This window comes from Miscanthus floridulus, chromosome 8 (genome assembly GCF_019320115.1).
Source record: "Miscanthus floridulus cultivar M001 chromosome 8, ASM1932011v1, whole genome shotgun sequence".
Taxonomy (NCBI): Eukaryota; Viridiplantae; Streptophyta; class Magnoliopsida; order Poales; family Poaceae; genus Miscanthus; species Miscanthus floridulus.
In genome coordinates, this window is record NC_089587.1 from 16388975 (window position 1) to 16533153 (window position 144179).

The 144179-nt window shown below is 47.4% G+C and overlaps 4 protein-coding genes and 2 pseudogenes across 5 annotated transcripts in view; 4 read left to right on the forward strand and 2 right to left on the reverse strand.

Moving 5' to 3' along the window:
* LOC136471216 (RING-H2 finger protein ATL39-like) overlaps positions 1-53 on the reverse strand; it is a 1112-nt gene extending 1059 nt beyond the window's left edge. The window contains exon 1 of the mRNA XM_066468953.1: positions 1-53. This exon is cut by the window's left edge and continues 1059 nt beyond it. The gene's annotated coding sequence lies outside the window, so the exon portion shown is untranslated.
* Positions 54-39025: 38972 nt separating this feature from the next.
* LOC136471218 (transcription factor IBH1-like 1) lies at positions 39026-39627 on the forward strand (annotated as a pseudogene).
* Positions 39628-79434: 39807 nt separating this feature from the next.
* Positions 79435-85383, forward strand: LOC136471219 (very-long-chain aldehyde decarbonylase GL1-2-like). Its single transcript, XM_066468954.1, has 9 exons — positions 79435-79631; positions 79774-80003; positions 80692-80930; positions 81111-81330; positions 82063-82453; positions 82543-82650; positions 84104-84310; positions 84424-84534; positions 84676-85383. Exons 1-9 carry the CDS (start codon positions 79581-79583, stop codon positions 85003-85005), a joined length of 1887 nt encoding a protein of 628 aa, XP_066325051.1. The 5' UTR covers positions 79435-79580; the 3' UTR covers positions 85006-85383.
* A 6205-nt stretch (positions 85384-91588) lies between these two features.
* Positions 91589-96952, reverse strand: LOC136468626 (uncharacterized). The gene is made up of 6 exons (XM_066467126.1): positions 96737-96952; positions 94206-94642; positions 93100-93175; positions 92968-93027; positions 92123-92242; positions 91589-91971 (listed from the first exon to the last, which is right to left on the reverse strand). Exons 1-6 carry the CDS (start codon positions 96950-96952, stop codon positions 91885-91887), a joined length of 996 nt encoding a protein of 331 aa, XP_066323223.1. The 3' UTR covers positions 91589-91884.
* LOC136471220 (serine/threonine-protein kinase BLUS1-like) lies at positions 96695-101958 on the forward strand. 2 transcript variants are annotated; one of them, XM_066468955.1, is made up of 16 exons: positions 96696-97258; positions 97684-97941; positions 98075-98202; positions 98304-98345; positions 98434-98515; positions 98590-98658; positions 98732-98902; positions 98977-99042; positions 99305-99373; positions 99458-99580; positions 99667-99728; positions 100018-100115; positions 100329-100414; positions 101437-101498; positions 101582-101625; positions 101711-101958. In XM_066468955.1, the coding sequence occupies exons 1-16, from the start codon at positions 97052-97054 to the stop codon at positions 101746-101748; spliced, it is 1605 nt and encodes a 534-aa protein (XP_066325052.1). In that variant the 5' UTR covers positions 96696-97051; the 3' UTR covers positions 101749-101958. The 2 variants fall into 2 exon arrangements, 1 of the variants encoding a protein (XP_066325052.1); XR_010761965.1 differs by lacking the exons at positions 100018-100115; positions 101711-101958 and having other exon boundaries at positions 96695-97258.
* A 39833-nt stretch (positions 101959-141791) lies between these two features.
* LOC136471221 (uncharacterized) overlaps positions 141792-144179 on the forward strand; it is a 4356-nt pseudogene continuing 1968 nt past the window's right edge.

Sequence of the window (144179 nt, forward strand, 5' to 3'; positions counted from 1 at the left end):
TGGCGGGTTGCCGTGAGCTCGACGGTTATGTAAAGGAACGAATGGATACTGTTATATTATATATTGATATTATTATATTATATATTAATATTATTATTAGAAGCAGACAAAGTAAAGTCGCATTCGTTTTCCTCCGGATTTGACACCGGATAGAGGCTATCTGTGGTTGATGCTGATGCAAGGACACCTAAAACCGTTGGGACGGGTAGGTTCCACCGGGAATCAATCGAGACGATCAAAACTTAGGGGCCGTTTGGTTTCTTCCACTCCTCCTAAAATTCTTGTCACATCGAATGTTTAGACACATACATAGAGTATTAAATATAGACTAATTACAAAACTAATTACATAACTTGCGACTAATTTACGAGATGAATCTTTTAAGCCTAATTAGTCCATGATTTGACAACATGGTGCTACAGTAACATGTGCTAATGATAGATTAATTAGGCTTAAAAAATTCGTCTCGGAAATTAGCCTCCATCTATATAATTAGTTTTATAATTAATTTATATTTAATACTCCTTATTAGCCTCTAAACATTTAATGTGACATAAATTTTAGGAGCGCCTAAAGAACCAAACACCCCCTTATATAAAATTATGCAAGCTAAACGAGCAGGAATGGTTCGAGGCCACAATACTCCTGGAACAGAACAGGCCCGCGAAACCAACTGAAGGTGTAACAGTAGTTCAAGGATTGATTATACCTATAATAATATTAAAGAGCAAATTGTTTTTTTCAACCCACTTTTAAAATTCTCAAAGCACCTCTAAATTCTCATAAAAATATGTAATTTTGATTTTTTATTCAAGTCGACAAGGAGTCAGTTGCTTGCTGATATGCGAAGTACTCATTTGTTCGTTGATAAATATGATGAAATACCAAAAAAAAAATATGATGAAGTACTCATTTGTTTCATCCTTTTCTGTTTTTCCTTTCTTTTCATTTTGTATGTCCATTTTTTCATGTCCGTGTCATTTCTTCTGTTCCTTTTTTTTGTTTGTCATGTTTTTGGAAGGCGGAGGAGGAGAAGGCCGTCCATCTCATTTCTTCTGTTCTTTCAAATTTTTTTGTTTGTCATGTTTTTGGAAGGCGGAGGAGGAGAAGACCGTGTGTCCTGACGAGTTGTCATGCTCGGAGTCTGCCACTGAACTCTTAAATAATCATGTCTTGTCCTCGCTAAGTCGCTAGCTAGCACATGAACATAAGCTTGGTCGGACGGAAGGCGAGTCTAGTAGCCTACTCCTATCGCTATCCATATCCCTAACCTCTACCTCTACCTCTCTCTGTCTCTCACGTGTGATCAATCTCGACCTCGCTACGATGTACGTGTCTGATACATTGCACACACATTGATCAGAGGAAGAGAGCATGTGTGTTCATGGGCAGACGAGGATGCTCTTGTTTTGTCGTAGTTAGTTTAGTTTCACATCATTCAGGAGCCGAACTCCTGGTTGGGTTGTCGTGTGCGTTTCCTTTTACGAACCTAGCCATATGAACTGGTCGGCGGCGGTGGTTGCTTTGTTCTACTCGGCTTTATCGAGCAGCAGAGCAGCAAGCGATGGCGAGGCATAACCTAAGCGTATGTGGTCGTCCCTCTACATGGGAAGATATGACACGGAGGCTGCCGTCTTTGTGTTCTATACGCAGCCATGGCGACAAAGATCGTGTGGCCACAATAACGTTGCACAGTATTCAAGATTGATCACATAGAAATTGTCGAGTGTATCTTTCCTCTTTCATTTTGCTAATATTGAAATGGAATTTCTTCGTCCAATCTTTTGACTTTTTTTTCATACGAGTCGGAACAACTAGCATCCAACGAAAATCCAATTCCAAGGTGTAATAGCTAGGAGCAGAGCACTCAGTTACATAGACTATCCTCTCTTGATACTTGGGTCAAAGCTCCGGCACTGATAATAACATACATGATCAAATTTATAAACTTGTTGGTCTATGATGATTCGAGTTAAGACAAAATTTAGAATCATTAAATTTAATTTATGGACGAAGAGATTATATGCGATCATGCGATTGTGCCTACATCACTTTAGATACCTCATCCGATCATAAATGTAATTAAGTCCGTAGCTGTTATGGAGGTATATTTAATAATTGGCAATGTGACCCACGTTACTCACTCCGCGATAGAATGTTATATATGTAACTTAGCTCGCACCCTTGTCATCGGTTTGTTTCACTTTGACCCATTAGCAATATGCGTGCTATGTCTTTTTTTTTTTTACCCCATTCGTTTCGCTGAAAAAATAAGTTAAAATACTATTTCGGTTGATTTATTACCAGAAAAAAATACTATAGCCTTTATTCGCTACTCAAACGGCATGGCTATTTTATGAGCTATATATATGGGCAAATCTTGATACAGCGGCTCACATCACATCCCGTTGCACAATTCACTTCTACTGCTGTAGAATGGCTCCGTCGGCGGTCTCCAAGAGAAGACGAAAACTCTCTCTCCTACCTAGTGCTGTATCCAAGCGTGCCCTTTTTTTTTGGCACGCGAACCACGCGGACGGACGACGGGGACAGGTCGGCCCCGCCCCGCTGCGCGCTCGTATAGTGTAGGTCGTTTCCTAGAATGGCTCCGTCGGCGGCCTCCGAGAGAAGACGAAAACTCTCTCCTAAGTCCTACCTAGCGCTGTATCCAAGAGTGCCTTTTTTTTTGTTGAGAAAATTCTTTCGTTGCCGTTGAAAACTATAACAATGCGTTCGTTGCCATTTAAAATTATATGTTTCCTTCGTTGCCATCAGTTTTAGATTTTTCGTTCCGTCGTTGCCACTGCTGTTACAGAGGAGTCACGGCGTGACTTTGCCCCCACGCGCCATGCAGGCCATGGAGCGGAGACCATGCGGGTTCGCTGGCTGCAGGGATTTTCGGCCACGCGAGCGCGAGTCTCCCTTTCTTCTCTCCCCAGCTCACTGTCTCTGTCTGCGGCGGCGCCCAGTGCCTAGTGCCCTGCCGGCCGTCTCGATTGGATGAGCGCCCGCAAATGCCGCGTTCGGCTGCCTGGATCTCGCCGGGGCGCTCCTCCGCTGCACGCCCAACCCGACCATGGCGCTGGCGCTCCTCTCCGTGATGCTGCGGCCTCCTTCGCACCGCACACTCCCTCTCCACCCCACCGCGCTGCTGGACATGTACGCCCGCGTCAGGGACACGACGGCGATGCGCGCGATGTTCAAGAGAATGCAGCCGAACACGCCATGCCTCCCGCGCCCACGCTCGCGAGGCCACAACGGAGACCGCGCGCGCCCGCGAGGCCGCGGTGGAGCCTGTGCCCGCGCTTGCTTGCCTGCGAGGCCACAGCGGAGCCCGCGCCCGCCCTGCGTGGCCGTGGCGGAGCCCACGCGTGCCCATGAGGCCGTAGCAGAGCCTGCGCCCGCCCTGCGTGGCCGCGACGGAGACCACCAGTGCCGGCAAGGCAGCGGCGGAGCTCGCGCACGCCCGCGAGGCTGCGACATAGCCCGCGTCGGCGGAGCGGAGCTCGCGCTCTCCCCTGCTCGCCGTGTCCGCTTTTCGCCGCCCCGGCCTGTGTCCTGCTCGACGCGCCGTCGTCGTTTCGTTAATCACACCGGGTGCCGCGCCGGCCCGCGCCCTGCTCGCAACGTCCGCCAACGGCGTTTCGCGACCCCGGTCCTTCGCTGCTTGCTTACTGTGTCCGCTGTCATTCGCTACTCCCGCTGTCTCTTCCTCCTCTGCTTCCTGGTGGTCGCCTTCGCCTCCAGCTCCTCCGCCGGCGCGTGGTCACCAGCTTGCCTGGCTTCGACGGGGACCTCCCTTTCCACCTCGAAACAGGGTGCGTGCCAGCGACGCCCCTTTCCTCTTCTGGCTCACCGGCGGCGACCGCTGCTCCGTCTTCAGCGGCCTCGCCTACGAGATTGGTAAGATACGAGATTGGCACAGGTGGCGGCACGGCAGCGGCAACAGCAGCAGTGCGGCACCTTGGCCGCGCCCTCGCCGCGCACCGCGCACGTCCTCCCGTACGCCGGCAGCGACGATGTCCCGGGCTCCTCCCTGTGCTCCCCCGCGCCTGCTGCTCCGGCTTCGGCGACGACGTCGTTCTCCCCGCAACAGCACGACTCGTTGTCGTCGGTGCTGCTGGTGCCAGCGCCAGCGGCGCCTGCGAGTTCGCCTGCTGGGCATCGAGCGCCTGCTGCAGCTCGCCGCGGAGCGCGTTGGCCGTGGCCTCGTTGGACTGTGCCAGGTCGCGCCACACCTGCGCCTCGACGTAGAGGCTCTTCACCCGCTCCTCGAGCGCCGAGTTGTTGAGGCGGCCCATCCGCTGGATCTCCTCCTCGGCGCGTAGCCACTTCGCCGCCACGGCCTCCACGGTGGCCACGACCTCCAGGGCTCCTCGCAGCGCTGGGAACGCCATCATCACCATCGCCGCGTGCTGGCAGCCTCGCAGCACACGTGGGAGCAAAGTCACGTCGTGACTCCTCTGTAACAGCAGTGGCAACGATGGAACGAAAAATCTAAAACTGCTGGGAAAAAGTCTACTCCACCCCCCAACTATGGGGGTGGTCTACATAACCCCCTCAACTATGAAACGGTCTGATTTACCCCCTGAACTTTCCAAAACGTCTATTTTACCCCTAGGCGGTTTTCAGCGGCGGTTTTGTCTTTTTTTTCCTTATTTCCGCTGAATCTTTGAAAATCATAGTAAATCACAGAAAAATCATAAAATGGAAAATCTAATTTTGTTGGACTCCACATGAGTAGATCTACACAGTGAACATATAATATGGTACACTTTAGCACAAAACTTTTACTGTAGATTTATATTAATTAGAAAATCTAATTTTGTCTGTAATTAATTGGAATTTATCTATAACTAAGTTATATATGGTCCAATGAGTACGAAATTTTTACTATAGTTTAAGCATATAATAATTAACCTATCATAAAAATTTCACCACAATTGGACCATAGAAGCTGCAGCTATGAATTATTCTAATTAACTACAGACAAAATTGGATTTTCCAATTAATCTAAAGCTACAGCAAAAACTTTGTACTAAAGCGTACTATATTATATGTTCACTGTGTAGATCTACTCATGTGGAGTCCAACAAAATTAGATTTTCTATTTTATGATTTTTTTGTGATTTACTATGATTTTTCAAAGATTCAGCGGAAATAAGAAAAAAGACAAAACCCCTGTTACTGTAGCAAAACCGCCGTTGAAAACAGCCTGGGGGGTAAAATAGACGGGTTTGAAAAATTTAGAGGGTAAATCAGACCGTTTTATAGTTGAGGGGGTTATGTAGACCACCCCATAGCTAGGAGTGGAGTAGATTTTTTTTAAAATTAATAACAATAAAGGAACATATAATTTTGAATGAATTGTTACCGTTTTAGATGGTTTCGAAGGAATTTTCTCTTCTTTTTTTGCACGCGAACCACGCGGACGGTCGACGGGGACAGGTCGGCCCCGCCCCGCTGCGCGCTCGTAGTGTAGGACGTTTCCTGCGTCTGGGACTGGGCGACTGGGCGACTGGGCGTGCGTGCGCCGCGCCGCCGCCGGGACCCAGATGTTGGTGGTGGTGGTCGCTGTGGCCGGCGGCGAGTCGTGTCATGTCTCCGCTCACCTGCAGTGCATTCCCTGTGCGGCGCTGTGTGCCCACAGGTGAGGCCACAGCGGTCCGGCAGGCTTCTGAACGAATGAAGGTCCGGTGCTGAGTGAGGGAATGGCTCTGGCACGCAGCACGCTTGTTCCCCACAGCCACAGGCCACAGAAACCGAACGCGGGGCAGGGAGCACCGGAGCAAGGCCCCGCGGCCGCCGCACACGCCGACGGAGCCGCCGACAGCAAAGACAACACGAGAAAAGCTTGGTTAGTTACTTTGTCAAAACTTTACGCTCTATATATTTAGACACACATATATATATAGTATTAAAAATAGATTAAAAAATAATTAATCACACAGATTACGACTACTTTGCGAGATAAATCTTTTAACGCTAATTAGTCTATGATTTGACAATGACAACTACAGTAACACACGTGCTAATTATGAATTAATTAGGCTTAATACATTCGTTTCGTGGTTTACCGTCGGATTCTATAATTTATTTTTTTATTAGTATTCAAAAACTCTATGCAACACCCTATATAACATCCGATGTGGCACCCCCAAACTTTACATCGTAGATCTAAACACCGCCGAAGTACAGAGTACTGGTACTCTAGTACAGATGAAACGATCAAGTCAAACTTGCCGCTTTCCTTTGTTTTTCTTTTTGTACTGCTCCTCATTTGGATCAAAATTTGAAAGACGCTTCGTAGGATCTTGTAGTTGAAGTGGATCTATAAAATTCTAAGCAATGAATCCCGTCTGGTCTCTGGAGTACGGGGGATTTTGGGGGAACTTCCTGTCAGCTTAAACGATTAGTGGACGCTTTTCAAATGTCTCGATTAGTAATAAGTACTATTGCCTTCTCAATAAGTTCTAGATGTATACAGTGTTAAAAGGAGGGAACATACGTGTCAAAAACGTAAGATTCGGTTGAAATAATCGAAACCGTCCTTAATAATGTACAGATGCAAATCGCTTTCTCCTGTTCTGTCGTTGTACTGCAAGCTTCAAAGGGACTTCGTCTGGAAACGTGTCATCTAACTTGTTGGTGGACTTAATTTAAGATAGGGACGCTTGAAACCAGTGAAGGTAAATGTGCATGTTTTGTTGGTAATTCATGTAAATTGAAGATTTCTATATTCATCAACGTTTTGGTCAATGCCTGAGTACCTTTTGGAACACCATATATATATATTGTAAAGTTTGAGATGTTTTGTCATATTTGGTTGCACTTCAATCCGTCTCAATGATTTCTAGATGTAGTCTTATTAAAACAGGGGACACATGTAATCATCATGAAAACCACCTTATAATGTATAAATGAAAATCAGTTTCTTCATTTTTTTTTGGAAATCGAAACATGAAATGGCCTTCGTCTGGAAGCATGCCATTTAAGTTATTGTTGGTGTTAATTGATGATAAGGACACTTAAAACCAGAGAAACTAAATGTCGGTGTTTTCGGACCACCGACGAGTAAATTTGTATTTGCGCGTCTGGCTCAGATGGTGTGCTCAGAGGACACAAGAGTTTATACTAGTTTGGACGGAACGTCCCTACGTCCAGTTCGTTGCTGCTCGTGTTACCGGTACTTGGTTTGCAGTAATGGTTCCAAACAGGCGAGAGAGAGAGGATCCCAAGTTTCTGGTGAAAGGAGTGAACGGGTGCTGAGAGCTCGCTTACCGCTCGACCGTGTGCTCGTATCGTGCTCTTATGTCAAGATCTCTATGTCTGTATCCCTCTTTCATAGGGCGCCCTGCTTGCCCTTTTATAGGCGAAGGGAAAGCGCGGATTACAGAGGAGGAAAATGAGAAGAACAAGAGAGAGAATAAGGCTTCCAGGGTTGCCGGGTCCATCTTCTCCTTCATGCGGGTCCCGTCGATCTTGTAGATATCAACAGGGATGGCTCCATGTCGTGGCCCTATTCGTCACTGGCGCCATACGCAGGCGTCATCTATCGGTCATGGCGTTCCACTCTGTCCCGGCGGATGTCGTGGTGAATTGACTCGCCTGTCAGCGTCCGTACGAGGATTAGGCAGAACAGCACCGGCACGCCCGACACTGTTATTGATGTGAATCCCCAGGTATGGCTCGTCATGGCCACGGGTTACATCGAGGCATGACAACCTCTTTCCTGGCGTCAGAGTTTTGACCCAGGCCCATATGCTTGGACCTGGAGTGGTTGGCAGCGATATGGGTCCCCGTCGGACGAGATGAAACCTGCGTCCTAGAGGTCGGGCGAGACGGAGCCTGCACCCAAGGAGTTGGACGAGACAGAGCCCGTGGCCTCGAGGTCGGTCAAGACGGAGATCGCGGCCTCGAGGTCGGGCGAGACGGAGCCCACAGCCATGGGCAAGACAGAACCCGTGGCCTTAGGGTCGGGCGAGACGGAGCTTGCGGCCTCGAGGTGGAGCGAGACGGAGCCCACGGCCTTGGGGTCGGGCGAGACCTTTTAATACGTCTCGAGCCATCCGGGGAAGTTAGCGTGGGCGCTAACTTCCTTGCTTTGTGTATTCTTAATATCAATACCCGACAGTAGCCCACAAGCCTACGGAGGAGTAGAATACTCTTTTGGAGGCTTTTTCAGACGGGAGAACTCTAAGAGCCTTGGCCTTCTTTTTTAGCCCGCGGCGTGTCCTGTTAGGACAGCGATTCCCTTTTGTCGAGATCGGTCTTCTTGGGGGCATGTAACCGTAGGATTCAGGAGGTCGGAAAGATTTTTCTTGATTTCGGTCCCCTAGGATCCGATCGGTCCGCTGTCGTACTGCGACCGCGCGTTCGGTCTCCTTGCGAGTCTAACTTCCCTTAAGCCCCCACGCGTAGCAGGGTTTTGATCGAGGGTCGGCTCATCTTTATGATCGTCATCCCTCAAGCATTTTTTCGATAAAACAGAGGGGTGAGCCGTGCCATGTTTTTTCTCGATGGACGAAACATGGTGCTCGGTGAGCTATTAATGGGCTAGTCCGAGTGGAGCCTCGGCTTCTCATTCATGGGGGTCTGACATGGGTTAGTTGGTGACCAACTCCATATCCTTAGTAGCCAATCCATATAGTTCTCGGGTCCATTCGACCGGTCCCAAGGGCTCATTGCCTTTCTTTCAGGAAAAACCATGGATTGGGAACCGACCAAAACTCGAACATGGGCCGGGATGCCTATGTCGCTCATGTGCCCGAGTACTGGCCGCTAGTGGGCCCATCCCTTTCCACCCCTCACTCTAAGGGTGCCCCGAAGCGGCTATGAACCCATCAGAGGGCCAGTCCTTGAACTCCTAGGCCTGAATGGCCCATAGGAGCGTTTTAGCTCCGTATCCCTGCTTAGGATCTGAACCATCATCCTGCGACTGCGCATTTAGTCTCCTTGCGAGTCCAACTTCCCTCGACCCTCCACGCATTGCAGGGGTCCGATCGAGGGGTCAGCTCATCATCCCTCAAGCGTTTTTTTGATAAAATGGAGGGGCTGAGCTGTGCCACGTTTTTCCTCGATGGATGAAACATGATGCTCGGTGAGCTATTAGTAGGCTAGTCTGAGTGGGGCCCTAGCTTCCCGTTCACGGGGGGTCTGGCATGGGTCAGCTGGTGACGGACTCCAGATTCTCAGTGGCCAATCCATATAGTTTTCGGGTCTATTTGATCGGTCCCAAGGGCCTGTTGCCTTTCTTCATGGAAAAACCATGGACTGAGATCCTATAAGGTCGAGATGGTGACTAGAGGGGGGTGAATAGTCATTATTAAAATCGAATCACGTCAGCTAATCGAAACAAATGTGGAATTATAACAATCGGTCTAGCCGAGACTATACCCCTCTATCTATGTTCTCTAGCACCTTGCAAAGATCCTAATTAAGCAACAAAGGTGCCGGGTTAGCTAGAGCTCACCTAACCAATTCTAGAAGCAAGATCACACGAACATATGCCACTAGTACTTTACGCAACGGGGAGCTTCTACACATGCTAGTAAGCAAAAGCATAAAGCCAACTAAGCTCACTAGCAATGCTCAATAACAAGGCAACCAATGCCAAATTAGAGAGCGTAAATACTTAGCTACACAAACTAAGCAATGTGACTAACAAGATTACACAAACCAAAATAGTCACGTAAAGGAGCTACTTCTATGCTACACAAGTAAGAAGGTAACTAGTGAGCTACACAAGTAAACTAATTACAAGAGCAACTACACAAGCACAATGTATATGAAAGTAATTACAAGCTTGTGTAACGAGGATGCAAACCAACGGGAAGAACAAAGTTGACATTGTGATTTTTCTCCTGAGGTTCACGTGCTTGTCAACACGCTAGTTCTTGTTGTGTCGACCGCTCAGTTGGTGGTTCGGCGGCTAATTGGTATCACCCGCCAAGCCCGCACATCGGGCACTGTAAGAACCTACCCCAAAAGTGAGGGTAGCTTAATGACACGTTTTACTAGAGTCGCTCTTCATGGCTCCCGCAGGGTGAGCACAATGCCCCTCAAAAAGCTCTTCTCTAGAGCACCGCATAAGCTTCTTGCAGGCTTTGACAGAGACCACCACCAAGCCATCTAGGAGGTGGCAACCTCTAAGAGTAATAAGCACCACTGGCTTGCAACTCTACACCTAGTGCCACTCGATGCAATCTCACAATGCAACGTACTAGAATCACACTCACTCGCAATTGATTTGCACTCTTGCAAGCACAAGTGAGTTAGAGGGCATCCAAGCACTCCTACACAAGCCACATAGGTGTGAGGGTGCTCAGCAACCAGCCTAAGGCTGGCCACACACTTCTTTTATAGCCCCAAGGGCTAAAATAGTCGTTACCCATTCATTGGGCAAAACGCGCACTGACCAGACGCGTAGGTCGCAGAGTGCGATCGCTAGGATGACGCCACACGTCCCCTCCTTTTGAAGCCAACCATTGGGCTTCAACGGCTAGCTCCCGCATGCGCATACTCTTGACTGGACGTGCCTAGGTCAAAGAACCGGACGCGCCAAGGCCGAGTCCGGTTACCAATACATTTCTACACAACTGATCGGACTCGCCTTTCTCCTATGATCGGACTCGACTCTCTCAGCGTCTGGTCACTTACAGAGAGGTTCTTGAGACATTTTTCAGTGATCGGACGCATCTAGTCATCACTGACCAGACACTATGACCGGACTCGTAGGTGCTGACCGGACGCGCAGGTCGTAGAGTCCGGTCATAGCCCTTTCAGCGCTAAAACAACTATAACTCTTAGCTTCGAACTCTGATTTCGATGATCTTAGACATTTTGGAAAGCTTACTCAGAGGGCTACACATCCCACATGCATACTTGATCCAAATCACAATGGATCAAAATAGTATTCTAATCCAAGGACCATCCTATAGTTCAGAGTACACTGAAAACCCTTTTTCTCTTCTCTAAGTTGATTTACAACAACTCTAACTTCTTCTCCTTTGCAAATGTGCCAACACCACCAAGTATGCACCACTATGTGTATGTGTGTTAGCTTTTCACAAATATTTTCCAAAGGATTAGTCACTCAACTTACCACGCCACTCGATCCTAGCGATGATGCAAAGTTAGATCACTCGAGTGGCACTAGATGACTGATATGCAAACAAGTTTGCCCCCACTTGATAGTACGGACATCTATCCTAAACTCGGTCATCAACTTCTCTACACACCTATGACCGGTGAAATAAAATGCCCTAGGTTATACCTTTGTTTTGTGCATTCCATTTCATCTCCTCCAACATCGATGCAACACATGCACCAACACGATCAACAATGATATGATCCACTTCATATCATCACATGATCATATTGGTTCATCGATCTTGACTTCACTTGCTTTTCACCATTGCCTTCGTCCATCGGCGCCAAGTCTTGCTCAAGATTTACCGCCATGCGATCCATCACTCCAAAGCCTTAGACTTGCCCTTCATGCTTGCAACCAGTCCATCAAGCCAAGTCTTGTCTTGATCTTCTCCACCTTGATCATATGACTCAATGTCATGTCTCATTTGCAATGAGCTCCTTCATCATCACATGTGTGAGCTTTGCAACATCTCTAAGCCATTTTCACCTTCATGGCATATGTTGCTCACACACATGTAGCTATGGACTAATCACCTGTGTATCTCATATAAACACAATTAGTTCACCTAGGTTGTCACTCAGTTACCAAAACCACACAAAGACCTTTCAATCTTCCCCTTTTTGGTAATTGATGACAACTCTATAAAGATATAGAAATTAAGCTTTTTTGCATTCATGTTGCTTGCCCAAGCAATTTTACCATGTAAAAATGATTTTGGACAAGTACCACAAACCCGAGATGGTAATATTAGCTCCCCCTACATATGTGCTAGAGTATTTGGTTTAAAGTTCGCACATATGCATAGATTGAAATTATGTGAGAGTAATTACTACCAAATGATGCTAAGGTGTATAGAGTAAACCTTTGAAATGTGATACCAATCGGAGTTGCACCTTTAAGTTCATCCTTAGCACCATGATTAGCTAGATAACACTTAGAAATAAAAAAGCACTAGATACATCATGAGATCAACATTAAAAGCAAGGTACTAGCATTTACTTGAAAAGCATACCAAGTGTCTAGCTATTATCCTATGCATGCTATTTTTCATTTCATCAATCAAATTCTACAACTAGCGTACATCACACAAGCATGCATATTTAATTTAAGAACTTAAGCAATGCAAGCAAGCACATGAATATGCACAATACAATCAATCAAAGTTCATGAGCTTGCTCCCCCCTACTTGTGTGCTTCTCTTGTCAAAAAAAATTGATCCATCTCTTTTCTTCAATGTTGCCTCCCTCTTTGTCCATGTCTATGTCCAACCTCTGCTTTCTCTACTTCTTTGTCTCTCTTCCTTGTACAATCTCAATCTCAAGGCTTTCATATCTTTGTACAATCTCTTCCCTTTGTTATCAATTTTCATAAAATGTGTGCTTCTCTTTGATGCAATGGTATGCATTTTGGGTAGATGGTTGAGGCTTAAATCTTACATTTTTATGGACATCACTTGATTATTGGAATGACACTACTTGTAGATATCACTTGTAACTTGTACCACTTGTATCTTGTGTAGGGCTTCTTGAGATACCACACATAGGATCTTTAATCTTGATATCAATTTATGTGACACCTTCTCCTATATGATAGCATGGGTCATCCATTTGATACATTTGAGCTCTTGTAGGTGAGGGATGCATTCTTCATTTGATGATCACTTGTGGAACCATCATCTTGCATGATTGATACCATGTATAGATGTGATACCACTTGAAAGAATCTTCTAGTATGGAACCACTTGTTGGATTTTTCAATAAAAACTATTTCTTGAACATTTGCTATCTTCATGAGTGCCACTTATAGGATATCACTTGTGAGTTGATCTAGACATCACTTGTGAATTTGATGAAATACTTGAGTCTAGATACCATTTGAAATAAACAAACTAGATATCCATTTGCATTGTTGTCTTGTGCTTGTATTCTTGTTATTGATCATGAGCATCTAAGTTGACTTGAACTAAATTGATTTGCCTAAGCTTCCCAGTCCGATTTGAACCAATGACAAGCTTCTTCACACCTCTTACAAAGGTTATCTTACCAATGTTGTACTTGTCACTTGTTAGCAATCCAAATTAAATCAAGTACTTGGGTTTACTAGCTCATGAATAAACTCATATATTAACCACTATATCAATTAGTTATTTAAGCAATAGTGGCAGGCTATGAATTTAAAACTTTCATTTGTTATGCATGATCCTATGAAGTATGTACTATATGCACTAATCGCATACTAGTAAGGGATAAAATGATTATGCACATTACAATGATACCTTTGCTATGTTGGAGTAGAGGATAGTCATATAGATTTCATTTCATTACTCCAATAGCAATGCGAAGTCCAATTTTAAGGTTGGTGAAGACCAATAGATACCATTTTGAATTCCATTCTTCACCCATATGAAATGAATACCACTTATGATCAAGTGCACTTTCTTATTATGGTTGGCTTGCTTTATCTTTTGATCAATGCTTACATGAGAGTATCAATGTGAGAGTATCACTTGAAATATCATGATTAGCTTTCTTTTGAGTGTTGCTTGCTTTTCTTGATCAACTATTTTGATTGCTTCAACTAAGTATCTCAAATGTCCCTCGAATCATCACTTCCATGTTAGCCTTCAAAGTACCATACTTGGTTTATCTACACATAGGCGGCAAGCCCCTACAATAGGAAGAAGTGACCTTTCTCCAAGAACCATTCTTGACACTCATTTGAAATAAATTGATTGATTGATCTAAGTGATGGACTCTACTTGATGAGTAACTTTGATTCCTTCTTTAAGTCATTTTCTTCCTACCAAATGATTTCCAATAGTCACTAGAACTTAAACTTCATCTTCATCTTCATCTTGAGTTTGGTCTCAATCTTTAATTTTAGTACCAAATATGTGCAAACTATTCTCCACAATCAAATGCCCTTGTACTTCTTTGCTTGTCATACTTTTAGATCATCTCAAAACCAAACTTAGGTGCCTTAATTACTTGTAAACATATTTTCAACTCGAGGACCTTTCAATCAAAGTAACTCCAAATAAATCCAATAATTGTTGCTTTTCTGGCATATTCTGTACTCTTCAAAGAAAAATCAATATCTTTCAAAGTACATATCCAAATACCATGAAATTTGATGGATATGTGCTTCACTAAGTTATCTAGCAGCTATAAAAATTTAAACTTTATTTGACTTCTAGATTGCTACCAGATTTCAATTATTCCACCACTGCTACATACTAAAAACTACTGCACTATAGCTAACAAGATCCACTCCAAAACCAAAGCATTTCTTATCTAATTCTCATAAAATTTGTATAGAAACTTATATCATAAGTCTAGAGCATGTGTACCAATTTTTATGCCAATGTAATAAGTTTTGATCACTCAAACATGGCTAAGATCATAGCTAGCTAAAATTTTGTAATATAGGACAGATTTCAACAATTGAGCTATACTTTATCAAATATGAATTAAACTTGAAACTAGCTTATTTGAATACTTTCACAAGACATGTATCAATTCAATCACTCACTAAAACTCAACTCATGAATTTATCCAACAATTCAATCCAAACTTGACTACTAATCAATTTATCCATTCAAACATCTTATAGCAAGCAACATTGCATATTTATCCAATTCAATCAACTCATATCCATCCAAATAGAATGATTAATAAGAGATATACCTTGGCAAGCTCATGATCATCCAACTAGCAAGCTTTAGCTTAATTATTTGTAAGTCATCAAATATATCCAATGAATCACCAACAACTTGAATATGACACTTGTATGTTAATAGCACTTGGACTTCACTCAATTTTCACTTGGCATTAGGTTTGAATGTGCACTAGGCTTCATATCTTGACTCAACATATGATGATCAATATAAAATTAATTGAATCAAGTCTCCAATACCGATGGTACCTACAATCAATCATTCACTTTTTGATGGTACCCAAATAAGGGTTCTCTCAAGTTAGGAGCAACATACTTAGGCATAGCCTTAGTATGAGTAGCGGGATGTTTTGCAATGGCAACCATAGAGGTACCATTATCATTCTTCCTAAGCATAGAATCATCATCAATTGAAATAGGCTTAGGAGTGTTATATAGAGGACATGAATGTGCCATGTGTCCCCTTTTCCGACATGAGTAGCACTTTCTCTTTGATTGAGCCTTCTCTTCCTTGCTCATGTGGTGCTTCTCATTGCCTTGCCTCTTATGGATTGCTTGAGCCTTCTTATTAAGCTTAGTAGGACACTTAGAGGAAGTGTCCCATACCTCCACACTTGAAGCACTTGATGTGAGCATAATCTTTCTTCTCATCTTTATTTTTTCTCATCATCTTGGTATCTTGAGTTTGCATTGTATGCCTTGCCTTTCCACCCCTTCTTGTTTTCTTCTTCTTTATCATTAAATCACCACTATTTTCATGGTTGATCTTGATTTGCTCTTGGAGTGTCTTCTCTTGTTCAACTTGTGGCTTTGATTGAGGCTATTCTAGTTGCTTCACCAATTGCTTGGTTGGGCACATTGAGATAAGGTGACCCTAAGTGCGGCACTTGAAGCACTTCACATGCTTGAGCCTTTCTTCTTCTTTTATCTTCTTGAGCTTCTCAATGTTAGGGCAACCATTTGCAAGATGTCCCGCTTCATGACACCGGTAGCACATGGTATGAGAAAGCTTTCTTTGTTGTAGCTTCTTCATCTTTCTCTCTCTCTTTATTTCGCCTTTTGTCATCTTCTTCTTGAAGCCAAGACCACACTTGTCACTATAGTTTCTTTGAGTCTTCAACATATGCTCAAAGGTGACTTTTGAGTTGTAGCACCTCTCTAACTTGTTGCTCAATTTCTTTACTTCATTTTTGAGCTTATTGTTCTCCTTCAAAAGGTTAGTCTCACAAGACATAGAAGTAGAACAAGCATCTATTTGTGAAGAACATGGCATTTCTAATAAATCATCATAAGAGGTGGATACATGCTTCTTGCTTACATCACAAGGGTTAGCAATAATATGTGATTGATCAATTGACCCATGTGATGAGCACTCACTAGTTTAATTTTTCCATTAGAAATCTCCTTAGTGAGAAAAATATGGTCTTGTACCAAGTTATTATGAGCAACACTAAGTCCCTCATGAGCCAATTTTAGCTCCTGATGTGAACAAGTAGTAATATAAAATAGATGCTTTTGTTGTTCACATATGTTCTTTAGAAAAAAGTTTTCATTTTTCAATTTCTCGGTTTTAGCCATCTCTTTTTCTAAAGCTTTGATCATGCAACCATATCTATCTTAAAGATCCTCATATGAATCAAGATCAATCACATTTGCATTAGATACCTTAGTGTCTCCTTGTGACATGAATCAATGTGATGTAGTCGGAGAGCTTGAAGAAACATCACTCTCATACCCCGAGCATGATCCATCATTATCACCATCAAGTGTGCATGGAGTAGCATCATCATTGGCATCACTTGTAGCATTATCATCAATCTTGTCAAGTGATCTTATGGTATGATCATCACCATCATCACTTGACCATAAGGTGGAGCAATCTTCCACAATCACCAAGTTGTGGTCATGCTCAATACACTCATTCGCCTCGTTCTTGGGCTCATCATCATCATCATCGGAGACCGTCCCATACTTCTCATTGAGATAACTCCAGATCTCATGGACGGTCTTCATGTCAATGATCTCTCCAAATATGCTATCATCCAAAGATCTATACATAATGTAAATTGCTTGGGTGTCGAGATCTAGGCATTTCTTTTGTGCTTGAGTTAGACTATTTTCATCCAACACATGAGAAAAGCCTATATCTACCATCCACCACATTTGAGGGCAAATAAACTTAAAATTGCATATCATCTAATTTTCCACCGTGCAAAGTGTGTGCCATCAAAAATATGTGGATAATCAACATCTAGCTCATAAGTCGCCATCCTCTCGGGTCGGTGAAGACCATAAATGAGAGACCTAGCTTTGATACCACTTGTAAGGTCGAGATGGCGACTAGAGGGAGGGTGAATAGTCATTATTAAAATCTAAGCGCGCCGACTAACTGAAACAAATGTGGAATTATAACAATATGTCTAGCCATGACTATACCCCTCTATCTTGTTCTGTAGCACCTTGCAAAGATCCTAATTAAGCAACAAAGGTGTCGGGCTAGCTAGAGCTCACCTAACCAATTCTAGAAGTAAGGTCACATGAACCTATGCCACTAGTACTTTACGCAACGGGGAGCTTCTACACATGCTAGTAAGCAAAAGCACAAAGCCAACTAAGCTCACTAGCAATGCTCAATAACAAGGCAACCAATGCCAAATTAGAGAGCATAAATACTTAGCTACACAAACTAAGCAATATGACTAATAAGGTTACATAAACCAAAATAGTCACGTAAGGGAGCTACTTCTATGCTACACAAGCAAGAAGGTAACTAGTGAGCTACACAAGCAAACTAATTATAAGAGCAACTACACAAGCACAATGTATATGAAAGTAATTATAAGCTTGTGTAACGAGGATGCAAACTAATGGGAAGAACAAAGTTGACACCGTGATTTTTCTCCTGAGGTTCACGTGCTTGCCAACACGCTAGTCCCTGTTGTGTCGACCACTCACTTGGTGGTTCAGCGGCTAATTGGCATCATCTGCCAAGCCCGTATGTCGGGCACCACAAGAACCTAACTCAATGATACGCTTTACTAGAGTTGCTCTTCACGGCTTTCGTGGGCGAGCACAACGCCCCTCACAAAGCTCTTCTTCGGAGCACCGCACAAGCTTCTTGTGGGCTTCGACGGAGACCACAACCAAGCCATCTAGGAGGTGGCAACCTCTAAGAGTAACAAGCACCACTGGCTTGTAACTCGATCACCTAGTGCCATGCGATGCAATCTCATAATGCAACGCACTAGAATCACACTCACTCGCAATCGATTCGTACTCTTGCAAGCACAAGTGAGTTAGAGGGCATCCAAGCACTCCTACATAAGCCACATAGGCGTGAGGGTGCTCAACAACCAGCCCAAGGCCGGCCATACACTCCTTTTATAGCCCCAAGGGCAAACATAGCCGTTACCCCTTCACTGGGCAAAACACGCACTGACAGGACACGTAGGTCATAATGACCGGACGCGCATGTCACAGAGTCTAGTTGCTAGGATGATGCCACGTGTCCCCTCCTTTCGAAGCCGACCATTGGGCTTCAATGGCTAGCTCTCGCTTGCGCATACTCTTGACCGGACTCGCCTAGGTCCAATAACTGGATGCGCCAAGGCCGAGTCCGGTTACCAACACATTTCTGCACAACTGATCGGACTCGCCTCTCCTACGATCGGATTGGATTCTCCCAGCGCCCGGTCACTTACAGAGAGGTTCTAGAGATGTTTTTTAGCGATCAGATGCGTCGGTCATCACTGACCGGATGCTATGACCGGACTCGTAGGTGCTGACCGGACATGCAGGTCGCAGAGTCCGGTCATAGACCTTTCAGCGCTAAAACGGCTATAACTTTTACCTCCGAACTCCGATTTTGATGATCTTGGATATTTTGGAAAGCTTACTCAGAGGGATACACATCCCACTTGCATACTTGATCCAAATCATAATGGATCAAAATAATATTCCAATCCAGGGACCATCCTATAGTTCAGAGTACACCAAAAAACCTTTTCTCTTCTCTAAGTTGATTTACAAAAACTCTAACTTCTTCTCCTTTGCAAATGTGGCAACACCACCAAGTGTGCACCACTATGTGTATGTGTGTTAGCTTTTCACAAATATTTTTCCAAAGGATTAGTCACTCAACTTGGCACGCCACTTGATCCTAGCGATGATGCAAAGTTAGATCACTCGAGTGGCACTAGATGACCGATATGCAAACAAGTTTGCCCCTCTTGATAGTATGACCATCTATCCTAAACCAGGTTATCAACTTCTCTACACACCTATGACAGATGAAATGAAATGCCCTAGGTTATACCTTTGCCTTGCGTATTCTATTTCATCTCCTCCAACATCGATGCAACACATGCATCAACACGATCAACAATGGTATGATCCACTTAATATCATCATGTGATCATATTGGTTCATCGATCTTGACTTCACTTTCTTTTCTCCTTTGCCTTCATCCATCGGCGCCAAGTCTTGCTCGGGCTCTGTCGCCACGCGGTCCATTGCTCTAAAGCCTCAGACTTGCCCTTCACGCTTGTAATCGGTCCATCAAGCCAAGTCTTGTCTTGATCTTCTCCACCTTGATCACATGACTCAATGTCATATCTCATTTGTAATGAGCTCCTTCATCATCACATGTGTGAGCTTTGCCATATCTTCAAGCTATTTTCACCTTCATGGCATATGTTGCTCACACACATGTACCTGTGAACTAATCACCTATGTATCTCACATAAACATAATTAGTCCACCTAGGTTGTCTCTCAATTATCAAAACCACACAATGACCTTTCTGAATCGACCAAGATTTGAACATGGGACAGGATGTCCACGACGCTCATGCGCTCGGGTACTAGCCGCTAGTGGGCCCATCCCTTTCCACCCCTCACTCTAAGGGCGCCCTGGTGTGGCTGTGAACCCGTCGAAGGGCCAACCTTTGAACTCCTAGGCCTGAATGGGCCATAGGAGCATTTTTAGCTCCGTATCCCACCTTACCTTTGATGGTTCTCACGCCTATCTACATCGACGCTGAGCTAGACGACATCAAGAAGGATGTGGCCCCTCTAGCACATGACTTAGCTACCGAAGATAGAGAATGAGATCACCCCCAAGAAATTAGTTAGGTAGATAAGCTAGATGATGAACTTGTAATAAGTGGACACGCTCTTAAATTTCATTATGGCCAAACATATTTTTAGCTCTTCTCCTCATTTTGTATAAAAAGGTTAATGCATTCCGACCCTTTCCGTTATTAAGGCTGTAAAGCTCGGGGCGCGGGTGAAAAAACTCTGATCACGCTAGTGAGTAAAAATGTCGTAGCCGCTGGGGCGTAGGTTTCTTACAATCTGACCAGTTTTACTTAGCATTCGTTTCTGCAACCCTTGCTTCTAGATCTTAACATGAGAAAGGGTCGGCCATAGAGAATGTCTACCGGGTAGATATACTCTTTAATGCGTTCCGACTCTTTCCATGGTTAAGGCTAAAAAGCTTGGGGTACGGGTAAAAAACTTTGATCATGCTGGTGAGCAAAAACGTCGTAGCCGTTGAGGCATAGATTTCTTGTGGTCCGACTAGTTTTACTCAGCGTTTGTTTCTGCAACCCTTGCTTCTAGATCTTAACGTGAGAAAGGGTTAGGCATAGAGAATGTCTATCGGATAGATATGCACTTATCAGCCCTCGAGTGAAGCCTGACCCCTTGTCGTTGCTGGGGTTGGGTGTGACTAAAGATCGAGGAGTCAATAGCGAAACTAATAAGAGAAAGCATGTGTAGATTAAGGGTAAAAGCGATGCAGTTGTTTGATGTTCCAAGCGTTGACAAAGACTTCATCATCGATGGTACTGAGCTTAAAGGTGCTTGGTCGAAGCACCACCATGATGACGTACGGTCCCTCCCACGGTGGAGAGAGAGCATGTAGGGGTTCTTGTTGCTCTAGATGAGGCAGAGCACTAGGTTATTGCGTTCCAACCCTTTTCATCGTTAAGACTGTAAAGCTTGAGCTATGGGTGAAAAACTCTAATCATGCTGGTGAGCAAAAACACCATAGCTACTGGGGCATAGATTTCTTGTAGTCTGACCAGTTTTACTCAGTGTTCATTTCCACAACCCTTACTTCTAGATCTTAACGTGAGAAAGGGTCAGGAATAGAGAATGTCTACCGAATAGATATACTCTTTAATGTGTTCTGACTCTTTCCATAGTTAAGGCTAAAAAGCTCGAGGTGCGGGCAAAAAACTCTGATCACGCTGGTGAGCAAAAATGCCGTAGCCACTGGGGCGTAGGTTTCTTGCGGTCTGACCAGTTTTACTCAGCGTTTGTTTCCACAACCCTTGCTTCTAGATCTTAACGTGAGAAAGGGTCGGGCATAGAGAATGTCTACCAGATAGATATGCTCTTATCAGCCCCTGAGTGAGGCCCGACCCTTTACCATTGATGGGGTCAGGTGTCACTAAAGATCAAGGAGTCGATAGTGAAACCGATAAGAGAAAGCGTGCGTAGATTAAGGGTAAAAGTGACATAGTTATTCGATGTTCCAGGCATTGACGAAGACTTCATCGTTGATGGTCCTAAGCTTATAGGTGCCTGGTCGGAGCACCTCCACAATGACGTATAGTCCCTCCCACGGTGGAGAGAGCTTGTGGTGGTTCTTGTTGCTCTGGACGAGGTCGAGCACCAGGTCCCCGGCATTGAAGGCCTAACCTCACACTCAACGGCTATGGTACCGGCGCAACGCTTGCTAATACTTGGCCGAGCGGAGGAGGGCAACATCATGCACTTTATCTAGTTGGTCCATGGCATCCTCGAGGGACACTTTGGCTCCCTGGCGCTCCATAATCGAGGTCAGTCGGGAGGATAGCCTCAGAACCGTAGACCATGAAGAATGACGTGTAGCTGGTGGCTCGGCTGGTGGTCGTCCTCAGGCTCCAGAGCACCATGGAAACCACTTCATGAGGACATAGTCCTTGTATAGGTGCTCGATGGGGAAAGCATGGTTCGGGCATGGCCCTTTGAGCAGCTTCTCGACCCCCCTTAAGGTTGGTAGTGGCCATGAGTGAGCCCTCACACCACTGTTTGTTTCTCTTCTTGTTGGGCGGTTGGAGGCTCCTTCGCTGGTGTCCTCATCCCGCTTTGCCTTGCCCTTGGGGCGGTTGAAAATTGCCCCGACCGCCTCCTCGCCTAAGGCGTGGCTGATGACGATGTCGAGGAGCTCCTTGGTAGTTCGCGGGCCCTTACATCCTAGCTTATGAACTAGGGACTCATAGGGGGTCCTGGATAGGAAAGCTCCTATGATGTCGGCGTCGACGGGCAGCTCGTTGCACTGTCGGGAGAAGCGCCGGATGTACCCACGAAGAGTTTCCCCAGACTTCTGTCGATAGTTTTTTATATCCCATGGGTTCCCAGGACACACGTATGTGCCCTCGAAGTTTCCCACGAAGATCTTTTTTAGGTCTGCCCAACTTTGGATTTGGTTGGATGGAAGGTGAACCACGTTCACTCTGAATCGGCCAGGAACAATAGAAGGTTGCGGATAATGAAATTATCACTATCCGCTCCACTGGCTTGGCAAGCAAGTTAATAATCTTCAAGCCACAGTCCAGGGTTTGTTTTCTCGAAGTATTTCAGGATATTGGCCGGTGGTCGGTACCGCGGTGGGACGACGACGTTGAGGATGTGTCGGCCAAAGGCCTGAGGTTTTGGCAAGTCAAGGCTCAGGCTTTGGTCCTCGCCGCTATCGTAGCGTCTACCACGACAAGGGTGGTAGCCGCGGCTAGCCTCCTCCCTCTCTCATCACCATGGGCATGCCTACGGGCATCGAGGGTGTTGCATGTGTCATGGTGGAGGCCAAGATGCTCATGCACCAAGGCCACGGCACGTGGCCTACCACCTCGCTGCGCCTGGTGGACTAACACATCTCTATTGGATTGCTCTAAGGGCCCACGTTGGCTAGTGTCGAGCTTGCATTGTTGGGACAGCGAGCTCTTGGTCTGCTACACTACCGCACGCTTGAGTAGCGTGCGAATCTCACGATGGCCCTGATGATCCTCGGGTGTCGCGGGCTCTGGAAGCCCCCAGAGCAAGGTCGCCATGACAGCAATGTTCTCGCTTGCCCAGGTGAAGTGTGGGAGGGCTTTGTCATCCTCGATGATCCTTTGGTTCACGTCATGAGCCACGACGCTTGCACGCCCATCATCTCTGTGGCACTCGATCTCTCGTTCGAGCTCCACACTTTCCTGCTCGAGCTAGAGTCATGCTTCTTCGTGCTCTTGGTGTCGCACCCTTAGCTGCTCTACCCATAGGCAAGGTGGGGCCCCTGCATCCCCCTTGACCTCATCGTTGAGGTCATCTATTGGGGTAGCTCCTCTCTCGTGGATGCTTTTGATGTATCTCTCGGGGGTACCTACCATAAAATATTCTCGCGAGGGGTGATGGCTCCCCTTGCTGGAGTTAGAGTTGGAGAATGACTCCGATTCTCCCATGAGAAGGTCGTGAAAAGATTCCACGACATATTTGGTCATCCCCATGAACTCATCGTACGTAGGGGATGGGGCATGCGCTGCGCCACAAGGTGGCCAACGGTCTTTGCTACATTGCATAGACTGAGCGAGAGCATTGTTGGGGTGCTCCGAATGAGATATTCCGGGGAGAACGGCTCTCCTCCAGCAAGCTGCGCCATAACGTTGGTGAACGTGAAGGTAAGACGACATAGGTCCTCCTAGGATGGTCAAATCCTAGGAAGGCGCCGAGCTAGCGCTTTAGCCTCCCGTAATCGAAGCTAAGGAGCTGGTCGCTCCCAGGGGTGTGGGCCTCTGGTGCGTGCAGTTATAGCTCCTCAAGCGTCTTGGCGATCGCGTCGAGGCCAGTGGAGTGGAGAGGTTGGACGACGGCGGGAACCTGCACCAACTCTCCCTCCATCGTAATGATGAAGTCTGGGTTCCCGAAGCGCACATGCATGCTCGGGACCTAGCTGACGCCGTGACTAGCCATCCGAGGCCTGATGTGGATGTCGAGACGTGCAAAAAGCCCCTACCTGGCGTGCCAACTGTCGGTGTTTTCGAACCACCGATGAGTAAATTTATATTTGCGCGTCTGGCTCGGATGGTGTGCTCTGAGGACATAAGGATTTATACTGGTTTGGGTGGAACGTCCCTACGTCTAGTTCGTTACTACTTGTGTTACCGACACTTGGTTTACAATAAGGGTTACAAACAGGCGAGAGAGGGAGAGGATCCCAAGTCTCTGGTGAAAGGAGTGAACGGGTGCTGAGAGCTCGCTTGCCGCTCAGCCGTGTGCTCGTGTCATGCTCTTGTGTCAAGATCTCTATGCCTGTATCCCTCTTTCATGGGGCACCCTGCTTGCCCTTTTATAGGCGAAGGAAAAGCACGGGTTACAGAGGAGGAAAAGAAGAAGAACGAGAGAGAGAGAGAGAATAAGGCTTCCAGGGTTGTCGGGTCCTTCTTCTCCTTCAGGTGGGTCCTGTTGATCCTGTAGATGTCAACAGGGATGGCTCCATGTCATGGCCGTGTTCATCACTGGCGTCATGCATAGGTGTCATCTATCGATCATGGCGTTCCACTCCGTCTCGGCGGATGTCGTAGTGAACCGATGCACCTGTCAGCGTCCGTACAAGGATTAGGCAGAACAACACCGGCACGCCCGATATTGTTCTTGATGTGAATCCCCAGGTATGTCCTATCATGGCCACGGGTTACATCGAGGTGTGCCAGCCTCTTCCCTGACGTTAGAGTTTTGACCCAGGCCCATATGTTTGGACCTAGAGTGGTTGGCGGCGGTATGGGTCCTCGTTAGACGAGACGGAGCCCGCGTCCTCGAGGTCGGGCGAGACGGAAACCACGACCTTGGGGTCGGGCAAGACGGAGCCCGCACCCAATGGGTCGGGCGAGACGAAGCTCGTGGCCTTGGGGTCGGGCGAGACCTTTTAATACGCCTCGAGCCATCCAAGGAAGTTAGCTTGGACGCTAACTTTCTTGCTTTGGGCATCCCTAATATCGATACCGGACACTAAATATAGAGAGTTGCTATATTTGGCAATGTTTTGGGTCCATGCCGAGTTTCTTTTGTGGACCAAGTTATAAAGGATTCTGGGTGCTGAAAGTCTAACTTGACCCCAACCATCCAACTTGCCAAACTAGAAAGGATAAGATAGAAAATTTTAGCTTTAACCCATCATAATTAATTACCATAGTCCAAAGATCTAAACACTCTCATTATTATCATTCATAATCCTGATTATTACAATCCTATGTATAATCTAGATTATAATGATCTAGCTGTGATCAAACAGACCCTTAGATGACATGCTTACGTGTTTACTTTTCATTTGATCCAATTCCTACGATTTTGTTTCATTCCTGTGTTACAAGCAAGCCCCAAGTCAAAGTCGTTGCTTCCCTTCTCTCTCTCCTTCGGATAAAAACTTAGAAAGATGCTTCATGTGAGCTTGTGGTTGAAGTCCATCTAAAATGTTCAGGACAACGGTAACAATAGTGAAGCTCACGTGGAGTATTCCATTTGTCCTGTAATATAGTGTATTCTATCGACTTTAGAACAAAAGAGATAACACAAAAGACGTATGTAACTCTCATTTTATTTTCTAATCAAATGCTCATTAGCGCGATGAATGGAGATTGGTCAATAATTTCCATATCTAGTGTTATAAGAGAAAACATAGGTGCCAAGACTACAAAAAATTGTCAAATCATGGAAACCAACCTGATGTATAAATGCAAACCGTTTTCGCTCTTTTCTTTGTGATTCAAAACTTGAAAAGGCCTTTGTTTTTCTTTAAAAAATCATCTCAAAAAAAAACTTGAAAGGGCCTTCGTCTGAAAACGTGTCATCTAATTTGTTGTTGGTGTTAATCTATGATAAGGACGCTTGAAACCAGTGAAACCAGACGTGTGGCGTTTGTTGTTTAATCCCATATAAAACGAAAGTTGCGACATTTATCAACGTTTTGGGTCGACGCCAAGCTTCTTTTTTGGAAGCCCATTTTCCAAGTTTGAGATGCTTCGCTAAACATGGAAGTATATCCAAGCGGAAACCAAATGTTTGGTGAATATGAACGCCAGTTTAGTGTGCGAAATTTTTTGTTCTAGGATTATAATAAAAAACCCCAACTCTACGCGTTTATGACGGGTATCCGATACGCAGCCAAATTGTTCTACAGATTGCAAGATTTTTTTTCTGAAATTTGTTTTTTTTTTCATTAAAAAATTGCTTGTTCATATCATGCCTTGTCTTAGACATACGGTGGCGCTTGTCATTAAAAATCTCAACCATTGTAAGGGATTATTTTATTTTAGAGCTATTTTAATTATTTTTAAATCTTATTTCAAATTCTATTTTACATAAAAATGGTTGAGGTTAGTTTTTACAATAGAATTCGAAAAAGGATTAATATAATAATTAATAAAAATTAAAAATTTCCAACGGACTACCACCACATCACGGCTCTGCTCTGCCTCGCGCCTGGGACGGGGTCATTTTACGAAGGCTGCTCGCTCGTGACATAGCGATCGCGACCCAAGCAAGAGTCGCGTCGCGTCGGATTGGTACGTATCGCTTGCTGTTCCTCTGGTACTAGCGCAATCACTCTGAGATATTTAGGCATTTTTATTATTCCAGTGTTCTCTCAACTTGTCATTTCGCTTCAGCGGCAGTACTGTACATTGGCGTCGTTGGTTGTCTCTTGGCTCCCAAGGTCACGTTTTGTTCCACCAAATTCCCAACTTCGATACTATGCAAAAAGAAGATTCCTCGTCATATCAAACTTGCGGTATATGCATGGAGTACTAAATGTTGACGAAATCAAAAACTAATTGCACAGTTTGATTGTACTTTACGAGACGAACGTTTTGAGCCTAATTAGTCAACGATTGGACAATTATTACCAAATACAAACGAAATACTACAGTGTCGCTAGAAATCCGGCGGCGCCAATTCCGGGCGCAACTAAACGCGGCCCAAACTGAAATCAAGTTTGGTCACAGCCTCACAGGCCTACTGGCGGCGTACTGTGGCTAGAAATAAGAGCTGGTAGTTTCTTAATTAATAATGCAATATATATATATATATATATCTTTCGTAATAAAACAATTTGAAAACATAAATGTTTATAGTATTTTATATAAATTCAGTCAAGTTTAAGAAAAAAAATATTGTCCAAAGCTAGAATTGTATTTTTGAGCAAACAGCGATCGTTTGCTGATTTTTTTTTATTTTTTTAGCAAAACGATCGTTTGCTGATTATATGTTTGCTTTAGCGTGTGCAGAAGCTGCTGCATTGGGCCATGTTTGCTTGGAGGACCAGCCCCGGCAGCTCCGTCCAGGGCTCCAGGCATCACGTCCGGATACAGGGAGTCCGAAATCCAACACCTGAGATGTTGAGCCTGATGGTTGGATTAGGCACACGATAAAGCAAACAGGCCCGTAAAGGGCGGCTGATGGATTCCACGAGGCCCATAAGACTCTTCCTGTATGAAAAACACCGGGGCCACAATACTCGGGATGGAAGTTGCTCGCAGGTTCCTGAAAAGCCCATCGTTGTTTCAGTAAAGAACAAATTAGACTGGCTCCATATCTGAATATTTTTTCCTGTAATGCGCCAGCACCACTGCCAGCCTTGAGCATTGAGCCATCATCCGGATTGCCCGGCGCCCAATTCATCGATCTGCTACTTTAGGGTATCCGTATCTCACTGAGCAAGAGCATTTTGACAAAAATAAAAACACCCAGCAATCACAACAATCTCATTGAATTTGCTGCGATATGGATCATGTGATACTCCAGTCCGGAGGCGCATATATCTTTAGCCCTCCTCTCACTCCAAACAAACCAAGCAAAAGCTCACATGGGTGCTCCATAATGTCAGGACCCAATGCAAAAGCACACATGATATGAAAACCAGAAAAAGGAAGTATTCCCAGAGACAATATAGGGGGGAAGACACCTGAAATTGTGGACGTCCATGGAATAGGAGTGTAGGCTGTGTGCAGTGTACTCTCTGCACACATTGCGCTATCAAGCGTGCCGGAAAGCGCCATGTGCATGCTCCGAGTTTGGAGAGAAACCCATGTGGCCGTCATGTGGGGTAACCACGTCCCTCCCTCGCTTTCTCCATCCATTGCCTTGCATTGCATGCACAATCTGGCTTGGCTGGCTGCTCAAAAGAGGTCCTCCATGGCTCCATCTGCTACTCGCGGAGCCACCACAATTTGCCATGCGCATGCCGACGACGGGCCACGGCTACCAAATAAAAGGGAAGCTCTAGGTTCCTTTCATTATTTACGCGTGCGTGTGAGTTACAGATAGAGGTAGGTATCTGAAGCTCTAGGTTTCTTTCAGTTACACGTGACTAATTAAGTGATAATGAGGTATTATATAGATGGATATTTGAAGCATACACTATAGTCGTTTTGTTTGTTTCATCGATCTACATGTGAGTTGCAGATGGATATATATCTGAAGCACTAGCTGCTAGGCTTCTTCCACCTGCATGTCAGTTACAGACTGATCCATCTGACGCTGTAATTAGGTCTCAACTCCCAGAGCAGAATTCAGTGCAAGGTGAATTTGGTGAAGAAGGCTGCACCAATGCACGACAGTTTTGGAATGCAGTCGGCATTAGAACTAACGAAGATTGGCCTATCGCAAGGTTAAAAGAGATCCAATGCCCAGACCACATTTCACAGAAACACTTTGGCTCCTTCGTGCTGCTCTGCTCATGGCATATTATTTGGAAATGGCGCAACACCATTGCTATCAGAAAGGAACAAATTAAATGACTCTCACGGGTGCCCTTTCAGCATGCAAATTGGACGCATATATTTGGGGAGCGAGGCTAAAACCTGAAGATAGACACGTCGCAACAACGTGGTGTGCTCGATCCTTTCAAGGGCAATGTAATAACCTACGCTTCCTATGTTGTTATGCTATGTTTAGTTCCTCAGTTTCGTCAGACAGCGCGATGTGTGCGCCAAGGAATGCCTGAAACCCTGTAATGTTTCAAACTATGGCTTTCAGAGCCGACCAATGCAATGAAACCCAGGTGGGGGACCCTCTCTCTCCCGTCGACTTATAAAAAAAGAGTTAAATGCATCATTGATCCATTAACTTTTGCCCATGTTTCACTTAGGTCAATCAATTATGAAAGTGGTTTTTCGAGTTCATAAACTTTTTAAGTGATGCACCTCTAGTCTATACCCCTTCGCTTCTATTTTTAATCTGATGTGGCTGTCCAAGTGGCGCTAACGGGTCTGACGTGGTTGTCCACCGTGCTCGCCTGCATCCTCAAGGAGCTCGGCCTCCTCGGCATGCCGTTCCGCGAGACGGCCATGGCCGCGTCCGCGGTGAAAGACGTCCTCACATGGGCGCTCCTCGCCCTCGTGCTTTCCTTACGTGGGCGCTCCTCGCCCTCGTGCTTGTTGTCTCTGGCAGCAGTGACGGTGGCGGGCCCAAGGGCACACCGCTCGCACCGGCCGGCCATGACCGTATAGAGCCCGCGCCCATGGTGCCGTCGCACAACCACATGCCTCTCCAGCCCTCGGTTGGGGCCACTGCCGCGCGCAGACCCGGTCAATCGCCCTCCTCAATCCTTGACAGAGGCGGCCATAGATCAGATCGTACTCCTCAGTCCTCGACGCCGTCGGCAAGCGTACGACGAAACCCACCACCACTAGAGAGCTAGCTGGGATGGTGCCACGAGCACTGGTTTCGGCCCAGGCGTGACGTGGGCAAAGGAGAAAGTTTCGACGCCGGACGTCCTCGCCGCTGTTGGTGTAATCCTAGTCACACTGATTGGGAACACCTGGAGCAGCGACGTGGCATGGAGCAGTTGGTCAAGCAATGCGCCAAGACTCAGTTTGAATCAAGGTGCAGCGGGAGGCTAGCGGTGACCGCGCCCACGACACTGCAGTTATCTGCATAGTGTATTTTTAGTCATGTTCAGAGTGTGTTTAAGCAGTTGTTGCTTTTGTAATCGTGTGCATTAGCTACGGTATAAGTAGCTAGGTCATTGAGGTGTCGAGTGATGCATTGTAAAAGCTGGTTAGGCTCAGTGTGTTGAAAACCATCAAAGCGAAAAGGGGCGCTGTCACCCTGTTGCCATCATGGCGGTTGCCCATCTGTTCTTCGTGTTCATCAATTCCTTTCATTCGATCCAGCCACATACAGTGCGTGATTAAGATCCGTGACTATCATTTGGTATCAGAGCCTTGATCACGCGTGGAGACACTCCAGATTAGGTCCATGTCGATCGTTGCCAGCGGCAGTGGTGGCGGGGATGGGGCGCGAGGCGGCGGGGAAGCACGCCAGGTTTACCCAACTCTGACGAGCTCGAATTACACCAGTTGGTGCATTCGAGTTCAGGCGATCATGGAGGATCGGGAGGAGTGGGAGGTGGTTGAGCCAGATCTGGAAGCTGCGGCGCCGACCGCGGCTGAGAAGGTGAAGCTGGACGCGAAGGATTGGAAGGTGAAGGCGCACCTTCTTCAGTGCATTCCCGACGACATCTTGATGCAAGTGGCGAAGAAGAAGTCGGGGAAGGAGGTGTGGGACTCCCTGAAGGCGCGTTTCGTCGGTGCGGATCGAGTCAGAGATGCTCGGCTGCAGACTTTGAAGAGCGAATTCGATGCAGTCGAGATGAAGGATGATGATCCACTGGATCAAGTTGTGGGGAGACTGACGGCACTGTCAGTCAAGAGTAGCAGCTTGGGGGGAACATCACCGACGCAGATCTGGTGAAGAAACTATTTGACATCATGCCCGATCGGTACCTCGCCATTGTGGCAGGAATCAAACAGTTCTTTGATCTGAAGACTCTTGCATTCGATGAAGCGGTAGGGCGCCTGAAGGCCTTCGAAGAGCGGACGCGGCGGGGCAGCAGTGGTGCTCGACCAGTGAAAGGCCAGGTCCTCCTCACTCAGGCTGAGTGGGAGGCAAGGCAGAAGCAATCTAATGGTGATTCCTCAGGGAAGGGGAAGAGAGGAGAAAGCAGTTGGCATGGGCGAGGCCGTGGGCACGGTGGAGGCAGCAGTGGCCGTGGTGGGGGAGCTGATGCCGGGAAGGATGGCAATGGGAAGCGTGACAAGAGTCACATCAAATGCTTCAAATGCCATGCCTATGGGCATTACGCCAATCGATGCCCGGGTGAGAAGAAGAAGGAGGAAGCTCACCTTGTCAAGGTGGAGAGGGAGCCTGCGGTTCTGTTGGCAGAAACTGTATTGTCGAATCGACTACAGTGTTCTTTAGAGGACATGATTCAGAAACTGTTACTGAATGAAGCCAAAGTACAGCCTGAAAGGTCCTTGTTTGGTTTTGGTAATTGAGTGACAACTTAGGTGGACTAATTGTGTTTATGTGAGATACATAGGTGATTAGTCCATAGGTACATGTGTATGAGCAACATATGCCATGGAGGTGAAAATGGCTTGGAGATGTTGCAAAGCTCACACATGTGATGATGAAGGAGCTTAAATGCACATGAGACATGACATTGAGTCATGTGTTCAATGTGGAGAAGATCAAGACAAGACTTGGCTTGATGAACCGGTTGCAAGCGTGAAGGGCAAGTCGAAGGCTTTGGAGTGATGGACCGCGTGGCGGTGAAGCTGAGCAAGACTTGGCGCCGATGGACGATGGCAACGGTGAAGAGCAAGTAAAGTCAAGATCAATGAACCAATATGATCATATGATGATATGAAGTGGATCATATCATTGTTGATCGTGTTGGTGCATGTGTTGCATCAACATTGAAGGAGATGGAATGGAATGCGCAAGGCAAAGGTATAACCTAGGGCATTTCATTTCACCGGTCATATGTGTGTAGAGAAGTTTATGACCGGGTTTAGGATAGATGGTCGTACTATCAAGAGGGGCAAACTTGTTTGCATATCGGTCATCTAGTGCCACTCGAGTGATCTAACTTTGCATTGTCGCTAGGATCGAGTGGCGTGGTAAGTTGAGTGGCTAACATCCTTTGAGAAATGATTGTGAAAATGCTAACACACATACACATGGTGGTGTACACTTGGTGGTGTTGGCACATTTACAAAGGCGGTGGTGTTTGCAGGGTTGAGATGGATTCGGCGTTTTCGGGAAAATGGAATGCCTATTTTCTATTGCGCCGGATGCAAATTCTTGTGGTTAGCACACTTAAGCAAGGGTGAAGAAAATGGAGAAGATGCTGGCGTTAGTCAACTGACTGGACGCTGGATCTGAATGCACCGGACACTGGAAGGCTGCGTCCGGTCAGGCTGACGTACGGTGACGCAGTAGCTGGAGAGTGACCGGACGCTGGCTGCGTCCGATCGCGTTCGACCGGACGCGTCCGGTCATGCTCGGGAGCTTACTGGAAACGACCGGACGCTGGGGGTTCAGCGTTCGGTCAGTTGAGTGCTGCTGCGTCCGGTCAGGTCAAGTGACCGTTGGAACCGAGGCACGTGGTCGTCTGCGAGCGACCGGACGCTGAGGTCCAGCGTCCGGTCAACACAACCGAAGCGTCCGGTCGGCCCGACCGTTGCCCAGTGAAGGGGTAACGGCTAGTTTAGCCCTTGGGGCTATAAATAGAAGTGGCCCTTGGCCATGGCTGGGGTAGAGCACCTCAAGGGACTTAGTGTCCATGCTTGTGAGTGCTTGGGAGCCCTCCATCACACATATACTTGATAGTGATCATTCGATTGTGTGAGTGAGCGATTCTAGTGCGATTGCATCGTGAGGTTGCATCGAGTGGCACTAGGTGATCGAGTTACAAGCCGGTGGTGCTTGTTACTCTTGGAGGTTGCCACCTCCTAGATGGCTTGGTGGTGGTCTCCGTGGAAGCCCGCAAGAAGCTTGTGCGGCGCTCCGGAGAAGTGCTTGTGAGGGGTACTTGTGCTCGCCCCGCGGGAGCCGCGAAGAGCAACTCTAGTAAAGCGTGTCATTGAGCTACCCTCACTCAAGGGGTAGGTTCTTGCGATGCCCGACGTGCGGGCTTAGCGGGTGATGCTAATTAGCCGCCGAACCACCAAGTGAGCGGTCGACACAATGGGGACTAGCGTGTTGGCAAACACGTGAACCTCGGGAGAAAAATCATCGTGTCAACCTTGTTCTTCTCATTGGTTTGCATCCCCATTACACAAGCTTGTAATTACTTTTATACATATTAAGCTTGTGTAGTTGCTCTTGTAATTAGATAGCTTGTGTAGCTTGCTAATTACCTTCTTGCTTGTGTAGCATAGAAGTAGCTCCCTTGCGTGGCTAATTTGGTTTTAGTAACCTTGTTAGTCACATTCCTTAGTTTGTGTAACTAAGTATTTGCGCTCTCTAATTAGGCATTGGTTGCCTTGTTATTGAGCATTGCTAGTGAGCTTAGTTAGCTTTGTGCATTTGCTTACTAGCATGTGTAGGAGCTCCCTTGTCGCTTAAAGTACTAGTGGCCTAGGTTTGTGTAACCTTGCTCCTAGAATTGTTTAGGAGAGCTCTAGCTAGCCCGGCACCTTTGTTGCATAATTGTTATCTTTGCAAGGTGCTAGTGAACATATATAGTGGGGTATAGTCTTGGCTAAACCGATAGTTTTAATTCCGCATTTGTATCGGTTAGCCGACGCAATTAAGTTTTAGAAAAGACTATTCACCCCCCCTCTAGTCGCCATCTCGACCCTTCACAGTCTGAACTTCATCTAACTGGTGGAGGTGATCCATCAAGCAATGTGTGGTACTTGGACAATGGAGCAAGCAACCACATGACTGGTGATCACAAGAAATTTAGAGATCTGAACAGTGCTATTTCTGGCAAGGTAAGATTTGGGGATGGTTCTACAATAGAAATCGTGGGTAAAGGTACTGTAGTGTTCCAAGGGAAGAAGGGTGATCAATGGGTGTTATCTGATGTCTACTACATTCCAAAGTTAAGAAGCAATTTAATCAGTCTAGGTCAGTTAACTGAGCTAGGACACAGAGTTATGCTTGATGAAAATGTGCTAGAAGTTTCAGAGAAACATCCTGATAGATTGATCATGAGTGTACCTAGGACACATAATAGACTTTACAAGATTGAGCTTGAAACTATAAAACCTAAAAGCTTACTAGCATGCATTGATGATTTGGCTTGGCTCTAGCATGGGAGGTTAGGCCATGTGAATTTCAGATATTTGAAACAGCTGGTTAGTAAGAAAATGGTAGTTGGGGTGCCTGAGATCAGTCATCCTGAACAAGTTTGTAGTGATTGCATTTCAGCAAAACAAACTAGGAGTCCATTTCCTAAGGCCTCACAGTGGCAGTCAACTGAGAAGCTTATGCTGGTTCATGTTGACCTGTGTGGGCCTATATCACCAGAGATAGTAGGAGGAAACAAATATTTTATGCTGTTGGTTGATGACCATTCTAGGTGGATGCAAGCTTACATGTTGCAGAGCAAGGATCAAACTTGTGATGTATTTGTCAAGTATAAAGCAAAGGTAGAGAATTTCACTGGGTGTAAGGTGAAAGTTCTTAGATCTGACAGGGGTGGGGAATTTCTATCAGGTGTTTTGGCAAAGGTTTGTGAACAAGCTGGGATCAAAAGGCAGCTCACAGCACCTTACACTCCTCAACAAAATAGAGTGGTGGAGAGGAGGAACAGGTCTGTGATGGAGATGGCTAGGGCTCTACTTAAGAGCATGAAAATACCAGGGAGGTATTGGGGAGAAGCTGTCAGGCAAGCAGTTTATCTGCTGAATAGGTTGCCAACCAAGAAGCTAGGTGACATGACTCCATATGAGGCTTTGACAGGGAGAAAGCCTAATTTAGGTCATTTGAGAGTGTTTGGGTGTGTTGGTCACACAAAAATATCAACACCTCATCTGAAGAAACTTGATGATAGAAGTGAGCAGTTGGTTTATTTTGGGGTTGAAGAAGGAAGCAAAGCACATAGAATGTATGACCCTAAAAACAACAAGATTGTTGTCAGTAGGGATGTTGTGTTTGAAGAAAAGAAAGTGTGGAACTAGGAATCAGCTATGGGTCAAAATGTGTCTAGTGAAGTCATAGTTGAAAATGATTTTGAATATGACTATGTTGACTTTGGTGTCAATGATGTAGTAGCACAGGAAGAAGAGGCAGATGAGGCAGGTGTCAGTGTTGATAGTGGAGTTGAATTAGCACAGTCACCTGCACAACAAGGAGAACAGATTGTTTAAGAGCCTATTGATTTTAGTGTTGGCATGGTGACACCACAACATAGTGCTGTTCATGGAGACAATTCCACTCCTACTTCAACTGATGATAGTGGTCCCATTAGATTCAGAAACTTAGGAGAAATATATGATGATACCTCAGAAATAGAGTTGATGGACTCTGATGTGGAAGCATTGTTGGTGGAGACAGGAGAACCAACTGGATATGCAGAAGCTGCTAGTCATCAAGAGTAGATTGAAGCAATGGATAGAGAGATGGAATCCATTGAAAAGAACAGGACATGTGAACTGGTCAAGTTACCTATGGGAAAGAAACCCATTGGTCTCAAGTGGGTTTATAAGTTGAAAAGGAATTCAAATGGTGAGGTGGTGAAGTACAAGGCTAGGCTAGTTGCAAAGGGTTATGTGCAGAAGTATGGCATTGACTTTGAGGAGGTGTTTGCTCCTGTTGCCAGACTAGATACAGTCAGAACTGTGCTTGCATTTGTAGCTAACAATGGCTGGAAGATTCATCATCTTGATGTGAAATCTGCATTCTTACATGGAGATCTAGAGGAAGAAGTTTATGTGTCACAGCCTAAAGGGTATGAAGTGAAAGGTAAAGAGAATGAGGAATTCAGGTTGAGCAAAGCTCTCTATGGTCTCAAGCAAGCTCCTAGGGCTTGGAATATCAAACTTGATAAAAGCCTAAGGAAGCTGAATTTCAGAAGATGTCTAAGTGAACAGGCAGTGTATAACAGGGGTACTGGTGTTGATGCAATCATTTTGGGTGTCTATGTAGATGACCTAATCGTGACTGGAGGAAATCTAGATGAGATCAACCTGTTCAAGAGACAAATGATGAATGAATTTGAAATGACTGATTTGGGGCTGCTAAGCTACTACCTTGGGATTGAGGTGGAGCAGAGGGAAGATTTCATCACTGTGAAACAGAGTGGATATGATAGAAAGGTGTTGGATCAATTTGGTATAAGTGACTGTAACTCAACTAAATTCCCAATGGAACCCGGATGCAAGCTTAATGCTGACAAAGGTGGACAACCAGTGGACTCAACAGAGTATAGAAGCATGATTGGGTGCCTAAGATACTTACTACACAGTAGGCCTGATCTGTCTTACTCTGTGGGAGTTGCTAGCAGGTTCATGGAAAACCCCACAGTGATGCATGCCAAAGCTGTAAAATAGATCTTGAGATACTTGAAAGGCACAGTGGACTTTGGGCTGGTGTATGTCCAAGGTGGGAGTACAGACAAGCTCATTGGCTACTCTGATAGTGATCATGGGGGTGATACAGTGGAGAGAAGAAGCACTGGAGGAATGGCATTCTATTTGAATGAGAACTTGATCACTTGGAGCTCTCAGAAACAAAAAACAGTGTCACTTTCTTCTTGTGAATCAGAGTTTATGGCAGCCACTGCAGCAGCCAAGCAAGCACTATGGCTTAGAAACTTGATCAGTGAGATTACAAAGCAAGATCCTAAGCCTGTTACTTTATTTGTGGACAACAATTCAGCAATAGCCCTCATGAAAAATCCAGTGTTTCATGGGAGGAGTAAGCACATTGATTTGAAGTATCACTTCATTAGAGAATGTGTTGAAAGAGGGCAGATTGTGGTGAAGAGGGTGGGAACTGAGGAGCAGAAAGCAGATATTCTGACCAAGGCCATGCCTGCTGTGAAGCTGTCAGCCATGAGCCATCTGATTGGGATCAGAAACCTCAGTGTGCCTCAGGCTTAGGGGGGAACTTGTCGGTGTAATCCTAGTCACACTGATTGGGAACACCTGGAGCAGCGACGTGGCATGGAGCAGTTGGTCAAGCAACGCGCCAAGACTCAGTTTGAATCAAGGTGCAGTGGGAGGCTAGCGGTGACCGCGCCCACGACACTGCAGTTATCTGCATAGTGTATTTTTAGTCATGTTCAGAGTGTGTTTAAGCAGTTGTTGCTTTTGTAATCGTGTGCATTAGCTACGGTATAAGTAGCTGGGTCATTGAGGTGTCGAGTGATGCATTGTAAAAGTTGGTTAGGCTCAGTGTGTTGAAAACCATCAAAGCGAAAAGGGGCGCTGTCACCCTGTTGCCATCATGGCGGTTGCCCATCTGTTCTTCGTGTTCATCAATTCCTTTCATTCGATCCAGCCACATACAGTGCGTGATTAAGATCCGTGACTATCAGCCGCAGTCACCCATAGGCTCTGCTCCTACGCCGCACGCGCTGACCAGCTCTGTTGCCCGGCCGTGCTCGGGTCCACAAGTACTAGAACGACGGCGGTGGCGATCCCACACGTGATCGCTGTGCTCGCCCATAGGCTCTGCTCATGCTGTGCTCGCTACGCCAGCTCATGGCGCGCTGCTTGGACCCCGAGCGCGCTGGCGCGCTGGCCTCCCCCGGCACCGTCGTGGGCAGTGCTCTGCTCGCAGGCGCGGTGGCTGCTCCGACAGCGCGTGCCCTTGCCTCCGTGCTCGCCAGACTCCGCCCTCACGAGCTGCGGCACCCCGACGGCATGAGCGCCACGAAGGCGGCCTCCCGACGCGCCGTCTCGCCTAACGACATGCCGAGGAGGCCGAGCTCGTTGAGGATGCAGGCAAGCATGGGCAGCGCTGTCATCGAGAGCGCGGCGCTGACGAACACGTAGAGCGGGAGGAAGGCCACGAGGGCAAGGGCACGTGTGCACCTTCCTTCTGATTTCCTTCCCGTCATGTGAGCTACAGCTCCCTCCAAAGACAGGTCAATGCCATTTGGACAGCCACATCAGATTAAAAACATAAACGAAAGGATATGAATTAGAAGTGCATCATTTAAAAAGTTTATGAACCAAAAAAATTATTTTTATAGTTGATGGATCTAAATGAAACATAGATAAAAGTTAATGGACCAATGATACATTCAACTAAAAAAAAGGCTATGTCTCAACAATATAATCTCACTCAATGCATCTACTCGAGGTGTCTTGAATTTACCGTAAGATCTAGCTCCAGTGCAAGCTACGTTTAATTTACAGTCTGGGGGCATGGGCATGGGCATGCAGCTAACTGCGAGTTTCTGAAACTCGGTAGGCTAATAAGGCGTTGCTGACAAATAACACAGAGCTGAGATCGCTGAACATGCATGCATGCGTGTTGGATGGAATGGGAGGGACGGCAGCACAGCACATAACATGCATGCCAACGAATCTACGTTCTCGCTTCATAACTCGCAAGGTTGCCAACTCGGGGTGGAGCAGCATGTGCCGCCATGTGCGCCTTGCCTGATTGCCTCCTCTTCTCGTCTCATGCTCATGGGGAGCCCGGCGCGGACCCCACTCCCTAGCCTCTCTCTCACGCTCCTCTCTTTTCACTGCATGATCTCTCTCAAATATGCATGGGGGATACCAGCTAGCTCTAGCTGTTGATATTCACAACTATTTAAGTACTATTTTCCTTGCATTGTACATTTGTACTTGTGATTGTACTTTGAGATGATCATGTGACATGTGAGGTACATATATATACATACATATACATACGGAGCATGCAATAGAAAATCCCATGGAATAACACAACACAACACTATATACCTTGTACTTTGCAGCCCCTCAACCACATGCTTAATTCTGAGCTGTCAATTGTTACACACTGTATTGTTTTCTTTCTGCTAACCACCTATACAGCTAGCTAGCTAGCTAGCACACACTGTTTTCAACTAGTACTCCTAACTCTTAGCTTCAACCTTCAAAATGAGACCTTTCAGTCGCATGCAACTGTACAACAATGGAGCATGTGCCATGATCAGAAAAGCGAGAAGAGATGCATGCAAGCTTAGCTATCGAGGACCACAAAATGGTGGGAATGCATGCTAGCTCACACCACATGCAGGATGCAACTCCGTTCCTCATGGAGATCAGATGTATATATACATCGATCCACAAGCACACACACTCTCTCTCTATATATATATCTCAAACACACACACACACACACAGATTCTCCATTGCTTCCTACACGACCTGGCTCTTACTTTTCCAGCTCAATCAACGCAATGCGAGGCCCCAACACCAAGGCCTTCCAGCAAGGCTTCCTCGAGAACATGATCTTGAGTCTGCAAGCCTGCAGCGAATTCTGCATCTCATCCTCTGCCTCTGGGGGCGCCGCCATGATGCGTCTGCAGCAGAGGAAGTGCGCCATCAAGTCGTCGGCCGACATCGCCATGGCGACTGCCCGCGGCCGCGGAGCGCGGTGGCCGCAGCCCGCAGGCCGTCTTGGCTTCGAGTTCGTCGCCGTCTAGGAGGCTGAGCAAGCCGTCGTCGTCGCCGGGGAAGAAGAAGAACACGCGCGTGTGCAAGAAGATCGTGAGGCCGTGTCTCCACACATGGCGGAGATCAAGAGGTGGCACTGGCGGTGCCTTGTCGCTTGCAAGGACGAGGACGGCCATGATCGGTAGCAGGGAGATTGCAAGAAGGCTAGTGAGGAAGAGGACCAAGGTGCTGAGGAAGAGGACCAAGGTGCTGAGGAAGATGATACCTGGCGGCGAGCTGCTCGATGAGATCTCGCTGCTTCATGAGGCTGTGGACTACGTTGCTCATCTACACGCGCAAGTCGACGTCCTCAGGCGCATCTCAAATGCGGTGCAACGAGGTTGAGATCTTGTGTACCAGGTTAGTTTTCTGGGGTTTTTTTGTTTTGTTGTTGTTGTTTTTTCAATGAACTGATACAAAGGTGATCTATAATAGGCTTTGTATGAAATAAGCACGTTAATGAATTACAGGAATTCCTTTTATGTGTTTGCGGTAATGCTATAGACCGAGCGTCCGGGGTGATCGGGCGCACTATTCCACAGACCGCTCTGTGCTCGCACTTCACTTCCCCCGCTGCCTCCACCCACTCTCTCCCGCACTCACTCTGCCTACTCCCACACACTCGATCTCTCCTGCGCCGCTCCTCTGCCCGCTTTCCTGCCGGCTCTCCGGGCCGTCCCCGGGACGATGACACTGTGCACCGCGCTCGCAAGCTCGCTGTGCGCTCGCCTGCCCGTGCTCCCTTCCTCCCTCCGTCCCTCGCCCTCCGCGACCTCTATGCACCCCCACTCTCCCTGCAACCCTGCTCCTGCACCCCCACGGGAGACGAGGACGACAGCGACGGCTCCAACAAGGTAGCTCGCGGAGGGATCTAGATCTGAGGCCTGCTCCTCCTCCTCTGGATCTGGATCTGAGCCCTCCTCCTCCTTCTCCTCCTCCTCCTCTGGATCTAAGGGATGCGGCGGTGGCTAGGGTTCCGGCGAGCTCTCGGGGTCAGATCTCGCCGTGTTACATTGGTTTTTTTGGATGTTGCAACAGATGATTTTGAATGTTGCAATGAGACTTTTTTGCGTTGTTGCAACAAATGTTTTTGCGATGTTGCAGTACTACTGCTTGAGATGTTGCAGTACATTTTTTCGAATGTTGCAGCATAGTTTTTTGATGTTGCAGTACATATTTTTTCGATGTTGCAGTATATGTTTTTCGATGTTGCAGTACATGTTTTTTAATGTTGCACTACACATTTTTTTTGTTGCAGTAGATATTTTTCATTGTTGCGTCAGATTTTTTTCGATGGTGCAGTACATATTTTTCGTTTGTTACGGTAGATTTTTGTTGTTGTTGCAGTAGATATTTTTCGATGTTGCAGTGTATGTTTATCAATGTTGCACTATATATTTTTTTTCCGATGTTGCAGTTGGGGAAGGGGGGACAGGAGCGCATTGGGGAGCGGAGCTGTCGTCGGGGGGCATGACGCGGTGGGGGGTGCTCCTGCGGGGGCGAGGCAAACAGATGGGGATGGGGATGGGGATGGGGATGGCGATGGAGATGGGGACTGAGGCGTGAGGTGTGGACGTGCCGGGCGTGCACGGGGGCATCCCGATGGAAACGGGCTCGGTTGCGGGCGATGGGGACGAGGTTGGGGATGGGGACGAGGTTGCTGGTTGTGGACGGGGGGAGGGGGGCATCCAGGAGCAGCAGCGCGAGCGTCCGACGCTAGCGCCCGAATCGGACGTCCGGGTGCTAGCAATTCCCGTGTGTTTTTTGCCCCTCAGCATGCAGAGGTCTTTGAAAGGGCAGTTCAATTTGCAGGAAAAGAACAATGGTTGATAGATTGTACTATCAGTTTTCCCTCAACATGCTGCAAGTTGATTCGACTCAGTAGAGAGAATATACAATGCCCCAGACCAGAATGTGGAAATGATGAAGTGTACATCGAGTATCTTGTAGTCTGCGGATAGGAGTCAGACAGAGAGGATTGTATAGATAACTTGTAAGGAAGTAACCTTGTGCCGATCGATGGTAAAGCTTTGGCTGCAGTATCTCTCTAGCTATTGCTAGCATTTGTTGTCTCAATATATATATATATATATATATATATATATATATATATATATATATATATATATATATATATATATATATATATATATATATATATATATATATATATATATATATATAGAGAGAGAGAGAGAGAGAGAGAGAGAGAGAGAGAGAGAGAGAGAGAGACACACACACAAGGGGGATTCCTAGTCTTGATTCTTGAATCATTCTTACAAAATGCAAACTAACAACTCGTGTACTCCATCCCTTGTCTTTTAACCTTTATATATATAATGCTTTAGTCATCAGACTTATACTCGTGAAATCAAAATATGTTTACCTGAAATGAAACCTAAATAAAATAATAAAAATCAGGAGACAACCTTTACAACATCATCAGAAGATCTGCTTCTGCTTTTGACATAACTTGAGTTCCATACTGCTGAATTCCTTATTATGTTACATTGGTCAACGAAACCAAGAAGACAACTACCAAGTACCAACAGCTGTAACTATGTATCTTTTCTTAAAAAAAACAAGTTACAATTGGAACTATCTTATTCAGCAGGCATGTCGAAAGAGAACCAAGATCAAGCATCATATCTACCTGAATTTTTACTGATGTTACTTGCTATATGTTAATGAACTGATACACTATAGCTCAAAGTGTAGCGCTGAAGAGAGTGAGAGACTGAGAGCTCTGCATGTACTCCCTCAATTCCAAATTCTAAGTCGTTCTGTCAGGCGCAAGAAGATTGTGATGCGGTGTTTCCACACTAGGAGACCGAGAATGGAAGGAACTGGTGCTTCATTCCCTTAGAAGAACGAAGGCAATTGCGGTGGGATGTATCATATATAGCAAGATGCCAAGAAAGGCCGGTGAGGAAGAAGACCAAGGTGAGCTTCATGAACCGGGCTTCGTTTGGCTGGTTTTATTGCACACACGACACACCTACACGCTACACGTGCAAGTTGACGTGCTCCGCCGCATCTAAAAAATAGGTGCAAAAGAAAATAGATAGGTCGGGTGAAATGAGAATAGTGAGTGCATCAGGAGTGTATAATAACCCTTGATGATCAAAAGAAGAAGAAGAAGAGAGGACTGTATAAGGCCCCTGCTGGGCTGGTGGGCCGACTGGTTAACGAACCTTCTCCTTTCCCAACATCGCATGTTTTCGGCCCACACAGCAGGAATTTTGTTTTGGCTCGCATGGGACCTGATCGGCCAGTAGCACTACCCCGCCAAAGCCTTTCCTCTCTTGCTTTATATTATGGGCCTTTGGCGAGAAAAAAAGGTTCCCAATGTTGCGCTTGAGAAGTGATGATACCTAAGCGGACATCTGATCCAACTTTACTATCGTAATAGGAGGCCTGATCTATAAGAGGTCTAACGTGTCGGCCCAGCAAGTCCATCAATGCATCTAAAATTGGGCTTTTAAGGATTGGGTGTCTCACATGGTAGCCAAATCAATATATGGGCTAATCTGGCTTAGTGTTTTGTTGATGGGTCAAAAAACCCGCCACTTGATAGGCTAAAAAAAAAATTCAATCCTCGCATCAAGACATTTTTGGGGGCCCTTATATGATGAATTATAAATGGAAGGCCCTTATGCGGCGTGATTTTAATTTACCACTTATATGATAAATTATAAATACAAGAAAATGTCACATTTTAGATGAAAAAATGTATAAAAAATATTATTGTTTTTTCATCCATTTTGATGAAGATATTCAGAACGACATCTTTTCAAAGCTTTGCTCGCCAACCGGGTCATCACCCTAGTATTCTCATGTCGTAGTAACACCCAAAACCACATACAACATGTCCTTGAAGTATTGCATGAAGTATATTTTATTTTCTCAAAACAAGATCATTGGGCAAATAACAAATTTCGCAAGAAAGAGTTACGTCCCACAAAAAATATTTCCACAGACATCCCTAATTAATAAATAGTAGCCGGCTAACGTTTTAGCCAATAGGTGAATGATATGATACTCCCATCCAAGTGGTGCCCAAAAAGAATAGTAGAAGAAACCAAATTGTACCCCTGTGGCAGGCCCAATACAAAATATTACATCTATTTAATCGATTCTACTTGTTATACCAAAGGTTCTAGACATACATATGACGAGTTGATTTCTCCTAAAATCTACAACCAAAAACAAGAACAAGTTGATTAGGACGAATCACCCAAAATTAAACTTGAACAACAAAAATAAAAAGAACGGACAAGGAAGAAACCCAGTTGATTTAGCGAATCACCTATGTAAATACTGCATCTTCATCGCGGAGCTCCCAGAGTAATGGGTTTATTTCAACCACTTCTCCTTCCACTATATCTCATCCTCGTTCCACTCCAAGTCTCGTGTTGTTGTCCCTGTTAAGAATTCTCAATTAGTTGATATAATGGGCTCATACCACATATGCTCTGAAGGCTTTATCTATACTAGCAAACATGCTTGTGCGTTGCAACGGATATATATAAATTATTATACAGTTACTTGGACGATTTACGACTCGAAGATTTATTCAATGATCGCGTGTTCAAATCCAATTCATCTCGGATCAAACTCCATGTCATGCCAAGAAAGGATTAGCTTGTTAATTCGCTCATACTGAATTACTGATGTTGCGTGTAATATGAACAATGTCATTAGTTCAGAACATGTACAAGACGCCTTTTCTTCCTTTTCATTTAAGACCAAATGGCAGCATGTTGCAATTGTTAAACGTTTACAAAGTACTTGGAGGATACAGTACACTCTTGCAAGATAAATAACCATGCATGCACTACCGGATTCAGCTTCTTTGTCAAGTGCCTCAGGCACTCGGCAAAGGCCAATATACACTCGGCAAAGAGCGCTCGGTAAACAGTTTATCGGCAAAGATCTCTTTACCGAGTGCACTTTATCGGGCACTCGACAAAGCCTTTGTCGAGTGCTAATCTGACACTCGGAAAAGAAAAGTCGCCATGACGGTGAGCGCCACCGTGACGGCGGCTTTGCCGAGTGTCAAGGTCAAGCACTCGGTAAAGGTCGCCGCTTTGCCGAGCACCATTGACTCAGACACTCGGCAAAGATGGCCACTGTGCCGAGTGCCACCGGCAAGACACTCGGCAAAGGTAGCCTATTTGTCGAGTGTCCTGTCAAGACACTCGGCAAACAGGAGACCTTTGCCGAGTGCCTGGCCCGCGGCACTCGGCAAATCTATGATGTTTGCCGAGTGCAATGACCTTTGCACTCGGCAAAGCATGTTCCCAGGTAGTCACTTTCCCGAGTGTCATGGCCATTGCACTCGGCAAAGTGACTGAAAACAACCTTTTTATTTGTTTTTTACATCCCATCCAAACAAACAGAAGATATATATAACAAACATCACCAACATCACATATTTATCATCAACAGCACATATATATCACCAACACCACATATATATCCCAAACGTCACATATATATCACAAACGTCATATGTCTCACAATATATCACAAATAAGTTCACAAGTAATCCAAGTGCTCCATCATCTACAACCACAATTGCAAATAGAAGTACCATTAACAACCACAAGAATCTTAACCAGATGGCCAATGGGACTGATTTGGTGAAGGATTCACTGAAGCATGAGGACCGCTCGATGCCGCGTGATTGATTCTGCATAAAGGAGAAGAGATTGCACGTGTGAGACAAGATAAATATATACCATACATGAATAAAACTTTTATACTTCACTAGGTTTGACCGTAAGCATGAACATACAAACTAAAACATTTATACTCACATGAGTAGAATGGTGAGGAGGTGGAGGTGGAGGTGGAGCGAATAGCGAAGGTGCTGGAACTATACCCGTAGCGGCGCCAAAACTTTACATGTACTGAAGAATCTCCGCCATCTTCCACCGCTCGGCCTCCCGCTCGGCCTCCACCCTCTCCATCTTCGCCTGCATCTGCTCCCGTATCCTCATCTCTTGTTTCAGCTAGGCCTACAATATATTCACCCCAATGTTACAATAATGCAAAGGAAAGGTATAAAAAACCAATGAACGACGAATAAACCAGGAATAACCCCGAGTGCCTCCACCTGGTGGTGTGAAGTGTCCTGCCGAGGTCGTATGGCTAGGCTCGTGCTCGTGCTGCTTGCTCGAATCTGGGAGAAATTGGGAGTAGCGGCCAAGTCAATTGTGTCGTCACCAATCTAGTACCGCCTATGCTTCTTGCCTCCTCCCACCCTCATGACGACTTCTCCATCAAGGTCCTCGGTGCTTGGATCATACTCTGGCCCATGGACCTCCCTTGCCATCGATGTGTACTCACTGAGGCGATTGTGGACAGTCGCATTGCTGTACATCTCGGGCCTATCCTCTGGGTTGTAGTCGACGTCGGACGTCGCCTTGCCCTTGTGGGCCATAGCAAATGCCTTGAAGATGGAGCAAGGTTGGCCACCATGTGACGTCGACTGCGAGAAAAACAACAAGATGATTAGAAATCATGCAGAATTGAGCATTAGAATAAATAAATGAATTCGCGTACCCATGTTTCTGCGTATCCGCTGAGGCTACGGCTGCCTTGATGGTGTGCTACACTTGGTGTCGGGTTCATAAACCTGGGGTCTCTCGAGGACCGGCTTCCACGCCCTGGCTCGGTCCAGAAAAACAACATATAGTTCATGGGCCGGCCCAAGGGTCTAAAACACAACGGGTCGGAAGGGCAGTCCGGTCGCCGACCGGAAGGTCTACCCAAAAGAACAAGTGCCTATTCATCAGCTTCTTCGGCCCACCTCTCCGACCAAAGCACTCACTTCAAGCACCAGCCGTCTCCAAGCGGTCTCTCCAATTGGAAGGCCTAGCCCAAAATGCTGCTTCCTACTCTGACCCCGCGACTCTGACCCCGTGACCGGGGCTCGTGGGAACCCTGCTCACCGCTCTTCTTTGACCGACGCACTGAGAGCCGACTAGAGCCATCCGACCGAGGGCACCCCATTCGAAAGGAACCAGAAGATATGCGGAGAAAAACAAGACATGACTCATAAGTCAAAACCACTATACTAGAGACCATACCCTGCACAAAATAGTACTCTGTAGCCACCCTAACATAAAGTATTGTAGGGGCCACTAAAAACTCTCATATGGTAAGCCCCCCATGTGTCTCTGGACATCGGTCACAGTATGGGCTCTAGGATTTGCCATACCAGGTGAACATAGCGTGGCTCCTCACATGCCGCTAGGCATCAAGAAGTATTTGTAGGTACCAGCATCCATCCATCCTAAAGAAGATAGCTCGACCTCCCATGCGCAGCTGATATTCTATAGCGACATCAACAGTGTTGGGGGCGCCCACCATTATCTAGTCTTCATCAGCGTGGGCAACAAGGCTTAGAAACATCCATACTCTCTCCCTCTTGCTTGTAAAGCCATCCCCTTCATCTATAAAAGGGGATGTGCTCCCTCCTACAGGGGAACAGACTTCTTCAAGTTCAAACTCACTAGATCAATAGCTCACAACCGTAGGACCTCCAAGTTCTGACCGCAACCCTTTCGATCGGAGCCGACCGGACCTCTTGAACACCTCTCCTTTCTCCTTCTCGTTTGTAACCCCACTACAGACTTTGAGCACCTGGGCTCAGGAATAAAGTCACCGACCGACCCCGACTGGACGTAGGACACGTTGCCTGAACCAGTATAAATCCTATGTCATTGAGTGCTAGGCCACCTCCGATCACAACGTAGAGCAAAACTACAAATATTTACTAGTTGGTCACTTTCTACACCGACAGTTGGCGCCGTCTGTGGGGAAGACACTATATGTTCAACACTTTTTGGTCATCGGATGGCCTACCTTTCCACTAACCTTGCCGTAATGGGCTCGGGCGATACGATTTGCTTCGGCTCGCTTGAGGTTCCCGCACTCTTGCCCGCCGGGATGCGGGTTCCACCCGTCTTTGAGGCATCCCAGGCCTTCCGCTTCGGGAGCCTGGACTTCGTCACCGACTGGCTCGGCATACTCCACCTCCGTGAGAAGGCTCGCGACTCGGCACCCGTCGGAGGGACGTCCTCCATCGACTCCGGGACGCGTGACTTCGACGGTGTGACATCTGCGCTTCATTCCGAGCAAACTCTCTGCTCAAACCCCACTGTAAGTAATATGCATACTACTACTCGCTCTTTATTTACTATCTCTCACCAATCACCCAAAGGGAATGTACCGCCCATGCCACAAACATCGTACGATCAGTTCCCCTATGGCCTCACGTCCTTCGTGGATGCATACGCTCAGGGGCTCCAAAGGATGCTAGCGCCATCCCCCCTCACATCTGAGTTCGTGGGAATGGCGGGCTGCATTCCTGCCACTTCCCATGAACTCCTGGATGGTGATGGCGAGAGCGATGGTTCTAGCATCGGTGACATGGCACCCCACCACTGTCCGTCCTAGGAGTGCGCTATGGCGGACGCTCCAAGACAACCGCTGATGGTTGCGGAGTCTATGTAAACTCACACCCCTCTGGACCCACATGCGAAGGCCCTCACGTCTGCGCAAGTGCACACCGAGGAATTACGACAATGGTGGCAGAGCCAGCCGCCGCCTACGCCAACATGGTCGGCGCGGCACGTTGCGCCCCATGCGTGTGGCCTAGCGGATGGCGCCCGGGGTCGCACTCGTCAAGTCCAGCATGACATCATGAACAAGGGGAACGATGTTCCACAATTCACTCGGGCCGGCCAGAATATCGCTGCCACAGCAATGCTTCTCCACGGTGTTCCTAAGCCCGTCAACCCTCAGGAGCGGGCAGTCTACCAGAACCTCCGGGTTCTAGTAGAGGCTACCGCCATCCAATAGGCGGAAAGCTCCACATCATGACAATGACCCACGCCCTCTCTCCCCATCAAGGGGATGGGCATGCGCTGGCCGGATTGATCCGTTCGCTCTTCGCCACAACCGTTAGGCTTGGCTCGGGGTGCGGTAGCCACGCCCCGATCCGACCAAGCACCTGCTCCACACTGACGGCACCAGGATGCTCATAGCGTCATCAGCGACCAGCGTCGAGCCCAACACGACAACGACATCCGCCATACAGTAGCAGGCGACATGGATCCTAGCCGAACCATCGAGGGAAGCGGTGAAATGCGCCCTAGGTGCGGTCATTGGCTTGACGACCAGAGCCCTAGCCCTAAGGGCCTGGGGCCATGGGCCTTCAGCCGGCACATCCAGAGAGCACCGTTCCCACAGCGTTTCTAGCCTCCCACCAACATCACCAAATACACCGGGGAAACAAACCCAGGCATTTGGCTCGAAGACTTCCGGCTCACCTGTCGAGTCGGAGGAGTGGATGATGACTATTTCATCATCCAATATCTTCCCATTTGCATGGGGGAACATGTTCAGGGATGGCTCAAATTCCTTCCACACGACAGTATCTGTGATTAGGCAGACCTCAAGAGGGTCTTCATTGGGAATTTCTAGGGGACGTACGTCTGCCCGAGAAACTCCTAGGACCTCAAGAGCTGCCAGCAAGAGCCCAGCGAATCCCTATGGGATTACATCCGCAGGTTTTCCCAACAATGTAACTCCCTCCCTGATGTTGTTGACACAGTCATCATCAACGCTTTCCTCTCCGGGACAAACTATGAGTCCTTGATCCATAAGCTTGGCTGCCTAAAACCTTGCACCACCCGCGATCTGCTCGACATCGCCACCAACCACGCCTCTAGCGAGGAGGCGGTCGGAGTGGTCTTCAGTAGAGTCTAGGATAAAGGCAAGTCCAAGCGTGCAGATCTAGACAAAGGCCCCTCCACTTAGAGGGGCAAGAAGAACAGGAAGGATCGACATCGGTCGGATGGCACCGCATTGGTCGCAACAGCTGATCGCACACCAAGCAGCCCCAACTGGGACTGCCTGACCACTTCAACAAACTCATGGATGGTCCATGCCCCAATCATGCCTACCCCATCAAACACCTCTACAAGGAGTGCGAGCTCCTCAAACATTTTCTCTGATAGGTCAGCGTGCCAAAGGAGGGAGACGGCAAGGAGCCAGCAGCTAAGAGGGGTGGCACGGTAGGCAAGGACGGGGACGGTTTCCCTAAACCTAAGGAGTGCATCATGATCTTTGGCGGGTCTGACGCCATCTGGTCCAAACGCCAGCATAAGGTACGCTATAGGGAGGCATGCGCCACCAAAATGGCCATCCCCTCCTTTCTTAGTTGATCGGAATCCCCGATCACCTTTGATCAGAGGGACCATCCCTCCTACGTCACGAGACCAAGATGCTACCCGCTCATCATTGACCCCATCGTCCGTAAGAAGCGCCTCACCAAGGTGCTAATGGACGGGGGTAGTGGCCTCAACATCCTGTACGTTGACACCCTCGATGCCATGTGCATCCCCCGATCGGAACTCCGCCTAGTGGGCTCCCCCTTCCATGGGGTAATCCTAGGAGCGCAGGCATACCCACTTAGATAGATCGATCTGCCCGTCACGTTTGGCAGTCGGGCCAACTTCCGCTCGAAGGTCCTCACCTTTGAAGTGGTATACTTTTTGGGGTCCTACCATGCCATCTTGGGGTGACCATGCTATGCAAGATTCATGGCGATTCTCAACTACACCTACCTCAAGCTAAAGATGCCAGGACCAAACGGTGTCATCACAGTGAGTAGCGCCTTCTCACACGCCTTCGAGTGCGACCACGAGCACTATGAGCTCACCCCCACGGTCATCAACTCATCCGAGCTCCTACAACTCGAGGAGTCATCAACCCCAGCAGTCCCATACTACAACAAACCAACCTCCTTGATGGCCTTCCGCCCGCTTGAAAGCTCTAGTTTGGTTTTGGTGAATTGATGAAACCCTAAGTGCTAACCTAGTTTATCAAGTGATCATGAAATAGGTAGCACACTCCAAGTTGCGAAGCAGACAAAGATCATAGCATGATGATGATGATACCATGATCATTATCAAGTGCTTGGACATGGAAAGAAGAAAGAGAAAAACAAAAGGCTCAAGGCAAAGGTATAAACCATAGGAGCTATTTTGTTTTGGTGATCAAGACACTTAGAGAGTGTGATCACATTTATGTTTGATAGCCATACTATTAAGAGGGGTGAAACTCGTATCGGAATATGGTTATCAAAGTGCCACTAGATGCTCTAACTCATTACATATGCATTTAGGATCTAGTGGAGTGCTAACACCCTTGAAAATGTTTGTGAAAATATGCTAACATATGTGCACAAGGTGATACACTTGGTGGTTGGCACATTTGAGCAAGGGTGGAGAAGTTAGAAGTGAAAATGAGTAAGCGTCGCTGGTTATACAGTGACCGAACACTAGACCTCTGAGGGACCAGCGCGTCTAATCATGTGTAATAGTGTGATGCTAGCGTTGGTCAACTGATTAGACGCTGGGTCGCTCTATGACCGGATGCTGAAGGGCTACATCTAGTCATGTTGTCAGTCGGCACAGTGATTAGGGTTAAGCACCGGACGCTGAGCTATGTCCGGTCAGCAAAAACATGTTTTGGACCCTTACTGTAAACGACCGGACACTAAGGGTCCAGCGTTTGGTCAGCTCTATTGGAGCGTTCGGTCAACATGTCGACCGTTGAGATCAAACATTCACTGTTGAACATAGGAGACATGTGGCCGCCATCGGGCGACCGGACACTGAGGAGCAGCATCCGGTCAGTTGGACCAGAGCGTCCAGTGAGCCTATGTTATGCCTAGTGAAGGAGTATAACGACTCTATTTCATGGGGGCTTCTATTTAAGCCTCATGGTCGGTTGTAGCTCATAACCTTTGGCGATTTTCATTGACATAGCAACCTTGTGAGCTTAGCCAAAGCCCTCCCACTCATCTCCATGATTGATTCATCATTATAGTGAGATTGGGAGTGAATCCAAGTGTATTGCTTGAGTGATTGTATCTAGAGGCACTTGGTGTTCGTGTTTGCTATGGATTTCGCTTGTTACTCTTGGTGGTTGTCACCACCTAGATGGCTTGGAGCAGTGAGGATCATTGAGCAGAGGTTGATGATTGTCTCCGACTCCGATCGTGGTGATTATGAGGGGTTCTTGACCTTTCCTCGGTGGAGCGCCAAAAGGTACTCTAGTGGATTGCTCGTGGCTTGTGTGATTCTCATCTTATATTGGTTGTGTGGCACCCTATTGAGGGTTTGGCGTGTGAAGCCAATTAGCGCGTGAACCCAATTAGCGTGTGAAGCCAATTAGTGTGTGAAGCCAATTAGCGCGTGCAAAGGCTTACATTCTCAAAGAAAAGTTTGCAAGCTTCAAGATGAAGGATGATGAGAGTGTGCCGGAGATGTTCTATAGGCTTCAAGTGCTTATCAATGATCTCAAAGCACTTGGAGAAGAAGTAAAGGATAAGGACTTCTCCCATAAGTTCTTGAGATGCTTACCTTCAAGATTTGGTACATTAGTCACCATTCTAGTAAGAAGCGGTTTGGACACCATGACACCAAACCAAGTATTGAGAGATATAATGACCGATGATACTTATAGAGATGATGATGAGAAGAAAGAAAAGAAGGAGAAGAAAGATGAGAAGAAGGATGAGAAGAAGAAGAGTGTGGCATTCAAAGCCACATCATCCAAGGGCAAAGCAAAGCAAGAAACATCAAGTGAAGAAGATGAATCATGGGATGATGATGATGATGAGAAGATGGCTCTATTTGTCAAGAGATTTGGCAAGTTCATGGTAAAGAAGGGCTACCATGCTAGAAGAAAGAAGTCTTCATCCAAGAACAAAGAAGAGTCAAGAAGGTGCTTCAAGTGTGGAAGCAAAGATCATCTTGTTGCTCAATACCCATACAATAGTAACAATGATGATGACAACAAGAAGAACAAGAAGAAGGACAAGAAGGAAAAGAAAGAGAAGGACAAGATGGCCTTCAAAAAGAAGAAGGGTGGTTCATATGTAGTCACTTGGGATAGTGATGCTTCCTCAAGTGATGATGATGATGATAGTGATGATCACAAGACCACCAAGAAGAAGGTTCTTGCAAGCATTGCCATCAATGAGAAGCCTTCTCTCTTTGAATCTTCATCATGCTTTATGGCTAAGGCCACTAAGGTACAATCTTGTGATGATGAAAGTGATGAAGAACATGTTGATAATAATGAACATGAAAATGAAAATGATAGTGATAGTGATGATGATGAACCTACTAAGGATGAATTAATTGATATGCTAGAAGATGCTAGAGAACACTTTGATATCAAGAGAAGGGAATGCAAAAGCTTGCGTAAGGAACTAAAAGCCCTTAAGCAAGCCTTTGATGAGCTCAATGCATCTCATGAGAGGCTAAAGAAAGCCAATGAAAAGCTTGGCAAAGCTCACAAAAAGCTTGAAAAGGCTCATTCCTCTTTGCTTGATGAGCAAAATAAAAAGAAGCATGTTGAAACTTGCAATGTAGGTTTAACTTGTGATATAATTGATGAATCACTATCTATGCCTATCATTATTGCTCCTACTAACCCTTCTTGTAGCACTTCCACTTCTACCTCATCTAGTAGTGATGGTCTCACTTGTGATGCCTCACTAGTGGTTGAGAATGAGAATCCTAAGAAGGAGGTTAACAAGCTCACTCACACTTTGGCTAAGGTCTATGGTGGTGAGGACCGCTTGCTTATGTGCTTGGGTAGCCAAAGAGCTTCTCTCTACAAAGAGGGATTGTGCTATACCCCCAAGAAAGGCAAGTCGGCCTTTGCTCCTCACAAGACTAGTTTTGTGAAGAACAATGGTCGGTTTTACATTAGTTGCAAGCAAGTGGGTCATAAAGAGCATGAATGCACTAACAAGAGTAAAAATGATAATGTATCCTTCCTTAAACTTGATTCATGCTATATGCTTACTAAGGGTACAAATGGTGTGAAGGCTAAGTTCATTGGTAAACCATAGATGGGTTCAAAGAAGAAAGTCATTTGGGTACTAAAGAGCTTAGTGACTAACCTTCAAGGACCCAAGCAAGTTTGGGTACCTAAAAAGAATTGATCTTCTTTTGTAGGTCAATTACAAAGCCGGAGGAAGGCATTAGATTCTTGATAGTGGGTGCACTCAACACATGACCGATGATGCAAGAATGTTCAACTCAATCAACACCAATGGCAATGATGGTTATGATAGTATCACATTTGATGACAATGGCAAAGACAAGGTCAAAGGGTTTGGTAAGATTGCAATATCCAATGATATGAGCATATCCAATGTGTTGCTAGTAGAGAGCTTGAACTTCAATTTGCTATTCGTGGCACAACTGTGTGATCTTGGATTCAAATGCATATTTGGGGTAGATGATGTAGAGATCATAAGTGTAGATGGCTCTAACTTGATCTTCAAAGGCTTTAGATATGAGAATCTATACTTGGTTGATTTCAATGCTAGTGAAGCTAAATTATCTATATGCTTGTTCACTAAGTCTAGCATGGGTTGGTTATAGCATAGAAGACTTGGTTATGTTGGAATGAAACAATTGAATAGATTGGTTAAGCATCACTTAGTTAAAGGCTTGAAAGATGTTGTATTTGAAAAGGATAAGCTTTATAGCTCTTGTCAAGCCGGCAAACAAGTTAGAAACATTCATTCTAAGAAAAGCATGATGAGCACTAGTAAAGCATTTGAGTTATTGCACATAGATTTGTTTGGGCCAACACAATATACTAGCATCGGTGGAAATAAACATGGCTTTGTGATAGTGGATGATTACACTAGATACATATGGGTATTCTTTCTAGTGGACAAAAGTGATGTATTTGCAACATTCAAATCATTTGTCAAGGGCATTCACAATGAGTTTAAAACAACCATCAAGAGAGTTAGAAGTGACAATGGTAGTGAGTTCAAGAATACTAGAATTGATGAGTTGTATGATGAATTTGGAATTAGATATCAATTCTCGGCCAAGTACACTCCTCAATCAAATAGTCTTGTTGAGAGGAAGAATAGAACACTCATTGATATGGCAAGGTCTATGCTTAGTGAGTACAATGTGAGTCAATCTTTTTGGGCCGAAGCTATCAACACGGCTTGTTATTGTAGCAACCGCCTCTATTGTCACCGATTGAAAGAGAAGACACCATATGAGCTCTTGAATGGTAGAAAGCCCAACATAGCATATTTTCGGGTCTTTGGTTGCAAATGCTATATCTTGAAGAAAGGCACTAGATTGGGTAAGTTTGACAAGAAATGTGATGAAGGATTCCTACTTGGTTATTCCACTATAAGCAAAGCATATAGAGTTTGGAATTTGGATAGTGGTACTCTTGAGGAAGTTCATGATGTTGAATTTGATGAAACCAAGGGTTCACAAGTAGATAATGAGAACTTGAAAGATGTTAGAGGCATTCAACTTTCAAATGCCATGAAGAACATGGATATTGGTGAATTGAGGCCTAGGCAAGTGAATGATGATAAAGATGATCAAGTGCAAGTGCTCTCTAACTCAAATGTGCAAGATGATACAAATCAAGTTAGTGCAAGTGGCTCTCATGACAATGAACAAGATTAAGTGGCTAGTACATCATCTCAACCCAATGATCAAGCAAGTGCAAGCAATCAAGTTCCAATCCTCCAAACAACCAATGTCGCAAGAGATCATCCTTTGGACACTATCATTAGTGATATTTCAAGAGGTGTACAAACAAGATCAAGATTGGCATCATTTTGTGAGCATTTCTCATTTGTGTCATCCATTGAACCAAAGAAGATAGATAAAGCATTGAAGGATATTGATTGGGTGAATGCTATACATGAAGAGTTGAATAATTTCACAAGAAATCAAGTATGGGAGTTGGTAGAAAGACCAAAGGGACACAATGTAATTGGAACCAAATGGGTCTTTAGAAATAAGCAAAATTAAGATGGGATAGTAGTAAGGAATAAAGCAAGATTGGTAGCACAAGGCTATACATAAGTTGAAGGTCTTGACTTTGGTGAAATATATGCCCCGGTTGATAGATTGGAAGCAATTAGAATCTTGCTAGCCTATGCTTGTGCCCACAACATCAAGCTCTATCAAATGGATGTTAAGAGTGTATTTCTCAATGGCTACATCAATGAAGAAGTATATGTTGAGCAACCTCCCGGTTTTGAAGATGATAAGAAGCCCAACCATGTGTATAAGTTGAAGAAGGCATTGTATGGCTTGAAACAAGCACCTAGAGCATGGTATGAGAGATTGAGAGATTTCCTACTCTCTAAAGGGTTCACAATGGACAAGGTTGACACCACTCTTTTCATCAAGAAGATTGGAAAAGATCTATTTGTATTACAAATCTATGTTGATGATATCATATTTGGATCAACCAATCAAGACTTTTGTGATGAATTTGGAAAGATGATGGCTAATGAGTTTAAAATGTCCATGATTGGAGAGTTGAGTTACTTCCTTAGTCTTCAAATCAAGCAATTGAAGAATGGTACTTTTGTGAGTCAAGGTAAGTATATCAAGGACATGATCAAGAAGTTTGGCATGATTGATAGCAAAGTTATTAGCACACCAATGGGAACCAATGGCAACTTGGATAGTGATGCAAGTGGAAATATGGTGGATCAAAAATTGTATCAGTCTATGATTGAAAGCCTACTCTATGTAACCGCATCAAGGCTGGATGTCATGTTTAGTGTATGCATGTGTGCAAGATTTCAAGCCTCATCAAGAGAAAGTCATTTGAAGGCTACAAAGAGAATATTGAGGTACTTGAAGCATACACCAAATGTTGGTTTGTGGTATCCCAAAGGAGCAAAGTTTGAGCTAGTTGGTTACTCCAACTCAAATTATGTGAGATGCAAGGTTAAAAGGAAGAGCACCTCGGGCACATGTCAATTGTTGGGAAGATCACTTGTTTCATGGTCATCAAAGAAGCAAAATAGTATTGCATTATCAACCGCCGAAGCCGAATACATATCTGTCGGTAGTTGTTGTGCACAAGTACTTTGGATGAAGGCCACTTTGAGTGACTTTGGAATCAAGTTCAAGAAAGTGCCATTGCTATGTGACAATGAGAGTGCAACAAGTTAACCAACAATCCGGTTCAATATGCAAGAACAAAGCATATTGATGTCCACCATCATTTCATAAGAGATCACCAATAAAAAGGGGACATTTGTATTGAGAGTGTAGGCACCGAAGATCAACTTGTCGATATATTCACCAAGCCATTGGATGAGAAAAGGTTTTGCAAGCTAAGGAATGAGTTGAACATATTAGATTTCTCAAATATGTGTTGATGCACCCCCACTCATATGGCATGCCTCTCCTTCGAGCAATCCAAGGTAAAAGTTGATTGGCATGACATACATCTTTGTTAAGGACATGATTAGTGCATCTAGTCACAATTTTAATTTTATTAGGACCTCTCAAGTGGTTCTATTTTATTAGGCTCATTTATGAAAATCAAATGATTTTGATGTCTATATGGTATCACTATTGCTTCTATGCTTGACTTGATCTAGTGATGGCATATGACATGTTTATGGGCTTGTAAACCTAGTGTTTAATCTAGAAAATAAGCTCTAAGTGTTTAACTCAACATGGTACAAGATAACCCTTATTTGGAGGTGTGAAGAAGCTTATCATTGGATCAAACTGAGTTAAATATCTTTGGCAAATGATCTAGATTGCACCAAATTTGGGAAAATGATCCTCACCCTATTGATTAACATTGATAATCTTGACCCTACAAGCAATACTATCTATATTTAGAACCTTTGTGGTCATTGATGACAAAGGGGGAGAGAAACAAAGATAGTAGTAAAAAATAGTGAAAAAGGAGAGAAATATCATAATAGGAGAAAAACATAAAGATATCTTGATATATGACATAGGGGGAGAGATATGACAAAGAAAAGGGATCAACTAAAATTTTGAGCACACAAGTAGGGGGAGCAAGCTCATGAACTTGGATGATGCATTTGAATGTGCATTTCATATGTTTGCTTGCATGACACAAGTATTAAATTTAAACATCCATGCTTATGTGATGTATGTTAGTTGTAAGATTGAATGATGAAATGAAATCACTAGATAACTTTCATTTCCAAGTATTGTTTCCAAGTGGTATTGAGCTAACCATGGTGCTAAGGATGGTATATTGGTGCACTCCGATTGGTATCACGCTTCAAAGGTCCATCTTTTATACCTTAGCATCATTTGGTAGACATTGACTCCTATATTTCATATCTAAGCATATGTGTAAGCTACAATCCAAACTCTTAGCACATATGTAGGGGGAGCAATTTCTACCATTTGGGGTTGACGAAACTTGTCCATATCCTTTTACACATGGTAAATATGCTTGGGCAAGCAATAAGGATTCAATTGAATTTCAATTCATATCTTTGTGAAAGGGTTGTCATCAATTACCAAAAAGGGGGAGATTGAAAGCTCTAGTTTGGTTTTGGTGAATTGATGAAACCCTAAGTGCTAACCTAGTTTATTAAGTGATCATGAGATAGGTAGCACACTCCAAGTTATGAAGCAAACAAAGATTATAGCATGATGATGATGATACCATGATGATGATCAAGTGCTTGGACTTGGAAGGAAGAAAGAGAAAAACAAAAAGCTCAAGGCAAAGGTATAAACCATATGAGCTATTTTGTTTTGGTGATCAAGACACTTAGAGAGTGTGATCACATTTAGGTTTGATAGCCATACTATTAAGAGGGGTGAAACTCATATCAAAATACGGTTATTAAAGTGCCACTAGATGCTCTAACTCATTGCATATGCATGTAGGATCTAGTGGAGTGCTAGCTCCCTTGAAAATGTTTGTGAAAATATGCTAACACATGTGCACAAGGTGATACACTTGGTGGTTGGCACATTTGAGCAAGGGTAGAGAAGTTAGAAGTGAAAACGAGTAAGTGTCGCTGGTTATACAGTGACCGGACGCTAGACCTCTGAGGGACCAGCGTGTCTAGTCATGTGTAATAGTGTGATACTGGCGTCGGTCAACTGAACGGACGCTGGGTCGCTCTGTGACCGAACGCTGAAGGGCTACGTCCGGTCGTGTTGTCGGTCGGCACAATGATTAGGGTTAAGCACCGGACGCTGGGCTGTGTCTGGTCAAGCATGACCGGACGCGTTTGGTCAGTAAAAACATGTTTTGGACCTTACTATAAATGACCAGACGTTGAGGGTCCAGTGTCCAGTCAGCTCTGTCGGAGCGTCTAGTCAACATGTCGACCGTTGAGATCAAACATTCACTGTTGAACGTAGGAGACACGTGGCCGCCATCGGGTGACCGAACGCTGAGGAGCAACGTCTGGTCAGTTGGACCGGAGCATCTGGTCAGCCCATGTTATGCCCAATAAAGGGGTATAATGGCTCTATTTCATGGGGGCTTTTATTTAAGCCCCATGGCCAGCTGTAGCTCATAACCTTTAGCGATTTTCATTAACATAGCAACCTTGTGAGCTTAGCCAAAGCCCTCCCACTCATCTCCATTATTGATTCATCATCATAGTGAGATTGGGAGTGAATCTAAGTGCATTGCTTGAGTGACTGCATCTAGAGGCACTTGGTGTTCGTGTTTGCTGTGGATTTTGCTTGTTACTCTTGGTGATTGCCGCCACCTAGACAGCTTGGAGTAGCAAGGATAGTTGAGCGGAGGTTGGTGATTGTCTCCGGCTCCGATCATGGTGATTGTGAGGGGTTCTTGACCTTTCCCTAGAAAAGCGCCAAAAGGTACTCTAGTGGATTGCTCGTGGCTTGTGTGATCCTCATCTTGTGTTGGTTGTGCGGCACCCTATTAAGGGTTTGGCGTTTGATGCCAATTAGCCCGTGAACCTCTAAGTGAGTGAATCGCCACAACGAGGAGTAGCTTGCCAGCAAGCAAATGAACCTCGGTAAAAATCATTGTGGTCATCATTTGATTCCGAGGTGATTGATCTTCATTATTATTCATCTTTATGATTGATTGGTTCCTTCATCTACATGGCGGTATAACCTTCTTGATCACTCTCTTTACATTACCGTAAACTAGTTGTCAACCTCTTTAGTGTAGCTAGTTGTGAGAGCTTGGTTGGTTGGTTGGTATGGCTCTTTAGTTAGTATTTGAGAGCACACTAACATAGGGTAGTGTCATAGCTATTATATGAATAGATTCTATCTAAACTAGAATTGTGGTAGGTGGCTTGCATTTTGAGTAGGCTAGCACAACACTTGCTTCGCCTCATAATTGTCTAACCATTTTATTAAGTGTTGTTGTAGATATTTTTATTAGGCTATTCACCCCCTCTAGCCATTAGGACCTTTTACCGCTCAAGGAAACCAAGGCAGTGGGTGTCGACCCCACTGACCCAGCCAAGACGGTGCGAATCGGGACCTAGCTCCCAGCCCAATAGGAATACGAGCTCGTCGACTTCCTACGCGACAATCATGATGTCTTCACATGGCAGCCTTCTGACATGCCGAGGATAACATGGGAAGTCATCGAGCACGTGCTATGCCTTATCTTGGGCTCCAGGCCCACCAAGCAATGGCTGCGTCATTTCAACGACGAGAGGCACAGGGCCATAGGCGAAGAGATCACCAAGCTCCTGGCAGCCAGATTCATCAGGGAGGTTTTTCACTCCAACTGGCTTACCAATCTCATCCTTGTCAAAAAGAAGACCGGGAAGTGGAGAATGTGCGTCGATTACACCGGACTTAATAATGTGTGTCCGAAGGATCACTTTCCTTTACCACGCATAGACCAGATAATTGACTCCACCTCGGGTTACGAGATCCTCTCCTTTCTGGATGCCTACTCAGGCTATCACTAGATCGTGATGAAAGATTCTGATCAGCTCATGACCTCATTTATCACCCCGTATGGTTCATACTGCTATGTGACCATACCTTTCGGTCTAAAGAATGCTGGTGCCACCTACCAAAGGTGCATGCAGCAGTGCTTCGCCGACCAAATCGACCCACCTAATCAGCCTGACAGGCTGAACGGTTGAAACCAACAATCGCCATTTATGTTGATGACATAGTTGTCAAAATGGCTCGAGCTTGCGACCTGATCGCAAACTTGGCCGCAACGTTCGTGAACCTCTAAAGGTTCAACATCAAGCTAAATCCTAAAAAATGTGTTTTCGGGGTTCCAAGAGGAAAGCTGCTTGGATACATCGTATCTGAGCGTGACTGTCGCACCCAATTTTGCAAAGTAAAACCAAGTACTCATATATGTGCGCCCAGGAAGTCCAAACACACACATATATCATAAATTGCAATAGTATCAAAGTAAAGTACTTATTACATCGCATATCTCATCATAAAGTTAATACAAAGTTTGCTCAAAGGCAATATTATTACAATCACAGCGAAATAACAAGCCCAACTGCCACAGGGACTCCAACTGGTGAACGTCTCCCTAGTAGTCCTAGATATCCTCCGGAAACTCTTCATATCCATTATCTGTTACCATCCGAGATTTTCATTGGATGTAAAGCAAGTGTAAGCTCACTATGCTTAGCAAGTATATCAAAGGGATCTATGAGGCTCAAATAGGCTTGACACTGTTTGACTACGGTTCACAATTTTAGTTGAACAAATTTTAGCATCCTGAATTACTACTTTAATGAACAGTCCCAATTCCCAAGTGGTATTAAAGTATCATCAAGCTTTATCTCATATCCCATCCATCCATCATCCATAGTAACCACTAATCTCGAAGGATCCAGACCGCTCGTATCCGTGAGCACGGCTGTTATAACAAGTTAATTATTTCTATAGAAATTGTACATCTTTACCCACCGAGCTGTGATTCCCAATGCCAAGGTTCGTGAGACCCACTTCACCTCTTCCTAGGAAGTGTGGCAGAGTTTCACTATGAAACCCTTAGCTAGTTGCACTAACAGGTCATAGCTACAAAGGAATGGCACGCGTGGGCATTGCAGCACGGTGCACACCCTAATAGAAAAAGGAAAGATACCCTCTTACCCCTTACTAGAGCTACCAACGAGCTAGTACAATCTAGATAATAGGTTAAAGTCAGAGCCATGTGACACTCGGGGTTGTACGGTCCCTCCTGGGTTGCCGCTTTAGGATTAAGTCCTTATGGAGAGGCACTAGAGTACTTAACCCCATACTCCAGCCCCCTATCTGTTGCTAAAAAGTTCCATTTTATCACATTGCATATAGCCTTTAATCATGTTTAACAATTACTTCATGTTAAGCACTGCAGCATCTATCCAATATGCCTACCCAATAAACCCAGGTATCAAGGATATGTGGTACAAGGAATTATCTAGGTAAAGTCCTTAAAGGTAATTCAAATTAAACACATGCATGAATGTAAGTGGTAGTAGTTCATAGGTAACAAGGGGCCTTTGGTACACTTGCCTTCCTCAAAGTCATCCTAGGAGTACTGCTGATCCTGTTGGGGGTCCTCAGTCACCTCAAATGGCTCACCCTCTAATCGTGATTCAATCATCAATCAAGCATCATTCCAATCATTACATGCATATAAGATAGACTTCCATTAGAATAGTACACCAAACAATGAAAACATATGTTGAAAAGCTTACAGATCTATTCTACGCATTGCTATGAACACATGAGCGAAAGAATCCCTCAAATCGGACTTAAAACGTGAAAGTTATGCATGAAATAAGATGTAATGGCAATTCTGTAAATAAACTAAACCTATTTTTGAATTAAAACAATTAAAAATCTGAATTTAAATGAAATTTGGACTGGGCATACTATTTTTGGAAACTACAGGGACTTGAACGAATAAAAACAGGACTGAATAAAAAGTTATTTGAACTAACGAGTACCGCGGGTTGAATCTAAGAAAATAGAGGGGCTAAAGCGCAAAAGTGTTTGGCTTTGACTATGGATGTTGACTCAGCTGTTGACCAGGGCGACATATGGTGGCTGCTGACTAGGCGCGGTGCACCACATGGGCGTGGGCGCGCAGACGCAGGCACGGTGCGCCAGGTCCACGAGTCCATGGTGGACCGGCCACTTAACCCCGAAGGGGTACGCAATCTCGACCGCTCATTCAAAATCCGATGGCGCAGGGGTGAGGGTAGGGCAGTGGCTCGCCGGGGAAGAGAAGGATGCCGGTGGTGCCATGGCCGGTGCGAGCTGGTGTTGCCGGTACGGCTATCCAGGGCGCCAAATCATGAACGGAGAGCACGGGGAGGTGGAGAAACTCACCGCGAAGCGTCCGAAGGTGGTTGCGGCGTCCGAGAGGGCTCCAAAGCAGGTCGTCGATGGTGGACGTGATCTAGAGAGAGAGGGAGGGCATGGGTGAAGATGAAATTGAGGAAAACAAGACCAAAACTGAGAAAGGAAGGCACCTACGGTCTCGGGGGACAACGGCGAAGCTCTAGGAGTCGTCGGCGACGAGAATAGCGCTCGAGGGGAGGAGTTAGCCAGCGGCGGTGGCTCATGGATGTGAGCAGGGGATGGAGAAGGGTAGTGGAGAGGGCTCGGCCTTTATAGGCAGGTGGCTATGGTGTACAAGGAAGGGGAGCGGGGCGCTCGGTGATTACGGTGCTTTCCTTGCATGGGCGTCGGTGGCTTTCCATACGGGGGTGGCGGCTTGCCGATCGGGGCTGTGCCATTGACGGGCAGAGAAAGGAAAGGGGCGTCGAGGAAGAAGGAAAGTGGAGGGAGGTGGTTCTGAAGGGCAGGACCAGCTGCGCAGCGAGAGAGAGAAGGGAGAGAGCGGCGGTGTGGGCGTTGCGGGCCGCGGTGCCAAGGCGGGCCACGCTGGTGGGCTGTGCCACGGAGCAGGCCGGTGTGGGAAAAAGAAAGGGCTGCGCGCGGGACAGTCCGAAGCGGGGGGCGGGGGAAGGAGAGAAAGGAGGGGGGAGTTCGGCTAGGCCGCCAGCAACGGGCCAACGCCGGGCAAGTCAGGCTGTGAAGGGGGAGGAAGAAAGCCGGGCTGGTTCTGGAGTTGGGCCAGAATGGAAGTAGGTGAATTCTTTCCAAAATCAAATCTTTTTCCAATTCTATTTTCTCCATTTCCATTTTTAAGCCAAATTCAAATAAGTTTTAAATTCAATTTCAAATCATCTAGCCCTACACTCAATCAAAAACCATATGATTCGGCATGAATGCAACAAACAAGTTTATAAACTTATAGTTTATTTTATTTATACAATATTTATTATTTGGCCTAAGTTAGAAATACCTAAAAATGTATTAAAATGGCAAGAATTTAATTGCTAATTTGTAGTAGAATTTTGGGTGTTACAGCGACATCGAAGCCAACCCCGAAAAGATCATGACCATCTCCAACATGGGCCCCATACGCAATGTAAAAGGCGTACAAAGGATCACCGGCTACCTGGCCGCCCTTAGTCGCTTCATCTCCTGGCTCGGCGAATGGGGGCTACCACTTTATAAGCTCCTCAAAAAGACGGACACCTTTGTCTAGACTGAGCAAGCCCAGGAGGCTCTCGAAAGCCTCAAAACATCCCTAACATCAACCTCGATCCTCATCGCTCCTAAATAGGGAGAACCCCTCCTCCTTTATGTTGCGGCAAGTAACCATGTGGTGAGTGCTGCCCTATCATCGAAAGGGATGAATCGGGACACCAGCTCAATGTACAGCGACCCGTGTACTTTGTCGAAGAAGTACTTACCGACCCCAAGGTCCGGTACCCCTAGGTGCAGAAACTCCTATACGCCGTGCTAATGGCCACGAGGAAGCTCCTACAGTACTTCACTGACCACGAAGTCATAGTCATCACTTCATACCCACTCGGAGACATCATCCGCAACCATGACACTGTGGGACGAATCTCTAAGTGGGCCCTTGAACTCATGGGCCATGACATCAGGTATACCCCTAGCACCACAATTAAGTCTCAGGCTCTCGTGGATTTTTGTCGCCGAATGGACGGAGGTCCACCTACCATCCCAGGATGTCTCCCACAAGTACTGGACAACGTACTTCAATGAGTCCATAATGGCACTCGGCTCGGGGGCTGGAGTGGTTCTGATCTCCCCAAACGGGAGTAGGCTTTGCTATGCCATGCGCCTCCACTTTTTGGCTTCAAACAACGCCATGGAATACGAGGCCCTTATCAACGGACTATGCATCGCCATCGAGCTCGGTGCTACATGACTCTATGTCCGTGGCGACTTAGAACTAGTCGTTGATCAGGTCATAAAGGAGTCCTCCTATAAAAGTCCCCTCATGACAGCATACTGCCAAGAGGTGTGTAAGCTCGAGGACAAATTCCAGGGAATCGAACTGCATCACGTCCCTCGAAGGGACAACGACGCCGCTGATTTCCTCGCAAAACTAGCCGCTAGGTGGGATCCATCCCTGAGCGGAGTCTTCATCAACGACGTCCATGAGCCATCCACCCTCATCCTAGAAGGTCCGACCTAGACACACCCCAATGGCCAACCAGCGCTCGGGGGCTCTGATCCCAGTACCTCTATAACAACGTCACCCGTGGACGTCACCGTATTGGCACTCGATCAAACCGATTGGTGAGTACCACTACTCACCTACCTCCTTGAGGAGGTTCTCCCACCTGAAAGAACTAAAGCCTGACAAATCGCTCGATGCACCAAGACCTTCATCGTGCTCGGTAACAAACTCTACAAACAGAGTCCATCAGGAGTGCTCATGAAGTGTGTTCCCGCCAGCCGGGGAAAATAGATCCTCCTCGTGGTCCATTCTGGGATTTGTGGGCATCATGCGGCCCCAAGGTCCTTGGTCGGAAAAACCTTCCACCAAGGTTTTTACTAGCCCACCGTGCTACGAGATGAAGAGGAGGTCGTTCACAGGTGCAAAGGATGCCAGTTCTACACTCGGTAAACCCATTTACCGGCGCAAGAGCTCGAAACCATCCCAATCACCTAGCCATTCATGGTCTGGGGCCTCGACCTGGTAGGACCCCTCAAGAAAGGCCCAGATAGTTTTACTCACCTACTCGTAGCAGTCGACAAGTTTACCAAATGGATAGAGGCCAAGCCCATCACCAATCTCCGCTCGGAAGAGGCGGTCAAATTCGCTCTACTCGAAGACATAGTTGACCTGCTCGAAGAGGCCCACGAGACAACCGTCATCCGTCTGCTCGCTATCAACAAACCCTTCATAGGTACCACGAAAGGAAGATTAGAGGAAGGATTCTCGAAGTCAGTGATCTCATGCTTCGAAGGACCCAATCGACGAAGGAAAAACACAAGCTCCCTCCACCCTGGGAAGGACCCTATACGGTAACTGAAGTAATCTGATCGGGCACCTATCGAGTACCGACTGGAGGACAACAACGGCAATGTTCTCAACAACACTTGGAACATTGAACAGCTACATCGTTTTTCCCCTTAGAATTAGTCTAAACACTTTTGGTTAAAGCACATGCTCCTGTAAGAGCGCCCCCACCCGAACACTTTCAACCCGAGTCACTCGGGGGCTCTATAAATATACAAATATTGAGTATTACCTCTCTTTCTCTTTACTTTCATATGAAGAAACTCCTTCCTACCTGAACAAAAGGGCAGTTCATTCCTTTGATTTACCTTACGTAACTTTGCTTTAGAACAATCCGACTAATCGCACCCTGCCTTTTCCTACGGCTACGACCGGCCGAGCCTCGCGGGCCACGCCTCGGGCTCGCAAAGTTGCAGCCCACAGAACAAACGGGCATGTACGAGAGAGAAAGAAATTTAAAACAAAATATGCTAAGGGAGAACTAAGGAACGAAAGGGAACAAGCTTCCCCAAATGGAGCAACTCCATCACAAAAGCAAAAACCGATTGCAGTCTTTAAAACACACACGAACGTTTTACACAGGGGTTTCCTCCCCCCCACAAACTTAACCATTACATTTTCTACTATTACAAAAACTACTACGGCCACTCAACAACTTCACCTAAACACCAGAAATCGCTCAGTTCCATTCCTTTAAAACTTCAGCAAAACGCAATAGGTACCTCAAGGGCGTCGCACCTATAGATGCTCAGCAGAAGAACATGGAGCACCTGACCTTCTTATGCAGTCAAGGCAGCTCCTAAGTGGGGGCACCGCTTCTGAGGTAAGGTCGCCATGGCTGGAAGAAATCTCATCAAACTTTATGAACTGGCCAACTTGAGCAGCTACAGGCACGGAACCCACCACCAGCACAGTCGTGAGTAACCTCCCCTCCGATAAGGCTCGCCCGGCAAAGATCCACCAGAAAGTCTACACATGGCTCCACCCCGAAGGAGGCCTCGCAGACCAGATCCAGCATCACCTCCAATCCTACATCACGCTCTAGGTTCGCAAAAGGATCCATAAGTCCTCCCTCTCGCTCACTCTTCCTCTCACTTAGGAACCGCCGCAGCATATAGGCACTCTCGGTGAGAAAGAAGAAGGAAGAGAGCGCGAGGAATCTCCGCCAGAAGAGACCACCGGACCTCCTTGAGTCGATCGAATCACCCAGGAGGGACACTAGGCGACAGGTAAGGAGCAAAGGGACACCTCATGCAGGCCATGCTGACTCCGTCTTAAACGACGAGCACGGGTCCTGGTCAGACATTTTCGACTGAAGCCCTCCAAGCCCCGTCACTCTAGTCGTCAAGGTAAACATTACCAAAAACCCCCTCTATTTCATTACAAATCATCCATACATCCATACATGCATTCATCTCATACGCCTGAACCCCCTGGACGGTTAGGGCATGAACCGCCCAGAGGCTTGGGAACTAAGCATCGCATATGCAGCGAAATGCACCAGAACACTCCGTGTTGCGCCATGAAGCGGTGGCTTGCCTCATTCGACATGAGCAACCAAACAAAGCCAGGGGAGAAACCCGTAGATGAGCACCGTGCGGCCTTTGCCCGGTCTAGCAAACCAGGTCATCTCAACTTTCTCGTTCGATCCTAAACCTCTCGCCAAGCCTATAGAATCTCCATCAAGGGGAGGCCATTAGGCCACCCAGGTCGATCTCTGGAATGACCTAGGCATCTGCTGGGCTATAGGAAAAGGAGTAGTGGAATGCCACAATAGGGCTATGCCGACCTCACCACAAACGATAGACCTAGATTCTGCTCGATCACACCCGTTAGCGAGCTCACCAAGCTTGTCTTCGAGCCCGAGCGATCAGGACAGGCGACGAAACTTAGCCTCTTTGGTTGTGAGGAACCAGATGGGGTAGCGCAAAATGACTCACACCAAACCCCCACAAAGGCCCAACAAGGCTTGGGGCTCGAATGCCAAGGGACCGTGACTCCGAACTCACGTTGACAGGATCGGTGACATCCGGCTACAGCTCTTGGGACCGTGACTCTGAACTCATGTCGACAGGATTGGCGACATCCGACTATGACTCTTGGGACCGTGACTCTGAACTTGCATCAATAGGATCGGTGACATCTAGCTACGGCTCTTGGGACCACAACTCTAAACTCGCGTCGACAGGATCAGCACCATCCGGCTATGGCTCTTGGGACCGTGACTCCGAACTCGCGTAACGGCTTCACTAACTAAAACTAACTCTCGATCCATGGTACGCATCGATGCCTAGGTCTACTCATGATTCCACCTCACCCGATCCCATGGCCCACATCAACGCCAAAGATCAGTAAGCTCTATCATGTCCAAACTAAGCTATCTTCGTTCACGGTGCACACCGATGCCAGGGTTTGTCTCAAACTAAACTTTCTCATTTGGTTGGGATCAGTAAGTTCTGTCTCAATCCAATCCCCATACTTAAAAACACCTCGGCTGCACAACGACGCCATAGTTAAACAAAATTCTGTCTCAAAACTAAAAACACGCACACCCATGGGTGCGCTCGCCCCCACCCATGGGTTCGTTCGTGTGCACCCACCGACACAACACAAACCCCCCCAGTCGGTTCCACCCGAACCACCCGGGGCTTAGGGGCTACACCCGCGGATGCGCTCGCACGCACTCGCCAGCAAGACAAAAAAAATTCCCCAGACGATTTGGCTCAAATCGCTCGGGGCCTCGGGGGCTCCTGTCGGGTTCATAAACCCGGGGTCCCTCGAGGACCAGCTTCCACGCCTAGCCTTGGTCCAGGAAAACAACATATAGTTCATGGGCCGGCCCGAGGGTCTAAAACACAATGGGTCGGAAGGGCAGTCCGATCGTTGACCGGAAGGTCTACCCAAAAGAACAAGTGCCTGTTCATCAGCTGCTTCGGCCCACCTCTCTGACCGGAGCACTCGCTTCAAGCATCAGCCGTCTCTAAGCGGTCTCTCCAATTGGAAGGCCTGGCCCAAAATGCTGCTTCCTACTCCAACCCTACAAGTCTGACCCTGTAACTGGGGCTCATGGGAACCCTACTCACTGCTCTTCTTCGACCAGCGCACTGAGAGCCGACTGGAGCCATCTGACCAGGGCACCCTGTTTGGAAGGAACCAGAAGACGTGCGGAGAAAGGCAAGGCATGGCTCACAAGTCAAAACCACTGTACAAGGGACCATACCCTACACGAAACAGTGCTCTGCAGGCACCCTGACATAAAGTATTGTAGGGGCTGCTAAAACTCCCATACGGTAAGCCCCCGGCGTGTCTCTAGACATCGATCGCAGTATGGGCTCTAGGATTTGCCATACTAGGTGAACATAGCGTGGCTCCTCACATGTCGCTAGGCATCAAGAAGTATTTACAGGTACTGGCGTCCATCCTTCCTGAAGAAGATAGCTCAACCTCCTGTGCGTAGCTGACATTCTAAGTGACATCAACAGTGTTGGGGGCACCCACCATTATCTAGTCTTCATCAACGTGGGCAACAAGGCTTAGAAACATCTGTACTCTCTCCCTCTCGCCTGTAAAGCCATCCCCTTCATCTATAAAAGGAGATGCGCTCTCTCCAACAGGAGAACGGACTTCTTCAAGTTTAGACTCGCTAGATCAATAGCTCACAACTATAGGACCTCCAAGTTCTGACCGCAACCCTTCCGGTCGGAGTCGATCGAACCTCTTGAACACCCCTCCTTTCTCCTTCTCGTTTATAACCCCACTATAGACTTCGAGCACCTGAGCTCAGGAATAAAGTCACCGACCAACCCCGACTGGACATAGGGCACATTGCCTAAACTAGTATAAATCCTATGTCATTGAGTGCTAGGCCACCTCCGATCACAACGTACAGCAAAACTACAAATATTTACTAGTTGGTCACTTTCTGCACCGACACTTGGCATCATCAAACGCTGCTCCCGGTACAAGTTGTGCATCTCCTCCCACTCATGTGAGCACCACTTGTCCACCATCTATACCTAGCACTAGGGATACGCGGCGCACAAACAAGGAATCATCTACAGGCCATCAAGTACATGACATATCAGAAGATGAAATTAAGCCTACTTAATCTCAAAAGGAATCAGTATTAATGTTCTGTACTTACCTACAGGTATTGGTCCTGGGTCAGTGTCATGGTTCTTGCGTCCCTTTTGGTGACCTTCATTCTAAGGATGGTCCTAAGGTAAGTTATGACAGCCTAGATGCGCGCCTCATAATGCATGTCCACGATGAGTTTTTTGCAGCATTTGGTAGCCACCGCATTCGCCCTGGCCTCATGTCTGTCCTAGCATCTATAGAAATCATGCATACAAACACAATGTATCCATTCATTATTTCAAGAATATCCAATGAATACAATGTATTGAGCAATGTAGTGCGAGGAAGACTTACCCATAGCTCTTGCTTCACCCACTCTGCCTTATTGTTGAATACCCTGCGGGCCCAATTTGCAGAATCGTCTGCCTCTATGGTGAGGGGAGTCAACTCGGCCACCCTCTGGTAGAGCTGGGTAGCATGTCCCTATGCAGTCGTGCCTCATCGACCAGGCGGTCCCAATCCTCCTTGTGTTCACAAAGGAACTAGGATTTCTCCCTGCCGTGAGCAATAAGCGACTAAAAAAAGAAGATGGTCAGAAAACAGAAATAGATGAAGAAAGAAGAAATCAGGAGGCAAGACCAAGTAAATACCTGGTTGGTGGGGAACAATGATGTCTCAAAGGGCATTGCTGGCCTGGTTCAGAGCTTCTAGCGCGGCCGTGAACCCCTCACGAAGCCTCTCTCGCTCCATGCCCTCGGCGGCATCATCGAGGGTGAAGAGTTCCGACGATGGGTCCCATGGACTCACCCAATGGAACGGGGGCTCATCCCACGCGGGCGGGCGACGACCCTCTGATGGTAGGACTAGGGACAACTCCCTACCAATCTCCTTGACAATCGCCGCGGTACACAAGGGTCCCGGGGCCATGACCTCCTTAGTCTTGCCTGTGGCGGGCGTCGTCTCTAGGGCCATCGGTGGCACGGCACGCGCCGCCGCCTCGGGCGCCGCTGCCACAAGCTCCTGGCTGTGACCCATCTATCGTAGCCACCATCACCTCTGCCTCCATCGGTGGGACCTCATCTGGCTGCGCTGCACTTGCCGTGGTCGACGCAACGGGTGTGGCCGATAGCTCCGCTCGGCCCGACGTCGGCAGCGACATCACTTCCGTCGTTGATTGAGCAGCAACCTCCATGGGTGCCTCCTCAGCCTCACTGATAGCTTGACCCACCGAGGGCACGGGCACCACTACAAGCAGCGCTAGACCAGCCGATGAGGCTGTGACACCGACTCCGCTCTCGCTCGAAATGGGAGCGACGTTTGGCGGTGGCCCGCACCTTGCCTGAAGGGCGACAAGCATTTCTTCGGCCCACCTAGGCCTAGGAGTTTAACGGTAGGCCCAATAGTTTTGACAGTTGTCCCAACAAGGCATAGGCCCACGAGCGGCCAAAACTCAGGTGCACGAGCCTCAAGAGAGTCTCGATCCACGATCAAGTCTCAACCGGGCTGACCCAGACGAATCCCCACGAACAGGATACCAGGGTTCCCTTTAAGCTATCCAGTTGTCGAAATACCAAATTTCATAGCCATACCCATGAAGGGTCCGAACTACCCCCTGGGCGATTCTATTCGAATCACCTGGGGGCTCGGGGCTACACCCGTCGGGTGCGCTCACGTGCACCCTCTGGCGAATCGAAACACCCCCTTAGCGATTCTATATGAATTACCCGAGGGCTCAGGGGCTACACCCATTGGGTACGCTCGCGTGCATCCTCTAGCAAATCAAATCACCCCCAGGTGATTCTATTTGAATCACCCGGGGGCTCGGGGACTCGGAGGGCTTGGGGGCTACTGTCGGGGACCAATTACTAGGGTACCCAAAGAGGTGGAACTAATAAACATCAAACGCTGGTGCTTCCAAACAGGCAAGGATGCAAATACATTTCTTGCCCATACAACCGAGGGTTGGCTGCACCTCATCCGGCCCCAAAGGGTTGCCTCTACCTCGCTCGACCCCTGAGGGCTTGACTCCACCTCGCCCAATGTCTGGGGGTAGACTCTGTCTCGCCTGACATCTAGGGACAGACTCTGCCTCGCCCAATGGTTAAGGGATGGCTCCGCCTCGCCCGACAACCGAGGGCAGGCTCCGCCTTGCCCGACGACTGGGGACTGGCTCTGCCTCGCCCGACGGCTGAGGGCTGACTCCACCTCACCCAACATATGAGGGCTAGCTCCGCCTCACCCGATGGTGGAGGGCTGGCTCCGCCTCGCCTGACGTCTGCACCCTACCTCTTCATAATGATGAGCACAGGGTAAGACATCGATGCTCAGGTCAACCGTAGTACCGAGGACCATACCCTGCACGCTTACGGAAAAGTACCGTTAGGATATGACGGGATGAGCGCTTTAAGACCTCCTAGGTATGATAGAGCCCAAATAGTGTTGTAGGTGCCAACTTTTGTCATACAGTATTGTGGGTGCCACCATAAGCCCTCGGACATGGATCCTGATGCGAGCAAACAACAACCACTACAATCCAGGAGAGAACTTGCATCATCAATAGTAATGGACATGTAGTCACTTCCCTATTGGCTCCCCATAGGGTTATGGCTCGGCACCCTGGTACGCCGCACCGTCCGCCGGAGCAGGATGGGACGTGACCACTTACTGAGACGAAGCCAGAACATGACCCTATCAGGATCAACAAACGTGCTATCCCTGGCATGGTCTGCCATATCAGCAGAGCAGGCTCAAGGGAAAAGGAAGACCTAGCAATTTCGAAGGACCTTATCTACCTTTGGTGTTTTTTGCTTTCTCCCATCTATAACCTCTGCTCCTCTTGGTCTATAAAAGGGAGGATAGGACACCCCACTAGGGGGACAGATCGATTCCACACACAACACATAGCCAAGCAGTAACCGAGCTCTAGCCATCCTTTCGACATTTCCATCAGAGACTTAGGACATATCCCTCTCTCGACCGTTTGTACCCCCTACTATGAATCTTTTTTGGTGCTAATAATATGAGCAACAGCAGACAGGACGTAGGGATATTCTATCCGAACAAGTATAAACTTTGTGTCCTTTAGCACACCATCCGGACCTAACGCGTAACAAATATAAATTTACTAGTTGGTGTTTATTTAAAACACCGATAGGAGTACACTTTTCTCATTCCACTTTAAGAACTCGACGAGGTCTTTTATTAACTGTACTTTTACAAGTCACGCTTGCATCTTTTTCTTATCTTTTGGTTAGTATTGACCATGACGGTGCATTTTTATTGTGCCAAGGTTAATACTATGATAGCATAAGAGCTACCCAAACTTCTCTCGCTATGCGGGATACAAAAGTATATGAGTCATCACAAAACTTCTTCCGCTATGTAGGATTGACTAGTATAAGTACTATGCCAAACTTCTTCCTATGTGGGATAAATCAATATACAAAATACCATAACAAAAAATTTAGTCATGATAACTAAAACATTCACTTATACTTTATTTTTCAATTAATTTTTTTTGTTGGTTCCAATTTAATCAGAAAAGTAGTAAACTAACAAAAAAATTATCCTGAACTAGCTTGACTCAAGCTTTTTCATTCACATACCCCAGCATTGTAGCTCATTGGCATGCAGCCGAGTAATCTCGTCGGTTAAAAAATAAAACCTACAAGATGCTTCTGCATCAATTCTATATCACCGTTGAATAGAAAATAGAATTAATACATAAAACTCATAAATTAACCTGAAAGACATATAACTACTCTTCAAAATTGAATTCTCCCGTTTGTTAGAATTTAATTAGAAGATATTCAACATCATTGCAGCAGAAACTTGATAATAAAATACATTCTATTAGTTTAGGAGCATTTCTTGGTCTTTATCTACTCTCTAAAAAATTGACTATCTTGGTGTAAAATTTATTAGAGATTTAAACTTTAACCTTAAACTCATTATAATATTGTTATCATCAATGTTGGTCAGAAAATAACAATACCATAATTTAACATAAACAAATTAGACTATTCCTCTAATTTAAATTTTCCCGTTGGTTCTAATTTAATTAGAGGATAAACATAATCATAATTTACTAAATAAATATAAGTGCTCTTAAAATTAAATTCTCCCATTGATTCGAATTTAATTAGAAGATAATAAATATTAAACTTTGCAACGGAAATATGAAAAAAAATCTACTTTTCAAAAGCATTTCACTGTACTCATCTACTCTCTGAATAATTTATCCCGTTGGTTTAAAATTGAATAGAGATGAAAAACTAATCAAAATTCATCAAAATTTGCTTCTGAAAAAATAAAATTGGTTATTGTTCATTCGGCCCGGCCTGTGGAAACAGTCCGCGGCCTAGTGATGAAATCATGCCCGTGCTCGGCCCAGCGCGCTGCACCGCTTTCCCATGGCCCAACAGTTGAAATCAGCCTGCAGCGGCCGCTCGAGCTGCGCTCCCCCGCGTCCTAGGCCGCAACTTGGGCCTAGGCCAGGATTTTCGAATCTCGCCTAGGCAAAAACTAGGTCTAGCGAATCGCAGCCGTTCGTAGTCATTCGATGGCCATCCGCGCTCTTCGGCGGAATAAAAAGCCTCGCCGCGGCCGAGCACCCTAACCCTAATTTCATTCTTTCCTATGCTCTCTCTCTCTCTTCACCGCAACGCTCAACGCAACAGCTCTGATAACCGCCCGCAGCGCCATCGGAGAAGTGGAGTGCGAAGCGGCGCCGCCGCCGATCCCCTCGCCGACGCGCACTCGCCCTAGGCTGAGCGCGCCGCCGTCAAGCGGATTGGGCGACGGTGCCCTAAACCACCACAAGCGTTGTGGTGGGCTCACCCTAAACCTTAGATCTGTCCAGCGCCGTCGCGGGTCCCCTCGCCAAAGCGTGTGCTCCCCAATGGGTGAGCGCGCCACCGTTGAGCAGTCCTGTGGCGGGGCCCTCGGCGGGGGCTCGTGCTCGCGACGATGAGCGCGGCTCGGCTTCTCCCCACGTGCCGATGAGACGGCGACGGAGCTCCTTCCCATGTGACGGCAGTGGTGACGGTGCCGAGAAAAGAAACCGGGTAGATCTCTTCCCCTTCCATCCATTCGTTCTAGGGTTAGGGTTAGGGTTAGGGGTTTAGGATTCAATCCGATTGACAGATCGAGTCCCCTCCTTCTCATTCTTGTTTTGATCTACTCCAAGAGCTAGATCTACACCTAACCTGGCTGCGATACCATTGATAGGATTCTAGGATCACTAGGTGGATATAGAACTTGATGATGATGTACCTCATCTCGAGTCTCCAGTCGTGGCCATGGCGTCGGCGACGAAGTAGCAGCAGTGTGGGCCCGGTCTGGTGACGACGGTGAAGGCGATGGCGCTTCCCGTCGCCCACAGCACACCCTCACGATTGGTCTAGGGTTAGGACATCGGTGGGCTGCTGGTGGCTGCGGCGAACCTCGTCACTTGTGCCCTGTCCCCCACCATCCCTTTTATGGCACTGCGCGACGAGGGGCCATCAGCTAGGAGAACCGGCTTAACGACTAGGAGAACCAGCTTAGCGCCTCCGATCAGAACACGAATCAAGGACTCAATTAACCGTTGTGCCAACTGATGGAGATCATCCTAACAGACAGGAGAAGACCATGACAGGGGCAGTCTGCGGCTGCCTTCGTGACCACTCTGTGGCTTCCGTCGCAGGCAGGTGCAGCACCAGCTCCGCGACCAACGTGGCCACCTGGCGCGTGGGAAGCCGGAACCGAAAGTAGGAGCACCTGCCACAGGCGGCCAGCGACCGGCCGGGCGGCGCCTCTGCGGTCAACACAAACTCGCTAGATGTACGCCCACTCCAAAGCGTTGACGGCGAGCGACAGGATCACGGCCGTCGACGCCCCCGCACACCGGACGCGGTCATCTCGTCGTTGGCCCACTCCAGCAGCGCCCAAGGGCAGACATGTGCGCTGGACTCTAGCCCAACGACCTCCGTAGAGGCGCTTGTCATGAGACCGCGGCAGAAGGCGCTAGTGTCCACGCCGTACTCCGCATACGTGCCGACGCCGTCTGCCACACCGAGGACGCCGCGCTTGGCGATCCCAAAGTGCGCGTCGTGGTCGTGCAAGGGCACGTAGCATGACGCCCGGTCAATCCTCGACGCCGCCACCGCCGCAGCGTCATGTTCCATGGGGCCACTGTCTTTGGTACCGGCACCGTTCTCCGTCACCGGCGGCTGCAACAGGGAGGCGGCGAAGTCGGCGACCACATCTTCCCGACGGGAGCTGGCGTGGGAGACACTCCATAGACGAGCCCCAACGCGACGCGAGGCAAAATTTCTACCACTATTTTTTTTCGTCCAACCATGCACTTCGGAATCTTTCGCTGCGATTTTTCCGTATTCCGGTCAGATGGAAACTTCCGTTTCTTATGTGAAAAACGTTGTGCCCGTCCGTGCCCTTTTCCAATCCGTTTTTTTTGTTTTTCTATTTTCTATTCCTATTTCCATTTTTTCCTGTTAGTTCCGTAACTTTTGTGTTTCTTCTTTTTTTTTTCCTCCCATTTCTTCTTACAAATAGAATAAATAAATAATAAATATTGTATTATGGTTATTTGGACCGTTTATTCTTCTCGGTGCTTTCCTGATTCACTTTTTTTATTTCTCTTTTCCTTGTTAGTTCCGTGACGTTTTTTGACCCAATAATCTTATAATCCGACTCCATATCGGTCTAAACACGAGCTATTTTAACTCGTATAAGCACGAGTTATATATATAAATTATTAGAACGGAAGAAACTCTACATTGACCGGGAGTTGAAGGAAGACGGACAAAAAAAATAGATGGACAAAAAAAATGGCCAAAAAATTTATCTCTTTATTATTAGGTATAAATAAAGAGACTACATATAGATCTATAAGGAATAATGAAGAGATAGCTCCCCTCACCTACTTGTCTTTTGTGTGTTCTTATTTGTTGTTCTCGAGGATTACGCAAGGAAGACGAGATCTATATCTGCAACCTTTACACACATTTTTTTTTGGAATCAGAGACCGGAAAAAAGATCTAACAATCTGTACATAGACCGATTCTCAACGGACCCGTCCCCCCCTCATTCTCCGCTGCTAATAACGTACACAAGCTACAGAGCACCAGAGTATCAGACGGCCCTGAGCGGAGACGTGTTCGACCGAGGGACGGATGGAACGGATGCATATATTGTCGATCGAATGAGTTAATTCCTCGCGTTACTTACTTGGAACCACGTACAGTTAGTCACCCAGAGGCCAGGCCGCCGTAATTCCTACCAAGGCGAGGAGGGCTTGTAACTGCACTGCAAACACAGCCACACGTACCACGGTACGAGCTAGCGCGCAAGGACCATGGACCGCAAAGAAACGGCCGGTACGGTCAAGCCACCAACTACGTAACGCAAGGACGGACTATATATGTACTGGCAGTAGTGTGTGTGTGTGTGTGTGTGTGTGTGTGTGTGTGTGTGTGTGTGTGTGTGTGTGTGTATATATATATATATATATATATATATATATATATATAAACACATCGAGTGCAAGCGTGCGGACCACATGCCGTACCGTAGTCACGCAAAGCACACACACACATTTAGTGTATATATAAAGAGTGTAGTGTACTGTAGGTGGTGCCAACGAGTGATTGGACGGAGGAGACAAACGTACGTGGCTTCGCAGTACGTGATCGAACCAACTACGTTCCGTGACGAATGATGGAACGAACAGCTCATGTGGCAGGGAAGGATGAATACTAGCTTTGATTTGCAAATTGAAAGTCGCTTTTCGTCGTCTTATATCTTAAGCCAAAAGCAAGGCCTGCCAAGTACAAAGGTGTGTGTACTACTACGCATCAGGGCCGATGAGAAGGCTAGCTAGTTCAAGCTCCAGCAGCGGGAGAGCTAGCTGCACGCGCCACGCACCATGCACGGGCGCACGGCGGTGGTCGCAGTCGCAGGATGACGACCGCGCTCGCGTCGCGTCCACAGCCGCGCGCGGACCGCGGACTGGGACAGGCAGGCGGACAGCCAATCGCGCCCGGGCCGGCTAGGTGGCCGGTGGGGAGCCCGCGCACGGGCGGCCGGCCTGCCCCCCGCATTAATAACCGACCGGGGCGAGCAAGCGGGCGGCCGCGCGGCCCATCCCGGTCCCGGCACGGCACGGCACGGCACGGCACGGCGACGCGCGATCGCGCGGTCGCGGGGAGTGGGGATCGGAGGGAGGGCCGGGTGTGAGCACCACAAGACATGGGCGGCTCACATGCGAGGCCGTGATATGCATGCATGATCTGACATAACATCGTACCGCAATAATACATACACACAGGCGCGTACGTACACGTTACGTAATGCGGTCCGCCCGCCGGAGCTAGCTAGCACTGTACGCCGCAGACGAAGACACGCCGGCCGATCGATCGCCGCTCCGACCGGAATCGGATGCCACGCCACCGTCCTTTTCGCTTCATTCAGGGCCAGACCCAGACATCGCAAGTGCACGCCATCTGCGGCTACCACCGTCGGCAGGCGCGCCCAGCACGGGCACCACGCGCGCGCGATCCAGCCACCCAGCCAACTGCCCGCCCGGCTGCGGCAACCAACCAATCGGCCAGCACCACGCACGCAACCACCCCGCGCCGGCAGTCGGCACACGCTGCTGCTGATCCTGATCCCGGCGGTTTCCACCACCACCGGTCTTGGTTGGAAACGGCATGACGAGCCACCTTTAGTCCTACGGTGTTGCACCGGTTCGTTCTTCCATGGAGCTCCGCGTTCCCGACGACCGATGACAGACCGCCCGCCCAGCCCCGGTCGGTCGTCGTCGATCGAGCTGCAAAGCCTGCAACCACCGCGTGCGTGCGTACGTCGCCGGACAAGGACGGCACCGTCGGCAGACCGCCCGATAACTCGCCAACTAACCGCGCCATCATGGCTGCACTGCACTGCACCCATCGGTATCCGGGTTTCTATGCGTGTGTAGTATGTCAGTTACACCCAACAACGTTTGACTTCTTTTGCGTTGCCGCCATGACCTGACCTCAACGGCTAACAAACAACCTGCTGGCTGAGTGATGATGAACCATGTTGGCTACTTGCTAATAGCACTATAATAAGAGGGTGTTTAGATTAGGCTGCTAAAGTTTAGTGAGCTAATTTTAGTCACATTTAGTCACTTTTTACCTAAACACTATAACTAAATAGAACTAAAAGAGCATTTAGCCAATTAGTCACCAAAGGTTGCTAAATGAGACTAAAGCCCAGACTGCCTCACATTTTAGTCACTTTAGATCTAAACACCCTGATTAAAAAGAACTAAAAGGCTCTTTTAATCCACCAAACTAAACAGGGGTGGCTGAAGTTTAGCAACTGGTTTAGCTATCTAAATTTTAGCAGCTTCAATCTAAACATGGCCTAAGCTTATTACTATTACAACCAGGGGCGTACACAGCGGTGGGGTGGGGGGCAAGCTCCCCCTACCCGTATCGCAGCAGTGGAACCCCCATGAATTTTTAGGTAAAGTTCTATAGTGTAGGAGGGCTGAGACTTAAGATCGAACAATAGTATTGTTTAGCCCCCTGAAATATTTTCTAGGTCTGCCGCTGATTACAACAGCTAACCTATGGTTAAGTTAAGACGGCTGCTGCTATTGCTGCTGGTCCAATAATGGCAAAGAAATTCCGGTGCTGGATAGATGTCCATCGCCGCCTTTAAGATTTTTTTTTTTGCGTTGTGAACTGCATGCGACTGCGAGCTGGCCCCGCTGGTTGTCTTTGTTTTGCCCACCGCCACCACCACCCTCCCCTCCTCTGCTTATAAGTACTAGGCAGTGTGGCGTCCGGCCGGGAGAACGCAGAGGCAGAGGAGAGACGAAGAGAGCAGCCAAGCACGACTACACATAGGGGTACGTGTCTGTTTCTCTCTCCCGGCTGGCCTCCCTCCAGTACTTTAGACAGTGCACCGTGTGGCCTCTTTCGTCTCTGAAGGCCAGAACCATAATCCATGGCTGCTCCCCTCTCTTCCTGGCCATGGGCAAGCCTCGGCAACTACAAGGCAACAACGATCGACTCTCCCTTCTTCGTCTCCTTCCCTTCACTTTTGTGCATATATATATGCATCTTTGCAACCAATCCTGTTTATTTCTACAAGTAGTTCTTTGTTGACATGCATGTTTGTGCACGTATATGCTATGCAGTACGCGGTGCTGGGGCCTCTGGCGTGGAAGGTGGTGCAAGAATGGCGGGAGCAGGGGGCCCTGCCGCTGGCGCTGGGCTCCTGGTGGCTGCACCTGCTGCTACTGTTCGTGGCGCGGGGGCTCACCTACCAGTTCTGGTTCACCTACGGCAACATGCTCTTCTTCACCCGCCGCCGCCGCGTCGTCGCCGACGGCGTCGACTTCCGGCAGATCGACGCCGAGTGGGACTGGTGAGTGTACTATGTGTATAGACTACTGCACCCGTTACCTTCTTGAGTCTCTGGCTGCAGCTGCATGGGCATCTTCCTCCCGTCTTGCGGCACCAAACAGCTTTCTGCCTGTTCTTGGCTTGGAAGTTATACTTTTTCGGTCAATGAATAGTTTTTTCTCTCCTAATAAATCAGTCAACAATACTTTCAGCCATGACTTATCAGTCAAGCGAACAAATTTACTGGAGTCTGGAGTCATCCAAAATGTGTGGATGGGGCACACTTTGTATTGATGGCTGTAGCAGTTGAGCTAGTAGCTTCTACGACTCTAGTATACTCCCAGTATTCAGTTTGATTTTTGGAGTCGTCGATCCTAGGAGTTTGAAGCCCTAAAATATAGTTTTGTTTTTTTTTCTATAAGTGTACTTTCTCTCTCCATTTTGATGTCACCATAAATAGGTAACAAAAAGAATTTACTGTGGGAGTTCTTGCTCTATAATCAAAGTTCTGCACGTCAATAACAAAAGCACAGTAGTAGTCTGCATATCATTGGTTGCTGTAATTCTTCGCACAGTAAGTCTTGTGACGTGTCAGTGACTGTAATTCGGTAACTTTATGTATTTGTCCGGACACCGCGGAGCCCGGAGGCGGCTTGTGAGTGCTGTGACGTGTCAGTGACTGTTCCTGACCGTGGCCCCCGCCCCCGCAGGGACAACTTTCTGGTGCTGCAAACGCTGATTGGGGCCACGGTGGTCAACAGCCCACTGCTCCCGGGCCTGCGGCAGCTCTGCCTGTGGGACGCCCGCGGGTGGGCCGTCGCCCTGCTGCTGCATGTGGGCTTCTCAGAGCCGGTCTTCTACCTGGCCCACCGGGCCCTCCACGGGGCCCCGCTCTTCGGCCGCTACCACGCCGCGCACCACTCCTCGGGAGTCACTCAGCCGTTGACAGGTGCGGCGGCGACGGCGATCATTGCGCCATTATTACTATTGAGATCTCATTACTGTTTCTGCTTCCTTCGTCTCGTTTTTTGAAACAATGCTTCCTTCGTCTCGTCATTACAGTATTTATGATGATGATCGGTACAGTAATAATGGGAGTACGTACTTTCATTGCATTTGCTGCTTGCAGCCGGGTTCGGTACGCCGCTGGAGGTGCTGCTGCTGACCCTGGTGATGGGGGCCCCGCTGGCAGGGGCCTTCCTGGTGGGGGCCGGGTCCATAGGCCTGGTCTACGTGCACGCCCTCGCGTTCGACTACCTCCGCGCCATGGGCTACAGCAACGTCGAGGTCGTGTCGCCCAGGGTCTTCGAAGCGTTCCCGCTGCTCAGATACATCCTCTACACACCTTCGTGAGTACTCTACACTATACCATCGTCTCAAAAAAGAAGAAGAAGAGTACACTATACCATAAGAAAAACTTAATAGAGAGACTACCTCCTTCCAAACAGAATATAATCTTAACTATAGATTAAATTAAGTTTTAATATTTAATTAAATTTGTAGAAAATTATTATAAATATTGTTATCTCCAAAGACGTTGATTGGCAGACAAAGAAACGTCCAATTGGGTGTTAATAGTGTACTGTAGCACCTAGTAGTACGCATTGTGACACGACAGGATTCTAGGAGGACCAAAACTGGCCGAAATCAATGAAGCTGTGGGGGACACTAAGCTTGACAAGGAACCGGAATCAATGGGGGAAGGCTTGCATAGTTGGGCCTTGTTTAGATCACTCCAAAATTACAAGTTTTTTCACTCTCTCTCCATCACATCAATTTTTGGACGCATGCATGGAGCATTAAATGTAGGTAAAAAAAATAACTAATTGCACAGTTTAGTTGGAAATCACGAGATGAATCTTTTGAGCTTAGTTGGTCCACGATTGGACAATATTTATCAAATAAGACGAAAATGCTACTATTCATCGGGTTGAAAAAATCTTCAATCTAAACAAGGCCTTGCATTGCAAGTGTCATTTATTTCGCGGCAGTCACCATCCTTTTCCTAAAGCTGTGTCGCCATGGATTTTGCTCTGACCACCAACCTGTTGGTGACGATTACTGTACGTAATTACTACCAGGTACCTGAGCCTGCACCACCGTGAGCGGCGCGGCAACTTCTGCCTGTTCATGCCGGCGCTGGACTGGCTGGGCGGGACGCTGGACGAGCGCGCGTGGTCGCTGCAGCGCGCGGCCTACGACGGCGCGCCGGGCGGCGGCGCGCTGGGCACGCCGGGGTTCGTGTTCCTGGCGCACGTGGTGGACATCATGTCGTCGATGCACGTGCCGTTCACGCTGCGGTCGCTGAGCGCCAGGCCGTTCGCCAACCACTTCTTCCTGCTCCCGTTCTGGCCGCTGGCCTTCTTCTTCATGCTCCTCATGTGGTGCTGCTCCAAGACCTTCGTCGTCAGCTTCTACTGCCTCCGTGGCCAGCTCCACCAGACCTGGTCCGTGCCCCGCTACGGCTTCCAGGTACTACGGTGTTTCATTAATGGCGTCGCCGGCCTCCTCTGCTTCATTCGGATGTCGCCGGAATTGAATGGTGCCGATGTGATGTGCAGTACTTCCTGCCGGCGGCGAAGAAGGGCATCAACAAGCAGATCGAGCTGGCCATCCTGCGGGCCGACAGGATGGGCGTCAAGGTGCTCAGCCTCGCCGCGCTCAACAAGGTCAGCTCACGCCCTGTTCACTCGAACTTATCCGTTAGGGTACCGTATATTTCTCTCACGATAAATCAGCTTTATTCGGTTTATCAGCTGATAAGCCGGCTAAAACTGATTTATTGGTAAAGAAAAATACTAGCTCTCGTTTATTACAGGTTGCACACCCAACTCCAACCCATGCATAATCCTACAGTACAGGAGTACGTATGAGCTAGCGTAGCTGTGTCCCATCTGCCTGCTACGTTTTTTTCGTCGCGCTTTGATTGATCATGCGACGCGCGCGATGACCCGGGCCTCACTCCGTTGCCCATCACGTGTTGCGGTCCAACTCGTTGGACCCGTATGGACAAGCAGCAGTACAGTACAGTACTTATACAGTACTGGCTGCGAGTGCGAGAGATGAGTGGTGTTGGCATCCATCCATCAAGTACTCGACGGGGATGCATGCATGTGGGCGCAATGAATTGAAGGGCCGGCGTCCGGAGAGACGGCCACGCCACGCGAGGACGCGACGAAACGCATGGCCGTATGGGACGGGTGTGTGCGTGTGTGGAGGAGAGGGTGGCCAGGGGCGCGCGGCAACAGCCACCATTGATGGCGACGATATGATGTCGACCGAGAGAGGCCTCGGCGAGGCGGCGACTGGCGTGGGGGGAAAGCGACGGAGCCTGCCGCTGGCCCGCCGTCCTTGTCGCGCACCGCCGCGGACGCCAGCGGGCCGGCCGGCCGGCCAGATCGCGGGAAGCGCGCGTGGCAGCAGGTGCGGCCGAGGGTCATGACGTTCACGTGCCTCGAGTCCGCGACGGGTCGAACAGTATTTTTCTCAGCAAAAATAATCCGCGATCCAGAACCAACCAGCCATCCTGCGGCATGGGAATCCAATCGTGACAGGTGTCAGCATTGCGGTCCTGCCTTGCCCTGCTCCAATCAGTGGAGGCGTGCCGCGTGTGCGCCGAGCCGTAGATCCCAGCGCGCCAATCAGAGTGGTGTCGTGGACTGGACACACTGTAGATGGTACTGGACATGCCGGCCCGCCCGGGCTCCTGGGCTCCTGTCTGACTCCTGCCGCTGCCACTCTGTGTCTTCTGTGCTGCGCAGTGCTCGCCCTGGGCCTATAGCTGGGCTGCCAGGCATATACAGTACGGCCTAGGAGCAGTAGTATACAGTTTTCAGCAGGGACGACAAAAATCTCAACAAATTCGGAATCCAAATTGTACAGTACTCAGCTGCAGTAACGCGTGCCGCACTTTTAACGCGGTAATTTTACCGCAAGTTAAATTCCAGCCTAGAAGCTGAGAAGCATGGGCCACGTATATACAGTGCGGAGTAGTAGTACAAAATAATCTACCGCGAGTTAATATCCATGTTTGAATCTTGGATCACAGCTTGGAACAGGTTTTTCATCTTGAGGCATCTCATTTTGTACTGTGTCTGTCTGTCCATCTATATCGCATATCAGAACGAGGCGCTGAACGGAGGCGGCATCCTGTTCGTGAACAAGCACCCGGACCTGCGCGTGAGGGTGGTGCACGGCAACACGCTGACGGCGGCCGTGATCCTGAACGAGATCCCCAGCAACGTGAAGGAAGTGTTCATGACCGGCGCCACCTCCAAGCTCGGCAGGGCCATCGCGCTCTACCTCTGCAGGAAGAAGATCAGAGTCCTGGTAACATATAGTACTACGTTCTACTCTGATCAGCATCCATATATATATCAGCTGTGTTTTGCATTGGTAACGACCTCTTGCGTACGCATGTGTATGTATGCTCTCGATCTCAGATGCTCACGATGTCGTCGGAGAGGTTCGTGAAGATCCAGAGGGAGTCGCCGCCGGAGTACCAGCAGTACCTCATGCAGGTGACCAAGTACCAGGCCGCACAGAACTGCAAGGTACAGTACAGTGTGTCATCTGAGATTATTCACGATGAACCTTTGCGTTGCATTGTTACTGCACTTGTAGTATTAGCTACTGGTTGCTGAGCTGACACGCTAATGATGATGAACGGCAATATAATGGTAACGACGGTGCAGACGTGGATCGTTGGCAAGTGGCTGTCGCCGCGTGAGCAGCGGTGGGCTCCGTCGGGGACGCACTTCCACCAGTTCGTGGTGCCGCCCATCATCGGCTTCCGGCGGGACTGCACCTACGGCAAGCTGGCCGCCATGAGGCTGCCCAAGGACGTGCAGGGCCTGGGCTCCTGCGAGTACACGATGGAGCGCGGGGTGGTGCACGCGTGCCACGCCGGCGGCGTCGTGCACTTCCTCGAAGGCTGGGACCACCACGAGGTGGGCGCCATCGACGTCGACCGGATCGACGTCGTCTGGAACGCCGCGCTCAAGCACGGGCTGGCGCCGGTGTGATCGATCGTCTCATCCAGCCGCGCCCGCGCGCGCGCGCGTTTCATCGTTTTGGTTCAGGCGCGCGCGGCTGGCTGTGTCTGTGCATGCAACAGCTAGCTAGCCCAACAGACAGCCCACGGGCTACCGTGGCTATTCTTGTACTACTGTCCAATGGGACGACGGCGCCACAAAATGTAGTACACGCGCGCGTGCATCGACGATCTGACGGCAGGATCGACGGGTTATTAATTATTTATAAAATTCACCGTAGCAAATGGGTTAATTAGTTATTGACGACGATGGCCTCTTTTTCGTGTCAAATTAAACACTGATGTAAATCCTCACTCAGAATAAGAAATCGGATGGCCGACGCGGCGGCGCGCTGTGTGATTTGTGACTGGCTGGTTGCAGTGCAGTGCCGCCTTTCAACATCGAAACTTCGATCGAAAGCCACACGACTTGTGCGTGCGCCCTACCCAATTCACCAGCCGTTCATGCATCACATTCACACTGGGCTCACATTAAAAACTAGCGCTACTACAAAAACGTCGTGAATACCGCCAGCAGAAGAAAGCTGCAGCCGCTATTATGCATCACCGGAACCTAAAATTCAGATAATGTTTTCAAAAATATGGTTACTCTTTCGGTATCTGAACACTAATGTAGTCGCTTTCACTCTCAGTATCTGAGTACCACCAGCAATTGCTTTAAGCAATACAATTTTAATTTCCTCAAATTGACTTTGATGTAGCAGAATTTTTCTTAGACTTAAGCTATCAACTAATCATGTCCTGGAAGGTTAAGCTCTGAAGTTTCTTAGAATGAACTAGAAAGCCAAGCGCGGTGTTGCCGTGCCCTTACCTTGTTAGAGGAAACCAGCCAGTGAATTTAGTTTTTGAAAACAACCAGCCAGTGAATTTAAGTCGTTTGCCAAATGTCCTACTGATGTTTATCCGTCTTCTTTTTGGCAGTCTGGTTCATTTCTGAACGATCCAAATGCCCTTAAAGCTTACCCCCTTGGTAATAGACTGCAAGATGTGGAGAAGGAAAAAACAGGGGCACATCCAACCTTGAACTCAGCTCCCCCGTTCGCGTGCCCTTAAACCCGGCTTGATCCGCTTATTTTTTTCATCCGGAACAGTGTTTTTCTCTCACAAATTCATCCAGCATTCCTCCAAACCATCTAGATTCCTCTAGAATTCAGACAAGCGAGAAGTGCCATTTCATTGAATTGCCCAAAGGCGTGGAGCCAAATGTAGACTATTAATTTAGAAGCAATGAAGAAGTTTATCTGAACTCAAAACAAACTGACTATAAATATAAATTTGATTAGAGTGTGTAAGCAATGAAGTACTTCTGCTGTTAACTTAGCGTGCCTCTAGTTTTCCTGTATCTCCAATAAATTATGAATGCAACTTCATCTACAACCTGCAGCTTCATATTCTAGCATCGGTTGACTGGAGAAAATACTACCCAGAAGTTCATCAAGTGACAATAGGTTGACCTGGTAATTATCTTTTGGCTAGGGGATATCACAAGCTTATGTCATATGCCACTTACTTTTGATACAAATGCATATAATTTTAACAATTTAGAAAAACATGAACCAGGACATTCATAACTCGTGAAGAACGCTAAAGAAAATCTTTATATTCGGACTATGTCGGCAATTGTGGTATCTATATGTATCTATAAACAACTGGTGACATTGCGGGTATTACAACAATGCTACTTGAATTAGGAAAAGGAACTTTTCCAGAATATGTATCTATAAACAACTGGTGACATTGCGGGTATTACAACAATACTACTTGAATTAGGAAAAGTAACTTTTCCAGAAATTATTTCTGATCAAAATAAAATGATTTGGATATATACTATTTGTTCAGTGAGACTTGACCATATCAGTATAGATTAATCAAAATATATTACAATAGAACGGGTTAAAATGTTGAGAATCAAACTAATATGTTTTTGAAGACAATCCAAGTATCAAACCGATGTAACGACTTGTGCACGGGACCAGGCTCCTGGACGGGACATGGACTAACCGATGGGTGAATCTGTTGAGCCTTCTCCATATATTCCATACAGCCATTCTGCCAAAACAATTGGCATGCAGACAACATTAAATTTCGTGTCAAAAACAATGGAGCGATTGAATTTCATCTTGCTACTACAATCTATAAAAAATAAAATGGAATTGGGGGGCTAGAGCTCATGCGTTCTGGTTGCTATGACTGCAGCCTTCGGAGTTTGTAGGGAAAGTCAGAGGATAGAAGCACGGAAGGGAAGAGGTGGCTGGGGAGATGGAATGGAAGGGGCCTACTTGCTGTTCCGATGCTTAGATCGTGCGTGGTTTCGGCGAGTGTCGCACTCGCACCACCGCTGGGCGAGACGCTAGGATAGTCGCCTCCGCTTCCACTCTGATCGCCAATTCGCCACCGTGTCGCCGATGCCCCTCATCGCAGTGGCTGCGCTCGACTCCGCGTGGCCGTGGCTGCGAGAAGATGGGGAGCGCCGGGCTCCACGGCGGCGAGATGCCGCGGCAGGTTCTGTCCCTCGCGGCTCACCTGACCTGACCATGGTAATCAACAGTTGTCCGTGGGCCGTGGTGGCGTGGCCCGCATTCTATCGAGCAGCTCGTGGGCGTGTGAGACGTGCGATTGCCCCATGCCATCGGTTGCGGTCGTGTTTGCCGCCTGGTGTTGCGCCTCGCGCCGCTGCCGTGCGGGGGAGAAAATGCAGGTGCGGTAGTGGTGGCGACGGTGATTGTTTAGTGGCGGGAGACGGACTCAGGAGATGGGCGGAGGATGGCCGGTGGCCGGTGGGATGATGGGGACGCGGCGTGCGCTTGGGACGAAGATCCTAAAAACGCTGGCTCATCTGCTTGCGGCTCAACCGTCTGGTTACAATCTTGCGCTTCAGAAAAGGAGCCACGTGGCAAAATGAGGCGCAAGAGTACCTGGTGCAAGATTCGTTTTGTAAGGCAAATTTTTTACAATTTAGCCATTTTTTTTGAAGAAAATTTACGTTGGGTCCTTTAGGAGAAATAAACTTATCTTTAGATCCTGAGGGTCGGCGTCAGGACTCACGCCATAGATCTCGGCCACGTCAACGCCATCTAGGATCTCGGCTAGGCACCTCGGCGCCAAGACCTATGGCGTGAGTCCTGGCGCCGACCCCAGGGTCAAAGATGAGTTTACTTCTTCCAGGAGACCAAACGTAATTTTTCTTCAAAATGGGCTAAATGGTAAAAAATTGGGTTTTGTAAGAGATGACAGCAGCAAACCTAAGACTATTAACTACTGGTCCATCTATACTTTGCAGCATAATTTTTAGGCATGTTTAGTTTTAGGGACTAGAGACCAGAGACTAAAAGAGGACTAAAAGAGAGACTAGATAACATATTTGGTTTCAGAGACTAAAGGGCTCTACAAAGATTAAAATATCCTTCTTCTTCTTTTTTTGACATAGGCGAGGGAGGAGAGAGAGGGAGGGATAAGGGCTGTAAAGTTGGTCCATTAGCCCTAAAAAGCCTCTCTCAAGGACTAGTGAACTAGAGACTAAAAATCCCTCTAGTAGTTTCTTCTATTTGGTTAAAAAGGACTAAAAGAGACTAAAAAGTAGTCTCTGATCTCTACTCCCGTGAAACAAACATGCCCTTAGTGTTCGTTGATCCTCACAGACTCACTATGCCGCACATCTTGACAGTTTCAGATTGAGCTGTTTTCTCAAGATCTTATGCAATAAGGCTGGTGTCTTCACCAAGTTGCTGAAAGCACTCTGCAGCTACAATGCACATGTCACCAGGCTGAACACGACAATGTTCTCTTCTGTGGCTATGACGTCTTCACCATTTTTTGTCGTCACCGGAGCTAGAAGACTTAAAGAACAAAGATTTAAATTGTAATCTTGACTTTTAAAAGAATGTGTTCTTACAAGAGTTTGCTGAATTCATATGTACTTTTTATGCTTATTAAGTAACCCATGTTTTTAGAGAAATATATATTCATGCTCACATCTCCAAACTCCAAAGTGCAAAGCGCACACTGGCCTTACACAGAAGGTGAACTTAAGCCCCTACAAAGTAGGAACCATCTTCTTTGTTATCGCAAAATTGGATTAGTTTTCTTTCTTTTTACTCATGGATCACATACCGATCAAATGTACTGTTCACCATTTTTCCTTTGATTTTACAGTTTTACAGATCGAATTGGTGCTCATGTCTCTTTGTGGCTCAAAACATGTTAGGATTAAGGCTGCGTTTGGATTACGGGAATTTCAAAGGATTTTTAAAGGAATCGGCATTCCTAGTTCTGGCTACTGTAGCCGTAGTTCTGGCTACTGTAGCCATGTTCCAAACAGATCATATGGACCCTACTTTAGAGTGTTAATTAATGAATACTTTGTCTTTTTGTCTTTGTGAAAGCCTGCACCAAGTTGCATTAGTGAGCATGAGTGTTTTGAACTTAGTGAAGGAATGGAAAACAAGAGATAGCAGTGGATTGTTTCGTTCCTCCAAAACGTACAAGCGCACCAGCCTTTCCTCCGGAAAGGAACTCATGAATCCTCCATTCCAAACACCGCTACAGTGTTTAAAACTATAAGAATCGTATTCCTTTAGAATTCCTTTGAAAATCCTATAAACCAAACATGGCCGAAATGTTCCTATACCTGTACGTTTTGGAGGAAATTAAAAATCCACTTCAACCTCTTGGTTTCTTTTCCTTTGCAAGGTCCAATGGAAACTTGTTCATTAAGGCACAACGTACCATGAATGCACCTTGCAACTACTTGTTTAGTAGCATCTAATACATTAGTGAAGCTTTGATATATCTCTTTGTATTCCTGTTTTTCGAACACCCACTTCTATGAAATTCTTATGTTTTTCTTTTTCTCTGTTTTGTCATTATATTCATGTGTGTTTCCTATGTTTCCTTCCATTCCTATACTTTTTATTTCTTCGTTTCAAACAAGCCCCGATAGATTGTAGTGTCGAATGATCTAAAACAGTCCATGCTCCTCTAATTGGTTTGGAAATTTTGTAAAAGAGAGAGTTGTGCAAAACTTATCGGCCGTACACTCGTTGGCACTGTTATCAATGTAGCTTAGAATGTGGCACTGTTATTTACATTTTTGTTTGCTTTGAAAATTTTGAGGCACATAATCCATTATTTTTTCTCATCCTTATTGTATTGAATTGTGTTCAAAATTTCGAGGCTCCTGTAACAACACACGTGCATATGCTAGTACAGAATAAAACTTTCAGTAGTAACTACTGAATGCGACTACTGGACACTACTTAATACCTAATATTACTGAACATTCAGTAGCAAGTAGCATTCAGTAGAGTCGGTTTGACTGAAGCACGTGATAAAACTGAACGTCCGTTTCCATCTCAGAAAAGTCTAAACCGCGCGCAACATGTCTTCGATCTTGATGGAAGGAGGAAATAACAAAAAAGTATTAGATTCTGAACCAAAATGATTTATTCATTTTCATATAACAAATTAAAGTGGACGAAACACGTACGATTGCGTGTGCATGGGTCTCCATGTTTGGTCCTTTTATGGTATACTAGGAACTTAAATATATCACTAGTTTATTTCAAAATAGGACGACTTAAAACGTATATATGGGTTTCTCAACAGTAAAGAAATCTTTTTTTTATAGTTGGCACCGATTTCTTATAGAAACAGTTGACATAATAAACCATAAGTAGCTAGTGAACCGTCTTTGGAAATCCATTTTCATAGAGGGCGTTGTTAAGAAAACCGCTCTAGAGATACATCTATTTTAATTAAAATGGTCATATTAACTAGGCCTACCAACGCATGAGGCCTGTCACTACTGGACTCATATGCTTTGGGCCCAGAAACCCTCGGCAAAGGCTTTGCCGAGGGCTGCCCTCGGCAAAGACCCCTCGGGGAATTTTTAGACGACGAAGGGGTCTTTGCCGAGGGCCCTTTATCAGGCACTCGGCAAAGCCTTTGCCGAGGGCTAGGATGGCCCTCGCAAAGAAAAGAAGCCGTCAGGCGCCGGCGCCGTTGGCGGTTTCTTTACCGAGGGCCGACCCTCGGCAAAGAAATGGTTTTTTTTTTTAATTTTTTTTGTCGAGGGCCGGCCCTCAGCAAATAATTTTTTTTATTTTTATTTTTAAAACCTTTGCCGAGGGCTATTGCCAAGGCCCTCGGCAAAGTTTTTTTTTTAAAAAAAAATCTTTGCCGAGGGCCGGCCTTCGGCAAAGAAATGGTTTTTTTTTTATTTTTTTTTAAAAACCTTTGCCGAGGGCCTGCTCCCTGGCCCTCGGCAAAGAAATTTTCAGGATTTTTCCCAAAAAAATATTTGCCGAGGGCTATTGCTAGGGCCCTCGGCAAAGGACCCTTCTTTGCCGACGGCCTTGGTCATTGCCCTCGGCAAAGAGGCAGAAATTTAATTATTTTTTTTGTTTTTTGCATTCCATCGACACAAGCATTTCATATATATACATATATATATATCAACCATCACATATATATATCACACAGAACCCATTTTCTCATAATATATGACAACCATAATTGTGAACCACAAATCACAATATATTACAACAAGTCACATGTTCATCATCATTCACATGTTTATTACGACAAGTTCATGAAATCCAAGCACAAGTCAGAACCATAAACCACAAATATTACAATAAAGTCCAACCACATCACCTAGCACTAGTCCTCATCAAGGTAGTCCTTAGGTATGAGAATGAAAACTTTATCACACTCGACCTCTCTTGTATAGAACAGTGGGTGTTATTGACATGATAGTTTCACAATTCTTGTGGCTTTGAGCAATCAGATGGCCTCACCTATTATGTAAATATATATAGGACTATTAGCATAACAGGTATGTATGTAAGACTCAAGTACTGCTTCGGTGCTTCCAGAAGCACCAATAATTTTGGTTGGTCAAGGATCCCGAGATCACTATGGGGCAAATATCGTAAGCCTGTAACGAAGGGAGCACAGATAGCACAACTGAAGGATGACACAGGGAAAGTGCTTCATTTTAAGTGAGCTTAAGCACACTAGGAAAATTTGAGTCATGCAAATACATGCTAGAATTTATTGTAAAATATAAGCATACTTCAAGTTATTACCCCTTCAAGATCACTCCAAGGAGGCTTTCCATCGAACATCTCTATGATGGTGCAGCCGAGACTCCATATATCAACAGCGAGATCATAGCCTACATCTTTCAATAGTGTAGCTTGAACCATCTGAAGAAAGAAAAATTTTATCAATAACAGTACAAATAAATTTCTAGTCACAAGCATTTTACTAACTTTGATATAAAAAATTAAAAATAAACACATGAAGCAGCAAAATACAGTAATAGGCTCATTTGACAAGCCAAATTGGCTTTCTACTAAAGGCTAACTAATTCATTAAAAAAAACTGCCACCCAAGCTGTGAACTAGAGAAATGAGCTACTGTTGTTTTATTTTGTATGTCTCACAATTGGTTGCCTAACTAACTGCCCGTTTGTGAGTTCATATATCAAATAATATTTATTTTGATTACAAATGCATTTCGTACAAAGTTAAGAGAGCTTCATAGCCCACCAACATAATATATGTTCTTATTCCTTTGTTGCACACACTGACTTTAAGCAGCCCATGCAACAGGCTCTGGAGTCTCACTGTACTTTGCAGTTTCAGTAAGTACAGAACTTCTGAGCTCCCAATGTTTTTTTTTCACGATCTTGCCTGAGCATATTACTCGAGTTCACACTGTAATTGACAACCCATGCTGAAAACAGTGTAAGGTTAGATAAAAATCATAGTATTATCGTGTTATGCAACATTACAATTTTATACAGACCAAAGTTTGTGTGTGTGTGTGTGGTGGTGGGGGGGGGGGGTCACATGTTGTACATAGAAAATTAAATTGATACTTAGTTGCATGAAAAGTTGGTAGTAATACAAGGAATATCTTAAGATACCTCTGGGGCCATCCAGTATGGTGTTCCCTTCAGTGAAAGATTAGGGGCTGCAGTACTTAACTGGTAAAAGGAGAAAATGGTGTCAATGGTGCCACATGAAAAATGTTACTGAACTCATGAGTCTATACTCACATGCTTGGCCATTCCAAAGTCAGCCAATTTGACTACACCCTGAACATCAACTAGCAGATTTGCTCCTTTGATATTCCTGCAAGTGTATATTTTCATTGCCTTTTACATAAATGACACAAACTGAAAGCAGATGCATTAGTATATAGCAATCAAAACCTTACTGAGAGGTGCACTCCATGTTACTCTTTTGAAAACTTTTGTTTGAGGTTGCTCAGCTTTGATACACAAGCTATGCCCTCCACCTTTTCATATATTCGCCTAGGTGAGCTAAGGCATTGAATAAGATGGCTTGAGTTTTATTTCTGCTCATGGTTGTCAACAAAGGTGAGCTAATTGCGAAAGTTTACTAGAAGCTCATAAGCAAGACAGAAGAACTAGGAACCAAGCCACAAGTCAACATACCAGTTGACCTGGCACAAAAAAAAATGCATTTGAACAATGACAGGGATTTGCATACCTATGCATAATCTTTTGGCCATGCAAAAATGCTAGACGCCTTAGAATATGGCGGGTGAAGTTGCGAATAACTGATTCTGTCATTGCTCCATAATGTTGTTTGACATACTTATTAATTGAACCCGGGTGAACGTATTCCAGGTAAATGTAAAAACGATCTTCAATCTGCAAGACTCCCCAAAGATTACATGATGAACTAAAAAGCAGAGCCCCTTTTTCGTTGACTTCTGTCCAGAACAGGTGAACTGTAGGGCAATAGTAGTAGATGTCTGTTATGAGCAATTGTCAACTGCTCGAAAATTCAGTTGAAACAAACATTCTAGTACAGAGACAGTCCCAATCCCCTTTGTTCCTACATTTCCACATCTCAATAAATGCTAAGGATCCCCGAATAATCATAAACGCCTTTCAACTACTAGCTGAAAGTAACATCTCAACCGATTGTTGGAACTACGGAATCATACTACAATGCCAATTGCAAATTGACTGCAAATGTAGCACTTCCCCTACACACGTGATTAGAATCTACAGGCAATCAAATCGAGCCATGCTACACATACAGTCATCCATGCGATCGAATTGAATTCCGATTAAATTGGGCGAAAGAAGAAAAAGGGGCGATTTATTTTGGAAGCAGAAAAACACCGCACCTGGCCGCGAGCGTCGTCCTGTCGCCCCACCCATCGGCGATCCCGAGCGGGTCCGGCAGCCTGGGCGAGGGCAGCGGCAGCGGGTGCAGGACGGGCGAGGACGCGGACCTGGGCGGCTGCGCGCCGCCCTCCCAGGAGCTGGCGGACCTGGAGATGGGGGTGCCGACCGCGATCCCGATGGCCTCGGAGGCGGAGGAGCGGCCCCTCTGCTGCGGCGGGGAGGAGGAGGAGGAGGACCTGTCGGAGACGTCGTCGTCGATGCCGAGGTCCCCGGGCTCGACGTCGACGCTGCCAACATCGACGTGGCGCAGCTTCCGCTGGCGCGTGAGCTTGGGCGGCGCGGTGGTGGGGCCGCGCGGGGCGGCGGCGGGGCGAGCAGCGGCGGTGGCGCGCAGCAGCGGCGTATGAAATTTGGGCGGGGATTCGGGGCGAGGCCGCTGTTCGATTTAGGGCTGGGCCCTTTGCCGAGGGCCCAGATTCATGGTCCTCGGCAAAGATTTTTTATTTTTTATTTTTAATTTTCTTTGTCGAGGGTCAGGCTAGGCCCTCGGCAAAGATTTTTTTTTGTTTTTTGAACTTAGTTTTTTTGTGTGCTATAATACATTATTGAAAACTCAATTTTAAAATTTGGGCCAATTTTGACTTTTTTTTATATATTTTCCTAATTTATTTTTTTTCGTTGATTTTTTTCGAATATTTCAAATTTGAACTGCGGTTGGATGGAATAATGCAATTTAGTGATTCAAAAAATGTTATTCATGGTATTTGGTGTATGTTGAGTCCCTATCCACGAACTCACATCAAATTTCGGGCATCTTCTTCACGTAACATGAAGAGAAACTTGTCGGAAAAGTGTTTTTAAATTATATAAAATCCATACGAAGTCCGAAAATCACGAAACTTGTCGAGGTGTCATGTTATCGCATGTGTAGGCTGTGGTAAAAAATTAAGAAGGTTTCGAGCAAGTTGTGATGTCGGATACCTAAAACCCAGACATCTCCACGTCAGATGCCTAAAACCCAGACATCTCCGCTTGTGATCACATGTGGAGATGTCTGGGTTTCAGGCATCCGACGTCGCAACTCGCTCGAAACCTTCTCAATTTTTTACCACAGCCTACACATGCGATAACATGACATCTCGCCAAGTTTCGTGATTTTCGGACTTCGTATGGATTTTATATAATTTTAAAACACTTTTCCAGCAAGTCGGTCGTCATGTTACGCGAAGAAGATGGGCGAAATTTGATGCGAGTTCGTGAATAGGGACTCAACATGCACCAATTAACATGAATAACATTTTTCGAAACACTACATTGCAATATTCCATGCACCTGCAGTTTAAATTTGACATATTCGAAAAAAATGAAAGAAACGAAATAAATTAAGGAAATATATAAAAAAAAGTCAAAATTGACCCAAATTTTAAAATTGAGTTCAAAACAATGTATTGTAGCACCACAAAAAACTGGGCTAAAAAACAAAAAAAAATCTTTGCCGAGAGCCTAGCCTGGCCTTCGGCAAAGGGCTTCTTTGCCGAGGGCCTCGCCTCGGGCCCTCGGCAAAGACGATTTATAAAAAAAAATTGGCCGAAAAGCTGGTTCAAAAAAAATCTTTGCCGAGGGCCTGGTCTAGGGCCCTCGGCAAAGACTTTTTTTTAAAAAAAATTTGCCGAAAAACTGGTTTCACAGAAAAAAAAAACCTTTGCCGAGGGCCTAACGGGTGGCCCTCGGCAAAGCTTGACAGGAATGGCCCTCGTGATCCAACGGGCCTAATTTGCCGAGGGCATCTTTGCCGAAGGCCGCGGCCCTTGGCAAAGATTTGATTTGCCGTGGGCCTGTCTTTGCCGAGGGCGGGACCCTCGGCAAAGGCCTCTTTGCCGAGGGCTCCTGTGGTTGGCCCTCGGCAAAGAGTGTCTTTGCCGAGTGCCCGAGATTTGGCCCTCGGCAAAGCCTGAGGCCCTCGGCAAAGCACGCGTTTCGCATGTGATCATTTGGAGTAGTGTATTCGTGTGTGCATGATCGATCCCGTGCCATGCATGATCGATCGTGTATTCGTGTGTGCATATATGGTGCAGCGTACGTACTCGAGCCTAATACGTGATCAATGGTGACTAAGCTAATACGATTTTGTTACTTTATTTACTCGGACCGGCCGGCCGGACCCAATCACCCGATTCTGCAGTCCAGGTGAAGTGTATGGAGTCCAGTCCAGGTGCAACACGTCCAGCTCCGCTCGGCTCACAGGTCTCCGGGAGAGAGGGCGATCTGTACTGTACCCTGCTTCCCGGTTAATCCGCCGTGATCTCGATCCCCTTTTGATCAATGCCGGATCATCACAGACCCGCCGATATGTTTCTCCTCCAAGTCCTCGATCAATGACGGTGAGTGATGGAGAGCCACCTATTTGTTCGTGGCGTCTAGCTGCTGATGCCGAGCCGTTACCAGGTCCCGATCGATCGTTGGCGACCTGCATCTGCTCGACCACCACCGAACCGAAATCCAACAGGAAGCCCCCGCCCGAGATATATACTGTATAAATATCGCGCTCCTCCGCAACGGCCACCGCTTCATCGTCGTCGTCCTCGTTTCGCTCACGGGAAAGCACGCACGCGCGCACGCGGTCCTCGCGCGATCCCCCACCGCCTAAAGCCTCGCGCGGCGCCAGCCCCCCCCGTGGATCCACCACCCTGCGGCCTCGAGATCCCTCGCCGCCCCCCACCGAGGAGGAATCGTGCGTGCGTGCCATCGGCCGATTGATCCGACCGATCGGTTCTTGATTCGATCGGGCGCGCCCTCCCTCTCCCGCTCACGCCCTTCGGTTGGCCTACAGGGGGAGGGGGCCAATATGTGGACGAAGGGGAAGAAGAGCGGGCTTTTGGCGCCGAGGGGCAGGAAGTGGGAGTTTCCCATCCGTGCCGCGGACTACGAGCTGCTCGAGGCTATCGGCGACGGCGCCACCGCCGTCGTACGCCGCGCGCGCTGCCTGCCGCTGGGCGGCGAGGTCGTCGCCGTCAAGATCATGAACATGGCGAACCGCACCGAGTCCGACGTGGTACGTTCATACGATACTTGTTGTTTGGTTAGTCATCAGTCATTGATTATTATATATTGAAAAATGACTGAATAAATTACCCACACCCAAAGTATATTAAATTCATGCAGACTTTTTTATGGTGTGACTAATTGATTTGTCTTATGGTGTGACTAACTGATTTGTGTGTTATGCTAATTATTGGAACACATCATTCTCTTGAGTTAACTTCAGTTCTTGTAGTAGCATATGTAAGCATATACCTATATATGTAGTCAGGTTTGGGACATGCGTAAATTGAATAAAGGAGTATCCACCAGAGATTAAGAATTGTATTAGACTTGAAAACAAAGAAGAGAAAAAGGGGTTATATTAGCTACTACTCAAGAGTCAGTCAAGAAGCATAAATATATAGCTTGGCTCACTTGCTTTCTTTTGTTTTGCAGAACAATGCATCAGAGGAAGTGAAGACCATGATTATGATTGACCATCCAAACCTTCTTAGCGCATACTGCTCATTTACAGAAGGTGAAGCCCTGTGGATCGTAATGCCCTACATGGCTGGAGGTTCGTGCTACCACTTGATGAAGTCTTCGTATCCCAAAGGATTCGACGACGAGAACTTCATCGCGTTTGTGCTGCGCGAAACCCTGAAAGGTTTAGAATACCTTCACGAGAATGGTCACATACATCGGGATGTAAAGGTATGGATCCTTTGTCATGGCCTCACTACGTACGGTTACGCATCAGTTAACTAATTAAAAAAAGCAGGCATTTGATTTGTATGTATAATTTTATAATAAGGCATTCAATTTGTTTCATCATGCATGAACACAGGCTGGAAACATACTGCTTGATCAAGATAAAGGAGTCAAACTATCCGATTTTGGAGTTACCGCCAGCCTTTATGATTCAATAATCAATAGACATGGCAAAAGGAAGACACTTGTTGGGACGCCTTGTTGGTAGCAGAACATTGCAATCTATAAATTATTCTAGTATAATGCATTTCATATTTTCTTACAAACTAACGTTGTCCTCCACTTCTTCTTCTTTTACTTCAAAGGATGGCCCCTGAAGTTATGGAGCAAAAGGATTACGATTTCAAGTATATCTTGTTACCTTGTTACTGTCATCGTATAGTAACAGTTAATTATATATAGTTGTTGATTTTTTTATCATCTAAAAAATTACAGGGCAGATATTTGGTCGTTTGGCATTACTGCACTTGAACTTGCTATTGGCCATGCACCATTTTCTAGCCAACCTCCAGCAAAGGTATTGCATTAATTTAGTCTATATTGTTCTATCATAATTATGTGCTTAACTGAGGTTTATGAAATGCCGTGCAGGTTTTTCTCATGACGTTGCAACATGCCCCTCCATCACTTCATAACACGAAGGAGAAGAAGTTTACAGACGTATGATTTCAAAACATTTTCTAGGCAATTAATTATGTGTGACTATAGGTTCATTTCTTATCTTGTTTTGTAGTCTTTTAAGAGTATGATTGCCACTTGTCTCATTAAAGACCCAACAAAGAGGCCACCTGCAAAAAAGCTATTAAAGCACCCATTTTTCAAAAGAGCAAGGTCAGACCATAATGCCGTGAAATGTATGCTAAATAAATTGCCATCATTGGCTGAGCGGATGCAGTTTATAAAGGTAAAAAAATAATGATTTCTGCATAGATATGATTTTGTAGGTTGTGAATAATACAATATGTATATTTTAAACAGGAAAATGAAGCGAAGTTGCAAGCAGATAAAAAACCTCTTGACAACTGCAAAGAGAAAGCATCACAGGTAAATACACAGTTACACACTCATATTATTTTATTATTATAATTATTATATAATCCTAGTTTTCCTTTAAAGTTCTAATAACTTATCATTCAACACTTATGTTTTTAACTAAATAGGGTACATAGTGAAGTGGGATCTATTAAGTGAATGCTTACTAATTAAAGCTACGATCCATCCATGGATGATTGATAATCTTATAAGTATAATAATGTTCTATTAGATGGTATATATCAATTCTCACTTTAAAACTATGGTGAAACAGGAAGAGTATAGAAGAGGTGTGAGTGAGTGGAATTTTGATATTGCAGACTTAAAAGCACAAGCGGCATTGGTACGTGCATAATCACTAAGTAAAGTTTTGAAATAATGTATGTATTTTTTATTTGCATTTCACTAAAAATTTGTTTAATTTCAGTACCCCGATGAGAATGAAGCGGAAGACTTTTTACGTTTTCTATTTGAACTTGACATTGTTGATGAAACTACCCAGTTAAAAGATATTAGAGCACAAAGTCACTCTATAAATGATGATGGAATGGTAATATAATTTTAAGTGGTTTCATAGTGATTTATTATTACTAGACAACACAATGTATTTAGTAACAAATGTAGCTACATTTACAGAATGTTGGTGATGATGGCTCAGGAAAATCAAATTCAACAAGTTCGATGTCTTTATCTCAAAGGTTGGTTTTTATCAGAAATATTTGGATGCTGTGTTAGTTGTTTGTCAATTATACCAACATTTTTTTACTTGTCTATAAACATCATTGTAGCATATATGATTTGTTTACATAAATATGAACAAGTTCATTTCTATTTAATCTTGCAATAAACATATTTTATTTATCAAAAAATATCTTTAAGGGTTGGTTGTTTATATGTGTATGTTTGATTTAGTTGCACAGGAATAAATTATTTCATCTATGGTATAGTTAAGACATATTTTTGCCTAACATAAATTGCCTCTATCAGTGTGAAACAGCTTGATAAAGGAAGTCCTAATGGCCTTGTGTGCAGTGAGTCATTTGAAATTCATTCCATATCACCTGCTAAGCAACTGACAAGATCAGGCACGTTTTAAATTCTTCACCCTCAAAGTAAAAATTTCACATATAGTTATATATACAAACAACTTTATTGATTACCATAACATGTAATATATGGTTTTATTGAAATTTATATGTATTTTTTATTTATATATTTCATTGCATTGATTAGAGATATAAGTTTAAATTTAGTTTCCATATACAATAAGACGAATAATGATGTTGTGTATTGGGCAGTTTCTACTTGCAAGGATGTTGATGAATACTTAGAGAAAACGGCTTTTCAGAAGGGTCGTTTTAAGGTGATACATGATTATAGCAAGGTACAATTCTATAACATAATATTGAGAAAATTTCTTATTTGGCTTTAGTTTAAAGTTGTCTTTCTTTCTTGGCCCTGAAACAAAATTTCTTACTCATTTGGTCTCACTTGAAGTTTCATTTTCTAATCTGACCTTACCGTCATCTCCTGCCTCTAATACCGTTAAGTGGCACATGAAATGACCAAACTGCCCCTAAGACATTATGAGAAACCAAAGGTCACCCAGGCAGCATAACAACATAATTTTGAGCACACTGAGGTCAAAATTGGATTCAAAGTGCTCAAAATTATGTTGTTATGTTGCCTGGGTGATCTTTGGTTTCTCATAATGTCTCAGGGGTAGTTTGGTCATTTCATGTGCCACTTAACGGTATTAGAGGCAGGAGATGACGGTAAGGTTAGATTAGAAAATGAAACTTCAAGTGAGGCCAAATGGGTAAGAAATTTTGTTTGAGGGCCAAGGAAGAAAGACAACTTTAAACTAGGGCCAAATAAGAAAATTTCTCCATAATATTTTGTTTCTTATCATAGGTGTTTCTTTTTTATATTATACATTGTTATACCATGATATCTTTAGTTATTAATGATTGGGCCTTTAAGCTAATTAACTAATATAGTATTCTGAAACTTAATTTTCTTGGTTGTGTTTCATACTAGCTTGCACCTTCAATGCAAAATTGAAATTTTATTAGTGAATACTAATCTTATATTGTAATTAGTTAATTTGGTATTATGGAATATGCACCCACAAAGTAAGAACCTGTTATTAATCTCACAGTCATACCTATCGTCCTTCATATATTCGATGGTTCAACCATGCTATGTGTGACCCAATTTTTGCATGCATGGGAGCAACAAAAACTCTAGAATTTACAAAGCTTTTGCACGATTGCATCCATGTCTTGTTACAACTTTCGGGAAACCATTTTGACAATATTTTGGTGTTTGTATATTAAAAATGCCATACTTGTCTCAAACTTGCATTTCACATTGAAATTTTGGTTCAAATATTTTTCGAGGCAGATTGAAGGAGCAACGTCAAGAGAGAAGGAGTTATTAGAACGTATCAGTAGTTTAGAGCAAATGTAAGTCTGATTTTTCAAATGAGTTATTATTATGACTAGTAAGGTATTTGAGGAATCATCTCACTAAATTTTTATCATTATAGGCTTCTTGCTACCCAATATGAAGTTGAGAGGCTTAAAGCAAAGGGTAAATATACTATGATGCTGCTATAATAGCACTTCTTTTAGACTTTTAATCATCACTAATTTATTTGTGTTATATTGTTTGTCAGAGTCAAAAGGAGCAGAGGGATGTCCGCAACAACAATAGTAGTGAAGTGAAAGTTAATTTTATTTGTTACCTAGGTGATGCTTGTAATGATAGAAAGCGGTTGTAGTACGTTTTAACCATAAAAGAGTTCACTGGGTTGATTTGGTGGACTATCTATTAGAAATCATTTGTGCATTATGTATTATTTTACAAATATTTCTTAGATATTTCTTTTTTTCTTAGATGGCTTTATAAATGAGATTTGTTATATATGATGGTCAAGTGTTATGGCGTGTGATGCTTTTGTACTTGATAATGTGGATGGGCAAATCTCAAAGCGGAATTGGTGTACGATGGCATATGTTATAGGTTGATGGACTATGAAGATAACTTAGTATTCTTTTTATATACCATTGTCATATAGTTGTGTTTGTACTTTGTTGAACTTGGATGGTATGTGTTTTATCTTTAAACTAATAAAATATGTTGTATAATTCATCGTTTCGTAATTACGTTTCTAACCTTCTTTTACTCTTTTGTTATTAAACCAATTCGACACAATCCCGAATCTATCAACACAGTTTCAACATGCAACAAACTTGTGTGATTTTTTTTTTCTTAAAACATGTTTTATTATGTTTTTAAGAAAACATATTTTAAGTTATTATATTGCTTTTAAAGTGGATTTTATGTTTGGGCGGTATAAAAACAAGTTTTTATATGTATGCCATACTAATACAACTTGTGAATAGTCTTGTTAAAATGGAAGCGATTATAGAGGAAACTAATACTCCATCTATTTCAAATTATAAGTTGCTCTATTTTTTTCTAGATACATAGCTTTTGCTATGAATCTAGATACATAGATTTTTACTATGTATTTTGAAAAGCTAGAACAACTTATAATTTTATGTATGAGAAAAAATGATTTTGCCCTAGCTGGAAGAAAAAAAGTTGAAGAAGCCATGTGCATTTTAGGAATTTTGCTTGTATAATGAACCCCCTATCAGTTATAATCCATGAATCCAAATACGTTAAATTATTATTATTTATAGGGCATGGCTAGCGCCTGGATGTCTGGACGCCCACGCCTGCCCCGTCTGTTGCGCCCACCCCGCATCATTGATGAGTCTGACCGCATGCAACACCTGCCACCGCCTACCTCGCTTATCCTACATGCGGCTCTAGCACGTACGCACACAAGCCCATGCCTACTGCTATGTATTTTGCTTTGTTCCGTGTTGCGTGCCCGTGATGCAGGTAGGGACCACCCACACTCGTGCCCCCACATGCTGCTGCGCCCCTCGCTTCGCTTTGTGCTGTGCGCCCGTGGACGTGCATGCAGGTGGTGGCTAGGTCTACATGTTTAAAACCGGATCTACTTTTGCAACATCCAGATGAAACACATACAACATTCAAATGAAACATGCATCTCAAACGCATGAAACATACTGTGTCTACTAATGAAAACACTTGCAACATGAAGGACTTGATGCAACATACATTTGAAAGAGGTGAAACATTTAAAACATACAGTTGCAACATATGTGTATAGCCACTGCAACATAGGCAACATCCAGATAAAACACTTGCAATATATATTTGAAATAGATGAAACATTTGAAACAAACACTTGCAACATACGTGTATAGCCATTACAACATATGAAACATTCAGATAAAACACTTGCAACATACGTCTAAAAGAACATTTGAAACATAAACTTGCAACGTACATATAAACATAAAGGCCTAAAGTATGGAATCCTAGGAAGAGGTGTATAGCCAATGCAACATTCAGATGAAACACATGCAACACTAGATGAAACATAAATCTAAAACAATAAAACATATAGAGCTCGATGCCTTGGAGTGATGGAAAATTTTGGACCAGCACTCAGCTGCCAACAGTCAACCATCACAGAAGCAGCAAATGGCGCATGTAGATGTGGGCACGTGCTCCTCTCACAAACAGGCAAGCGGCCAGGCCAGTCCTGCAACTGGCTAATCCGGTCGGCCAAAGCAGCAACGCTGTAGGTAGCATGTGGCATGAGCAGCTTGGCCTAGGCGTAGACAACACACAAAGAGAAAAGAGTAGGACCACAAGAAGCAATAGGCCTAGGTGCTAGGCAGCAGAAGGCAGGCGCAACAGGGAGGCCTATGGCCCTAGGCGCATGTGGCTAGGGGCCTGGCTGGCTGGTCTAGCCAGCGATGGATGCAGCAGGGAACCTCCTTCGTGGTCACACACATGCATAGTTCCCCACGCGTCGTATGCACCCCGAACGAGTGGCCGTACATGCTCTCATGCGCTGCCCCACAGAAAGGATGGGTACGAGCCCACCTGACTGTAACTGCACGCCCCCTCTTTTTTTCATGGGCGTTATAGGCATGGGTTGGTCCGTTCGTTTGTCCAGACGCCCTCAACCAAGCATTACTGTTATTCATAATCTAGATTCTTGCAATCACTCTACTATTTAGATTCTCTCATAATCTTTGATTATCCAAACAGGCTCTTAATCCCTTCTTCTCGTACTATAAGTTCTCGATGGGTTGAGCTAGGTTAAAATTCAAACTAGGCTTAAGCAAAGGCTATAAATTGTTGTGCTTGCACTATTTTTACTTGGAAAAAGTCCACATTACCTCCCTCAACTTTCACGAAAGTCCATTTTTCCTCCCTGAACTCCAAAACTGAGCAAAACATGTGGCGGAACCACCCGAAATAATACACTTTTAGAGGCACTCGTCTTCCACTAGACACCAAGCAACTCGAAAGTGAGCTACTTCGGACAGTTATATCGAGCACACCCTAAGGGATAACTCGAAACAATCCACATTTTACATCTAGAATCCAATAATGAGTACGGGCTTATAATACTTAGTCCATTTCATACAACAAGAGTTCTTGAAAATTATTTATTACAATACCAGAGTTCAGAGTGCGATAATTAAACAATGGAATAAAAATAAACATCTAGCAAAAATGATACAAGGATCCATCTGTGCCCACCAGAAGAATCCTTCACACAAGAGCTACTCCTCAAGATGCACCTGCAACAGGGGTAAAATAAACCCTGAGTACACAATATACTCGTAAGACTTACCCAACTAGTGAGAATAGTTTTCCGACACTCAAGGATATAATAGGCAATATGGGTTTGCTATTTTTCTTTTTATTTGTGGAAAGCATTACTAATAGTTCAACCTTATAGTCAAGTTTTATTAGTAGTCATGATTACTTCATTAGCCAACCATTCTAGGTAAGCACCTGTTTCACTTTCAAGTAAGGCTTGAGCAATCAGAACCATTTCACCAACTTTCATCTTCTAGTTCTTACTATGGTGCCAGACCATAGCTAAGTCGTATTGTCTCACAGAAACTACGATTCACAAACTAATGTATCCTAGCTGGGTACCCTAAAACACACGCCCCATTTGTACCCCAGGCACAAACAAGACCAAACCATTCCACTCCTGTCACGGGATCCAGGTTCCCGTCCAAACTTAGACTCTAAGCCCCCACACTTGAGACCCAGTCTCAATATGGTGCTTAGACCTCCACCTTTCCCCGCCTCCAATCAGTCAGTCCAGAAAGAGTCGGAACCCATGACAAGAGTGCAACGAGCCTTCTCGCTCCCATAAGCAAGTATGTGCTCATGATAATATGTCTGTGACCTGACTACCATCCACAGCAACGGATGGTCCTTAATCGACATGAATAGGGGGGAAAAGTGTAACCAAGCTAAGCCCCATTGGCCATAGGACACAACCTATTACACCCACCAATACCCATACCATATCCCTGCCCTGTCTCTATATTTTCTTTCATCGTTTTATTATGAGAGTAATAATAATCACCTATTATGAGTAACGATAGGTTACTCATGCTACCAGAATCTAAGCAAAGCAGCTACTCGAACCTGCACTAGTAAGACTCTTAGAATAGGTATATCTATGCATGTGGTTTCTGTAAAATTACTGTAACATAAATGCACATAACATATATATATGGTGAATTATAAAATTGAGGTTATGCACCGGGGCTTGCCTTGGGCAGGCGTGGTATCAGCTGAGTCAATCAGTGACAGCTCTGGTACCTCCTTTTGCATGAGAATCGCCTCCTTGTACTCCTCGATGATCTCCTTGAACTCATGATCACCGGTGGTCACGATCTCCGCCAACTCGTTCTCTACATGCATGCGATGATGATGCAACACTTAACATTTAAGCAATAGCAACTCCTAAACTAAGAATACACATACTAAGCTACTAAGCTAGCTTTAATGACTAAGGTACTAAGCTAACTATCATCTTTACCAAGCAAAGTGTTGGGTTCAACTAACAAACACCTAACTTTATAAATAAAGGATATATCTTTATTTCTACTAATGATTTAATGCATATTTGAAACAAAGAGCATTTAACTACCCTAATGCTTAGTCTATTCTAAAGCTACAAAAATTATAGTGAGCACATAATAATACAATGAAGCTACCATAAAAATTTTAGGACTAAAGCTATCACCCATTTATCACAAAAAATCCTACAATATTTAACCTAATAATAGTAAGCACTCTCAAATGATTTAATAGATCCTGGTATCAACATGTATATATATGAACTAAATACACTAACAGATAGAAAACAATTTTAGGAACCTAAGAAAATTTGTTTCATAATTTTTGGACACCTACATAATTTTATATGATTTACCAAAGATCAGCTCAAAAATTAAATTAGAAAACTATTTCTAATTCCTTAGGAAAAGAAAAATGAAATCTCTCGCGTGGCCCATACGACACAACGCGCGCAGTGGCGGCCCATAGGCGCGGCTCACGCGAGGTCGGCCCACGGGGAGACGGCCCACGCTGGGGATTCCCGCGTGCGTCGATGACTTTGCAAAAGAGACCTCGAACTCCTCCCAATTTATAATTAAGTACCAACACTATTTTCTCCTCTCTCAGAACTTCTCACTTAACCCCCTGGCCTTTCCCTAATTCACCCATGCGCACCCTCAGTGACCCAGCGCATGGCGGCGCGATGGCTGGTGACATAGCGCGGCTGCGTCGGCCACCAGGGACCCGCGACAGACCACCTAATGGGTCGGTCACCATCTCTGACCCGAACGGCTACGCTAAGTGGTGGTGCAGGGTGACACGACTAGCTGGGGAAGGCTACAGCGGCGCACGGCCATCCACGATAGTGACGCCACTGTTTCAGTGAGCTAGGGTAGCTACAGGCCTAATTGGTTAGCGCATGAGCATTAGGAGGCTACTCTAGACCCAGGGATGAAAACAGATGGAAACGGGTAGAAAAACTCCTCTCCCATTTCCATTTCTATATTTTTAGCAGAAATGAGATCGGGTTCGGGAAAAAATGGAATTAAAAATGGACGGGGATATATAGAAATACGGAAATAGACAAATACGGATGGAGAGCCAGAAAAATAAGTTAGAATAACATGATCAAATATTCTTGAGTATACATGAACAAAGTCACAAAATAATATACACGTATGAAATTATCGGTCCAATATTCACTAGTATACCATGTGTTAACATGTTAACATGCCTAATTTGTGATTAGTAGGTTTATGAACATATCAATTTCTAGACATATCTCACATAGATTGAAAATGAGATGAAAAATGGAATAAATACGGGTCAATTCTGGATAAAAATGGGATCTCACGGAAACGGACGGAAAAAACCCTTTCCTGTTTCCGTAAATACGGAAATGGGATCCCACAAATATGAAAATGGATGGAAGAAAGTAGAAATTGGAATGTGTCAGAACGAGATTTTTTCCGCCCGTTTTCAACCTTACCTGGACCAGGCTGAGGTGGTGGTTGGGGCAGAGGATGACAGAGGAGGGCTAGCCACGTGCGATCGAGCCGTGCGATGGCATGGTTGCATCAGCAATGATGGGGAGGCGGTAGCGGTACCACTGACGTGCGTAAGGTGGAGATGGCGGCAAGGTGAAGCTAGTGGTGCAAGTGAAATGGTTCGGGAGGGACGGTAGGAGGGCTGCTCTCATCCACGACCAGACGTGGCCTTATCGGCTTTGTGGTGGGGAAAACTCCAAATTGGAGCTTGGCCTTGCACGGTTCAAGGTTGGATGGGGTCGGGTAGCAAAAGCACCTTGTCGGTGTTTTGAGTTACCACCAACGAGTAAATTTCTAATATTACGCGTCTGGTTCGGTTGGTGTGCTAAGAGGACATGAGGTTTATACTGGTTCGAGCAGAATGCCCCTACATCTAGTTCGTTGCTGCTGCTCGTGTTACTAGCACCAAAAGTTTATAGTAGGTGTTACAAACAGGCGAGAGAGGGATAGGTCCCAAGTCTCTGGTGGAAAGAGTGAACGGGTGCCGAGAGCTCAGTTGCCGCTCAGCCGTGTGCTTGTGTTGTGTTCTGGTCAGTTCAAGGTTCGATGGATTCATGGTGGTTCGATCGAGTCTTGCCTCAATTAATCGATGTGATGCCCCCTAATGGGGCGCCCTGCTTTCCCTTTTATAGGCCAAGGGAAAGCATGGGTTACAGTAGAGGGAAAGAGAAGAACGAGAGAGAGAGAGCCAAAGGCCCTTAGGATTGCTAGGTCCTTCTCCTTCATGTGGGTCCTGCCGACACTGTAGATGTCAACAAGGACAGCGCCACATCGTGGTCTTGTCCGTGACTGGTGTAATGCACAGGCGTCGTCTGTCGGTCACGGTGCTCCACTCCATCCTGGTGGATGTCGTGGTGAACCGACATGCCTGTTAGTGTTTGTATGAGGGTTTGGTGGAACAGCACCGGTACGCCTGATGTTATTCCTGATGTGAATCACTAGGCATTGCCCATCATGGCCATGGGTTATATTAGGACATGTCGGTCTCTTCCTTGGCCATGGGTTAGACCAGGCCTTAACGTGAGAAGGGGTCAGGCATAGAGAATGTCTACTGAATAGACACTCTTGCTAGATCCTGAGTGGGGCCTGACCCCCTGCCGTTGCTGGGGTTGGGGGATCAATAGTGAAATTAATAAGAGAAAACGTACGTAAATTAAGGGTGATCCGTCTCTTGGTAGCGGTTTCAAGCTGTCCAATCGACTTGGGTGACCCATTGGCACATGATTTACCTAGATGTCTCGAGTGATGGGTTCGGGGAGCTTTTACTAGATATGTCTGGGTGGAACCTAGGTCCATCGTTCGTAACAGGGTCGGCATAGCCCTAACCATCTCTCGGCAGCGGCCTGAGCCATTTGATCGGCTTGGGTGACCCGCTAGCATAGGGCTTTCCTACAATGATAAAGGATGAGATCATCCCCTAAGAAATTAGTTAGGCAGATAAGCCACATGGTGAACTTGTAATAAATAGACAAGCTCTCTAATTTCATTATGACCAAATAGCTTTTTGGCCCTTCTCCCCTTTTGTATAAAAAGATTAGTGCGTTCTGACCCCTTCCATTGTTAAGGCTGTAAAGCCCAGGGTGCAAGTGAACAAACTCTAATGATGTTGTTGAGCAAAAATGTCCTAGCCATCGAGGCATAGGTTTCTCATAGTCCAACCAGTTTTACTCAACATTCATTTCTGTAACCCTAGCTTCTAGGTCTCAATGTGAGAGAGGGTTAGGCACATAGAATGTTTGCCAGGCAGATAGACTCTTAAACACGTGCTGACTCTTTCCGTGGCTAAGGCCAAAAAGCCCAAGGTGCGGAAAAAAACTCTGATCACGCTGGTGAGCAAAGACGCCATAGCCACTGAGGCGTAGGTTTCTCGCAGTTCGACTAGTTTTACTCAGCGTTTGTTTTCGCAAACTTCACTTCTGGGCCTTAATCATGAGAAAGGGTCAGACGTAGAGATTGTCTACCAGATAGATATGCTCTTATTAGCCCCCGAGTGAGGCCCAACTCTTTGCCATTGCTGGGGTCGGGTGTCACTTAAAGATCGGGGAGTTGATAGCAAAACTAATAAGAGAAAGTGTGCATATATTAAGAGTAAAAGCGACGTAGCTGCTCAATGTTCTAGGCATTGATGAAAGCTTTGCCGTTGATGGCCTTAAGCTTATAGGAGCCTAGTCGAAGCACCTCCACGATGATATACGGTCCCTCCCACGATGGAGAGAGCTTATGGCGGTTCTTGTTGCTCTGGACAAAGCGAAGCACCAGATCCCTGACTTTGAAGGCCTAACACCGCACTCAACGGCTATGGTACTGGTGCAATGCTTGCTGGTACTTGGCCGAGTAGAGGAGGGCGACGTTGCGTGCTTCATCTAGCTAGGATCCTCCCTATGCTCCCCCTTGTTGGAGCCTCTAGATAAGAACTACTTCAAGAGGTCGCAGTCCTTATATAGGTGCTCGATGGGAAGGAATAGTTCAGGCATGGCCCTTCGAGCAGCTTCTCAAAGTGGTTTGGGGTACCCTCGACAGGCTTCCGACCCCCTTTATGGTCGGCAGTGGCCACGAGCGAGCCCTTGCGCCACTACATATTCTTCTTCTTGCTGGGATGGTTGGAGGGGCCTTCGCTGGGGTCCTCGTACTGCTTCGCCTTGCCTTTGAGGTGGTCGAAGATTGCTTCGACCACCTCCTCGCCCGAGGCATGGCTGGTGGCAATGTTGAGGAGCTCCTTGGTGGTTTGCGAGCCTTTACATCCTAGCTTGTGAACTAGGGACTCGCAGTTGGTCCCAGATAGGAAGCCTCCTATGACATCGGCGTCAGCGACGTTGCACAGCTTGTTGCACTGCTGGGAGAAGCGCTGGATGTACCCACAAAGAGTTCCCTAGACTTCTATCGATAGTTTTTGAGATCCTACCTATTCCTAGGACGTGCATATATGCCCTAGAAGTTCCCTAGAAGATCCCTTTTAGGTCCGCCCAACTTTGGATCCGGTTGTGCGGAAGGTGTTCCAACCAATTTTGTGCCGAATCGGCCAGGAATAATGGAAGGTTGTGAATAATAAAATCATCATTATCTGCTCCACCGGCTTGGCAAGTAAGTCGATAATCCTCCAGCCATAGTCTAGGGTTCATTTCCCTAGAGTATTTTGGTATGTTGGTTGGTGGTCGGTACCGTGGTGGGAAGACGATGTTGAAGATGTGTCGGCCGAAGGCCTGAGGTCCTGGCAAGCCAGGGCTCAGGCTTTGGTTCTTGTCACTATCGTAGCATCCACCATAGCAAGGGTGGTAGCCATGGCTAGCCCCCCCTCTCATCGCCATGAGCACATCTATGGGCGTCGAGGGTGTCACGCGTGTCATAGTGGCAGCCGAGATGCTCATGCACTAGGACCGCGATGCGCGTCCTACCACCTTGCGACACCTAGTGGACTGACGCATCCTTGTCAAGTCGCTCTAAGGGCGTGTGCTGACTGGCATTGAACTCGTGTCATTGAGACAGTGAGCTCTTGGCCTGCTACGCCGCCACACGCTCGAGTAGCGTGTGGATCTTGTGATGGGCCCGACGATCCTTAGGCATCGCGGGCCCCGAAAGCCCTCGGAGCAAGGCCACCATAGCAGCGATGTTCTGGCTTGCCCAACCAAAGTGTGGGAGCACTTCATCATCTTTGATGATCCTTCGGTTCACATCGTGGGCCATGGCATGCTCACCGAACGTCTTTGTGGCGCTCGAGCTCCACGCGTTCCTGCTCGAGCTAGAGTCGTGCTTCCTTGAGCTCTACATGTTGGGCCTTTAGCTGCTCCACCCGTAGGTGTGGTGGGGCCCCTGCATCCCTCTTGACATCATCATCATGGTCATTTGTTGGGGTAGCCTCTTCCTCGTGGATGCTTTTGACGTGTCCCTCGGGGGTACCTACCAAGAAATATTCATGAGAGGGGTGATGGCTCCTCCTGTTGTAGTCAGAGGTGGAGGGCAACTCTATTTCTCTCACAAGGAGGTCATGAAAAGATTTTGTGATATATTCGGTCATCCCCACAAACTCATCGTTCAAGGGGGATGAAGGAATGCATTGTGCCACAAGGTGGCCAACGGTCTTTGTGGCATTGTGGAGACCGAACGGGAGCATTGTTGGGGCATTTTGGATGAGGTATTTTGGAGAGAGGGGCTCTCCTCTAGCAAGTTGCGCCATGACGTTGGTGAACAAGAAGGTGAGGTGGTGCAGGTCCTCCTAGGACAATCGGGGTCTTAGGAAGGCGTCGAGCTGGCGCTCTAACCTCCCATAGTCGAAGCCAAGGAGCTGGTCGCTCCCCAGGGTGTGGACCTCTGGTGCGTGTAGCTACAGCTACTCAAGCGCCTCGGTGATCGTGTCGAGGCCAGCAGAGTGGAGAGGTTGGATGGTGGCATGAGCCTACGCCAACTCTCCCTCTGTTGTGACGATGAAGTCTAGGTCCCCGAATCGCACGTGCACGCCCGAGACCCAGTTGACGTTGTGACTAGCCTTCTGAAGCCTAGTGTGGATGTCGAGATGCGCAAAAGGCCCCTACCTGGCACACCAACTGTCTGTGTTTTGAGTTATCACCGATGAGTAAATTTCTAATATTGCGTGTCTGACTTAGATAGTGTGCTAAGAGGACACGAGGTTTATACTAGTTTAGGCAGATTGTCCCTACATCTAGTTCATTGCGGCTGCTCATGTTACTAGCACCAAAAGTTTGTAGTAGGGGTTACAAACGGTCAAGAGAAGGACATGTCCCAAGTCTTTGGTGAAAAGAGTGAACAGGTGCTGAGAGCTCGATTGCTGCTCAGTCGTGTGCTTGTGTTGTGTTCTGGTCAGTTCGAGGTTCGATGGGTTCATGGTGGTTCGATCAGGTCTCACCTCAATTAATCAAGATGATGGCCCCTAATGGGGCGCCATACTTTCCCTTTTATAGACCAACGGAAAGCATGGGTTAGTGGAGGGAAAGAGAAGAATGAGAGAGAGAGAGAGAGAGAGACAAAGGCCCTCAGGATCGTTGGGTCCTTCTTCTCCTTCATGCGGGTCCCACCGACACTATAGATGTCAAAAGGGATGGTGCCACATCACGGTCTTGTCCATCACTGGCACCATGTGTAGGCATTGTCTATTGGTCATGGCACTCCACTACATCCTAGCAGATGTCATGGTGAACCGACATGCCTATCAGTGTTCATACGAGGGTTATGCAAAACAGCACCGGTACACCCAATGCTGTTCCTGATGTGAATCCCTAGGCATGGCCCGTTATGGCCACGAGTTACATTAGGACATGCCAGTCTCTTCCTTGGTGTCAAAGTTTCGACCTAGGCCCATACGCTTGGACCTAGAATGGTTAGCGGTGGTATGGGACCCCATCGGGTGAGATGGAGCCCATACCTGAGGGGTCGAGCGAGGTGAAGATCGTGGCCTTGGGGTCGGGCGAGGCGGAGCCTATCCCTAGAGGTCGGGTGAGGCAAAGCCCATGACCTTGGGGTCGGGCGAGGCAGAGCCTGCGGCCTTAGGGTTGGGCGAGGCAGAGCCCATGACCTCAGGGTCAGCGCGAGGCAGAGCTTGCCCCTAGAGATTGGGTGAGGCAGAGACCACGACCTTAGGGTTGGGTAAGGCGAAGCCCGTGGCCTTAGGGTTAGGCGAGGTGGATCCCTCCCCCAAAGGTCAGGTGAGGTGGAGCCCGTGGCCTTGGTGTCGAGCAAGGCAGAGCCTACCCCTAGAGGTTGGGTGAGGTGGAGACCATGGCATCAGGGTCAGCCCAGGCGGAGCCTATGGCCTTGGGGTTGGGTGAGGTGGAGCCCTCCCTTAGAGGTCGAGTGAGGCGGAGCCTATGACCTCAGTGTTAAGTGAGGCAAACCCTCCCCCATGGGTCGGGCGAGGTGGAGCCTGTGGCCTCAGTGTCGGGTAAGGCGGAGCCCTCCCTAGGGGTCGGGTGAGGTAGAGCCCTCCCCTAGGGGTTGGACAAGGCAAAGTTCGTGACCTTAGTGTCAGACAAGGTGGAGCCCTTGGCCTCGTTGTCAGGTGAGGTAGAGCCCTCCCCAAGGGTCAGGTGAGGTGGAGCCCTCCCCTAGAGGTTGGGCAAGGCTGAACTTGCGTGCCTAAGGGTCAGTTGGAGTTGTAGTCACGCTCTTGACTGCTCGGATGAATCAATGTTGATGGTCATTAGCTCCTCCTCTTTGGGTACCCAAGTATTGGTCCTTGACACACCTGATGGCAAAGATGTGGATGCGCTGAATTGAATGGAGGTGATCACTTGGTGGCCAATTGATGGCGTGGCTCGACGGCAGCAATAGATGGAGAAAGAGAGAGATGGGGCATGGTAGGTGGGCTTGGACCGGCCACGCCTTGGTAGGATGTGGTCGGCGAGAGCATGCAGGCCCACACGCAGGTGCTAGCAGATAGGCACGTGGGTTCACGACCGATGTGGCCCTGCGCGCCGTAGTGCCATCAATGACAAGGTGACAGCGAGCTCGGCCACATGCGCGTGGCAGAGGCGGCATCGCGTTGGCCAGGTAGCGGCATAGAGATGTAGAAGGAGGCATAGATATGATGGCGAGGCGACGACACCGACAGTGGCTGCGTCACGGCGTGGGGCAGGTCAGCAGTGCGGCAGCATGGTAGGGCCTACGGCAGCACCGCCTGGCTACGCAAGCTGTAGCGGTGGCTCCACGTGCCAGGAGCCGGTGGTGGCTAGGCCAGAGCAACAGTGGCTGGCCACGTGTGGCAGCGCTTGTGTGAGCAGTACAGCCAGCATGGTGATGCCGAGCACCCAAGCATGGTGACAGCATCCACGGATATGACAGTGAGGCGATGGCACCGGCAGTGGCTGTGTTGTGGCGCGAGGCGGGTCGGCATTGTGGCAACACCGCCAGGCTGCGTAAGCAGTAGTAGTGACTCCACGCGCTAGGAGCCAACGGTGGCCACGCCACAGCCAGGCCAGAGCAACTATGGCCGGCCACGCACGGCAGCACGCGTGCATGTGGGACAGCTAGTGGGGTGACACCGAGTGCCCGAGCATGGTGACCGCGCCCACGTGGCCAACCGGCCTGAGGCCGTGTTGTGCACGAATTTTAAAGTGCCTATAAAAACTAAATGGTTGCTTCTAGACCTAAGCCATCTTCACCATACTCAAGATGACATATGAGACGACCAAATTGAGCTATAACACTACACCACCCCTTAACCCAATCTCTCAAAAAAATTTGCTAAATATAGCAATGTCTAGCTGTTGACAAACTTAGAATTTTTTCTAAGTTTTTGAGCTGAACTTGATTTCAATTTGCAATTTCTAGGCTAGTAGAAATATTAGTTAGTAATTTCATTTTTCAATGGCAAGTATTTCACTGTCATCTACAAAGTTCAAACTCCAAACTTTATTTAAATGCCACATATATGTTCTATAGGATTTTTGTTCAATAAAAATTAGTTTTAAACCCTACTTGATATACATGAACTATTGGATCAACTTTCGTTTAACATTTTTATTAGTCATTTTAGGTTACAAGAAATTAATCTACACACTCTATCACATGCACTAACACATAAACATGATGCTCATGACATGTTTTAGTAAATAATTTAGGATGTAACACCAAGGGTGTTACAACTCTCCCCCCTTAAACAAAATCTCATCCCGAGATTTCATATGAGTGCCTGGTGTAGGAAAAAAGGTAAGAGCGAGTTTTTAATATAAACTATTACCTCGGCACACCAGGGAGAAGATAGGGATAATGCTCTAGAATATAACTCTCCTGCTCCTAGGTTGCTTTGTCCTCCGAATGGTTTTGCCACTGGACTTTATAAAATTTCACCACTTTGTTTCTAGTAACTCTCTCTTTTTCATCCAAGATCTCGATAGGATGCTCAATATAAGAAAGATCAGGTTGGAGAGGGAGTATTTCAATTTCCATCACTTCATCGATAACTCTAAACACTTTTTTAGCTGGGAGACATGAAAGACATCATGTACTACTGACACAATATTCAGAAGTTTGAGACGATAAGCAACAGTACCACACCATCCCAAAGCTTTATAAGGTCCAACATAACCAGGAGCTAACTTTCCATTGACTCCAAATCGATACACACCTCTCATCGGGGATACCTTTAGGTACACATGGTCACCAACTTTAAACTACAAGGGCCTTCTCCTCTTATTCGCATAAGCTTTCTGATGGTTCTGAGCCGCTTTCAAATAACTCTGAATAACGTTGTCCTGTTCTCTTGCTTCTTTGATAAAATTAGGTTCAAAGTACCCACGGTCACCCACTTCAACCCAGTTAAGAGGTATCCTACATTTCTTACCATATAGGGCCTCAAACAGTGCCATTCGAATGCTCTCTTGATAGCTATTGTTATAGGAAAACTCAGCTAAAGTCAAGCATTCGTCCCATTTTTCTAGATCAAAAATAGCACAAGCTCTCAACATGTCTTCAAGTACTTGATTGACCCTTTCTGCCTAACCATCAGTTTGCGGGTGATAAGCTGAACTTCTGAGGAGACAGGTACCAAGACATTTCTGGAGTTGCTCCTAGAAATAAGAGACAAAAACTGATCCTCTATCCGAAACAATGGTAAGAGGAACCCCATGTAGGATCACAACCCGATCAAAATACAACTTGGCATACTTCTTGGCTAAATACCTTGCATCCACTAGGAGAAAATGAGCAGACTTGGTGAGGCGATCCATAATGACCCAAATAGAGTCATGCCCCTTTGCCGTGCGGGCAAACCCACAACAAAGTCTATGAAAATATCCTCCCATTTCCAAACAAGGATAGGCAAAGGTTATAAAAATCTAGGTGTACGCATATGGTCTGCCTTAACCCTTCCACAAATGTCACATTCTGAGATGTATTTGGTAATGTCCTATTTCATACTTGGCCACCAATACAAGTGACGCAAATCATGATACACCTTGTTACTTCCTGGATGAATGGATAGTTTGGAATTGTGAGCTTCATCCAAAATTTTTCTTCTAAGCTTATCACTTGAGGGAACCACCAACTGGTTCTTGAACTTCACCACACCTTGATCATCAACACTGAAATGAGGACCACGTCCTTCGGTAATTAACTTCTTGATATGCGGAATTTCTGAAGCATCTTGCCTTTGCTCTATAATAATTTTCTCAAGTAGATCCGAGACTAGAGCAATATGGGCTAACACCTCAGAATGGTTGAGAGACAAAGATTCTTCTTCAACTTGATGTGACTTCCGACTTAAGACATCAGCCACCACATTAGCTTTTCTAGGGTGATATTGAACTTCTAAGTAATAATCTTTGATTAACTCAAGCCACCTCTATTGCCTCATATTCAACTCAGATTGAGTAAAAATATATTTAAGACTCTTGTGATCCATGTAGATATGCACTTTATTTCCCAATAGGTAATGTCTCCAAATTTTTAGAGGGTGCACCACTATAGCCAGCTCTAAATCATGGGTGGGATAATTCAACTCGTGCTTTTTCAGCTAACGTGAAGCATAAGCGATCACACGTCCGCATTGAATAAGCACACATCCCAGTCTCGTCCTAGAGGCATCATAATACACATCAAACGGCCTATCAATATCTGGTTGGGCAAGAATAGGAGCAGAGGTAACAAACTTCTTCAAGGCTTAGAAAGCTTCTTCACAAACTGAACTCTATACAAACTTGACATCCTTCTGGAGCAACTTGGTCATTGGTTGAGCTATTTTGGAAAAATCAGAGATGAAGCATCGATAATACCTAGCAAGACCAAGGAACTGATGAATCTAATGCATTAACTTTGGAGATTTCCAATTTAACACGTCCTGCACCTTGCCAGGATCCATAGAGATGCCTTTAGGTGTCAGAACATGTCCCAAAAACTACACTTGATCCAACCAAAACTCACACTTGCTGAATTTGGCATACAACTTGTGTTCCCTTAACTGAGTCAGTACTATCCGAAGATGCTGTGCATGCTCTTCATTGTTCTTGGAGTATATCAAAATATCATCAATGAACACCACTATAAACTTGTCCAACTCTGACATAAAGACTGAGTTCATGAGGTACATGAATAATATAGGAGTATTGCTATTGGGTACCTTAGAATGGGGTACCCCAAGCAAAACATCAAATGGGTCGCTAAAGTCCCATCTAAAAAAATAATAAAAGCTAGAAGGTAAGTCGTGGGACCCTCACCTGCCACGACCGAGCCCCCTGGGTCCTCCCCCTCCTCACCTCGAGCCTCGAGCAGGAGGCCTCAGCATCCTGACGCAAACTCCGCTTCGTGCGAGGCTCCCCAGGGAAGGCCTCGGTAGGAGGCGCATTCTCCGTATCGCGCGAGGCCTCTCGCACAAGGCCTCAGCAAGGAGCCTGATCTCCGTCTCATGCGAGGCCTCATTCTCCATGTCGCCCGAGGCCGGCTCGTCTGCAGCTCATCGCGCCCCCGCCTCGGTCAACCTCCCGACAACACATCACATCTCATTAATACTTCAACCACTCCTGCAATCTCAGCCGGACGGTGGCTCAACGCCACAGAATGGCCGACGCGACCCGAGGTCGCATCAGCGCCATACCGGCCAGGACAGGGCATGGCGGGGGTTATCGGCCACTGTGTCCTAACACTGTGTCCACAATCCATGCCATACTGGCTGGGACAGGGTACGATGAGGGACGGGGATTACCGGCCACTATGTCCTAACGCTGTACCCATGATCAGCCGCCCGCTCAAGGCCTCGGCACTGTACACCAGGGCCTTGGTGATCTTGGGGTTCGTGCCTGCCGAGACCTCCCTACCGCAGTGCAAGCCTTGGCACCAACTAAATCCTGGTCTCGAGCATAGTCCATCCACAGTGGCTTGCACGTTCGCTGCCGCGTCCACTCCGAGGCATTCCCGGGGCTCCCACGACGCACAAGATCTAATGGGACAACCACGCCGTCCCCATACTCCAAGGACGGACCTCTCATACGACCACGCCGCCACAGGAATAGGCCACAGGGCTTGGACGTGCCACCCCTATTGGCACGACACCGCATAGTAATACATGTACTATCCTTGTTCTCCCTTCAACTATAAAAGGAGAGGACTTGGGCCACTTAGCGGGGGACACCGGGTAACACACAGACACACATTCCAGCCGCTTGAGAGCAACGTCTCTGACGGCCCACATGACACCCTACCGAGACCTGGGACTAGTTCCCTCTCTCCCTTAGCTTGTAACCCCCTACTACGAGCACTTCGGTGCGAGGAATACAAGTTCGATCTCTCAGACTGGACATAGGGCGCTGATTGCCCAAACCAGTATAAATCTTGTGTCTCTTTGCATCACCATCCGGAATCGGGAGCACGCAGAACAAATTCACTGGTCGGTTGAGGACCCCCCGGTGAGAAACACCGACAGTTGGCGCGCCAGGTAGGGGCCTCTACGTGTCAGTTTCGTCATCCCAGCAGGTTCCAGATGGCAGACCCCGTACGACCATTGCGTCTCGGCACCGTGGTTTGGTTTGGGAGCCTAGAGTTCATGTCTCTAGGGCATGAGTACGACATGGTACTCCTCGCTCCTCGAGCCCCACCATCCGACAATGAAGTTACGCACCGGCAGCCTAGGCGCAGGCGGCACCCGGGCGACCGCTCTCGCCGCGCTCGCCAGGCACGACGCGAGCAAGGCCACCCCGATGCTACGCGAACCCGGGGCGGCACGCCACTCCCTGCCGATACCCTACAACCAGTTGTTGGTATGGGGTCCCTGGCTGGGGACCTGTCTAGCCTGAGCTTGGACAAAGGAAAATCACCGGTGGCTCATGGCAATGCCTAGTCGTCAAGCTCTGCTCCACCACTCCCTGAAGAACTGACCCCGGCGGTGCAGAATCTGGCGATGGCACCATCCCCATACCCCTTTGGGTTGAGAAATGCCACCGCTTCTTACGCCTACGCATACGCTGCTGCTCACAAGGATCCCTCAGAGCGCTGCCAGCGCTTCGGTCTCGACCTAAGCACCCACGCCGACTCCTCAGATGAGGACGAGGCTTGGCCTGGAGTGGATTTCTCCGAGCTCCACGACTCTGGGGCTTTGCGCTAGTTCTTGGCTGCAAGCGACTACTGCTTTGGTTACTCCGACTCCGACGACGAAGGCAATTATGATCCCACTTGTGAGTGTTTCCACGTCGGGCTTGGGATGCCAAGGGCAGGCGAAGAGGATGAGGAGGCAGGTAGCCGTTCCCCGCTTTGTCTAGGGGCGGGCGCCACCACGCCCCCACGCATTGCCCTGCCGGCCGCACGAAATGAGAACGTTGCTCTTGCATGACCTCAGCGCCCAGACCTAGAGCAGCTCCATGAGCTCCAGGCCAAGGTCGAACAAGACCAACTCCTTCTGCAGCAGCTTCGAGACTCTCTCGAACAAGAACAGCGGGGCCGCGGTGAAGGCGGGGGAGCCCGACGGAGGGCCCGTGATGTACATCACCGCATCCACGACGATGAAGGGAGTGAGCAACCCCCAGTCTTCAATCACGCTAGCCAGAACATTGTGGCTGTGGCAATGCTAGTCCACGCAATGCCCGAGCCTTCTACCACGGAGGGGCGGCGGGTCCGCGGCAAGCTCCACGATCTCCTAGAGACCACTACGGTTTAGTAGGCCGAGAGTTCCGCCTCCCAACGGCATGGGGGCGCCTCGAACCTGCCCACGACACCGCCTCGGTAGGAGAGGGAAGCCCCAGCTTGTCCTGAGCCTGACCGAGCGTCAATAGCCCATAGGGTCCCCATGCTTCTGGACTGCCTTGGCAATCGACGCGAGGTGCAGGGAGACCATAAGGTGGTCAGCAGGCGATGACGCCACGACAACGAGGGGCCCGCTCGGGGCTACCACCCACACCGAGGCGGTCGCTACGATAGTGGGGAGGACTGCAGTCCTTCCCCTAAACCGCTAGGCCCTTGGGTCTTCAGCAGGGCCATCCGCGCTGCTCTTTTTCCCACCCGGTTTCGGTAGCCGACCAATCTCGCGAAGTACAGCGGCGGGACCAACCCAGAGCTCTGGCTTGCCGATTACCACTTGGCCTGCTAGCTGGGTGGCATGGACGATGACTTGCTCATCATCCGCAATCTCCCCTTGCTCCTGTTGGACTCGGCGCGAGCCTGGCTTGAGCACCTTCCTCTCTCGCAAATCCACAACTGGCGCGACTTGGTTAGGATCTTCATCGGGAACTTCCAAGGCACATACGTGCGCCCTGGGAACTCCTGGGACCTTAAGAACTATCGCCAAAAGCCGGACGAGTCTCTGAGACTTCATCCGGTGCTTCTGCAAACAGTGCACCGAGTTGCCCAGCGTCGGTGATTCGGAGATCGTCCAAGCTTTCCTCTCCAACACCACTTGTTGGGACTTGGTCTGAGAGTTAGGTCGGAATGTGTCGCGCTCTGCTGCCGTGCTTCTCGACATCGCCACCAGCTTCGCCTCGGGTGAAGAGGCTGTTAGAGCCATCTTCCCCGACACCGACACCAAGGGTAAGCGGAGGGATGAGGCCCCCGAGGCCTCAGCCCCCCACCTCCCTAAGAGAAAGAAAAAGGGGCGCCTAGGGAAGCAGGAGGTCCTGGAGGCCGATCTGGTCATAGCCGCGGAACGCAAGAACCCCCGAGGCTTCAAAGGCCCCAGGCCCTTCGACGACATGCTCAAGAAACCCTGCCCTTACCACCAGGGTCTAGTCAAGCATGCTCTCGAGGATTGCACCATGCTGCGGCGGTACTATGCCAAGCTCAGGCTCCCCGACAACAACGCCAAGCAGAAGGGCACCGGCGGCCGGGACGAAGACAAGGACGACGGGTTCCTTGAGGTACGCAACGCCTTCATGATCTTCGGTGGGCCCTCGGCCTGCCTTACGGCGCGGTAGCATAAGAGGGAATGCCGAGAAGTCTTCTCAGTCAAGGTAGCCACCCCCAGTACCTCGACTAGTCTCGAGAGGTGATCACCTTCGATCGAGATGACCACCCTGACCATATTCCGAATCCCGGGCAGTACCCACTGGTCGTTGACCCGATCATTGGCAACACCTGACTCTCCAAAGTGTTGATGGACGGAGGCAGTGGCCTCAACATCCTCTACGCCAACACCCTAGAGCTCTTGGAGATCGACCGGTCGAGGCTCCGAGGCGACGTCGCACCCTTCCACGGCATCATGCTAGGGAAGCACACGCGACCCCTTGGGCGCATCGACCTTCCTGTCTGCTTCGGCACCCCCTCCAACTACCGCAAGGAAGTCCTCACCTTCGAGGTAGTCAGGTTTGAGGGAGCCTACCACACCATTCTAGGGTGTCCGTGCTACGCCAAGTTCATGGCAGTGCCCAACTATACCTACCTCAAGCTCAAGATGCCAGGCCCTAGCGGTGTCATCACGATTGAATCCACGTGCGAACATGCATACGACTGCGACGTCGAATGCATCGAGTACACTGAGGCTCTTGTAGAGGCCGAGACCCTCATCGCCAACCTCGACCAACTCAGTGGCGAGGTGCCTAACTCCAAGCGTCACGCGGGGGTGTTCGAGCCCACTAAAACCATCAAACTCATCCCGGTCAACCCCGCCTGCCTCGACGACCGAGCGCTGAGGATCAACGCCACCCTCGACATCAAATAGGAAGCCATGCTCATCGACTTTCTCTGTGCGAATGCTGACATATTCACATGGAGTCCCTCGGACATGCTGAGCATACCAAGGGAGGTCACCGAGCATGCCCTGGACATTTGAGCTAGATCTAGACCGGTGAGGCAACGCCTGCGCTGCTTCGACGAGGAAAAGCGTAGGGCCATCGGTGAGGAGATATAGAAACTCTTGGCGGCCGAGTTCATCAAAGAAGTGTCCCACCCAGAGTGGTTGGCTAACCCCGTGTTAGTCAAGAAGAAAAATGGGAAATGGAGGATGTGCGTAGACTACACCGGTTTGAACAAAGCCTGTCCAAAGGTCCCTTTCCCATTACCTCGAATCGATCAAATCGTTGATTCCACTGCAGGGTGCGAGACCTTGTCTTTCCTCGATGCGTATTCTGGTTACCATCAGATCAAGATAAAAGAGTCCGACTAGCTCGCGACTTCTTTCATCACACCCTTTGGCATGTACTGCTACGTGACGATGCCCTTCGGCCTCAGAAACGCAGGTGCCACGTACCAACGATGCATGACCCAGGTCTTTGGTGACAACATTAGGTGGACCATCGAGGCCTACGTAGATGACATCGTGGTCAAGACCAGAAAAGCCGAGGGTCTCATCGACGACTTGAGAAGAACCTTCAAATGCCTTAGAGAGAAGGGCATCAAGCTCAATCCTAAGAAGTGTGTGTTCGGGGTCCCCCGAGGTATGCTCTTGGGATTCATAGTCTCGGAACGCGGCATTGAAGCCAACCCAGAGAAGGTCTCGGCCATAACCAGCATGGGACCAATCAGAGACCTCAAGGGAGTGTAAAGGGTCATGGGATGCCTTACAACCCTGAGCCGCTTCATCTCACGCCTCGACGAAAAAGGCTTGCCTCTATACCGACTCTTAAGAAAGTTCGAGCATTTTTCTTGGACCCCTGAGGCCGAGGAAGCCCTCGATAGACTCAAGAGGCTGCTCACCAATCCTCCTATCCTGATACCCCCGGCCATGGACGAGGCTCTCTTACTCTACGTCGCCGCAACAACCCAAGTGGTCAGCGCCGCCGTAGTGTTAGAGAGGCAGGAAGAAGGGCATACTCTGCCCACCCAATGACCTGTTTATTTCATCAGCGAGGTGCTCTCCGAGACCAAAGCACGCTACCCCCACATCTAGAAGCTGGTCTACGCCGTGGTCCTGGCCCGGCGCAAACTGCGCCACTGCTTCGAGTCACACCTAGTGACTATGATATCATCCTTCCCCCTGGGCGAGATAGTTCATAATCGGGAGGCCTCGGGCAGGATAGCCAAGTGGGCTATCGAGCTTATGGGGGAAACCTTGTCCTTTGCGCCTCGAAAAGTGATCAAGTCTTAGGTCTTGGCTGATTTCATGGCTAAATGGACAGATACCCAACTGTCACCTGCTCAAATTTAGACAGAGTGCTAGACCCTGTACTTCGACGGATCCCTGATGAAGACCGGGGCAGGCGCGGGCCTGCTCTTCATTTCGCCCCTTGGAGTACACATGCGCTACATGGTGCGGCTCCACTTCACCGCCTCTAACAATGTGGCTGAATACGAGGCCCTCATCAGCGGCTTACAAGTCGCCATCGAACTTGGGGCGCGGCGCCTCAACGTCCGAGGCGACTCGCGGCTCATTATAGATCAAGTGATGAAGGAGTCAAATTGCCTTGACCCCAAAATGGAGGCTTACTGCAAGCTAGTACGACACCTAGAAGACAGGTTCGACGGTCTCGAACTAAATCACATCGCACGAAAGTACAATGAGGCCGCTGATGAGCTGGCAAAGATGGCCTCGGCATGGGCCCCGATCCCTCCGAACGTCTTTGCCAGAGACCTCCACAAACCATCCATTGGCCACACCTTGGCAATAGAGGAGGGTCCACCTGTGGAACCCACTATGAAGCTCGATGCTCCCTCTGCTGCCGAGACCCCCTCGACCGAGCCCGAGGTCATGGAAGTCAACGCCGAGCCTCCACAGACTGATCAGAACGCAGATTGGTGAGTCCTGTTCCTCGATTGGCTTGATCGAGGGGAGCTTCCTGATGATAGAACCGAGGCGCGACGGCTTGCGCGCCGAGCCAAGACCTATGCCCTCTACAATGATGAATTGTACAGACAAAGTCCCTTAGGTGTCCTCCAACAGTGTATTAGTACCGAGGCGGGCCAAGCCCAACTTTGGGACTTACACGCAGGCGCTTGCGGGCACCATGCGGTGCCTCGGACGCTCGTAGGGAATGCTTTCTGCCAAGGATTCTACTGGCCAACGGCGATCGCCGACGCTACCAAGCTAGTATGCTCCTGCGAGGGATGCCAGTACTACGCCCGGCAGACACATCTCCTGGCCCTGGCCCTGCAAACCATCCCCATCACATGGCCGTTCGCCGTGTGGGGGCTCGACATGGTTGGGCCTCTACAAAAGGCCCCCGGGGGCTACACCCATCTACTGGTATCAATCGACAAGTTCTCCAAATGGATCGAGGCTCGTCCAATCAATCGAATCAAATCCAAGCAGGCGGTGCTGTTCTTCACTGACATTATCCACAGGTTTGGGTCCCCAACACTATCATCACTGACAACGGGACGTAGTTCACCGGCAAAAAGTTCCTGATGTTTTGCGACGACCACCACATTCGAGTGGCCTAGTCGGCCGTAGGACACCCAAGGACCAACAACCAAGTGGAGCGTGCCAACGGCATGATCCTACAAGGCCTCAAGCCAAGGATTCACAACCGGTTAAAAAAGTTTGGCAAGAAATGGCTCGCCAAACTCCCGTCGGTCATCTGGAGCCTAAGGAACACTTTAAGCCAAGCCACGGGATTCACGCCTTTCTTCCTAGTCTATGGGGCCGAGGCCATCCTCCCCACCGACCTAGAATATGGTTCCCCGAGGCTGCAAGCCTATAACGAACAAAGTAACCGCACCACCCGAGAGGATGCCCTTGATCAGCTGGAGGAAGCTCGAGACGTCGCGCTACTACAGTTGGCCAAATACCAGTAGAGCCTACGGCGCTATTAGGCCCGACACGTCCAAGGCCGAGACTTGAAGGTAGGCGACCTGGTGTTGAGGCTAGCACAGAGCAACAAGGGTCGCCACAAGCTGACCCCGCCATGGGAAGGACCGTACATCATCGCCCAAGTACTAAAGCCCAGGAACTGCAAGCTGGCCAACGAGAAGGGCGAAATCTTCACCAACGCTTGGAACATAGAACAACTACATCGCTTTTATCCCTAAATTTCCAAGCATTATATATGTCGTTTCCCGAAATACAATTAAAAAAGCGTTCTTTAGTTGGTCTTATTTTTCGAGAAACCCCCCGAGCCCATCGTAGATCTCAGCAATATAATCAACATGACAAGGGAGACTCAGCTCTACCTTGGCAGAACCAAGCCTCCCTCGGGGGCTAGATGGGGGACTCCCCCAAAGTCCCACGCACCATTCTTTAGTTGTTTTTCACAAAAATTCCTACGCCAAGACTCTAGCAGGCTCTGACAAATCATTTGTAAAGACTCCTCGGACCAAGGTCTGTTTCCTAAGCAAGAGGCCGGTAGAGTCGCGAGATGGCCTACGCCCCTGGGCTACGGCACTCCCTCACTACCTCTCGCTCAAGGGACGGCTTAGGCCCCAAAGGGGTATTTTGCAAACGAAATTTGATCAAAAGCAACAGAGGACAAAGGCTCGGAAGCATGAGAAAAACAACTAAGAAACACAAATACTTTAGAAATAAGGGCCTCGACGACCACAAATGTTATGATACAAAAATAACCCCTGTTCTATCTTTACATAGCCCCCAGGGCCTAGATTAAGGCTCGGGGTCTTCAGCACCGGCAGATGGTAGGGGAGGAACCACCTCCTCTTTGAAGAGCATCGCCAACACCGTGCCAGGGCCCTCCGTCGCCTCCATTAGCTTCGCGATCGCCGCGTTGGCCTCCTCGTCATCATCAGGCAGAACATAGCCATCACTGATGGCTAGGAGGTCGACGCCAAGGTAGTGAGAGGAGATGATGGTCATCGCCCGCTTGACACCCGTGTGCAGCGCCCCTCGGAGTCGCTCGCACACCTGGCTGCTCAGCACAATCAAGTGACTCCCAAGGGAGCTACCTGACTGAACCCCCTCGACTTCCAAGGCCTCGCAGGTAGAAAGGGCGGCACGTTTCAGCGCCTCGTGCTCCTCGATCTCGTTGTCGAGCACTGTCTGCACCGCGCTAGAAGCCTCGGCGGCCCGAGCGAACTCCGCCTCTGACTCTACATCGCGGAGACTGGAATGAGGTCGAGCCAGAGAAAAAACAACCCAAGTTAGGGATGGAAGCCCACGAGACTCACCCTTGGCCTTCTGCTCCCAGCGTTGGGTCTCGGCCATCGCCCTGGAAACTTCACTCCCTAGCTCTGCATCATACAAAGAAGTTAGGGAGCGAACATAAGGAGAAGGAAACAAAACAAGGGGACTGGAACTCACCCTTGACCGCCCCCCTCAAAACCACAGCCTCGATTTGTGAGGCCTCAACCGAAGCAAGGGCCTCGTTCAAAGCGCCCTTGGTTAGCCGGTGTGCACTCTTCTCTTCCCCCAGCTGCCCAGCGAGGGCCTTGCCCGAGGCCGTCCTTCTTCAGCGCTAGGACTGAAGGCATCCCGATCGCTGACGGCGCAGGTAAGCTCCTCCTCCAGCACCTTGATCCGCGCCACCAAGGGGGCGAGCTGTGTCTGGGCTGTGGCCGCCTTGACCTTCACGTCGGCACAGCGAAGGCGGAGGTCCTCCACCTCTGTGCTTCATGCCGACAGAAGCTCATTAGCATCGGCAAGAAGGCCCCTCTGCCGCTGAAGCTGGTCCCAAACTCCCCTCTCCCGCTGGAGGAAGACCGACTTCCCGAGGGACCGAGTCTTGAGCTCCTGAGGAGGCAGAGCAGAGGTCATCGATTGCGACAAAACCGAGAAAAAGAACAACGTCACGAGAGAAAGGAAAACACGACCTGGGTGACTCCGGGCAGTTCGTTGGCCACCACGACGCGCCGTCCACAGCGACCGCTCTGCCAGCTCACGATACTGCTACGAAGGTACTCCAGCGCCCGCCCTCACCGGTGTCCTCGAGGGTGAATAGAGCTCCCCCTCAGGGTCATCCGGCTCCGCCACAGTACCGCGGGTGATCCACCCGTGGGGCTCGGGTCGCACCCGCACGAGGGCCGAGCTTCCCTCGCCCAAGAGGGGCACCGGCTGCTCCACGGCGTCGGTCTCCTCGGCGTCAACCACCTACCGCGCCAGGGAAGTATTGTCGGAGGAGATCAGATAGACCTCCGTCTCCTGGGCACCCTCCTGCAACAATGGTGGGCCCTAAGCCAAGGGCACAGCCGAGGCCTCCGCCGCCTGCATCTCTGCCTCCTGCACAGATGGCCTCGCCACCATCACGACGGCCATGGTGACCTCGGGGGCTCTGGCCTCTGCAATCACGGCCTCAGCGGTCTCGGGGGCTCCGGCCTCCACCATTGTGGCCTCGGCAGACGCAGAAACACCAACCGCAGACACTGCAGTCTCGGCGGTCGTAGGTGCTAGGGCCTCCATCGCCTCAGCCTCGGAGGCCCCGGGAGCCTCGACAACAAAGGGCATGATGGCCCCATCCGACCGTGTAGGGGCCGCCTTGGCAACCCCTCCTTGGGCGGCCGGTTCCTTTTGGGTCAACCCTCGCTGATGCCGTGCCACGTTGGATGGCGGCTTGTGCCTCCGCCACCCAGTGGGCGGAGGAGCTAGGGCTCGCCTTAAGCGCCTTGAGGGGCGCCAAGGGGAGGTCGTCCGTGGGCCGTTTCTGACTAAAGAAAATTAACCTACAGGGTCAGCGCGAGACCAAAAAAGCAAACGGAAGACACTACGACACTTACTTAGAATGGGGCGGCCCCCGCTTCGCCACAGCAAACCTCATCCGCAACGGCGGAGGCGGGGCTGGCAGCGGCGTCGCATCCGTATCCATCAGCGCCAGTCGGTCCTCAGTGGACCCGGCGCCCCTTCGGTCCTCTGCTGGGGCAGTGGCGTTGCCTCCACCACCACCTGCTCCGCCATGGCCGCCGAGCCTACCAGGCTGACGGCGCGTTTGCCTAACGCCCGTGCCTCGGGCGTATCGGCCTCGGCCCCAGAGCGGGCAACCGTCGGCCCCGGGTCCGCTTCTCCTCCCCTTCCTAGGGGTGCCAGGCTGCTTGCTGATGCCCCGGGCGCCACCTCCACGACATCAGGAAGGTGGTCCAGGGGACCTCGCCCTCCCTCGCCCTTGTCGTTCCCATCCGAGGCCTCCATCGGCAACGACGTCGATGGGGATTCCTCCAACGGAAGACCATCCTTCCGTTGCTGACAGCGGCGCTTATCCAATGCCTCGCACGCAAGGATATGCTTCGTGCGCTTCGCCGCCTTAGCATCCTTTCGCTTCTTCTGCACGTCGGTGTGAGCGCGGTTGATCACCCGCTGCCCGTGTCCTCGGGAACGGGCGGTGGGGAGGAGCGCACGTCCCTCATCCCTGAAGGAACGACAAATGCACATAAGGAAACAAGGGATAAAGGGAGATTGAGGAGGCTCAGAGGCCACAACGGCACTCGACTTACCAGCGAAAGGAACCCCCCGCGACGGTCGCATCACGAAGAGGGTCAGGTTGCCGCCCCTCAACTTTGCATCTACCGTCTCCCCCACCCGATGGAGAATTTCCTCGTCGGAGAGGGTGGAGGAAGACATCCGGGTGCCTTCAACGGGCTCACCCGGCCTCATCTCGAATAGCCACTGCTGCCGAGCCATCAGCGGCAGCACCCTTCGGGTGGTGGAAGGCGGCCACGACCACAGCAACCATGAGGCCATGGCTCCGTAGCCTCGCCAGCCCCTCTAGGAGCGGCTCCAGCTTGGGCTGGTCGACCTTTGAGATGCCCCACTTCCATTTCTCCGGGCAACTCCCCACAATTTGCCTAGTATAAGGGGGAAGTCCTCCGTCGTCGTTGTGGAGGTAAAACCAACTCGTGTACCACTGGCGGTTGGAGGACGTGAGTTGGGCCGGGTTGTAGAGGTGCAGGCGGTCCTGACGCACTTGGAGAGTGTAGCCTCCGGCCCTTGATGCCTTCCTCTTACCCGACGTGCCCGTCGGCTTGGTAGTATGCCCCGCCCGGAACAGGTGGAGCCACAAATCCCAATGGGGAGCGATCCCCAAATACCCCTCGCAGACGGCAACAAAGATAGCCGCCTGAGCGATGGAGTTGGGATTAAAATTGTGGAGCTCCACGCTGTAATAGTGCGGGAGCGCCCGCATGAACCGGTACACTGGGACGCCGAGGCCGCACTTGGGGAAGGAGACGAAGCTCACGACGTAGCTGTCGCGGGGCCTCGGCTCCGGCTCGCCGTACGGAGCAACCCACTCTGGCCTACTAGGGTCTATCACCGGGTGGAGGAGTCCACCGTCGACAAGCGACTGGAGCATCTCCTTGGTGACGTCCGACAGATCCCAAGGGTTCGCCTCGACAACGACGACGTTGCTGGCCATGGGTGCGATGGAGGAATTGGGCGTGGCGGTGAGTTTTTCTCTCTCCCTCCCATGCTCTCGCTTTTTCCTCGCTTTCTCCCTAGGCTCGCTCTTCTCTCTTCTTCTTCCCGGCACCCGCTGCTCTGGCGACGGCCCGACAGAGGCGATGCTAATGCAGGCAAGGTAAGACGAGGAGGGGTGACATTCCTCGGGTATTTATGCAGGGAGAAGGTGAAATGAACGGGCGATGAAATCGGGGAGGTTTTCCCTCATCCGACGTGGTTAACCATGAGCCGATTTCGGCGGCCCACGCACCCACGTCTCCCGCATTAAATGCGAGGACAGTTACGTCCCGTCCATCATGTCGCGCTCGGCCACTACGGTTGCAGGCGTCATTTCGCCTCCCCATGAAACTGCCTCAAAAGGCGTGCCCCCCGCGGCCGAGCCAATAGGGAAGATATTTCCCGCGGCCTGTTCCTTTCATAGGAAGGAACCGGGCTCTGAGCCTATTATGATCCAGGGGTTCGAAAGCTGGACCCCAAATAGTTTTGACAGCTGCCCCAGGATAATAGAGTCAGGGGCGACTGCGGGCGAGCCTATACGGGGCCGAGACCCAAGCGAGCAAAATGCTTGGGACGCTCAAAGTCGTGTCCGAGACTGGCAGGAAAGTATCCGAATGGGATCCCACCGTAGGGAGGCACCGAGCCACCGAGGCCCAACGAACGGCCTCGGCACCCACTAGAGAAATCCTCTGGTACTCTTGGAGTGTGTCTCTGGACCGCTAGCCATCCCCTAATGAACGGGGTTCGGGCCTCCACTCGGACTACCCGATAATAGCTCACCGGAAGTGCCACCGCTCGTGCCCATCGAGGGTAGCGATGCACATTCCACCCCTCCTTCCGAGCGAAAAGGAAGCGCGAGGGTCGCATAAAAAAGTCAGGGGAACCCCTAATGGCCTTCTCAGAGGCTAGGGGGCTCCTCCAGCAAATATGCCGAGACCCCACGACCCAGGCTCACGCCCAAAGGGGCCTCGACAAACAAACCCTCATGCGCGAGGGGCGTATAAAAAGTCAGGAGAACTCCCGACGGCCCTCTCACGCAGAGGCTAGGGGCTCTTCCTGCAACCTTGCCGAGACTAGAATGGGCTCGGCAAACTAACCCTCTATCCGAACGAAAAGGACATGTGAAGATCAGATGAAAGGGCCAGAACACCTAAGACAAAGACAAACAATCCAAAAACCGCGCTAGAGGTTTCGCTATAAACACGATAAAGGGCACCAAGCCCGTTATGGTCCAGGGGTTCGAAGGCTGGGCCTCCAAAAGGTTTCGACAGCCACCCTAGGGTAACAGAGTTAGGGACGACATCGGGGCGAGCCTATGAATGGCCCAGGCCCGAGCGAATGGTCGCTCGGGGCGTCCTAAGTCGTGTCCGAGACCGGCGGGGAAGTATCCGAATGGGATCCCACCGTAGGGAGGCACCGAGCCACCGAGGCCCGCAAACGGCCTCGGCACCCACTAGAGAAACCCCCTGGTACTCTTGGAGTGCATCTCTGGACCGCTAGCTGTCCCCCAGCGAATGGGGCTCGGGCCTCCACTTGGACTACCCGCTAACAGCTCACCGAAAGTGTCCACGCTCATGCCCATCGAGGGTAGCCTGGCATATTCCACCCCTCCTTCCGAGTGAAAGGAAGTGTGAGGATCATACCCAAAGTCAGGGGACCCCTGATGAACCTCTCGCTCTGTGCGGAGGCTAGAGGGCTTTTTTCCTACAGCCTCGCCGAGACCCCCACAACCCAAACTTGCGCTTGGGGGCTCGGCAAAATGCAATAAGAACTACTCGTTCAGACACAGAAACAAAGAAAGCCCCTGGAGGAGTAACTCCACTCCTCTAGGGGCTCGGGGGCTACACCCGGTGGGTGCGCTCGCGCGCACCCACCGGAACCTCAAAATACAAACCCCAATTCCTACGGGGCAGGTATGAACCAAGCCTCGGCAAAACCTCAGGGGGAGTGCACGCACTCCCCCCGAGGCCTGAGGGCTACTGTTGGGTACCTTAGAATGGGGTACCCCAAGCAAAACATCAAATGGGTCGCTAAAGTCCCATCTAAAAAAAATAATAAAAGCTAGAAGGTAAGTCGTGGGCCCCTCACCCGCCACGATCGAGCCCCCTGGGTCCTCCCCCTCCTTGCCTCGAGCCTCAAGCAAGAGGCCTCGGCATCCTGACGCAAACTTCGCTTCGTGCGAGGCTCCTCAGGGAAGGCCTCAGTAGGAGGCGCGTTCTCCGTATCGTGCGAGGCCTCTCGCGTGAGGCCTCGGCAAGGAGCCTGATCTCCGTCTCGCGTGAGGCCTCATTCTCCATGTCGCCCGAGGCTGGCTCGTCCACAGCCCATCGCCCCCCGCCTCGGTCAACCTCTCGACAGCACAACACGTCTCATTAATACTTCAACCACTCCTACAATCTCAGCCGGACGGTGGCTCAATGCCACAGAATGGCCGACATGACCCGAGGTCGCATCAGTGCCATACCGGCCAGGACAGGGCACGGTGGGGGTTACCGGCCACTGTGTCCACGATCCACGCCATACCAGCTGGGACAAGGTACGATGGGGGACAGGGATTACTGGCCACTGTGTCCTAACGCTGTACCCACGATCAGCCACCCGCTCAAGGCCTTGGCACTGTACACCAGGGCCTCGGCGATCTTGGGGTTCGTGCCTGCCGAGACCTCCCCACCGCAGTGCAAAGCCTCGGCACCAACTAAATCCTGGTCTCGAGCACAGTCCGTCCATAGTGGCTTACACGTTCGCCGCCGCGTCCACTCCGAGGCATTCCTGGGGCTCCCACGATGCACAAGATCTGATGGGACAACCACGCCGCCCCCATACTCCAAGGACGAACCTCTCCTACGACCACGCCGCCACAGGAACAGGCCACAGGACTCGGACATGCCACCCCTATTGGCACGACGCCGCATAGTAATACATGTACTGTCCTTGTTCTCCCTTCAACTATAAAAGGAGAGGACTTGGGCCACTTAGCGGGGGACACCGGGTAACACACAGACACACATTCCAGCCGCTTGAGAGCAACATCTCAGACGGCCCACACGACACCCTACCGAGATCTGGGACTAGTTCCCTCTCTCCCTTAGCTTGTAACCCCCTACTACGAGCACTTCGGTGCAAGGAATACAAGTTCGATCTCTTAGACTGGACGTAGGGCACCGATTGCCCGAACCAGTATAAATCTTGTGTCTCTTTGCATCACCATCCGGAATCGGGAGCACGCAGAACAAATTCACTGGTCGGTTGAGGACCCCCCGGTGAGAAACACCGACAATTGGTGAGACCAAAAGACATGACTAGGTATTCATAAAGCTCATATCTAGTAGAGAAAGTTGTCCTTGGTATATCTTGTGGTCGGATCTTAATTTAGTGATACCCAGAACAAAGATCAATCTTTGAAAACACTTTTGCACTAGCCAACTGATCAAACAAAGCATCAATATGAGGTAAAGGATACTTGTTCTTAATGGTTACAACATTGAGAGGGTGATAATCCACACACATCCAAAGAGTGTCGTCTTTCTTCACAAAAATAGCTAGACAACCCATGGTGAAGAACTAGGATGGATGAATCCCTTCTCCAACAATTCCTCTAGCTGCTTCTTCATTTATGCCAATTCCTTTGGAGCCATGCGGTAAGGACACTGCAAGATAGGAGTAGTACCTAGGTTCTAACTCGATTGCAAACTCAACCTCCCAATCCTGGTGGTAACCTAGGTAAATCCTCGAGGAAGACATCCAGAAACTCACAGACCTATAGGAATAGAGGATAAGATCAAGAGAGGCTTCAGTATAGGCAATAACTAGTAGGGTGGAAACTAAAGACATAAGAAGAGACATTTTATACTCAGAAGAAGGAAGCTTCAACTCAACAACTCTCTACCTAAGGTTCAGGACTACCCCATAATTTCTCAACCAATTCATTTCTAAAATTGCATCTATGCCTTGCCCAGGCAACAACATGACTAGAGACTATAAGAGTGAGTTTGCTAGCACTAGTCTTATTGTGTCCGTCAGAGTTTTAACTGCACAACTGCGCATCTAGGGTTCTGATTCTATAGGCCATAGGAATAGCCATAGTAGATATATTGTGCCTTTATGCAAACCCCATACTCATGAATGAATGTGATGCACTAGAATCAAATAATACATATGCTGGGTGGGAATCAATGGTGAACATATCAACCATCACGGGCTCTCCCTATGGGACCTCCTTAGCCTTAGTGAAGTTAACCTATCCCGAGCGTCTCACAGGCACCTTCTTCCTGATGATAGTCCTCTTGACGAGACAAGAGTTGGCTGAAGGCTGAGAAGACTAAGTAAGCTAATTCTAGGGGCACTCACGAGCATAGTGGCCATCCTGTCACACTTGAAACAACCACCTGGCTTGTTCCCCTATGCCTAACAAGGTGAAACCTGCTGTCCCTGAGGCTGCTACACCTACTGATTAGGTGCACGGTACTTAGTGGGAGGTGTCTGATGAATCTGCAGAGTCTAGCTAGATGACTGTCCACTCGGAGAGTGATAGGACACCCTCCTCACAACCTGTACCTTCTGAGACTATGGGTGACTAGAAGACCCAGTGATCACCCTCTTGTGCTTCCACTCAGCCTAAGAGTCATGCTGAAGTCCCTCCATAGCAATAGCAGCATTCATCAAAGCACCAAAGGTCTGATAGCCCCTTATATACAGCTTCTCTTACAAGATGCAAGAGAGACCACGATTGAAATGATTCATCATCTTCTCATCAGTATCCACATGAGTCCCAGCATACTGTGCAAGATGGTTGAACTCGTTCACATACTCCATAACAGTCATGTTTCCTTGCTTCAACTCTAGAAACTCAGACAGCTTCCTGTTCAGCAAACCAGCAGGAATATAGTACTAACGAAAAGCAGTGGTAAACTCCCACCAAGTCACATGGTGGTCCATAGGCTGCATGGCATTGAAAGTGTCCCACCAAGCACTAGTAGATCCCAGAAGCTATTGTGTGGCAAAGCGCACCTTCAGCTCATCAGTCACATTGAGCAGCTAAAACTTCTGCTCTAGAATACGAAGCCAATGCTCCGCATCTAGAGGCTTAGCAGTTGGTGGGAACATGGGTGGGTGTGTCCCCAAAAAGTCATGATAGGAATAGGGCCTCTTAGGACCACGGGCACCACCCCCATTCCCACCATTGCCATAGGGGCCTCCACTGGGCGAAGCCACCAATAGCCTATGCCAGCATCTCTAGGGCATGGGTTAACTCATGATGAGCAGCTATCATCTTGGCATAGGTCATCAGAAGCGGTGGTGGTGGCGGAGGAGGAGGACCAAGGAGTGAGGCCTCATGGCTCTCCCTATTGGCATTGCCGTTATCAGTCGCCACGACCATTTTTGCCTTGGTGTTCACCAAGACCACAACCTATCCTAGCACTAGTGCTCCCACGACCAGACCTAGGCTCAACTGTAAACAGATAGGAACCCATCGTTAGGGACAAAACCTCCATATTTAGAAACAAACGACTAGAAAGATGATAAGGCCCGAATAAATGGTTACAAGCGAAAACTTTTCCTTAAGAGTTAAAGCATTTCCCTTTATTTATTATCCTATCAATTTACTACCCAAAAATTATACAGTGTGGGGGAGTTTAGTTTAAGCAAAATTCTCTTTTCATGATGCATGGATCGACCTATTCGTTCACTCAAGCTGAAATATAGCGGCATTCGTATATAATTTTTGGCACAGCGCACACTCACTTCCCGTAAGCTAACTGATTCTTACACAGCAGTGAGTTAGTGTACCTATAGAAGATTGATTAGATAAAACCAGTGCCACTATCCTAGATAGACCATATTACTAGGGCTTATACTTATTTATGTAATGAAACATATATCTCAAACGCATGAAACATACTGTGTCTGCTAATGAGAACACTTACAACATGAAGGACTTGATGCAACATACGTTTGAAATAGATGAAACTATTTAAAACATACAGTTGCAACATATGTGTATAGCCACTGCAACATAGACAACATCCAGATAAAACACTTGCAATATATATTTGAAATAGATGAAATATTTGAAACAAACACTTGCAACATACGTATTAGCCATTGCAATATATGAAATATTCAGATAAAATACTTGCAACATGTCTGAAAGAACATTTTTAAACATAAACTTGCAACGTACTTATGAACATAAAGGCCTAAGTATGGAATCCTAGGAAGAGGTGTATAGCCAATGCAATATCCAAATAAAACACATGCAACACCAGATGAAACATACATCTAAAACAATGAAAACATAGAGAGCTCGATGCCATGGAGTGATGGAAAAATTTAGACCAGCACTCAGCTGCCAACAGTCAACCATCATAGAAGCAGTAAATGGCGCATGCAGATGTGGGCACGTGCTCCTCTCATAAATAGGCAAGCGGCCAGGCCGGTCCTGCAACTGGCTAATCCTGTTGGCCAAAGCAGCAATGCTGTAGGCAGCATGCGGCATGAGCAGCTTGGCCTAGGCGTAGACAACATAGAGAGAGAAAAAAGTTGGACGACAAGAAGCAATAGGCTTAGGCGCTATGCAGTAGAGGGCAGGCACAATAGGGAGGCCTACGGCCCTGGGCGCATGTGGCTAGGGACCTAGCTTGCTGGTCCAACCAGCGGTGGATGCAGCAGGGAGCCTCCTTCATGGTCACACACATGCACAGTTCCCCACACATTGTATGCACCCCGAACGAGTGGCTGTACATGCGCTGCCCCACAGAAAGGATGGGTACGAGCCCTCCTGACTGTAACTGCACGCCCACTCTTTTTTTCTTGGGCGTTACAGGCGTGGGTTGGTCCGTCCGTTTGTTCGGACGCCCTCAACCAAGTATTACCATTATTTATAATCTATATTCTTATAATCACTCTACTATTCAGATTCTCTCATAATCTTTGATTATCCAAACAGGCTCTTAATCCCTTTTTCCCATACTATAAGTTCTCGATGGGTTGAGCAGGGTTAAAATTCAGACTAGGCTTAAGCAAAGGCTATAAATTGTTGGGCTTGCACTATTTTTACTTGGAAAAAGTCCACAATACCTCCCTCAACTTTCATGAAAATCCGTTTTTCTTCCTAAACTCTAAAACCAGGCAAAATATGTGGCAGAACCGCCCGAAATAACACGCTCTTGAAGCCGCTCGTCTTCCACTAGACACCAAGCACCTCAAAAGTGAGCTACATCAGACTGTTCCATTGAGCACACCCTAAGAGAGAACATGAAACAATCCACGTTTTACATCTAGAATCCAATAATGAGTTCGAGCTTATAATACTTAGTCCATTTTATACAACAAGAGTTCTTAGAAATTATTTATTACAATACCAGAGTTCAGAGTGCGATAATTAAATAGCAGAATGAAAATAAACATCTAGCGAAAACAATACAAGGATCCGTCTATGCCCACCAAAAGTATCCTTCACATAAGAGCTACTCCTCAAGATGCACCTGCAACAGGGGTAAAATAAACCCTAAGTACACAATATACTCGTAAGACTTCCCTGACTAGTGGGAATAGTTTCTCAACACTCAAGGATATGATAGGTAATATGGGTTTGCTGTTTTTCTTTTTGTTTGCGAAAAGCATTACTAATACTTCATCCTTACAGTCAAGTTTTATTAGCAGTCGTGATTACTTCATTAGCTAACCATTCTAGGTAAGCACCTGTTCTACTTTCAAGCAAGGGTTGAGCAATCAGAACTATTTCACCAACTTTCATCTTTTAGTTCTTACTACGGTGCTAGACCATAGCCAAGTCGTATCGTCTCATAGAAATGACGATTCACAAACCAATGTATCCCAGCTGGGTACCCTGAAACGCATGCCCCGTTTATACCCCAGGCACAAACAAGATCAACCCATTCCACTCCTGTCACGGGATCTAGGTCCCCGTCCAAACTTAGACTCTAAGCCCCCACACTTGAGACTCGGTCCCAATATGGTGCTTAAACCTCCACCTTTCCCCGCCTCTAATCAGTCGGTCCGGAAAGAGCCAGAACCATGACAAGAGCGTAACGAGCCTTCTCGCTCTCATAAGCAAGTATGTGCTTAGGATAATAAGTCTATGACCTGACTATCATCCACAGCAATGGACAGTCCTTAATCAACATGAACAGGGGAAAAAGTGTAACCAAGCTAAGCCCTATTAGCCACAGGACACAACCAGTTACACCCACCAATACCCATACCATATCCCTGCCCTGTCTCTATTTTTCCTTTCATTATTTTATTATGAGAGTAATAATAATCACCTATTGTGAGTAACGATAGGCTACTCATGCTATCGAAACCTAAGCAAAGCAGCTACTCGCATCTGCACTAGTAAGACTCTTAGGACAAGTATATCTATGCATGTGGTTTCCATAAAATTACTGTAACATAAATGCACATAACATATATATACGGTGAATTATAAAATTGAGGTTATGCACCGGGACTTGCCTTGGGTCGGCGCGGTGTCAGCTAAGTCAGTCAGTGGCGGCTCTGGGACCTCCTTTTGCATGAGAATCTCCTACTCATACTCCTCGATGATCTCCTCAAACTCATGATCGTCGGTTGTCACGATCTCCGCCAACTCGTTCTCTACATGCATACGATAATGATGCAACACTTAGCATTTAAGCAATAGCAACTTCTAAACTAAGAATACACATACTAAGCTACTAAGCTAGCTCTAATGACTAAGGTACTAAGCTAACTATCATCTTTACCAAGCAAAGTGTTGGGTTCAACTAACAAACACCTAGCTTTATAAATGAAGGATATATCTTTATTTCTACAAATGATTTAATGCATATTTGAAACAAAGAGCATTTAACTACCCTAATTCTTAGTCTATTCTAAAGCTACAAAAATTATAGTGAGCACATAATAATACAATGCAGGCTACCATAAAAATTTCAGGAATAAAGCTATCACCCATTTATCCATAAAAATTCCTATAATATTTAACCTAATAATATTAAGCACTCTCAAATGATTTAACAGCTCTTGGTATCAACATGTATATATATAAACTAAATACACTAATAGATAGAGCACTAATTTTAGGAACCTAACAAAATTTATTTTATAATTTTTGGACACCTACATGATTTTATATGATTTACCAAAGATCAGCTCAAAAATTAAATTAGAAAACTATTTCTAATTCCTTACGAAAAGAAAAACAAAATATCTCACGCGGCCCACACGACATAACGCGCGCGCAGCGGCCCACAGGCGTGGCCCACGTGAGGCCGGCCCATGCGGAGACGGCCCACGCTGGGGAATCCCGTGCGCGTCGACAACTTTGCAAAAGAGACCTCGAACTACGCCGGCCACAGCGTGGCTGACAAAGCACGGCTGCGTCGGCCACCAGGGACCTACGATAGACCACCTAACGGACCAGTCACCATCTCCGACCCGAGCAGCTATGCTAAGTAATGGTGCGGGGTGACATGACTCGCTGGGGAAGGTTGCAGCGATGCGTGGCCATCCGTAATGGCGGCGCCACTGTTCCGATGAGCTAGGGTAGCTATAGGCCTAATTGGTTAGCGCGTGAGCATCAGGAGGCTACCCTAGACCAGGCTGAGGTGACGGTTGGGGCGAAGGTTGACAGAGGAGGGCTAGCCATGTGTGGCCAAGCAGTGTGGCGGCGCACCACGGCGGCACGGTCGCGTCGCCACAAAAATCCGCTGATGTGCGCAAGGTATAGAGGGAGGCAAAGCGAAGCTAGTGGTGCAAGTGAATTAGATCGGGAGAGACGATAGGAGGGCTGCTCTCGTCCATGGCCGGACGTGGCCTTATCGGCACGGCGGTGGGGAAAACTCCAAATTGGAGCTTGGCCTTGCATGGTTCATGGCTGGGTGAGGTCGGGCAGTGAAAGCACCTGATGATGAAGATGTAGATGCGCTGAATTGAATAGAGGCGATCACTCGGTGGCCAATTGATGGCACAGCAACAGAGGGAGAAAGAGAGAAAGAGAGATGAGGCTCGGCTCAGCCTCGCTTTGGTGGGATGCGGTTGGCGTGATCGTGGAGGCCCATGCACTGGCGCTAGCAGATAGGCGTGCGCATTCATGACCGACGTGGCCCGCTCGTTGTAGTGCCATCAATGACACGGCGACGACGAGCCTGGCCACGTGTGCACGACAAAGGTGGCATCGCACTGGGCGATAGTGACATAGAGACGTAGAGGGAGGTATGGATATGATGGTGAGGCGACAGCACCGACAGTGGCTGCGTCGTGGCATGGGACGGGTCGGCAGTGCGACAGCACCGCCTGGCTACGTAAGTAGCAGTAGCGGCTCCGCGCGCTAGGAGCCAGCGGCGACCACGCCACAGCCAGGCCAGAGCAGCTGTGGCCGGCCACGCGCGGCAGCGCATGTGCGCGTGGGATAGCCAGCGTGGCGACGCCGAGCGCCCGAGCGTGGTGACCGCGCCCATGCGGTCAACCAGCCCGAGGTCGTGTCGTGCACGAATTTTAAAGCGCCTATAAAAACTAAATGGTTGCTTCTAGATCTAAACCATCTTCACCATACTCAAGATGGCATATGAGACTATCAAATCGAGCTATAACACTACACCACCTCTTAACCCAATCTCTCAAAATAATTTGCTAAACATAACAATGTCTAGCTGTTGATAAACTTGAAAATTTTTCTAAGTTTTTGAGCTGAACTTAATTTCAATTTGTAATTTCTAGGCTAGTAGAAATATTAGTTAGTAATATCATTTTTCAACGGTAAGTATTTCACTGTCATCTATAAAGTTCAAACTCAAAACTTTATTTAAAAGACACATATATGTTCTATAGCATTTTTGTTCAATAAAAATTAATTTTAAACCCTACTTTGATATACATGAACTATTGGATCAACTTTCGTTTAACATCTTTATTAGTTATTTTATGTTACAAGAAATTGATCTACACACTTTATCACATGCACTAACATATAAACATGATGCTCATTATATGTTTTAGTAAATGATTTAGGATGTAACACCGAGGGTGTTACAAAACACCTCCGTCAACTTTGAAAGCCGTTCATCTTACCTCCCTGGCTCTGTTATAAGCAGTTTTAAAGCTGGTTTTATCTTTTTTTTTATTTATTTCGGTTGAATCTTTGAAAAATCGTAGTAAATCATAGAAAAATCATAAAATAGAAAATCTAAATTTATTGGACTCCATATGAGTAAATTTACATAGTGAACATATAATATGGTGTGCTTTAGTATAAAGTTTTTGTTGTGGCTTTAGATTTATGCTTTTCTGTAATTAATTGAAATAATTCATAGCTGCAGTTTCTATGGTCCAATTGTGATGAAATTTTTATGATGTGCTAATTATTGTATGATTGAAGTATAGTAAAAATTTCATACTTATTAGATCTTGTGTAGCTTAGTTATAGATTTATTTATATTTAACAAACATAAACCTAAATAAAATCTATAACTAAATTATACATGATCCAATGAGAATGAAATTTTTACTATATTTTAAGTATATAATAATTAGCCCATCATAAAAATTTCACCATAATTGGACCATAGAAACTACAACTATAAATTATTTTATTTAATTAGAGAAAAGCATAGATCTAAAGCTACAGCAAAAACTTTGTGCTAAAGCATACCATATTATATGTTCACTGTGTAGATCTACTCATGTGGAGTCCAAAAATTTAGATTTTCCATTTTATGATTTTTTGTGATTTACTATGATTTTTCAAAGATTCAGCCAAAATAAATAAAAAGGAAAAAGACAAAACCGCATTCAAAACCGCTTATAACCGGGCCAAGAAGGTAAGATGAAGGGTTTTAAAAGTAAAGGAGATGTTTTGTCCGATTTTGGAAGTTCAGGGAGGAAAAACGGATTTTCGTGAAAATTGATGAAGGTAATATGGACTTTTTTCTTTTTACTTGGGGCCCTACTGGCCGGGGCCGCTTTCCTTGCCGACCATGGGCTAACCGCAACACTGCACAACTCTGCGGAACGGGAACGGCAGCCCAAAATGAAAGGAAAACCCTTTAGCGCGACTGATTCGGCGAGGCACGCGATCCCCGTGCGCTGGGGCCCAAATTAGGGGAAGGCAACCCCACGTGATCCGCGGTCCGCCCGCCGCACAAGCTGGGCCACGGGGTCGCGGGCGGGCACGCGCCGGTTCCGCGAGCGACCATCCCCGGCATCCGCGGAGCCTGCCCTGCCCTGCCCTGCCCACCGCTCCTCTGCCTGCTCCGGCCTCAGCTAATACCGATGGGTGGTGGGAGCCGAGCCCTTTCCCTCTCCTCCCTCTGCGCCACCACCCTCGCCGCCGCCAAGCCCCCGCAGCACCCCTTCCCCTTCGCCCCGGCCCACCGCGCGCTCCCCCACCGCCTCGCCGCCGCCATGTCCTCCTCGTCCTCCCCGACCCCCGCCGCCCTCGCCGCATCGGGCGACGCCGGGGCCCCGGTCCCCGGCCCCTTCGGCGTCCAGCGCCATCGACTTCCTCACGCTCTGCTACCGCCTCAAGGTGAGCGCCGGCGCCCCCATTTAATCGCCTCGCATTTCCGCGGGCCGGCTTGGTTGGATGGAGATGTGACGGTGGATGGGGTTGTGGATGTGATTGCAGACGACCAAAAGGGCGGGCTGGGTGAAGCGCGGGGTGCAGGCCCCCGAGTCGGTGGCCGACCACATGTACCGGATGGGCGTCATGGCGCTCGTCGCGGCCGATCTACCCGGCGTCGACCGCAACAGGTGACCCTGACCGTTTGCTCTCCAGTCTCTAAGCTCGGCAGAATGTAACCTTCTTACGGTTCAGTTTTCATGCACTTGTTTATTTCTCCCTTCAATTACAGGTGTGTCAAGATGGCGATTGTGCACGACATTGCAGAAGGTATGGCCTCAAAAGACTTCGTCTAGATGGCTTCACTGATGTTTGGGTCTTTGCGTGTGTGAGACGAGGGATGTAAAATTGTGAATGTGCGAGCCTATTACTACCTGATACTATGTTGGTAGATGGTAACTAGACCACTGGCTACCTGTAGTAGAATGCCATGATTAGTTACTTGTTTGGCCTCTGCTGTAGGTCTAGTCAAAGTGTGAAACTTAAACTATGTGCAGATTTTCGTTGTCTCAGAAAGCATGCTCAGCTTACAAAAAAGCAGTGAGAATGAACACATGATTATGCCTTCCATACATATGGACTCTTGCTGTTCCTAAGCCAGCTAGCCTGTTGTTGGCACTAATTTCCTATGAGAATGCAGGTTCAGGTTGACTCATTTCAACTTTTGCTTTTTGGTGCTCCAGCAATTGTTGGTGACATCACCCCTTCTGATGGTGTACCCAAGGAAGAGAAGAGCCGCAGGGAGAAAGAAGCACTGGACCATATGTGTGAGCTGCTTGGTGGAGGTTCAAGAGGTGAATACCAAAACTTGCAATTGTAATACATTAACATTTTATGCTGTAGGTAATTAGGCATCTTAGGCCTGTTACCACTTACCACAAATTGTCTTTTCACGATATGTAATTATATGAAGCGAACGTGATGCTGTTGCAAACTGGCTACAGCATTCTAGATTACACAATAGTTTAGACTTACTGGTTCCAGTCTGTGTGCATAGTGCCATAGTTCTTAGAAAAAAAAGAGAATAATATGCAGATATCAATGAATTTTGTTAATACAATACTGTAGTAGTTGTGGGTAGTATTACTCCCAACTCTTATATTTTATTTTACCCTCGAAAAGTTATTCACCTGCTATTATTATTTCTTAGATGGTCATTTTGCCGATACTTTTCACTTCCATCAGGGAAGCAGATCAGGACCTGGAAATTATTTTTGTCCTATATTGAAGGGCTCTGCTACATAGAAATCCAATGGACAGCTTGTGTTCTCATTTTTTTTGATACATAGTTTAGACTTTAGATAATTATTGAACAATTCTGAAAGCATTCACTCCCTTAGTTAGGTGTCAAGGAAACTCATGATAATTTGAAATCACTCTCAGACTCTTTTCAGAGAAACTGTTCTTTATACTTCTCTTCCTTTTATAAGGTGTATTAGGGTTTGAGAATTTCCTTCAAAGGTATGCTTTGTCCAATAATTTCCCATACAATATATGAATATATTATCAATTGCTACAAAACCAATGTCTCACTAAAAGGCATGTGAAATACAATCTATTGATGTATCTTTTATGCACAAATATACAAATATTTTGACTAGTTTGATTGAATTTTTCGAATCCTAAGACGCTGGACATTTTGAAATGTTGGTTGTAAAGATAAGAAATGCTTATCTAGAAGCCAAAACTGAAGAGTTTGTCCTCTTATACATTGGTATACTGCCATTATTGTTCAGCAAATGTTGATGCCTATGATTTTTTGGAACATGATATTGTAATAAATGGTGATAATATTATTCCATCTCTAATAATTTTTCTACCTTGAAGCCTTATGGATCCTTTTATTATGCTCAAATGGCTA

Excerpts from the sequence above, each read along its gene's own strand:
- LOC136468626 (XM_066467126.1), bottom strand. The coding sequence starts at position 96,952 with ATGGCACGCACGCACGATTCCTCCTCGGTGGGGGGCGGCGAGGGATCT. Across the intron at positions 94,643-96,736 it reads AGGAGCGCGATATTTATACA|CGGCCTCGCCCCGAATCCCC; the intron begins GTATATATCTCG and ends TAAATCGAACAG. Across the intron at positions 91,972-92,122 it reads CTTGGAGTGATCTTGAAGGG|GCTTACGATATTTGCCCCAT; the intron begins GTAATAACTTGA and ends CCTTCGTTACAG.
- LOC136471220 (XM_066468955.1), top strand. The coding sequence starts at position 97,052 with ATGTGGACGAAGGGGAAGAAGAGCGGGCTTTTGGCGCCGAGGGGCAGG. Across the intron at positions 100,116-100,328 it reads TAAGCAACTGACAAGATCAG|TTTCTACTTGCAAGGATGTT; the intron begins GCACGTTTTAAA and ends TGTATTGGGCAG. Across the intron at positions 101,499-101,581 it reads ATCAGTAGTTTAGAGCAAAT|GCTTCTTGCTACCCAATATG; the intron begins GTAAGTCTGATT and ends TTATCATTATAG.
- LOC136471219 (XM_066468954.1), top strand. The coding sequence starts at position 79,581 with ATGGCTGCTCCCCTCTCTTCCTGGCCATGGGCAAGCCTCGGCAACTAC. Across the intron at positions 81,331-82,062 it reads TACATCCTCTACACACCTTC|GTACCTGAGCCTGCACCACC; the intron begins GTGAGTACTCTA and ends AATTACTACCAG. Across the intron at positions 82,454-82,542 it reads TGCCCCGCTACGGCTTCCAG|TACTTCCTGCCGGCGGCGAA; the intron begins GTACTACGGTGT and ends TGTGATGTGCAG.